Source organism: Amblyomma americanum, chromosome 2 (genome assembly GCF_052857255.1).
Source record: "Amblyomma americanum isolate KBUSLIRL-KWMA chromosome 2, ASM5285725v1, whole genome shotgun sequence".
Classification (NCBI taxonomy): Eukaryota; Metazoa; Arthropoda; class Arachnida; order Ixodida; family Ixodidae; genus Amblyomma; species Amblyomma americanum.
Window position 1 is genome coordinate 150966216 of NC_135498.1, and position 144179 is coordinate 151110394.

The window sequence follows — 144179 nt, forward strand, 5'->3', positions numbered from 1 at the left end:
TGAATATTTTGTTTAAAAAATTCAAGAGTGCCTCTATGGCAGGCTGGGAAAGACGGGCAAGCATTTCGTAGTGTATCTGGTCTTGTCCTGGAGCAGTTTTTTTTGCCAGCATACAGTACTTTAGTTATTTCTGGGAGGGTAACTAGACATTGTATTTTTCATTTACCCCTCCACTTGTGGGAGCCTGTGTTTTTCGGCTGTGCTTTTGTATTTCAAAAATGACTGGCTATAGTGTGATAAACTTGAAACTGCAGCATTCTCCTATATTTGTTTGTGTACCGGGTGTTGTCTAAAAAGGAACTGTGAAGGGCGAGTAGCTACAATTTATTTTTGAACTTGCTCCCATATTGCAGCGGGTAGACGACGACGACATTGAGCGAGTGAACGAGTGGACGAGGAAGAAGACGAGAACTCATCTCTGGCTGTGTTCTGAGTGCCACCCGTAGCTGTTCATTCGTTTTTGTAAATAACTAAAACAAAATTAGGTTTGAAGAAAGCATTAAAGAAATCACTGAAAGCAGTCTGCTGTACAATTTCTTTATTATGTGGTAATTGTAGTAATGCGTAGTGATTTCAATGTAGACCAAGCACCATTTGGTTTTATTGTTGTAGACATACCTGAACCAGCACCAGTGTCCGTCACCAAGCAAAACAGTGCGGTACTTCTGCAGCCCTCAAACGGTAAGTTTTCATCACCATTGATCTAGAATATAGAAAAGCACCGGCAGGTCAATGAAGCATGTCGCATAAAAATGTTTCAGGTTTGCCATGTAACTAAGTTTTCAATCTTCAGCTGCTATTTTTTTTGCTTTGCTTTCAGTTCTTAATCTGCGTACTGTTGATTCACCTGCTAATGTCTTAACAACTGAAGTGAGACAGCTTTGAAAAAAACTGAAGGATGCCCTGCTGTACCTATATACCATGTGAATTCTGCTGTGACACAGGTGTCATAAGAAGCGTGCACCTTGCCAGTCACTCACAGGAGGGCAACTATTTTTATATTGTGAATTGAATCTTTTGAATTGAATTTTACAGAGCATGCTGAAGATGCAGATTACACACAATGAATGCATGTGACCGAGCTTGGGTAGTGCTGGTGGCTACCTGAAAACAATGGCAGACATCGCAGGCCTTGCGTTAATGGACTGTGAACCTGTCTGGAGGATAGGCCTGTGTTATTGTGATACTTATTTCTGTGATATGTTTACAGTTCCAGATGATTTCATGCACCTTGCGGATGGATCTGAGTGCTGACCTGAAGAGTCTATTTACATTATCAAGCTTGTAGCAGAACTATTACGGTGTACTGTATCAATCTTGTGCATGGCTAGCATACACATGCCTGTCTGTTAGCTAAAAATCAGAATGCCGTAAATTATAACTCTGAAAATATGATTAATTTCCAGGTTGCTTATTAAACAAAAACCTGCAGTTCACATGTACTTCAAATTAGCATCCTTCTTTTACTGCAGTTTTGAGCATATTTAATAAAGACTATGTCGGAAACAACCTAATTGAGGTGAACTATTTGTTTTACATGTTAGGCTTTTCCTCAACGTGCCTATTTTTATTCCCTGTAGTTCCACCTTTCAAAAGGCATCGTCATAAGTGACGCCAATACGTTGAAAAATCTGAAGACCAGGAAGCCTACGACTGCATGCAAAGCTACAGCCCAGGCTATTTGGACGAGCGATGTCCTTGCGGAATGCAGCCTCAGTGGCAATATTGCGCCTGGGCAAAGGGGCCTGGGGGAACAGCCAAGGCAGCCTCCGACTTCCATGAAGGTGGACGTTGTCGCAGGTAAGCAAGAGTCCTTATCTGGTTGTTGTGTTCAAGTGTATGGGACTAGACTATTTTGCATGTTAACATGGACACATCCTTTGGCACTTACCTTGTATGTGACCTGCTGCTTGTGATGCTCTGTCACAAGTGCATTTGGTATCTTTGCTCGAATGATAATGCATAATCTTCACGGTGCCACAAGAAGACAACCTTTTGAGGTGTCAGTGTTGCAGTTGCGAGTAATTGCTGCAGGTGATGAGCTTATTGCTTTAGTGCCTGTTGCAAACACAGCTGTGCAAGCAACTGCTGATTTTTTTGCTTTTTTTCAGAGACTGTCCGCTACTGGGGGTGCCAGAAGAGTGTTAATGTGGAACAAACTGTGGCACCTGTGCCAAAGCTTCTCTCCGAAAAAATTCAGGACTTGAGAAAAACGTTGAAGAGGCAAAAATAAATGTTTTCAGCCAGAAATTGGCTATGAAGTGAAAAATTTTTTGACAGTGTGAACATTCAGTACAGAAGGCATAAGTAGTTAAATATAAAAGCTCCAACTGGGGCTGCAGTAGGAACAAGGAAGGTCACTAAAATTGGGGTGGCACTGGTCAAAGTTGGGACCAGAGGCCAACAAGCTGCGGTTGGGACCAGTTGCCAACTGGTTCGAGCTGGAACCAGTTGGGAAATTTTCACCTTGGTTTACTGCCACGTGGGAGTGGGACTCCACAATAAATGCTTTTTTTTTCGAGCTGGAGTAAGTTTTGAGTCACAACGCACCGATATTGAATACATGAACCCTTATATCTTTTTTTTATTCAAAAAGTGTGCCATGAGGCATAAGTTAAAAGGATTGAAGACCCGCTGCGCTGAGGTAGCCCGCGCAGTGCTATGTTCAGGCAGATGGTGCACCGCCTCACGTTACATAACTGATGGCACTGACAGCAGGGCGCATTTTTCGCGCGTACCGCTCAAGTCGAGCGTCAACACTGCGACTCGAGAAACAGTGCTGCAGGAAAGTGCGCGGCCGATCAAATGATGAAACCACATGGCACAGCTCCACATTTTCTGGTGCCAACTGTGGCTTCGGTGGCGACAATGGTAACTCTCAAAAATTTTACGAAGGAAACGTGGGATCAGTTATCACTTTGGAATTAGTCTAACTGCTTTACGTGCTACTTAAGTTAGCGCAAGCCCTTCCGGCTTGCGTCGTCTGTTACATGACTAAACAGCACGCAACAGAGCTTTTTAAGAGCCCAACCTTTCAGTATTAGCTGCTGCCAAACACTGCTTTCATATAACGACCCTCAGACAAGCGAACTTAAAAGGTGACAGAACAATTTTTCACGAATTGGATTCAAGCAGGCGCGCGCTGCCACATCAGCGCAGCAGACGACGCACGAGCGCACTACACCGCAATAGCTGCAAACGGCACGACTAAAATGGGCCAGTTACCCTTAAGGTGGATTCACACGACAGACCGCTTCACGGATCAATCGGTCACGTGATGTCTGACGCGCGGTCCGCCCGTCCGCGGCGAGCATTTACGCGACAGGAGGAAGTAGCAGACGGCAGTGCGGACGAGCCAGTTAGATCCCCTCAGAGCCCTGCGCTCCGGTGACAACGCGCGCGGTCTCGAGAGTAGCTCCCAACATGGACAACGAGTGGAAGCGTCGTATGGCCGCTTTGGCTGTCATTCTTGACATAACAGAAGATGATGAAGAGACTGGTTGGACTGCGAATTCCAAGAGATCATGCTGGGTGAAGCCATGGCTGATGAAAAAATCGCTAGGCGTTCAAAATCGGCTCTATGAGGAGCTGCTGGCTACTGACCCAGAATACAAGCGTCTGCTTCGGCTCAGCAGCGATCAGTTCTATCAGCTTTTGGCCCGTGTACAGCCAAGGATCGAGCACCAGGATAGTAATGCGGGCTGCAGTGCCAGCAAAGACACGACTTCAAGTTACCCTGCGTTTCCTGGCATCAGGTGAGTGGTATTGCCTGCCGTACGTGAGCAGACGGTAGCCTTAAAGTTTCAAAATTTATTAGCGTATAGTTCCGGATTGTGCACAAGCGCTACAAAGCACGCACACGCGATGGAGAACAAAGAAAGACTTGATAGAAAACAAAAATTCAGCATCAGCTAAACCAAGACAGGGAACGACTGCCAGGAGCGGCGTTAGTATAATGCATGCGACCAGTTGACATGCTTCTCATTAGAGTGGGTCAAATCACCGAGTTTCACGATAGGTATGTCTATTATTTACAATAATGAGAAATGTTTATAGCTCATTATTATTAGAGATGCTTTTAATAAAAGATTGATTGTAGCTAGTATATGCTGTTAATTAAATTAAAAAGGGGGATTGGAGACGTGAAAGACGAGAGATGAATTGCGTCTGCTGGTAGCGTTGAGTACAGGCACACTTTATCTTAATAGTAAAATTCTGTTTGCCGTTCGAACAGATAAACTTGTTTTTCTTTCACTTTATAGCTTGTGGTCGTATTGCAGTGGTGTGCTGCATTTTTGGTGGGGCTCCATGTGACTTATTCAATGGTTGCTTTGCCTTTCAGGAGAGTCTCAGTTTTCCCTCAGCCACCAGTTCCGGCTAGGCAATGTAAATGGAATTTTACTCGAGACCTGTTTGGCCATATACGAGGAGTTAAAAGACGACTACCTGAAATCACCGAAAATTGAAGAGCTGTGGAAGAGAATCATTGAAGTGTTCAGCAAAAAATGACAGCTTCCAAATTGTTGTGGTGCCATGGACGGAAAACATGTCTGCATTATAAAGCCCAAAAAATCTGGATCTGTTTATTTTAATTACAAAAAATCATTCAGCATCATTCTATTTGCTTCTGTGGATGCAAACTATAAATTCCTTTACTTAGATTTAGGTGCTCCAGGCTTACAAGGGGATGGGGGGATATGGCAAACAACCCCATTGCGGAAAGCGATTGAGAAGTAGACAGCAGGACTGCCACCATCAGTAGAAATGGGGAACTTCCCCATACTGAACATGCCTTCAGTCATCGTTAATAATAATTGGTTTTGGGGGGAAAGGAAATGGCGCAGTAGCTGTCTCATATATCGTTAGACACCTGAACCGCGCCGTAAGGGAGTGAAAGAAGAAAGGGAGAGAGGTGCCATAGTGGAGGGCTCCGGAATAATTTTGACCACCTGGGGATCTTTAATGTGCACAGTGTGCCAGGGTGCGCACCATACTGGGAGCCACAACTCCAAGCATCGCCTTGTGGTCCGGAACAAGCGCGCAAGCAAAATGAGAGCACGGGGCAGCGCCATGCAGACGCCATCAGCCAAGGTCGAACGAGAGGTCATCAAGCCGGGAGAGACGCGAGAGCAAGCACCGAGACCAATCCAGTTCCTTCCCGGCACTATCAAGGAATCAAGGAAGGAAGGTGGCTAAAACAGAGAAAGGAGATCGAGCCGTGGAAGAAGCGCAGACAAGCCCGATAAAAAGGTGAGCTGGCCGGGTGCTGCCTCCAATGTTAACAATACTCAAGAGAACGAGTCAAGGAAGCAGATAAAGGCGCGCGATAAAATTCCGATGCTAGAAAACGAGATAGCGGAGCTGCAACAATTCAGTGGATAATGGAAGGATGGAAAGTGAAAGGACACGGGCTTGTCTACTGGAGGGCTAGCCTCCACGCCCACTGCCAGCGTGTCATAGAAGGAGGTGGGGGAGGGGGAGATAGTTGAAAGGAGAGGGTAGGCGCGCAGAATCATGGCGCGAAGAACGAACAGCAGCGGAGCACGCCTATGAATGAAGGGCATTGACCGCTGTCTGTCAGCCCGAGCTGCCGTTGAATTTGCAGACAAGCGCGTCCCCTCGACTCCCAGGACAACACCACTCACCCTGCCACGGATCAGCGAGGCAGCTTGCGCCAACCTGCGGGACGGCTCCGTTGTAATCCTCAGGTTGTCGGACAGTCGCAGTGCACTTTAACTCTTTCCCTACCGCGCCCATAGAGCATCGTTAGCCCACTAACGATGAATGTACGCGCCGATTTCGGACTGCTCCGCGTTGTTTACGGGCACGCTGCGCCATCTGTCTTGTAGTTTAACGACTAGAGTTTCGTTTTCAATGAGCTTTCTTTTTTTACCACGAGGTGGCTATTTTTTGACAAGCTTCGAAAACGGGGCAGCGTCTGCTGTCGGAAGCGAGAATGGATGCCCCCGCAAGCACGTCGCGCGGTCCAAAACGCCGCAAGTCTCGCGACTCTGCTTTGTCTGAGGTTGATGTTATCGATGACACAAGTAGCAGTGAGTCTGAAGATGCTGCATTTTCGTCAGAATTTAGTTCCGACAGCGACGACGATGCAAACCGACCTGGAACATCGGCACCTTCGCTCCGGTTAGTTTCGGTTTTCTTTGTGTGGCCCGTTTTGCGTGTCTCTGCATTTTCTCCAGATGTTTTATTTCTGTTGTCTATGCAATTTATCTAATTCTCAGGGTGTCCACGTCATTTGGGCAAGATTCTTTGCCTCCTGCGCAGCAGAGAGTGACATTCTGCCCAAGAAGAGAACCAGGTATACACTTTGGATTGACGCTCCGCAGCAACCCTCGTCAACTGCTCCGGGCTATTGATGCTTTCCGCCTGTTTTTTACCACGGAAGTCATTGCAAAGATATGTGAAAACACAAACAAATACGCCTGGTTGATGATACTAGAGAAGCCAACCTACAGTGAAGCGGATGGGTCGTGGAAAGAGGTCACGCCAGCTGAGATGACAACGTTCATCGGTCTTCTCCTGTACATGGGGATTGTTGAATTACCGCGGCTCCATCTTTATTGGAACACAACAAGAATGTTTTCTGGAATGGTTCCACCACAGGTCATGCCCCGAAAGCGTTTCTGTGCTCTCTTAGGAATGCTGCACGTGTCCGACCCTCATCAAAATTAGACCGAGTTTCGTGGCTGCTGCAGCACGTCAATGAACGTTCGGCCAGTTTTTTCCAACCGCACCGCGAACTTTCTGTTGATGAAAGGATGGTAAAGTCGAAAGGCCGCTCCGGAATTCGGCAGTACATTCGAGACAAGGTAGTCAAGTGGGGCTTCAAATTGTGGGTTCTCGCAGACCCACGAACGGGATACACCATACAGTTCATAGTTTACACAGGCAAGCGAGAAAAGCCAAGTGCCCATGGCTTAGCGTATGATGTTGTAACCCGCCTGTGCGATCACTATTTGGACCAGGGCTATTGTGTATATATGGATAATTTCTACACATCAACCAAACTATTTCGGAGCTTGCTTGAAAGGAGGACATTGGCTTGTGGCACAACCCGGAAAGACCGCCACGGATTTCCAAAGGAACTAAAAGAAACGAGCTGGGAAAAAAAGGCGAAGCGAGGTGATGTGCGCTGGCTCCGGGACAAAGACGTTCTCTACCTTCAGTGGAAAGATCGACGCGTCGTCCACATGATGTCAACTGCGCACACAGCAAACAAACATGTCCTCGCCAAAAGAAGGAAAAAAAAAGACGGCAAATGGCAGCAGATTTCAATAAAGAAACCACAGCTTATTGACGCCTACAACGCGGGCATGCTCGGTGTTGATAAATCCGACCAGTTGATTGCATCCTATAATGTTCTTCAAAAGTGCGTGCGGTGGTGGAAGACTTTATTTTTTCACTGCATTGACATTGCTTGTGTAAATAGTTTTATAATTTTTCAAGAACAAAGGCGGATGCATCCCGAGGTTGCAGAGCTTGCCAGAATCGCCCGGTATGATCAGCTAGCATTCAGAATAGAACTAGTGAAGCAACTCCTCGAACTTGAAGATGTACCAAGAGTTCGGGCTCCACCACGAGCTGAAGGCATTCAGCACCAGCCAGAAAAAATGGAAACGTACAGAAACTGCAAGAAATGCTACAACGAGACCAAAATCCAGCAGAAAACAAAAGAGCGTTCTGCAAAACTTGCAACGTTCCTTTGTGCTTTACGACCAGGAACTGCTTTGCCGCATGGCACGCCCAACTGTAGGGCTTCGAGTTATTCTTTTCTAACTAGAATAATTTTTCACTTAGAACTTCAATTTTTTTACTGATGGTTGCCAATATAATGGCAACTAATTTGTATATTTTGAAAAAATTTTAGCATTTTTTTTCTTTCCGGTACAAGTGTATCTTTACGAGTTTTGGTGAATTTTTTTCAAAATTTTCATGTTTGGCAAAATAAATTTTGTGTTGCAACAGAGAACTCGTTGTTAAAAATTATGTGCCTAAGAAGAGCATTCATTCACCTTTCTTTTAGTGTATTGTGCAGAATTTTAGGTCCCATAGGTTTTGCAAAAAAAAACAACTGCTGAGACCCCCTAAAAAGGGTCATTTTACCCATGGTAGGGAAAGAGTCAAGTGCAAAGCTTTTGTGGTCTCTCTCGAGTGTTGCTTTGGACGAGTTGTATTGTATTGTAAATCACTTTGTATGCGCCGGTACGAGTGATTGTGAAATCCTCAGTATCGTCTTTTTGCTCTATAAAGTTTGTTTTGTTTTGTCTGTTTATAACCTGTTCATTAGTGACAGTGTACATGTTTTTGTTCCTCAAGTTTAAGGCATTTGCAGCAAGGTTCATTGGGAGACTGCTTTGTCTGTTGCTCTCCCTTGTGCAGTCTCTTTTGCTCAAGATTTTCTTCAGTGATGTTTCGTGAACTGACTCACCAGTTTATACTACTCTAAAATGCTTGGTCTACAGGAACGCAGGTGAAGAAAACATCATGGAGGCGTGTGTTAACCATCTCACACAAATTCGGGAGCAGCAAGAAAAGCAAAAAAAGATGACATTGGACTCCTCTGCATGCTGTTAAGACTCCTGCCAGAGACGCCTGCAACGTCAAGCGGCTGAAGAACTCATGCACAACATCGAAATGACGACGTATGACATGCAGGTGCAGACTAGAACTCAAGTGTAAATAGTGGTGGTGTGCTTTTATTTTTCATGGTACTACCTCGATAGAAACGCGAACTCGGCGTCAACACGTCCCACTGTTGGAGTTTATTTTCATCGCGCTTTTACCTGGGTGGTACGAAAAAAACAGTCGTTCTAGAATGTATCATGAACGAAGGGTCTTTTTGCTATCACCAAAGTAAAAGCACGGTAAAACGAAACTGAAACAGCGGAGTGTGTTGCCGCCGGGTTGTTCGCGTTTACATCGAGGTAGTAGAAATGTTTTAGAGAAATGAACGTGCAATATCTACTAAGGCATTTTCTAGGTTCCTTTTACGTGTTTCATTGTACTCTAATTTATAATACTCAAAACACATCCTAATTCAGATTTTATTGTATTCAACCACAGAAGTTTCCGTTTTTAGTGCTGTCTTACAAGATATGACTGAAGTGTGGTATTTTTTATCCCCGGCCCTCAAAGCCCGAGTCGCTTTGGGAAATGAAACCTCACAAGCCCTCAAAGCAGTCACCTGCCTCATTGCCTGTCGGACATTTGATCATGCCGGATGAGGACTGTTCGAAGCCTCAGCTAGAGTCGCCCACCCCAACGCCTGATTAACTTGCTCCAGAATCTGATCCCGGACCCAGCAGTTTGTGTCGACACGACATGGAGTTTCACACGGCGGAGATCGCCACGCGTACAAAACATGCAGAACACGCCGCGCATACGAACACATGACCAAGCGCAGCATGGATGAAAAGTCAGCAACGCAGCAGAAATTCGATCTTGAAGTGGATCTGGTGCACTCGGAGGCAGAATCGGGCACCAACATTGTCGTGGTGGACATGGCGGTGCTGAAGGACCTTTTTGCAGCAGTGAAGTGTGGCAAGTGCAGGCTGGCTGCGCTCGATTTGAACAAGTTCGACAAGCAGTACGGACTAGCAGTGAAACTGGAGGTGAAGTGCTCGATGTGCGACTATTGTATGGCGAGGTTTTCGTCACCGAGAACTGAAGGACCTTGCTGAGATCACACCTTTTGAGGCGAATATCAGGGCCTTGAAATGCATCCAGAGCATTGGAAAAGGAGTCACGGCCCTCTCAGGTTTTTGTGCTGGAATGATGAACCTGTCAGACAGAGGTTTCCACCACAAAACATTTCAAACCCATCTAAGAAAAGTGGTCGAGGTCTGTGAGGGCACTGCAGCAGCCTCTGAAAGCTGCTAGTGTGAGTCTTACCAAGGATGTAAAGACCTTTCGCAGGCGCCAAGAAACATTGACGTTATCTTTGATGACACGCGGATGACCAGAGGGGGGTCATCATATATTGGAGTGGGCTGCAAGACTGAAATGTACACCGGTTTGATGATTAACCGTGTTGTGCTATCAAACTTCTGTCTCGGTTGCACCATCGGTCCCAAACCTTTGGATGAAGGATATGAAGACTGGGTCACAGAGCACGAGTGCCAAAAGAACATTGGCTGCAATGCAGGGCAAATGGAAGTGGAGGAAGCCCTTATTAAGCGCTCACTCTCCAAGCATGGGCTGCGCTACACAGCAGTGCTTTGCGACAGAGACAGGCGCACATTCCATGCCTTGAAGGCAGAAAACTTGTATGGGTTTGCCCTCATTGAAAAAAAGGACTGCCTTAGCCATGTGCACAAGAGTATGGGCACTGGCACCACGAAGCTTAGTCGACAAGAAAAAGGCACAGGACGAAGTACTCAGGGCAGAGGGAAACTGACCCAAGAAAAAACTAAAGAGATCATAAACTACTATGGGTACGCCCTCCATAGCCACATGTATGATGTGCCAGAAATGAAGAAGGCAGTTCAAGCCACGCTTCGATACATGTCCTTGACAGACAGTGCCCCCAACCATAGCTTGTGTCCAGATTGCACAAACTCGTGGTGCAAGTACAATCGTGCTATGCCGAATGGTGAAGAGCCTCCTGCTCACAAAGACGCTTTACCAGACTCTGTTCGCACAGCACTGGAGCCAGTGTTTGCTCGACTGAGCGATAATGCCTTGCTAAAAGTGTGCCAATGGCTACACACAATAATCGAGTGCCAGCATTTTATGAGTGTGCATCTATGATTTGGACACAAGCGTCCGAAAATAATCATGCATCATTACTCAGCGTGACTAGAGCAGCTGCTGAAGCTGTTGCAATATTCAACCAAGGCAGGAGGAAAACCAATGCGAGTGTGGTGTTGGGCCTCGGCTACACTCCAGGCTGCAACCTCCTTTTGAGTAGCCTTGAGAAGGACCAGGGAAGGCTGAAGAAGTCAACAGCTGTTTTAAGCAATAATACAGACAAAAAAAGGCTCTCTAGGAGGCACAAGGGAAACAGGTCTCCAGAGTACAGCCCCAGACAGGTGCAGATCACCAACAAGAACCACTCCAGACTACAACTCGGGACAGGTGCAAATCACCATCAGCATGGACCAGAACTGTTCAGTTACCAAGCTTTTGCAGCCCTCATGCAATAATTGGCAAAACACTAATAAAGTATTGCCACTGTCTTCGTTATATTTCAAGTCCACAATTTTTGCTGAATTCCTAATGGCATATGCTATCTTGACATTGGGTTGTGAGATATCTTCAGTCTTAATTGACATATTTAGAATCTGCAAGCAGTCACATTGCCAAGATTTAAAGAAGTCATGAGATGATGCTTCTGTTTCAAAAAGCCTGCTTTTGAATGCAAACTGCCATCGAAAAGGCGGTTTGTGCAAAGCTGCCTGATTTTTTCTGTCCACCCAAAATTCCGCCTTAAAATCCTAGGTGTTTAACAAAGTTGCAAATTTTGGAAGGGAAATATTCTTTGCTAAATTTTGTGAAGCATGCAAAAACTGAGCCCCTGTACGTAATGGGGTAGCATAACCAAATCTTAGTGGATGATGGTGCCGATATTGCTGACGTCCACAAAGCACCCCCTAAGTTTGCGAACATGCATGGGTCCATAGTTGCAGGACCAGAAAACGTGACTACGTGCATGGGGCTAGTAGTGAATTACGCATGGTTTTTTTCTTCCTTGCTTGATTGCTACTTTTTAAGTCTCGCAACAAGGTCCATTAAGTCATGCAGGTATTCATAGTAATAAATAGTTGCAACTGTGCTTAATTTTGTAGGAAGTGACTTTCCCCACTGATAGTAGGTGCTGAAAGTTAATTCAAACTGCAAGCCTTTCGACAGGTGGTCAGGTACTCAAACGATCTTGGGAATCATGGAAATGGCATTTTATCCAGGGCTATGGTGGCTCAACGGCTTTAGAATTTGGCTGCTGATCCCACGGTTGTAGGTTCGATCCCAGCCATGGTAAAGGTGACATGAAAAAATGTGTGGTGTTTGTGCAACCCTCATAGCCACCCATGTGTGTCGCTTTGGGATGTTCTCTCTGTACAACCTGCAGAAGAAGGGCACAGGCTCGCTTATAAACGAGCTCCTGAATCTTGGCTCCCAGAATCCTGCCATAGGCGAGGAACCAAGCCACGTGAAGAGGTAAAGAGCAGGCTGTTCTCCCTACTGATTTGCTGGTTCCTGTTTTCCTCTAGGCATCCCTCATAACCCCCCACGTGTCGCTTTGGGATGTTCTCTCTGTACAGCCTGTAGGAAGAGCACGAGCGCGCTTATGGACCTTGGTTCCCAGAATCCTCGGCATGCTCCAGAGATCTCGGGTTTCCCTCTTCTCACAAGCTTGCCTGTGACAGACCTTTTGCGCCATTTCTACTCTGTAATGAAGTTTTTTCTGTTTTATTTCGATTAGCGAAACTACGCAAGTTGAGTGCAGCACATGCTGCTCGGAAGGTCACTTACAGCGCCGGCGCTTTCAAGGTCACTTCTCTGCTCTCGCAGGGCCGTAGTCCTTGGCACGCATTTTTGCGAACCTGGGTGTAAATAAGTCTTATAGGGTCCTCGCAATCGCTTTTTAGAATGTTCCATTGGAATCAGTGACGTTTGCAACCGCAAAGGTGAATTTTCCCCTCCTTGTGAATCACTATGCGACCAATGCAAGCGGACAGCCGCCCACGGGGGAAGAAAATACGGCAGCCAACCTTTGTTGTCCCTTCTGGTAATAGGCCACAATGAGCGTCGATAGATACGTATTCAACAAGAAGCAGATATTAACCACGAAGGTATCTACCTTGCATGTTTTCAGCTAGACAGAAAACCGTTTTAAGACAATTTTGTTTTTAGGAAGGCAATTATTTTCGCATGCACACGACTTCTGAGAATACAAAACAAGCCTCTGTCAGGGAGCCAGTAGGCCTAGTGGCGCTGTCACGCTTTCAACCACGCTGAACCACGTGAATGCCAGCCGTGCTATATTGCTAAACACCGTGTTCGCGTTTTGAATCGTGGTTGTCGTGGTCGCCTTGCATTTCTGCAATATGCCTTCTTACGCGTATGTACGGTACAAGGACAACAGCTTCGCTATTGTTCCTGTCCCCGATGTGAGAGGTCTTCATCCCGTAAACAAAAACGACTTTTCAGCGCGGACGTACTTCGTGAAATGGACGGACGCCGAGGGCGAGAACGATTATTATGCTTCAAGAATCCTAGTTCTTGGAGGTGAGTACAAAAGTGGGTCCATGTAATACCGGGAAATGAGTGCGCGCATGTGCGCACTACTGGGCATTGTGCAGTAGATCGGCACTGCGCATTGTGACACACGAATCTTGCGAGTGATCATATTACCTAGCCCTGATTTATGGAACCCTTATTTCCTGTTATGTGCCTTAATTATTTGATTTGCCATGTGAAATGCTGGATTCCTTTTAAGCCATCAATCGACATAACACATGTAGAAAAAATTTTAGTGCAGCCATGAGCATGAAAATGATTCGAACCTTGCAGATTCGTAAAATATGCAGATTAAGTTCCAGAGGCAGTAATATTGAGAAGGTAATTGTCAGTTAAATATGATGCAATAATTGCACAAATGAAGCATGCTTTATATTGCTCTTAAACTGGAGAAGCTACAGAGAAGTATGTATGTGAGCACTTGTTCTTAATTATTATGGAATGCATGGATATATATGTGCCAGATGTTCTTGCTTCAAGCTAGTGCTTATATTGCTTATGTTTCTAAATAAATTTTTCGCACTTATTTTTAGTTGTAGCATTGTAGGGGTTAATGTGTTCAGAAACACCGTGCTTGATAATTTATTTTATTTACATGTTAAATGTTCGTCAGTTTCTTCTGTGGCAGTTTGGAAGTACATAGCTTACTGTTCCGCAAGCACGTTTCTTTGATATGGGATTATAGTGCAGGTGTAATAAATTAAACAATGCCAGTGTATTGTTTAAAAATCCTTGGTAATTATTTCCAGATTCAGAAAAGGAAATCGAAACTACTCTAGAAAGTGGCCGGCTGCGTGTGCAGAAAAGCTTTGATTCTAGCACCAGCAAGCACGCGCCTCATGAGGTACAGTGCTCAGTGTAGTGGTGTGATGATCACACTCCTTGTTTAAAACATGTCAGATGTGTAGAAAACGGTCGACTTTGTTTACAGATAGAGAAGGAAAGAAAAAAAAGAGGACAATGCCAAATAATGGCCTCCTTGACTGATTGAAAACAAAAATATATCAAGCAACACTTGAGGAGACCGAAAAAATGCAAGGAAAACTTGAAAGAGCAGAGAAGGAATTGAAAAAAAAAGGAGGAAATGATAGCAAGCCTGAAAAGAACCATAGAAACACAGGAAGAAAGAATACTTAAGTTATCAACACTGAATGAGGGCCTTCAGGAAACGATTATAAAGATGAAAGATGTGGTAGGTATGTCACTGATTATTTTATATTTGCAGGAGTAAATTTATTGCATCACTTCGAGTGGAAGCAGTTCTCAAACGCCCTTCTCAAGTAAGATCTAGGATCGTTGTGTTCAAGAAGACAGCTGCTTCTTGTAATCATCTCGATTTACCTGTCCTGTTTAGGGCAGGAAGGCATACCAGTAAAGGTCTTGCAGTACAGAAACTTTTTGTCACATTTTGCTCATTTTGTGAATTTTATAAAGCATTTTTGAGCCAATTTGGCACCTCTTCTGAACAAAGTAATGCCTTTTTTGTTAAAGCAGTATAGACATCTAAATCTGGTGGTGTGTTTTCTTATCTATAGTGATGCGGAAGACGCTGCACTGCATCAATCGCGACGTTGTACTCGCCTGCAACCACTAAATAATTTAGAATCCAATTTTTCTGTCAGGCTGTTTTGGTTTCAGGGTCAAAAGCTGAACGATGGCTGTGACTCAAAGTGTGGTTATATATGGCATGTGAGGCAAGGAAAAACTGGAATATAATCGCTGCCTCATCATCTTATTTCACTACAGTGCTGAAGCCAGCCTTCCTCAAGAACCGGAATGACAACGAATGTAGAAGCAGCAATTATATTGCAGTTTTTTCATGTCTCACGGGACCTATAGCCACACTTTGACGTCACAGCTGTTGAAACCGAAGCAGCATAAGAAATTCGGTTATAAATTATGTAGCAGTCAGTCGTAGGAGAATTCCACAAGGATAACTTATTATAATAATGCCCTATGCATTATTATAATAATGGCTTGGTGGCTGTGCCATGGCAAAGACCACTAATCCGCTCTTCCTGACAATGCAGGTGCTTGTCACGATCATCGTCGCATTTCTGCCTGGCCTGACGACTGCGCAGTCGGGTTCGTCATCCCTACCGATTTATCTTGGCTGCGGCGGATTTGGGGCTGGCTGTGTCAACGTCACCGCTGCCGTCGACACGCCGCCACGGATCTGCCCAACCCTCGCTGCCTCCTGGATCGCCCCATCACAGTCGACATCATCATCTTCAGCTATAAAACCGCTGCATCCGTCAACGACACGTCGTGGGCTTGGTGGCTGTGCCATGGCAAAGACCACTAATCCGCTCTTCCTGACAATGCAGGTTGGTGAACAATACAGCCTGTTCGCTAAGAAAACTAGTAACTACTTCTTAGTGCAGCTACCAAGCCCACAGTGTCTGAGTGCTATCGCTGCCGATTTTGCCCGTTCTCTTCTGTTGTTGTTATCCGGTGATATTGAAACTAACCCCGGTCCTGATTCTGTCGCCATTCTTGCCGAGCTGCAAAAAATTTCAGCCAGTCAATCTCAACTCATCGCTGATGTGGGTGAACTAAAAAACCAACTACTAACGACAAACCAAACCATCTCCAATCTGAACGAAAGAATGACTGATCTCGAGAACCACTACCAAACCCTAAAAACCTTACAAACAGACCTTGCTACTGTCCGAACTAACGCCGCCCAGACAGCCAGCTTAGTCTCTGCACTAGAAACACGCCTAGACGACGCCGAAAATCGATCGCGGCGGAATAATCTAATATTTTATGGCCTTGAAGACACTAATGCGGCCGAAACATATGCTGAGGCTGAAGAAATCATCATTCGTCACTGCCAGGATCGCCTTAACATATCAATCGACCCTAAAGAAATAGAACGCGCACATCGCCTTGGACGCCACTCTGACGACCGCTGCCGCCCAATAATAACCAAATTCACGTCCTACAAAACTAAAGACAATATTCTCTCAAATGCCCGGAAACTAAAGAACACATCCTATAGCATCGGCGAAGACTTCTCTCGTTCCGTCCAAACCGCGCGTAGCCACCTTGTAGCATTCGCCAAAGCCAAAAAAGCTAAATTTTCACTTCGCTACAAGACATTGCACATTGGAGCTAAGCGTTACATGTACGATATCTCATCGCAGATGGTTAAAAAGATACCATAGCGGTTACCTCCCCCAAATGCAATCAATACCCGTCCCCGCACTTTACCAAGCAATCATCTTTCGTTCTCTGTAACCTACACTAATATTCGCAGTCTTATGCCGAAACGAGAACGCGTGTCTAGCTTAGTCATATCATCTAACAGCAGTATGCTGTTACTAACTGAAACCTGGCTTACTAATGATATCACTGATGCTGAAGTTATTGCCGATTTGCCGAATTTTTCTGTTTATCGGAAGGACCGCACAGATTCTCGAGGGGGTGGCGTGCTGATCGCTGCTGGACCAGAATTATCTTGTTCACCCATCCGTCTCCCATCTAACTTAGAGATACTGTGGCTTTTGTGCCGTACTTCACCGCATTCAGTCATAATCGGCGTGTGTTATAGGCCTCCGCATTCTAGCCCAAACTTTTCTCGTGAACTTAACAATATGCTAAACCAGCTCATGATATCTTATCCGAACGCGCATATTCTTCTGTTTGGTGATTTTAATTATCCAGAAATAAACTGGCTCAACCGTTCTCATTCACAGCCAATCAGTGCAGAATCAAGGGATTTTCTAGATGTTTGTTTGAACTTTAATCTTTACCAACTAGTAACCAGCCCAACACGCACCGCAGGCGATCCGAGCAACATTTTAGACTTAATACTAAGCTCTCATCCTGACAGTTTGTCATCCATTACATACTTAGAGCCCATTAGCGACCATAAAGTCATTCAAGCCGATTTTTCCTTCCGCACCGAGCGCCATGAAACACAAAAGAAAACAATCACCCTGTATGACAAGGGTAACTACAATGCCATTAATCATGAACTGAGCATTTTTTTCCCACTCTTCGAAGCCGGTTATAACCAGAGATCTGTTAACGAGAATTGGCTAATATTTAAAAATAAACTTCATGAACTAACGCAAAAATTTATCCCTAGAATAACTTTTCGTGAAAATTGCTCTAAACCCTGGTTTTCTAAGACACTAAAAAGACTGGAGAATAAAAAGCGGCTTTTTCGCGCTGCCAAATTTAAAAGCAATTCCGAAGCGTGGGAGAAATACTTTTCAGCCGAAAAAGAATACTTGACTTCCGTCACCAACGCTAAACACTCATTTTTTAACAGCGACCTACCGCGCATGCTATGCGATAACCCCAAAAAATTTTGGCGCGTTATCAATCCCGCACCATCACACTCAGTAACTCTCACTCATGCATCCGGTATTCAAGCCTCCGACATAGAATGCGCTAACATCTTCAATACGGCGTTCTCGTCAATTTTCACCCAGGAGCGCAACCCGCCTCCAAGAATACCTCCTACTAATGCCACCTCACCGATGGACGCAATAACTTTTTCTTCAACTGGCATCTCGTCTTTAATCGAGAAAATGAAACTTTCCTCATCAGCCGGCATCGACGAGATAAACACTAAACTACTAAAAAACACAAAATGTATCAGTGCAGTGTATCTTGAATTATTGTTTTCGCAATCACTCTCTACAGGTCTCATTCCGGAAAACTGGAAAGTTGGGAAGGTCGTTCCACTCTACAAATCAGGTGACAAAAATTCCCCTCTGAACTACCGTCCTATTTCTTTAACTAGCGTCCCCTGCAAGATCATGGAACATGTCATATACTCTCAGGTAATGGACTTCTTAGACGCTAACAATTTCTTCCATCCATCCCAGCACGGTTTCCGCAAGGGGTATTCATGCGAAACACAACTAGCCATGTTCCTCAACGACTTACATACTAACCTGGACGCTAACCTTCAAGTTGACGCCATCTTTCTGGATTACGCTAAAGCATTTGATAAAGTTCCACATCAACGTTTAATACAAAAACTTTCTATTCTAAACATTCATCCTAACGTGCTAAACTGGATCAAGGCCTTCTTAAGAAATCGCTTTCAGTCAGTCATTGTAAATAACCAGTCTTCCAACCCTCTCCCTGTAACATCCGGCGTCCCACAAGGCTCTGTTCTTGCACCCCTATTGTTTTTAATATATATTAATGATCTCCCTCAATACGTATCCTGCCAAATTCGAATGTTCGCTGACGACTGCGTAATTTACCGCCAAGTAACAAACATAACTGATCATGAAGCCCTCCAGCAGGACCTTAACCAAATTGAACAGTGGTGCGCAGATTGGCTTATGACCCTCAACCCTAGCAAATGCAAGCTTCTTTCCATCACCCGTCGCAAAAAGACTCATGCCTTCCAATACAAAATCGCTAACGAGTTCGTAGAATCTGTATCATCTTTCAAATACTTAGGCGTCACATTATCTAATGACCTAACATGGAATGCACATGTTACTAACGTGATATCATCGGCTAACAAAACTCTGGGATTTCTTAAACGTCACCTTCGCCTCACCTCACATCACGTGAAATTGCTCGCCTACAAGTCACTCATTAGACCTAAAATTGAATATGCATCCGCCATATGGGACCCGCATCATATTAACCTCGTAAACGATCTAGAAGCCGTTCAAAACCGCGCTACAAGGTTCATTCATTCTTCTTACTCCTATGACGTCAGTGTTTCAGCCTTAAAAACCAAATCAGCACTATCGCCTCTTTCCGTTCGTCGTCGCATAGCCACGCTATCACTGTACCACAAGTTCTTTTACTCATCACTTAACCGTGCCCCTTACATCACGCCAGCATCATACATTTCTCATCGCACTAGCCACACGCTTCAAGTTTTTCGCCCACGTGCCCGAACTGTTACTTTTTCAGCCTCCTTCTTCCCACGTGCAGCTAAGGATTGGAACGGCCTTCCCCAGCACATCGTCGACATCACCTGTCCTTCATCATTTGCAAACAATCTAAACAACATTTTTTGTTCATGATCACTAATCGCATTGTTTTGTGCCTTTTCCTGCTAATCCCACCCCTTATGTAATACCCCGCGAGGGGTCTTTAAGGTAATAAAATGAAATGAAATGAAAATTACAAAAAAAACGCATTAAATAGTTAGGTGTCTATACTCCTTTAATAAGCTGCTGCGTCTGTTGGAAATATTTTTCACCTTTCTACAGCTCCTGTCTACCCGAAAGAATTAGTAACAGCACCAAGGCCACAACAGCAGCACTCCACTGCAAGCACTTCTGGTCCTGTTCTAGCATGCGTAAAGAGCCCTGCTTCCTCGCCGCCGAGTAGCTTGGACCATTCAGTTGCCCGGGAAGAAGATCCCTTATCAGATAAGGTATGAGGACTTCAACACAAAAGCTAATAACCTCACTTGGCAGCCTTATTATTCTTAGCTTCCTGACAAGATGTCTAGATTTACAATTTGCTGCAATTGTGAACATGCATTTTACACTTTAGCACTATTTGGCCACGTGCAAGAGCATTTAAATTGTTCTGCTTTTCTTCGTGTTTTGTCTTGCACTGCCAATATCATAGCTTGTCACAAAAGGCAAGTAGGTTCCTATATATTTCATTTTAGTAGTTCGCTTTGCAGTTTGACATTAGATTACGGTAAAAAAATGGCATTTGAGGTCTTGCCTATGTGATGTCTTATTGTTAAGATTAGTGGCCTCTGTAATTGCTGTTTCTTTGTGAAGAGAAAAAAATTAGGAGGACGCTTAAGCTTAATTCGCATTAAGAGTAGACGTGTTAGTGCCTTCTCCTTATTAAGCTAAGCTTTTAACGGTTTTGGTGCAATAGAGTTCTGCATGCAGAAATGTACCCCACTTTTTCCACCATGAACGGGCGCCAGCAGCTGCACAAGGCCGTCGCCCATGGAGTTACTGGTATTTTTCGCGACCCGTTTGGAGTGATACTAGGTCACAGCAACGGTGGCGTGAGAATGGAACGAGCTGTATACATCATCGCATAAAAAATATCAGTGCAGCCAGGAAAATAGTGTTGGCCATATCAAACTCTTCCCCATAAGCTTTTATTAGTGTGTCGCATAAACTAGCATTATTATTTGTTGTACACCTGCAGTAAGGCGAGATCGCTGTCCGCAAGGGGCAAGGTGCCACTAGGAATCTACAAATTTTTGCTTTTTCCCCCATCTTGCTTCTGTGTATGAAGGATGTAGTCAACTTTTACTTCTTGGTTTTTTTAGATTGATCTTGGAAATGGCCTTTGGATAAAGCGGAGCACATGGAAAACCATAGAAGGCCGCACAAAAGATTCGCTTTTCTTTAAAGACCTCCTTGTGGGAGTCTGGGACCCTGCAGTCTTATTGTCCAAGTCTCTTAAAGGTATCAAGGCTTCTTTGCATTATTTTTATATTAGGCGGTTTTGTCATGCAAAAATGTTAAATATTGCAATATGTTCCCAGGGCAACATTGCCCCCGTCATCCTGGCTGCCAAAGAAAGGAACCCCTCACTCCATGGAAGGTGGCCGTACTGAAAGGTACAGACATCAACACAACAGCGATTTAACAGATAACAGCAGTCACTAACCCTTTGAGGTGGGAAAACAGGATTGCAACATTAAGTTGTTAAACAGGGTGTATATCTTCCTACTGTTTGGTCTCGTTTTCACTGAAAAAGGTTTCAGTGCCCATGTTCAGTGCAGATTATACCAGAGCTATGCATGCAGAAAGTGTCAAGCAGTGGCGGTTTTAAGTAAGCTTTGCAACATTCAGTATTGCTCTTCGCTGAGGCCAACCACCACAGTGGCTCAATGGTTTAAGCACTTGGCTGTACTGGTCAGCTGTACCCAAGTGCAGAGGTTCTCAATCTTTTAAACCTGAGGGAACCCTAACGACTTGTGAAAGAATGCTGAGGCACCTGATGCACCTGTAGTCGTTCCTGCCTAGCATGGGTGTATAAAAGGGCTTGTGAGTGTACAGATGCTCTAAGAATACCAGAATTCAATTAATAGTAACTATCTATACAATAGACGAGTGTACTACAAAATGCACTACCATTATATGGAAAAAATAAAGGGGGTAAAAAAAAAGTGGCAGATGACACATACATGAATGAAGGTACGCGGGGGAACACCAAAAAGCCGTTTGCAAAACTTCTGGGTTCTGTGGAACCCTCTTTGAGAGCATCTGCCGAAGTTTAGTTGCAACTGCCTTTCAATGTAAGTGAAATGTTATGCTAGGGGATATCAGTGCATGCGAGAACCTCAGGCTGCCCAGAATAATCTGGAGCCCTCTATGGTTTCTTTCATAGCCAGTGTGCTACTGTAGGTCCCGAATATTCTGCTGATACCATTTCAGTGTCACAGTGTAGTTGGGTTCTCACATTTGCATTCATATTGACCAGACCTGTGCATATCTTGTTATGAAATGAAAATATCAAAGTACTGATTGGCATTACAAGTTACGAATATTTGTGGATATTGGTGTGTGCATTCAGACTTAAAACCTATTTTCACTGGTTTCGGTTCATAGATTGTTTACAGAGAGTGCCTACATTCTCAGGGCTTTTCTGAAGCTCATCTCGAAAACGCTATGAAGTCATTCAACCGCTTCGTAAGCGAGAAAATTTCTGATGTTGAGAAGACTGCCAAGCAGTATGTATGACGAGTTTTTGCAGAGTTGCAGCTGTACACATTTTGCACGTACCCTTTGGTATTTTTATACTGTCTATTCGTTGTCTGTTCTGTGACAGTCGTTACAAATAGCGATTGCCCTTTCTGTGCTAAAACTATTGCTGCCTGTGCTAATAGAATCAGCGTGTGCATTGGTGTGAAAACAGCTCTTTTTATGTGGCATCTTCTCATTTCTGTGACATTAAATTTTTTTATAGCATACATACATGCAAGGATGGCGCAATATTTGCCGTAGTTTTATATGCCATAAATGATTGAGAATGCTTTGTTAAATCTCAGAGCCAATTTATTAATGGAATATATGTAAAAACTTATACTAGTAAATATTTGTTTTTTAGGTCTCAGAATAAGGCCAAGGAGTGAGCTCGAGCATCTTATATTCTTGTCAATAAATTTTATAACACTGTTGCTCTCTTTGTATTCCTTTGAATAGTGCATGTTCTTCACACCGCTGCACGTTCTTGCAGATTCACACAAGGACAAATTGGAGTAACTGGCCGCATTTTGAATACGCCATAATGATAGTTCCAATGGGACCTAATTGGTTTCAGAATTGGTCGCAGTAAAACAAACAGACCTGTTGATTTTAGAACACCATTGGAACCAATTGGCATTCCATACCAATTGTAACCAGTTGGTCTGCTTGCCAATTGGAACCAGTTAATGGTTTCAAATGGTTTCTAGTGCAATTGGTTCCGATGGTGTCCAAAAACCAAATGGTTCCAATTGGTATTCCCAATGATTTTTTTTGACTGGGTGTTCTCCCTAGTGATTTGCTGGTTCCTCTTTTCCACTAGGCATCCCTCATAACCCCCCATACGTCGCTTTGGGATGTCCTCTCTGTACAACCTGTAGCAAGAAGAGCTCACTTATGGACGAGTGCCTGAATCTTGGCTCCCAGAGTACTGCTACAGGCGAGGGACCAAGCCATGTGAAGAGGTAAAGAGCTGGCTGTTCTCCCTAGTGATTTTCTGGTTCACAACTGGTTCACAGTGGGAGTGAATGATGCATAGGAGTGCCAAGAGTTCCAGCTTTTGTGGGGTTGCCCCAACTCCGTCTTGACTGAAGTCTCAACTTGCCTGAGATGGGGCAGGTATTTGTCTCAGATTTTGGATTACATGCAATGAGACCTCATTGTATACAAGTGTATCCCAAATATCAAAATCTAAAGTCCTTATGAAAGAATGCTTTTCATTAGGGGATGCTTGTGAAACTTGTGTCGCAGTGGCTAGCCAAGCTGTTGGCTATTTCCATTAAAACGATGCCATAAACTAGTCAAAGAAGGATCAGCGTGCGCTGAACCGTGTCGTGATTCGTTGCCTGAGCAGTTCATTGGCACATTCAGTAAAAATTTACCGTAGGAGCACTTTAAGCAAATGCTGGCATGCTAATGAGATAGCAGAGCCTTGAAGTGTCTTTGTGAATGTTACAGAGAGGGCATGGGAATAACAAACTTCCGCACTGTGGTGGAATACTCGCAGGACCAGGACAGTGTAGGTCTTCTCAGGCACCCAGTGCGAATTAAACACTGCTTGTTAAATCAATGAACACACAACTACACGTGTGAATATTACTTTTATCGCTGCTCTTTTTCTTTTTATTGGCAGCACTGATTTTCTTTTTTCTTCTTTGGCAATTGTAGAACTAACAACCTCTAATGAGATAGAGGTTGTACTTGCCTCATCAGTGAGTGGGAGCATGTGCATGTGGTCAAAAGTTCCTGCACAGAAGCTAAAACGAATGCTGTTGAAGGCATCATACTCCTCAGTACCATGGCAGCAATATGAAGATGAAGTGAAGGGACTCTTCGGTGAGTATTTTCTATATCACTGCCCGAACAGGACTTCAGTGGCAACACATTATTGGTAGCACACAGCCATATTTTCTTTGTGGACAACTGCTATTACAGGACCAATGTGTTTAGAATATTCTGCAATGAATGTTTTTAATATGATGAGTGGTAAAAGTGAAGCTGCACTTTCACACTGAACTGATACACATGGCATTTGCGATGTCAGTAGAGAGCTGCATTTTGGCTCTAATATACCAAAGAATGCATCGTCATCATCCTAACTGCACTCACTGGAAGACAAAGGCATCTAAAGGTGTTAAAATTTGACTCTACCTACACCGTATCAAGCAGTATTAAATCCCTGCAAGGTAACTGTCAACATTTATCAAAAGTGAAGAGGCATGATTTTGCTGTGTAGCAGGGCAGTTCATAAACTTTAGTGGAGTTGCTTCATGCTCGAGCACCATTGTGGTATTTCAAATAGCAAGCTTTCAACTACTGCTACAGCATAGACCATTTATAACATAACTGCCTATAGAGTGCGGGACCGCATATAATATGGCTTTTTATGACCACACGTAGGCTTCCCATAGAGTTCAATGTGTCAGCGTACTGCTTAGTGTGCGGTGGTCGCGCATGACGGAAGACCGGGTATAGTTCGGTTTCTCTGAAGAGAAAGCAGCGCACTCCTCTGCAGTACGGTGCCCGCACCCTCTACAAAAAGAGAGAAAAGAAGAAACCCATCGCAAGAAGGGAGAAAAATAGAGGAGAGGAGACGGTAGGCGAGCGAAGAAAAGAAGTGAAACCAGCGGGCTTATCTTTTGTCTTTTTTTGTGCAGCACAGCGAAGGCCAGCACCGAGCACCCACGCCGGCTGTCGTAAAGGGGCAGGTCTCATTCAGGGGGCGAGAGGGGGGAACATTGGGAAGGTCCATCCGCTGAAAGTGGTCGGTTGACAGGCTGGCTCTGCACTATGCACATGTGCCAGTCTTTTGCTATCTCTCTCGTTATGGTGGATGTGCGGCAGTCGCCTCGTGGTACCGAAGTGTGCTGCCAGCTGTGCTACCTAATCCTTCCAACTCAAGAAAACGGCAAGCTTTATCTCTGGAGTTGAAAGTGGTTTCGGAAGGTTTCTGTAGTGCAGAAGTACGGCATCACCGACACGAAAGTGTTGGCAATTTGGAAAAACAGGGATAAGGTACAACAGCTACTGCAAGAAGATTCTGGATCACTAGGAAGGAAGCGGATACATACATCAAAGTATGAATATGTCGACACCTATTTGTTCAAGTGGTTCTGCAAGCCCAGAGTGTCTGTGAGTGGTCCGATTCTGCAAGCAAAGGCCAGGTTATTTCCCAACTTGTTGGGCCACGATAGTTTCAACCAATTAAATGGGTGGATTCAGAGGTTTAAGGACTGGCACAGAATAAGCTGGCATATTACCATTGGGGAGGGCAGAGAGGTTGACGATTCTGATGTTCAGGCCTGGCTCAATATAAACATTGAGACAATGCTGGCGAAGTACGCGGAGCCGGACATTTATACTGCGGATGAGGCTGGTGTGTTTTATAATTTGCTCCCAAACCTCACTGTTCCACGAACGCTGCTCCGGTAGAAAGGCTTAAAAGAGTGGTTTACCGTTCTCTTCTGAGCCAATATGGATGGCAGCGACAAGAGGCGCTTATTTGTGATCGGAAGGTTGGCGCGGCCGCACTGTTTCAAAAAAGGAGAGTGCCTGCCGATTACATATAAGGCACGCAGAAAGTCATGGATGACTCGGGAGCTATGTTCAACTTGGCTTCAAAAATTTGATGAGGACATGGTGTCAGAAAAGCAACAAGTTGTCCTAGTTCTTGACAACTGCAGTGCCTATCACTTTAATTTAAAGGTCCGTGCAGTGAGCCTCAAGTTCTTGCCCACAAATATGGCGGCCAAGAGCCAGCCGATGAACCAAGGTGTAACTGCCACAGTGAAAGCGCTTTACAAAATGTGCATATGCGAAAGAGCGCTGATTAACCTTCAGCGAGACGAAGCGGTGAAGGTAAACCTGCGGAGTGCCATCGACATGATAACGGCATCTTGGTGGCAGATAAAAGAATCAACCATCACCAAGTGTTTCGTGAAGGCGGGGTTTGTGCGCAACGGCGTGGTCAGCAATCCTGATGTGAGGAGCGACGATTGCCGCCGCGACGACAATGTCGATGAAGTCCTCAATGCGGACGGTGTGTGGTCGGACCTAGTGAAAAACAACATTGTTGGACAGGATGACACATTCAAAGGCTTCGTAAACAAGGATTGTGATGACTTTGTCTGAAGAAGCAGACACGGACAAACCAATTGTGGCAGCAGTGCATGACAGCGATGACAATGTATTAGACGGTGATGACGACGAAAGAGACAGCACACCAGAACTTTCGCGCAGAGATGCACTGGATTACATCAGCAAGCGCAGGACGTACTGCGCGCAGAAGGGCTTGAGCGAGAAAGCTTTCCAGCGTCTGATCACTGTTGAAGATGAGATAGGGCATAATGCGATGAACGCTCAGCGCAAGACGAAGCTAACGGCATTTTTTCATTGATGAAGGAAAAAACTTTTTGGTTTAGTGTCTTATTCTGGTGCTTTATTGCGTGTTAAGTTGTAAAAGACATAATAAAGGAAGGTTGATCTTATATGCATGTGAATAAGAGCCTAAAAATGACAATTGATATAGTGCAGTACCGCTTATAATGCAGATTTTCCAGACTCCCGCGACCTACGTAAGTCCCTGCCTGTCTTGCACTAGGCAAACAAGAAGGCATCAATAACGCAGCAGTTTTTTGAAAGCTATGTGCGCAAACTAGATCGTAAATTTGAGCTAGAAGGCCGAAAAGTTTTGTTGTTCGTCGACAACTGCGCTGCACACGGGTGCATAAACAACTTGAAGTCTGTGCGAGTCGAGTTCTTGCCACAGAACACGACAAGCATCCTACAGCCGATGGACCAAGACGTGATACGCAACCTGAAGGTGAACTATCGGTCACGCTTGTTTTCGCGTGTGGTGTTGTGCCTAGAAAGTGGAAAAGCGTACTCCGTCGATTTGCTTGGAGCACTTAGCATGCTTGCCGATGCGTGGAAGTCTGTGGTACCCACAACGCTGCGCAACTGCTTCCACCACGCGGGATTTATGTTGAATGATGAGTCGGCCGTCTTGGACAAGGATACTGTCGTCGAGCAGCTATCTGGCAGTGAGCACCTCATCGACGACCTTCGCACTGCAGGCGTCGAGATTCCCTCGACCGTCTCGTTTTCGGAGTTTACGGACGTGGACAGCGAGTTAGAACTGTGCACCAGGCTTACGGATGCAGAAATCATTCGTCAAGTGCTTGCAGAGTATGAGGACAACGATGACTCTCCTGCAGTAGCGCAGCCGACACAAGCTGAGCTGATGCAAGCGGTCGCAACTCTTTCGTCGGCTTACGGCGACACGACTCGCCGAAATTCAGGAGGGCCTGCTTGCACGCAAGCGAAGCATGGTTCAGAAGACCATTAACCACTTTTTCCGGCCTCTAACTCAATAGTAGCCAATAAATTGAGTTTTTTTGGGGCACATCTGATTTTTCGGACATTTTCGTGGTCCCTTGAGGGTTAAAAAAATCGGTCGTCTACCACTATGGAGAAGCTGCTTGTCGCTTCGCTAAGTATTTTGTTTGCAGCTTTCAATGAAGTTTCTTTATAGAGAGTAATGTGCAGTCACTATTGTCCTTAAAAATCTTATCAGTTTAAAAGAAAGACAATTACCCAGATGCACATACTCATGGGACTAGGAGTCAAATATGTATGTAATCGTTAGATGGACAGCAAAGCCACATGTATGTTACTTGGCAACTGCTTTTCGCATATACGGCGGGGGTGGATGACCCAGAGCCCACTTAAGCTTTGAAATGGCAGCTACCCTGGCTGTTGGACGACTGCTGCCCTGGTGAGGTCTTTTACTAATGATCAGTCCTCCACATTCGCTGCAGTTCTTGGAGGAAGAGTCCAGGGTCATTACCCCGGTTGGGAATGCCATACCGCAGTCACGAGAGGTGTGGATGCAGAAGTGATGGGCTATGACAAAAAGGTAGCTCGGCCTTCACTTGCAGCTGGGCCTCTTATGGTGCATCACCGTGATAGTTGTGCGAGGAGAGATAACTGTGATAACTGCACCTTCCTGGGAGAGAAAGAGAGAGAAAAACATTTATTAAGAGCTCCTAGTCTTGAGTGTCTTCATGGAGTCTCTAGACCAGGACTCCAGTTGGACAGGTCAAAGTGGCCATCATGCGGCACTTATGCCTTCTCGCAGTGATTCCGCCGTAAGTCTCAGTGCACCATCCATCATGGTGAAATCTGCGGAGTTTGCCTGATTTGATTTTGCTGCTTCCGTGCGGAAGATGTGGTCCGCTGCCAGCCCGCCCAGTGGTCCGTGGTGCTTAAGGCTGCATTCAAATACTCTCGACGTCCAACAAGACGTCTAGTGTGACATCTAGGGAGCCGTCTACGTGTCTATATATTGGAACATGGCTACTTCCTGTGCCGCCTAGCGGCATAGAAATTGAACTAAAAGTTACGAATAGTTTCACTGTTATAATTTTTAAATTTGTCAATAAAACAAGTTAAAAATGTGCTTTTAACAGCTTGGTTATTTTTACTGCATTAATTGTGTGCGTTTTATTTCAACTGTGCAAATTAAATGACAGGTGGCAGTGCCTTTGTAGACCGTTCTGCACGTGCAATGTTCCCGCTATCAGAAGAGAACGCGATTATGCTTTTATTACTGATGCTAAATGTATCATGCTCCTCAAACATGCTCGTCCAGATGGTCCTATCACGAAGCAACTGAAGGGTTAGTACTTCTTTTCCTGCATTAAGTGGCTGGGGGCATTCGTTCGCAGTGCGCGCGCCTTTCCATTCCCGGTGCCATTGAGAAGTTAGGTGCAATACTGGTGGGGAAAAGAGGAATTTGAGTTTCAGTTGCATGGGCACATATGGAGGTATTGCTATAAAGACATTACAAGATTCCGACTTGTTGTGGCAAGTACAGTATTTTCGTCTGCTTACGCAGTGCTAGTCGACATCGAGAGACTAGTACCAGTTGTTCCTGCCATACAAATTGCTATTTCATAATTATGCAGAGGACGGCGTGAATGAAGCAAATGTATTTTGTCTAAAAGAAAAGCTTAAAATATAAAGGTTTGCCCAGTGTAATGGTGACAATGATAATGAGGAGCAACACATCTGACTTATTTAAAATGCAATTGTGCACTTGGTTTGAAACTTTGCTTGACAATGTTAGTGTGAAAATTGTCTTTGTAATTGTAATTCAGCATTGTGATAGCTTTACTTTACAGGGCAGAGGTCCCTACTGCTGCCTAACATAGCGGTCAATACTCCTTGAGTACCTCCACAATCAGCAGCTTGATTTCAAGTATCACTTCAGAATCCCTAGAGTCCTTCCGAGAACTGAGAAATCTGCTTTGGGCCGACCAACCTACAAGGACCCACAGATGGAGTATAGAGGTGCACCTCCTGGTCTTCTTGTTCTGGCTCGTGTGCAGAACTTCATGTCGTGTGGTGGGGGCTTGTTTTAATGTACCAAGGACCACCACTTTCCGAATGGTTACCTCTGCACTCAACCTAATGATCAGGCAGCTAGACAGAATGGTCTACTTCCCATAACAAAACGAACTCCCACAAATAGAGGCACGATTTAAAGCCCTTTCCGGGAGTGACTGCTTTGACAGCTCTGTGGGAGCAATTGATGGCTGTCACGTGAGGATTCAAGCACACGAGTCATTGCACCAAGACTATTTCTGCCGAAAACAGTTTTATTCTATTCAACTACAGGCAGTGTGTGACCATCATGCATATTCTTAGATATTTTCACTGGGTACCCTGGCAGTGTCCATGACACCAGAGTACTCAGAAACAGTCCAATATACGTCGGCAGCCTTTACCCACCTGTGGGATACGCCCTCTTAGGGTACTCCGGTTATCCAAATTTAACTGCACCCATCACAACACCCTACAAAGACACACGCAGCTCTGTTGAGATACACTTCAACAAGGCTCATGCAAAAGCGTGCTGCACTGTTGAGCAGGCTTTTTGTTTAATGAAGGGTCGCTGGAGATCTGTATTCACCAAGGCTCTGGAAGTCTCGGTGAGAAAGGTGCAAGATGTTGTGGCTGCTTGAGCTGCAATGCACAATGTGTGCATGAGAATGCACGATGAAGCTCCAGAGGAGCTCTCAGACGACGATACGGAGCCAGACACCCCAGAAGACGATGGTATAGACGAAACGTCCAATGAACAGGATGCCTCACAATTCAGGCATGACCTAGCTGCCAGGCTTTCCTCTCCAACAGCAGCCGGCGATCACGACTATCACATTGTGATTTAAATCGGGTTGTTCATAGTAACTCGCACATCGAATGAGTGGAACCACCTTCCTGCAGCCTTGGCTAGCATACATGACTATGTTGTTTATCGTCAGCCTCTGATGAGGCTGATGTGTAACACTGCTAGTTATTTTTGCTTCATCATTTCTTCGCATTTTTTTCCCCAGTGCTGTTATTGTTCAGTTTTATGCGTTACTTTTTTTCTGTTGTTTCTGTGCTTTATTTCTTTGCTTTCTTGTAATGTATACTTTTTTGCTGTTGTTTCCGTCAGTTTTATGCGTTACTTTTTTTCTGTTGTTTCTGTGCTTTATTTCTTTGCTTTCTTGTAATGTATACTTTTTTGCTGTTGTTTCCGTGCTTTATTTCTTTGCTTTCTTGTAATGTATACTTTTTTTCTGTTGTTTCCGTGCTTTATTTCTTTGCTTTCTTGGAATGTTGTATTATCTTACATTAATTTTACCTACTTGGTTTTGTCGCTTTTGAACTTTTCTTTGTTCCCCAACTCCCCTCTGTAATGCCTCAGCACTTGAGGGCACTGAAAATAAATATCATGGTTTGTTCAATTACAGCAGAATGGTAGCTCTTAAAACAAACATGGAGATCACCAAAGTAACGTTCACCAGTCTAGCAAGGGAACAGCAGTTCACAATTGGTAGCGAGGTGCCGAAAGCGGTAAAGGAATATGTCTACTTTTGGCAGGTAGTGGCCACTCATGATCATAAGAGGGAAATAACTGGACGAATAAGAATGATAAGAATGGGGTGGAGTGCATATGGCAGGTTCTCTCAGATTATGAATGAGACTTTAACAGTATCCCTCAAGAGAAAAGTATACAACTGAATATCTTACTGGTGCTCACCTACGGGGCAGAAATGTGGAGGCTAACAAAAAGGGTTCAACTTACGGACAACACAGCGAGCTATGGAAAAAAAAAAGACAGGTGCAGTGTTAACAGACCGGAAGCGGGCATAGTGGGTGAGGGAACAAACGTGGGTTAATCACATCCTAGTCGAAATCAACGGGAAGAGATGGGCTTGGGCAGGGCATGTAATGCTAAGACAAGATAACCGCTGGTCCTTGAGGGCAACGGAGTGGATTCCAAGAGAAGGCAAGCATAGCAGGGGGCGGCAGAAAATTAGGTGAGCGGATGAGATTAAAAAGTTTGCGGGCATAAGGTGGGCGCAGCTGGCAAAAGACAGGGTTAACTGTAGAGACATAGGAGAGGCCTTTGACCTGCAGTGGGCGTAGTAAGGATGGTGATGATTCACACTGCACACAAAAAACCATTCAAATATATATATATTTTTTTTCAATATTCAGAAATGAAATTTTTGCAATTTGAAAACAGCAAAAAATAACAGTATTACAAACACTCATATCACTCCGTGCACAACCTGGACCGTCACACTGCGTCGCGCTAGACTTACTTTCTTCGCCGTGGCTGATCACGTGGTTCGTCACGTGACCAAGTTCCACTCAGCCAGCTGTAGCTATCGCGTCACTCCAGGTTTAACCAGAGCTAAACCACCGCAAATTTTTTCCTCGTTTTGTCAAGGTGCAGGCCTACTTCGGCACTAGTTCTCAGTTGCCGTGCACTCACTGGACAGGCGGTGTTGAGAAGTGCAGCAATAGCGTATGTGCCACCCAATGCCAAGCAGACGACGCTACACATCGTGTTTTCAAGGCGTTGAAAAAGAAGTTCGTCTCCTTCATAACCCGGACGGTTCTCCCATGCAAGACGCAAATGGTTACTTATACGAGGCATTCAGTAAGTGCTGTTGCAAGCTGGCGCTTAACACGTGGCTAGCGGTCAGGAGGAGTTTGTTTGTGGCCATGGCCACATGTCCGGTAGCCTATGATCGACGAATACGGCTTCGTCACTTTGCTTAAGTCCCAAGTGTTGGTTGTTTTTCTGAGGCATCGTGTTGGGCTGTGTAGACTTCATAAATATTTGTGCGCACTTTTGCAGACGGGCAGCGCGCAACGCTGCGGTTTGCGAACCAAGAGAACGTACCCCCTCCAGCGCAACCGCCGACGCCGGCTTCCACCAGTGGCTGCGACGATGAGACGCTGACACCTTTTTCTGTAGTGGCGTTGCTGCCTCCTGATGACAAGCCAGAACTGTGGAGCACCCGCAAGACAAAGTTCTTTCTGAACAAGTACACGGAAATGAAGGACTTCGTTGGTAAAACCAGGGCACTTCTGTATGTTATGCTTTGTATCCAAAATTATCTGCAGCATACCATAATGGCGTCTTGTTTTTTCTTTATGCAAACGCTGACAATACGTGCAAAAAAGTGTACAGTGCAGCTGGGCATTTTTGCTCAGGTTTCATGTTCCAACAAGTTACTGCAGTGATTTTAATTCCTCGCAGCATGTTGAAGCTCATATAAAACTTTTCATCCCACAGCGAGTGCTTGAAATATGTGGCAGCTGAAATGCACATACTCTGATAGAATACTGGTAGCAGGACACTTAAAGTTCTAAATGAAACACCGTGCAGCCCAGGCATGCAAGTCGTTTCAACCAAAGTGCTACAGCGAAAGAAAAGTTAAATCACATTACAGTAGACTCTCGTTAATTCAAACTCGAAGGGACCCCAGGATTTTGTTTGAATTATCAGGAAGTTTGAATTATCGGAAGTTCTAGCATATATGACTCTGAGCAAGATTACAGCGCACATTACAATTAATTATCCACTTAAATCATATTTTAAATATTTCACTCTTTAATTACACTAAAAACAGAGCAGAGGTGAAGGATCCAGAACAAGTTTAATGGAAATCTATGGCTGACTAGACCGTTTGAAGAAATCATGAATTGTTGATTGTTTTTTCTTTACATGTGCATTAAGAACAAAGTTCTCTATTCCATTAAGAGCAGCCAGTTGTTCTTGAGAATTTTCTTCTACAGTCAGAAATTTGCGGACCTCGGCAAGGTAGTGGAAGGCCTGTGCTGCTGTCACAGAGGATTGCTCTTCTGATTCCTCTTCACTTTCGCTGCTGTACTGTGCTGGCAGCACCTCAGCCACCAAGTCGTCCAGGGTGTCTTCCCTGCACACGCAGAGGTTATCATCGGCAGCCGCAAATTCACTGAGGTCAGCAGCTATGTTGTGTGCTTGGAGTGCAGAAAGCACTAGCCTTGCTTCATCGCTCTCCATTTGGAGGCAGTCTTCACCTTCATTTCGAGCGCAGTCAGGCAAGGTATCACTGGTGTGGCCTGGTATGCGGAAGGCATGCAGGAAGCAGTTCCGTATCGTTGCCGATGTTACTGCACTCCATGCGTCAGCTAGCATTCCCACAGACGACAGCAGTGTTACGCTGTACGACATGGAATTATCTATGCATATTAGCATCCTCTTAAGGAGTAGCTTTCTGTAGTTTATCTTCAGACATTTGATTACCCCTTGATCCAGAGGCTGGAGGACAGCTGTTGTGTTTGGAGGGAGAAATTCAAGACGAATTGCCTCCAGCCCCTCCACGTCACCGTGAGCGGGACAATTATCCACTATCATCAGCACTTTTCTTTTATCGCGCTTAAACCGCACGTCAAGTTTCCGCAGCCAATCCTCAAACAAAGATTGCGTCATCCATGCACGTGTATTTGCTGCATAAGAAACGGAAGAGTTCGGACGCCTTTAAAGCATCTCGGACGCTTCGATTTTCCAACAACGAAAAGTTCGGGCTTGTGACTACCATCCATATTGGCACAAACCAAGACTGTGAGCCGCTCCTTGCTCAGCTTTCCGCCGGTGAAACGTTCCCCCTTGCGACACAATGTTTGCTGAGGAAGGCACTTGAAGAACAGTCCCATTTCGTCAGCATTATAAATGTCAGCCGGGGAGTATTCAAGCAGTAGGCTCTGAAGACGCATCTGCTGCCAGTCGGTAGTAACCGCCTCATCGACCGTTGCCGCTTCTCCACTTACTGTTTTGAAAGTGAGGCCATGTCGCTCCTTGAATCGCGACACCCATCCATCACTACACTTGAAGTCTTCAATTCCAAAGTGCAAAGACAGTTGTTCGGCCTTCTCTCGCAGGATTGGTCCACTTACTGGCAGACTGCAGCTCCGAGCGCGCTTCAGCCAAAGAAAAACTGCCTTCTCAAGCTCCGGATGCGCCGCCTCCCTAAGCCTTTTTCTATCGGGAGCGAAATGGCCTGCGTTGTTTCGCAGCTTGTCTTTCGCTTTCACAATCGTTGTCAGCGTACTTTTTGCGATTCCATACTTCAATGACACAGAAGTCTTCTTCGCTCCAGCCTCAACTTCTTCTATGGCTGCCAATTTTTCTTTCACAGAAAGGGTTCGGTACTTCCCCCGCGGAGACATGATGCTACCAACGCGGGCGACCGACCAGGGAAAGAAAAGCGCGAGCGGTCACATGATTCGGAATCGGCCGATGCTACTCGCGTCACTTTCACACCTTTTTTTTTTTTCCTTTTCTCGTGCTCTTTGTTTTTACGTCAGGTTTTACGTCAGTTTTGAGCGTTTTGACAAACGCAGGTGGACAGTCATCATTTCCACAAGTTTTGAGGGTTATGTGTTTTAATTTCGAACTTCCTGCTTTGAACTGGCTAGCAAGCATGCTAGCAAGCCACGGAAAGTTGAGCAACAATGTGCCCTTCGGGAGGCTTTTGTTTCGAACGTTTGTTTATTAGGCTCTTGTTCGCTTTCTTTTATTTTTTTAGGCCATAGTGCGCTTATTTTAACATTTTCCGCTGTTGTGGTGATATAAGAAGTCAGATGTTTCACCAGTGGTGGCAACGATAGCCGATAATTTTCCGGTATGGACAAGCAAAAAGTTCGAATTAACCGAATTGCGGTGCTTGAATTAAGCGGCCTTAAAATACATTGAAAACATGGCGAACCAACCAAAAATTTGATTTTTGTTTGAATTAACCGAAAGTACGAATTATCAGAGTTTGAATTATCGCGAGTCTACTTATAAAGTTTTCTTTTGCTCTCAACTGTGCTTTATTTTTGTGTTCAGGACAAGAAAACAACTTTGGCTGAAGCTCTGTGAGCTCATATACAAGAAATTTCAATGTAATATGTCTCCAACACAAGTCAAAAACAAATGGAAGTCCCCGGACAGGGCATACAAAAAGTAAAACAAGATAACAGTTTGTCTGGACACCACCATGTCAGCTAACACGAGGAGTAAGTTGGAATTATTTCTTGAGCTGGTTAGTGGCTTTGGCATCCCTCATAGCCGGAGTGCTTTGGGACTTTTAACCCCATAAGCCTGTTCAATGGTTCTGATCATTTGTGCATCACAGAGAACTTGACACCATACTGGAGAAGGAGCACAGCGTGAACCCACGATTGCTTTTGGAACCTGGGAAAGCAATTCTCCCAAGTGGAAGCTCAAGGTGAGTGAAAATTTCATAGTTTATGTAAAGCCCTGGAAGTGTCGCAGCATCTTTACGTGTACGCTTTCAACAGTACCAGCACTACAGGAGGAGGACCTCCAGAGGACCTCCCGGTGCCAGTTGAGGGTGGTATGGCACCAAAGAGGCTACGGCACAGCAAGAACTAACTTGGTCCTCTTTTAGAGACACTCCAGAAAATGGCAGATACAAAAACAAAACAAGAGGAACCAAAAACCAAGGCTTTGGAAGCCAGAGAAAACTGGGAAGAGGCAAAAGCAAACAGGCATGATGCTCGCATGAAGAGATTTGATCTCCTCATAGATCTTCTAGCCAAGCAGCAAGGGTCAAATGGACAATAAAGTTTTTGTACCACCACTGCAAGCTTAATTTATTTTCGCACAAATGTTCCTTATCTATATATATATTCAGTAGAAGTTTCAATGCGCCAGTTTACTAGTGTAAGTACAGTATTGAAGTTCTTTTTCCATGTAGAAAAACTGCTCTCATTGTACCTGAATAGAGTCATGAGCCATGGCATCAAAGGGTACGCACTGTTCCCGAGTATGTAATCTTTCCCACATTCCAGAGCTGCACGTGTGAAGAACAGGCTCTCTCTGAAGACTCGGGCGTCGCGTACTGAGCCTGGGAATCCTATGAACACGTTTAGGAATTTGTTCCTGTCATCGCAGATTCCTTGGAGAATGATTGAAAGCCACTTGTTTTCCGGTTGAAGTACGACTGAGCCAATTCACTTGGGGTCAGTATCTGTAAGTGCGACCCGTCAATGCAGCCGACGGCATTTCTTGGTCCCTTGCCACTGCTCTTGGCAAGAAAACCGGCCTTGATGCGGCTCATTTCCGCGCTACTGGGCCAGCATATCACTTCACCGCTAATTGCGTGCAGAAAGTGGATGATCCGTGTCACGCAAGCATGCACAGACGACTCGGTGACATCGAATTTGTCGCCTATGGCATACATCGACATTTGTGCCCCGATGTAAGCCAGCGTAATGAGGCACGTCTTATCGGCCGATAATTGTTGACGGCCTTGCACAGCACTTGGGTAGAAGGCCTAAAACCTGAACCTGCCACTTAACCAGTCAAACGTCTCCCTGGATAGCCTTAACAGCCTCTTAAACACGTACTCATGGTACCTGTTGACAACGTCCTCGTACCCAGGCACACGATTGGCATCTTGACGCACCAACGCGCAGGCGACCAAAATGCAGACGTCGTTGAACTCCTTGTCGCTGTCATCGAAGTCGAAATCGTCGTCGCTGTCAGAGTCTAGCAGTTCCATGGCAGCTTCGAAGAGTGCCATCATGGCTGCATTCTGGCAAGCAACACTTTACACACCACGCACATCGCGAACGTAAACACAGAGCTGCTAGGCCTACATGCGCTACAGGTTTCAGGCCTACACTTGTGTCTCTGTTCTGGATGTAGCCGTCGTGCGCTAGTGTCGCGGCTGCACCTGCACTCGCTGCACTCTTGCAGCACTGCTTGGCACCGCTGTGGTATTTTTCAGAACTATTGCAGCCAGTACAAGCCAAATCGAAAAGACCTATTATCGAGGAAGCAGAAAAGCGGCTTGGAGGCACGAAAGCCAGCATTGCCCAGGACCTTAAGATACCCGAATCTTCGCTTAAGACGATCCTGGCAAACAAAGCGGTGATATTGCAGAATGCCAAGTCCGGGCTCAAGTGGAAAGCAGCAAAAGAAGGACAGCATGAGAAGTTAGAAAAAGTTCTCAAGTGGCTGCATCAAGCACGGAGCTCTGCGATCAACGTTGACGGCGCCATTCTAAATGAAAAGGCGGACCTTGTGGCATTGCATCTGGGCATCAACGACTTTCAGGCATCGAACGGTGGCTGGATCGCTTCAAAAAAACGAAACAGGATTGTGTACAGCCACTCCTGCGAAGAAAGCACTTCCATAGACGTTTAGACAGTGAACGAGTGGATAGAGTCGCTGCCAGAGATGATTGTTGCATACAAGCCCTGCGACGTTTTCAACGCCGATGAGAGCGGTAATTTTTACCATATGCAGCCCAATCAAACCCTTGCGTTTAAAGGTGAGAGCTGTCATGGTGGCAAGCGTAGTAAAGAGCGCGTGATGGCACTGTTCTGTGCTAACGAGGACGGCTCCGAGAGGCTGCCCATGCTCGTTGTAAGAAAGTTAGCAAAGCCACGGTGCTTTAAGAACTTGAAGACGCTGCCATGCAGCTACAACTTCAACAAAAAGGCATGGATGACGTCTTCGCTCTTCAGCAATTTTTTGCAGCAGTCGGATAACAAAATGGGTTACAGTTAAACCTCGATGTAACGAACTTCAGTGTAACGAAATCCTCGATGTAACGAAGTATTTCAGTTTCTATAACTTCGCTTCCATAGAACACAATGTATTTTCAACCTCTGTATAACGAAGTAGTTCTGGCGCACTTTCAACGTAACGAAATTTTGTTGCTGGCTCGAGATGAACCAAAATAATTTAATAAAAGTATACTGCGAAGTTTAGTGGTTGAAAAGTGTGCGCGCACTAACCTGCGCCTTTAAAAACGGCCACGGCGCAGCTGTACATGGCTGGCAATCGCGATGATGATGACAAGGTGCCGTTTGCCGCGCCATCTGGGGTAGCACGGGTGACACTGCCGAACGTTGTGTCGAGTAAGTCCGCTAGAGGACACTAGCATCGACACATTCAGTCACGCAGTTTTCTCGCCCACGCAGTCTAGGCCTTGCCACCGAAGCGTGCACGGCAAGTTTTCTGACGGTTTTGTGCTGCTGAAGTGTACGCGTCGATGTGTCTCGCGCTGTGTTTTTGTGCACACGCCTGACATCTCGGAAAGAATGAGTGGGAAACGCAAAGTCCTAGCTCTTGAAGAAAAGGCGAATGTGCTCAAAGCCGTGGAAAATGGTGAAAAGAAGAAGGATGTCGCCGTCCGGTTCGGCATACCGCAGAGCACCCTTTCGACGATTTTGAAAGCGAAAGACTCTATCCTCGAATCCCTGAAGAACGGAACAAACGCTCAACGAAAAAGGTTGAAGGTTCCCACTTTCGAAGATGTGGATAAGGCGGTCTTTGCATGGTTTGTGTCGGTTAGGGAACAGAACATTCCCATATGCGGCGCATTACTGCAAGAAAAGGCGAGGAATTTTGCCTGTCTTTTCGGCCACGACGATTTTCAGGCCAGCAGCGGGTGACTGCACCGCTTCAAAGCCCGTCATGCTATCGTGGGCAAAATCTTAAGTGGTGAATCAACATCAGCTGACACGACAGGATCGGCTTCTTGGGTCGACACAGAAGTGCCGAAGATCTTGGCGCACTATGATCCAGCCGACGTCTACAACGCCGACGAAACGGTGTTGTTCTATCAGATGCTGACGTGTCGTACGTTAGCATTAAAAGGTGAAAAGTGTCACGGTGGGAAACATAGCAAACTGCGCATCTCGGTCTTGCTTTGTGCCAACATGGATGGCAGCGACAAGCGTGTGCCGCTCGTGATAGGGCGCAGCAAGAAGCCGCGGTGCTTCAGCAATTCGCGCCAGCTGGAAATACAGTACGCATCCAACCAAAAAGCATGGATGACGCGTGATATTTTCCGTGGCTGGCTGCAAGCCTTCGACGCGGACATGAAAACCGCTGGACGCAAAGTGTGCGTCATCTTGGATAACTGCTCCGCACACCACATTGAAGATTTAGAACTGTCGCAAGTTGAGGTGAAGTTTCTGCCGCCGACCTGCACGTCACTAATTCAGCCCCTGGACCAGGGCATAATAAACAGCGTAAAGTGTGCGTATCGCCGGCGGCTAATTGACAAGCTGCTGCTTGACCTCCGACTAAAACGCCCCACTAAAGTGGACTTGTTTCAGGCCCTTGAGATGTTGTCCGCGTCCTGGAACTCCACCTCAAAGGAGATTTTTGAGAATTGCTTCCGCAAAGCGGGCTTCAAGACAGCTGAAGCAGCTAGTTCTGAAGCGGACTTGCCCGCGCTGGAAGAAGAGGCGCTTGATGAGAGGTGGCAGCGTCTTCGCAGCAACGGTGCCATCCCGGAAGGAGTCGAGCTGGATGACTATCTTTTTGGAGACTCCTGTGTCCTCGCGATGGAGGAGGTGACGGTGGAAACGATCGTGAACGACGTGTTGGGAAACTCTCAAGACGACAGCGAAGGCGAAGCCGACGATGAGTGCGACATCCCAACCACTCGCGAAGTGGCCGACGCGATCGACGTGCTCAGGCGGTTTGCTAGCGCAGAAGAAGACCAAGATGCCATCCAGTCACTCTGGGCAGGCAAACGTGTGACGCCTTTGTTGATGAAGAAAAAAGCGCAGAAAAAGATAACAGTCTATTTTCACCATTTATAAAGAGTTTTGCCGTGCGTGCACCGCACTCACAACACGTTTTGGAAGTTCCTTTGCATGCTGGGAGGCGAATTTCGGCGTAACGAAATTTCAATTTAACGAAGTAAAGTGCCGATTTTTCCGGCTTCGTTATATCGAGGTTTAACTGTCTAAGGCAAGGAAGATATTGCTTTTCGTGGACAATGCACCGTGCCACCCACCCAATACGTCCAGCCTGAGGAACATTAAGGCTGTTTTTTTTTTCCACCCAACTGCACAAGCCGGCTGCAGCCGCTGGATGCCGGCATCATTAAGTGCGCCAAGCAAGGGTACCGGAAGTAGTTAGTGCAGCGTCAGTTGGCGTCTATGGAGTGCAGCTGGGGTGAACACAAATATGCCGCGGATAAGCCGCGGTGCTGCCAGCGCGGAACGTAGCCGACCGTAGTCGACCGTAGCCAGCCGGCCGCCGAGAGAGGGCCAGCGCACAAAGGAAGAATAAAACTAGTTGGCACCGAGACTCCAAGCCCCATGCCTCGTCTCTGCTTTCCTCGCGCGTGCCAATAATTGGTGACCCGGACGTGATAGCCATGGACCAGCCAAGCGACACCGGCAGTCCCACGGTAGCCGTACTTGATGTGAAACTACCTCCGTTTTGGACTGGCGACCCGGAACTTTGGTTCGTGCAAGTTGAGTCGCAGTTCACTGCACGCCGCATCACGGCTGACAGCACTAAATACCACCACGTGGTGGGCAGCCTTCCGCCTGCGACAGCCAGCGAGGTGCGGGACTTACTGCTAACACCACCCGCAGAGAACGCCTACCAGACGCTAAAAGAGACACTGATTCACCGTGTCACACCTGCAGAGCCGGAGCGTCTCCAGCAGCTACTGTGGGAGGCCGAACTTGGCGACCGCCGGCCCAGCCAGTTGCTACGCCACATGCAACAACTGGCCGGCGGCACGACAGCAAGCGACGGCCGTTTGGTGCGGGAACTATTCCTGCAAAGGCTTCCCACAAGCGTACGGATAGGCCTCACGGCGTCGGGCGAGACAGACCTTGCCAAGATGGCCGAGCTCGCCGACAAACTAATGGCTGTCGCCGTGCCCACAGTCGCGTCGGTGCACGCAGACGCACCGCGCCGTCCGCCAATTACCTGCAAGAGATGCGAGAGGAAATTTCTCGCCTCGCAGACACCGTCGCAGCGCTGCACTCGAGCGGCAACCAGCGACCACGACAGCGTACCGCATCACAACCACAACAACGCAGAGTGTGCTGGTACCACCGCAAATTCGGCAACGCTGCACGGAACTGTGTGCCGCCCTGTGAAAATTCGGTAAACGCCCCGGGCCAGCGCTGAGGGTGACATGTGCCCCCGCCCTGCCGGACAGTCGCCCATCGGTATTCTTCCTGACCATTCGCGAAAGAGGTGCTCGTTTCCTAGTCGACACAGGGGCGGAAGTTAGTGTCGTGCCAGCGTCGCCAGCCGATCGCAAACGACCGTGCGCAGCACCGTTGCAAGCTGTCAACAATACGACGATACCGACGTACGGGCAACGCTCTCTCTCGCTGGACCTGGGCCTCAAGAGGACATTTCGGTGGATTTTCGTCGTGGCTGACGTAAAATTTGCCATCCTGGGAGCGGACTTTTTGCGCAACTTTGGACTGCTTGTCGATGTCCGCAACCGGCGTTTACAGGACCCCCTGTCACACGCAGAAGTGCGCGGGAAGCCATCCAGGCATCCTCCCCTCAGCCCCACGCTCGTAGCTCCGCCGGGCGCTACACGATTCACCGGCATCCTCGGCGAATTCCCCGAACTGACGCGGCCACCACAGGCCAGCGCGGCCGTCAAGCACAATGTATGCCACCACATTGTCACCACAGGCCCACCAGTTTACGCACGCCCACACCGCTTGTCCCCGCAAAAGCTGCAAACAGCTCGACAGGAATTCGACCACATGCTCGAGCTCGGCATAATCCGCCCGTCCGCTAGCCCATGGGCGTCTCCACTGCACATGGTGCCGAAGTCAACACCAGGAGACTGGCGACCCTGCGGCGACTATCGGGCCCTCAATCGAGCAACCATGCCAGACCGCTATCCGGTACCTCACATTCATGATGTGACGTCCAGCCTACATGGTGTGGCGATTTTCTCCAAGATCGACCTCATGCGGGCGTACCATCAGATCCCCGTGGCTCCAGAGGACGTATCGAAGACGGCGATAACCACGCCCTTCGGCCTGTTCGAGTTTCTGCGCATGCCATTCGGCCTGCGAAACTCCGGACAGACATTCCAGCGTTTTATCAACGGCGTTTTGCATGGCCTCGACTTCTGCCATGCATACCTCGACGACGTACTCATCGCAAGCACTTCACCGGACGAGCATGAGGCGCATCTGCGATCAGTGTTTCAGCGCCTGGCGGAGCATGGCATCCTGGTTAACACGGACAAGTGCGAGCTGGGTGCCGAGAAGCTGACTTTTCTTGGCCATGTTGTTTCAAGCTCTGGCATTCAACCTCATCCAGACAAGGTTAAAGCTGTCGAGAAGTTTCCACGACCCACCACTAAGCGCCAGCTGCGCGAGTTCCTTGGCCTTGTAAATTACTACCGACATTTCGTACCTCGGTGCGCGGCCGTTCTGCACCCTCTCCACCTTCTGCTGTCGACACATGAAGGTGCTGCTAAGGAGCTGCTCTGGACGGACGATGCCGAAGCGGCTTTTCAAGAGATCAAGAGACACCTCGCCGACGCCACACTTCTCGCCTACCCGCAACAGGGAGTCCCACAGTGCGTCACGGTCAACGCCTCGGACGCAGCTGTGGGGGCTGTCCTTCAACAACTTAACAAAGGAGTATGGCAACCGATCGCTTTCTTTTCTCGGAAATTGACACCCACCGAGCAGCGTTACAGCACTTTCGGACGCGAGCTGTTGGCCGTCTACGCAGCAATCCGGCACTTTCGTCATTACTTAGAAGGGACGGAATTCTTTATAATGACTGATCACAAGCCTCTCACCTACGCCTTACGCTCCCTGAAATCTGATGGCGGCACGCACACAGCCCGCGAGCTGCGGCAGATGTCCTACATATCGGAATTCACCACGAACATTCGCCACATAAAGGGAGTAGACAACGCTGTCGCCGATGCTCTGTCGCGCAGCCCAGTAAATGCCCTCACTCACAAGGGAATAGACTTCGCAAAAGTGGCGGCAGCTCAACGCGACGATGACGAACTGCGCCGTTTGCAGGAAACATCGACGTCACTCATCCTACAGTGGTTTCCTTTGCCCGGAGCAGGAGACATTTGTTGCGATACATCTGCAAGTAGTCCTCGACCATACGTGCCTGCTTGCCTCCGTCGTGAGGTATACGCTTCGTTACACGAGCTTTCACACCCAGGAATCCGGGCGACCCAGAAGCTGCTCACGGCGCGTTTCGTATGGCCTGGCATCAACCGCGATTCCAGACAGTGGACTCTCGGCATAGTTGTTGCTCTCGTGCGCAGTCGTTCTTCACTTTTTCATGAACTGCCTCCGAGCATTGTCACTGTTGCACGATGGGCAAGCACCTCAACAGCTACACGGCGGGCTTTAAACTGAAAGTAGTGGAGTTCGCTCTCGAACACGGCAAGCGTGCCGCGGGCAGAAAATTTGATGTGGACGAGAAGTGTGTCCGACGGTGGTGCGGACAAAGGGATGCGTTGAAGAATACCAGCTCCAAAAAGCGCGCTTTCCGAGGCAAGCCATGCAAATTTCCTGAGCTAGAAGAAGAGCTGCTATGCTATTCAATGGAATTGCGGAACAACGGCTACGCGTTGACAACGGACATGCTGCGCGTGAGGGCACAAGCCTTGGCGCGTGCTAACAGCATACCGCACGAGGACTTCAAGGCTGGTGCCGGCTGGGTACGAAGATTTCTGAAGAGGAAGGGCCTATCATTTCGGCGAAGGACCACACTGTGCCAGCGGCTGCCCGCCGACTACACCGACAAGGTGCTCAGCTTTCAGAAGTATGTCATCGGTCTGCGTCGTGAGCACAACTATATATTTTCGCAGATAGCGAACGCCGACAAGACCCCCGTGTGGTTCGACTGTCCCGAGAGCTGCACAGTTGAACTGAAGGAAAGAAGAATTTTCGTGCGGACAACCGGTGCGAAGCGCCAACGGTGTACCGTTATGCTGTACGTCACCGCGGACGGGCGGAAGCTGCCCCCCTATGTCATCCTGAAAAGAAAAATGATTCCTAAACACGTTTTCCCCAAGGGAATTGTAGTTCGCGCCCAAGAAAAGGGCTGGATGGACGATGAGCTTGTGCTCGACTGGGTAAAAAGCGTTTGGGAGAAGCACCCAGGCGCCATGCTGGCCCGACGATCGCTCCTCGTCTTGGACAGCTTCCGCGGTCACTTGACGGGTAGGGTTAAGGAACGCCTGCGCGGTATCCGCACAGACATGGCCGTGATACCGGGCGGCCTCATTGGCATGCCGCAACCCCTGGATGTAAGCGACAATCGGCCTTTTAAGGTTGAATTTCGAAGGCAGTATTCGGAATGGATGGCCAATGGCAATAACGACGAGACGCCGACAGGGCGGCTTAAGAGGGCACCGCTCGTGACTGTGCTTGGATGGATTTTGTCCGCGTGGAATTCCGTGTCGACCGACATTGTAACCCGGAGCTTCAAAGTGACCGGAATTTCAAACAGTTTAGACGGGACCGAAGACGACTTTCTGTGGGCTGAATATTTACCTGAACACAGCATCAGCTCGGAGTCTGAAGACTCCGTGAGTGATGCCTGAACGGTAAATAAATGCCGCGCATTCCAGATTGGTTTGCTTTCACTTGAAAAAAAAAATTTTTTTTCGAAAATCGCGTGTATGGGCCGCACCCCGAAATTTGCCCCCCGAATCTGGGAAAAAAAGCGCGGCCCTTACACGCGTTTATACGGTATATTCCACAATTTCTGAAGCCAACTAGCCCATCAGCTTGAAAACAGGACCATGGGTGTCCCCAGCCTATATCGGCACTATGTGGCCCCATCTTCAAACTAATGAGCAAAAAATGCCCGTAAAGCAATCCACTGCATTCATGCGAGAACGCTACAGTGCTGATCACACATCAGTGGTCACAATACAGGGAATGGAACAGAAGCCAAACAAATGTTGGCAAAAGGCTACCAATGACAAACCACATTTCTCTTCTCAGAGCAGGAAGCTGCTGCAAATTACTAAGAGGCCAAACAGGTTCAAGGCCCACTACATGCAAAGTTCTGCCCCTGCACAAGTATGTTTTTCTCCGCACTCTAAACTAGGCCTCAGAACCTGGACTGTGAAGAGAATCACACGCCAGGCCCACGCCTTGTGTCTCCTGTCCCTACTTAATTTTTCTATCTTTTCTCTACCAACATATTTTTCTCCCTGTGGTCACGGAAATAAAACTGCCTATAGAAACTTGAAGCGAGAAGCCTCAACAGACAGTGAAAGCGACAACGGACTAGCAATCGCAGTGCGCCCGGTCAGGTGCACTGCTGGAGCTGTCCCCAATGCTTTGCCACCTCGTTGAGTGTGCACAGCAGCCAAGCTATTTTATTCTTGACAAGACTGGTACCACATGAAAGACACTGACAGCACACAGTTAACACCACATGTGCTCATGCTCGTGGTGTCCACCACGATACCACATGGTGTCTATAAAACGCTACAAGTACAGAGGTTACAAAGTTTTTCTAGTGTCGTGAATGTCTGCCATTTCAAGAGGCCCCTCCGAAACCGATTTGGATGCATCACATAGGTGGCGAGCAGCTACCAGGCGAGCTGTTTTCCCGTGCCATTCACCCAGCCAGGCCCCACTGCCCAGTCGGCAAGAGTGCGCTGACCGGAATTTGTGCGTGTATTTGTTTATAAGACTGCCGTTGCCTCAACGTGTAGAAAAAAGTGTGATGCTTTGCAGTACATATGATAATGTCAATGAAAAAAAGGTAGAATGTCTTGAGTTGAGGTTCTTTTCTTCCTCGCTTGCTGTTGCGTAGCGAGGTCAGGCCGTCTCGTTGTCGTTACGGCCCGAAATTCTGATTGGCAGTTGAGCGAAGGAGGATGACGATTTTCGTCTTTGGACGAACAAACAAAACTTTATACAGGTGAGATTAGAGTAACATGGATGATAGAGTTTAGGCAGAACAGGACAAAGGGAGATCAACAACAGAGTGGAGCCACCCGAGCTCTCCCTGTCAAAAGCTCCTGGCGAGAACCCCTAGCTTCCCGCCAACATCGTCTCTTAACCCCTCAGCTCATCGCTGATTGGGTCGTAGAAGTCGCCAATAGCTGGGCATTTAGGCGGGCCCACCGTGCTTCCAGCGAGACCCACGTGACCCACAAAAGAAAGCACAAAACAAGAAAAGCAAGCGCAGTCGTACACAGCACCTTCCCCTCAGGAAGTCGGACTGCGCTGACAATTCGAGGCAGGCACATCAGCACACGCACACGCACAGAACTGTCATTTGTCCCCTTTTCATGGAAACGGCGCGTCGGCCAGCAGAGACATAACAAATGGCCAATAGATGGGTCGTCCCGTCGCCAGCGTTGTCTGCAAGTTCGGGGCCGTGTGCGCAATCGAGGTGCTCATCTCTCTTCGCCGCTCGTGCTCCCGGCTTCCCGCGCGTCGCCCAGAAGCGGCGCCGCTCGCTCCCACGGTGAATACGCGGGGTCGGCCCCGCCGGCCGCGCAAAGAAAAGAAAGGGAGCGTTTCCCGGAACGCGCTGCGGGGGAAAGGGTCGTTTATGGGACGACACATGCCGCCGCGCTATCACCCAGTAACGAGTACCAGGCCAGCACCTTGGCGCGGGCACTTGCCGGCATCTCCGTGTCGGCAAACAGCTCGCCGGTTGGCGGGAACACCTGCCTCTTGAGCTCAGCGGCTCTACAACTTCCCCCTGAAGAGGATATCTGGGCTATTAGCACAGACTAGCCGAAAATATGACAAATGAGACACTGAGTTCATGCAAAAAAAAAAAAACGCACCACACAAATACGCTGGGGTACGGGCGTCTTTCACTTTGTCCCTCCTCCTTCTCGCCCGTTTCAGTCCCGCAGTCTTGAGTAGGAGTCGGGCAGTTTTCACGGCACCAGCGCGGACACAAAACACAAAAGGAGCACATACACACTGGCTTGCGGGAACGTTCACGTTCGCCGGGGGGCTCAGGCTCGATCTGCTCCCTCCCATGTTACGTTGGGGAGGCGAGACAACGCGTCCGCATTCGCATTGTTGGCCCCTTTCCGGTGGGTGATCGCTACGTTGTGGCGCTGCAGTGCGAGAGCCCACCTCGTCAGCTTTGCCCCATGCGGCGTGCACGCGGTCAAATAAGACAGAGGGTTATGGTCGGAGACGACATTTATTTCCGCCCCAAATACCCAGTAGTCAAATTTTTTCAGCGCCCAGATAACGGCGAAAGCCTCGCGCTCGATTGTCGACCACCTTGACTGTGTCGGAGTAAAGCGGTGACTGGCGAAAGCAATCGGCCTCTCCCGACCACCATCGTCCATTTGTGCCAGACAGGCGCCAGCTGCGATCTCAGACGCATCTGTGAACACCCAATAAGGCTTGTTAAGATCCGGAGTGCTCAGCATAGTTGCACGACAGAGTGACATTTTCATTTGTTCGAACGCCCGTTGGGCTTCGTCTGACCAAGGGATTGGGTTTGGTACTCCACGCTTCGTGAGAGCTGTCAGCGGTGAGGCGACTTCCGCGTAACCTTTCACGTACTCACGGTAGTATCCGCAAAGCCCAAGAAAGCTACGGAGCTCCTTCCTTGTCGTTGGCGCGTGTATGTCCCGTATAGCAACGAGTTTGTCAGTGTCTGGTCCGTGCGTGCCTCCTCCCACCACGTGCCCCAAATACCTTATGCGCGCCTGGCCAATCTGACACTTTTGACTACTTACTTACAGCTTAGCCTCATCACGTAAAAGACTCATGATTGGCTCCAAATGCTCGAGATGCTCTGACCATGACTGCGAAAAGATCGCGACATCGTCAAGGTACGCCGTGGCATACCCTTGGTGCTTGGACAGAAGTACGTTCATCATTCTTTGGAACGTTGCTGCAGCATTTTTTAGTCGGAAAGGCATGACGCGCCAGGCGTACTGGCCGTCATGCGTCACGAAGGCCGTTAAGTGCTGGCTCTCTTGTTCTACCGGAACCTGCCAATAACCGCGTCGTAAATCTACCACAGTGATAAATTTCGACTGGCCTACTTTCATCATGAGTTCCTGGGCGTGCATCATAGTAAAAGCGTCTGTTTTCGTCCCAGCGTTGAGGGCTCTGTAATCAACACATAGACGGACCGAGCCATCCTTTTTACCCACGCATACCACGGGATGCGCGCAGTCGCTTTCGACTGGGTATATCAGCCCTAGCTCTAACAGCTCCTCCACTTGGCGGCTGACCTCCTTCCTGAGAAGTTCGGGCACTCGATACGGGAAGGCTCGTTTGGGTCTGTAACCGTCCTCGAGCACGATCTGATGGGTTCCCACTTCCGCGATCCCGGGGGTTTCGCTAAACACCTCTGGGTACCTCGCGAAGAGCTCTGCTATTTCGGAACGTTGTTCTTCTTTGAGATGGGTCAATTTTGTTGCTTCAATCGGAGTTTGTCCTTGAATTCCGGCTTCCGTGCAAGGCGCGTACTCTACGTTTCCAAACTCCTCATCTTCATCGAACACTACGCCTACGTGACTGACTCGCGCGTAATATGGCTGGAGCCGGTTGGCATGTACAACAGACGTCTTTCGCGCCCCAGTATCGATGCGGTAAGAATTTTGTCTCTCTCGTCCTACCACTGGGAACATCCCAGCCATTTCGGTGAGAGCTTGCCGCCACGATCTGTGTCGAACAAAAGCACCTGGTCGCCGACATTGAAGCTCTTAACACGTGTAGCCCTGTTGTATGCCTGAGCGTAGCTACCTTGGCGAGCAGTAGCCGTTAGTCCTGCTACCTCAGCCGCTATCTCCATCTGTTCGCAAAGCTGCTGAAGGTATTTCGCGGGTGCCTCTCTGAGTGTACTTGGGACCCGTATCTCACCCGTCCACGTGCGCTGCAGGATTGCGAGCGGTCCGGTCGGATTCCTGCCGTAAAGCAAACGAAACGGGGCCACGCCTGTTGTGTCGTGGGGGACCTCCCTGTATGCCCACAGCACGAATGGGATTAGTTTGTCCCAGTTTTTGGCGTCCTTTCCCATAACATGAAATATCATGTTCTTGAGTACGCGGTTCCACCTTTCGACGGTCCCGTTGCTCTCTGGATGTTCCGGCGTAGAAAAGCGGGGCGAACATCCCAGCCTAGCGAGGAACGCCTGTGTGAGCTGCGAGGTAAAGTTTGTTCCCTGATCGCTACATATGACCTCGGGTACACCTGTGCGACTAAACACTGTCAGCAACGCGTCGCACGTCGCTCTTGCTGTTAGTGAACGCAAGCAAATCACTTCAGGCCATCGCGTACATAGGTCCACCAGGCAAAGTGCATACTTGTGCCCTCGCGCGGAAGGCACGTCAATCGGCCCTATTATATCCACGTTAACCACCTGGAACGGGTGTTCCGGCCTAGTGAGGGGAGTGATAGGCACCCTATCTCGGATCGACCTGTCTGATCGGATTTGGCACCCGTGACATGTTTTACAGTGCTGCTTCACTTCCTGTTCGAGGCCAGGCCAATAAAAGCTGTATTTTACCCTTGCCCTTGTTTTCCTGGCCCCGAGATGGCCTCCCCACAGGGACTCATGCGCCAGCAGCAGTACCTCCTGACGTCTTTCGCAGGGCAACACCAACTGCTTAACCCTGGCACCAGCGATCGTGTCCCAGTGGTAGAGCAGTCCCTCCGATATGAACATGCCCCCCTTTCCGGATTTCGCGTCAGACCAAGCCTTTCGGAGACTTTCGTCGCTCACCTGCGCTGCACGAAATTTCTCCCGCTGGCTGAGAGTCTCCGGTGCGTCCGTCACTTCCTCATCCCGCAATTCGGCCGGCGGGGCTTCCGCACTTGTTTCAAGTATAGTCGCCTCAGATACCGTTTTGCTCCCTGAACCAAACTCGCTACCGGGCTGGCCAATTGTCGCGTCAGATTTAGGGGTCTCAGCAAAGACTGCCACTGCTTCACCCTGGCTGCCTTGTGATAACAGCTCCCAGTCTTCATTAGACAGAAGACAGTCCACTCCTTCGGCGACCTTATTGGTCAGTGCACAAATAATCCGCACCTTTTGCGGCTCTAACAGTAACGCGGACGACCTCAGACCGATGGGGAGACTTACTAATTTTGCTTCGATTGTGTTTCCGAAGGCTGCCACTAACCTAATGTTGCCCGTTGTTTCACGATACGTGTTCGGCACGAGGTCCTCCCTCACAACGGTGACCTCGCTGCCGGTATCCAGTATGGCCACGGTGGGTACGCCAGCGCAGTCCAGCTGCACTTGTTGCAGCCTGGACTTTCGTATTTCCTCTCGCTGAGGCACCTTGATTTCTGCGACCAAAACGTTCTCCGAGTGACTCGCCGGGGCGTCCCTAACAGTCCCTGGGTCTGCTATTGTCATCGCGTTTGCCCGGGCGTCTCTACGGTTATCGTCTTTCTTTTGAATGACTCGCGGGCAGTCTTTAGCGAGATGACCTGCAGCTCGACATACGTAGCATGTGGGCTGCCGTTTCCCATCGTGTGCAGCCCGTGATGGGGCCAGCGACGCGCTGCGTGGGCCAGCCTGTTCTTTGCTTGCTGGCTGTGCGCTCGCCTGTCTCACTGCGCAGTTCTTTCCTTTCGCCTGCTCGAAAGTTTGCATCGCCCGCGCAACCTCATCTGGCCTAAGCCATTTCTCGCCCTCGCGTAAGCGAATGTGCTCAAGGCCTTCTGCACTAAGGCTCGCCTTCATTCGGTCAGCTACTATGAGCGAAACCACTTCCTCCTTGGAGCTCGCTTGTCTTGAACGGAGGTAATACTCGAAATAGGTTTTTACCCGCGATGCGAACTGTGCCCATGTTTCATCCTTCCGTTTAGACGCTCCTTCGAACCTCTCTAAATACTCGGGCGGGCTTAGCTGAAGCTCGCTCAAGACCGCCGCCTTCACCGCCTCGTAATCACGGCACGCTTCGTCTCCCAGTCCACGCAACAAGTACCTCACCCGCTCCGTTAGAGTCGGAATAATCAAGTGCACCCTACTGGTATCGGGGACGTTGTAAGTCGCAAACATCCATTCGACTTCATCAAACCACATAGGTACATCTGAGTCGGCTGGCAGCCTTAGTCCCTTAAGGACTTTAGCACACTGAGTGGTCGGGTCCAGGCCTGTCTGCCGCTGCCCGCTCCCATCCGAGACAGGTGGGGACTGCCTGGCACCCCCAAACTCCAGTTCAGCCCTCCTCATCGCTATGCGCTCCTCTGCCTCCAGTTTGAGTCTTTGCAGCTCAACATCTAGCTCTAGGCGCCGCAAAGCATAAGAATCCGGTTCTATATCAGCAGCTACCCCGAGGAGCTCACCGCCTGTTTCGACTTGAGCTGTCCCTCCCGGGGGCGCTCTGCTTTCCCCTAGGTTAGATGTTTCATCTGTGGATGTTTTCGGTGTCATGCCGCTCTCCTCTGTCTCACTGTCCGCCGTGCTCGCCATCATGCCCCGCGTCCTAACCATACACCCCTTTAAATTCGAGCCGAGAGTCCTCTACCGAATCGTAAGAAATCCCGCTCACCAGTGTTGCGTCGACGCTCGCTCCCGTCGGTGCGCTCTGCTGCTCCCTGCCGTGAAGCCACTCCCTGCAGGCCGCTTGGGACGACTGTACCCCGAAGGTCCCTGGGTCCCAGTGCCTCTGAAGCTCCGCTGTCACGCAGTTCTGCTGTCGCTGACGGTCCGTCGAGCGCTGTCTTCCGCTGTTCAGGACCCGACACCTCTGGGTCTTCGCTCGAGCCGGAGGCGATGGCTGCCAATCCTGTCGACTGCGCCAGTTGAGGTTCTTTTCTTCCTCGCTTGCTGTTGCGTAGCGAGGTCAGGCAGTCTCGCTGTCATTACGGCCCGAAATTCTGATTGGCAGTTGAGCGAAGGAGGATGACGATTTTCGTCTTTGGACGAACAAACAAAACCTTATACAGGTGAGATTAGAGTAACATGGATGATAGAGTTTAGACAGAACAGGACAAAGGGAGATCAACAACAGAGTGGAGCCACCAGAGCTCTCCCTGTCAAAAGCTCCTGGCGAGAACCCCTAGCTTCCCGCCAACATCGTCTCTTAACCCCTCAGCTCATCGCTGATTGGGTCGTAGAAGTCGCCAATAGCTGGACATTTAGCGGCCCACCGTGCTTCCAGCGAGACCCACGTGACCCACAAAAGAAAGCACAAAACAAGAAAAGCAAGCGCAGTCGTACACAGCACCTTCCCCTCAGGAAGTCGGACTGCGCTGACAATTCGAGGCAGGCACATCAGCACACGCACACGCACAGAACTGTCATTTGTCCCCTTTTCCTGGAAACGGCGTCGGCCAGCAGAGACATAACAAATGGCCAATAGATGGGTCGTCCCGTCGCCAGCGTTGTCTGCAAGTTCGGGGCCGTGTGCGCAATCGAGGTGCTCATCTCTCTTCGCCGCTCGTGCTCCCGGCTTCCCGCGCGTCGCCCAGAAGCGGCGCCGCTCGCTCCCACGGTGAATACGCGGGGTCGGCACCGCCGCCCGCGCAAAGAAAAGAAAGGGAGTGTATCCCAGAACGCGCTGCGGGGGAAAGGGTCGTTTATGGGACGACACATGCCGCCGCGCTATCACCCAGTAACGAGTACCAGGCCAGCACCTTGGCGCGGGCACTTGTCGGCGTCTCCGTGTCGGCAAACAGCTCGCCGGCCGGCGGGAACACCTGCCTCTTGAGCTCAGCGGCTCTACAGTCTAGTGCTGCTCTACAAAGGTGGCTACAGGTCGTGAAACGAAAAGGTGTCGTTGCTCCATGCCCCATACAACTCTTCGGTTGCAAAAATGGGTTTGAAACAATGTTTGATGATGACAAGGCTCTGGACAAAACCTGTGCTGCGTGTTTGAGGCATTTGGATGAACACTACATTCAAAGGACTTTGAAGCATACCATACAAATGGGAAGGTTGTGGAAATCGATCGCAAGAAGCCGGCGCTGATTGATGTTACCATCCCGATGATATTCCTCAATGCCCCCTCCTACATGACGAGGCCTGTTGCACGAAAAAGGAAGGAAAGGAACCCAGCAGGGAACTACATTTCAGAAGGAACTCCAAGTAACACCAAACTGGATTTCAAATATGAAATGCAGCTTATACATTATTACAAACAATTTTAGTCTGAAGGAAGAAAATACATAGTTATTTTTAAAAGGCTAGCTTGTCCATATGAAGTTTCAATTTTCGAGCCGCTTCCGTTCGCGTCACTGCCATCTGCCATGGCGTCTTCCTTGCACTGATCGTTACAACGTGCTTCGCAAGTGTCATGCCTTATTCGTTGCTAACCATGACGCCGCCTCAGAGGCAAAAAATTTACGATGCGAAATTGCAACTGCGTGCAGTTGAATTTGCACAGGAGCATGGGAGCCAGGCTGCAGGAAGGCAGTTTGATTTTAGCGAAAAAACTATCCAGTACTGGCTCAAAGCCACCAATGTGCTCCAGACAACAAAGTCGACCAAGAAGGCCAATCGCGGCAAGAAGGCACGCTGGCCGGAGCTTGAGGATAGTCTGTGCGCATGGGTCCTCGAGCAACGAGCCGAACGCAGGGGTCTGCCTACAGTGCAATTCCGTCTCAAGGCCAAGACCCTTAGAGTAATAGCGCAAAAAAACACAGACGATACATACAAAGCAAGAACACACAATGAGCGCTGACGCTCTACAAGTTTATTTCGAGGCATGCATTGCTTTATACACTGTTGCGAACAGCACGAGACACCGACACCTGACTTCTGCCATGCGTATCATCACTTCCAACAGAATCATCATACATCCAACACCTCCAGTTCCTTTTTGTCAAAAGTACAGATGGTTTGCTGATACAATCATCTCCAAGCTTTGCCATCTCGGCTGCCTCAATTATCTCATGAACCAGCTGCTTGGCGTGTTTATCGATCAGTTTACATTGCGCATACTCAGCCATGCAAGTTTTGGATGGGCAATCTCTCACATGTACTCCAATATGCCTGCGTGCTTGATCGATGTTAATTTTATGTTCTTTCAGTCTTTCGTTAGTGCATCTGCCGGTCTGTCATATATACTTTTTTCCACATTTCAACGGCAGGGAACAAACAACGCCTTCCACGCATTCGACAAAGCGAGTCAGGTAGTTTGTTGCACACCCCCCATTTTTTCTGGCTCCTCGGCGTTGACATGCCAGCAAAGACTTGTTTTTCCGAAAAAACTCGTCGCCACTGCCCCAAACGTACTCCTACAATACCCGCAGCAAGTGAAACAGGCTTGCCGGCAAGGGTCGGGGAGAATTCGCGACCAGCTGGCGCCGTGGCCCCACGCAGGACCCCAGCCGCGACCGCGGCAGCACAGAGACCGCAGTACAAAGAGACAGCAGCCGGCGCCGTGGTCACACGCAGGACCACAGCCGCAGTGCAGCGGAGCAGCATGCTGGCTGGCCTCAAGTGCCTGGCCCCCGCCACCAGCTTTCGGGGGCAGCGCCTGCACCTCACCCCCCCGGATCATGCAGATGGGCACCGAAGACCCGCACCGGCTGGGACAGCCGGACTCCGTCGTCGGTCCGTCGCCACCTGGACACATCAGGCCGGCGATGCACCACCTCACTCCTACGTGGGCATGGCGCCGTGGGATCAGCAGCTGCAGGCGGAGGCGGGCCTGGCGCCGAAGCGGGTCCCCTGCATTTTTCGTGGCGGCACCATTGTGGACACCCTGGAGGCACACCCAGCCGTCGTGATGCCACCGGAGCCGGCGGCCGTGTACTGCTCGGAGTGTGGCGGCTTGGTCATCAACCGGCACATACGTCGCCTCCCACTACCACCGGCAGCACATGGAGGGGAGTGACCTCGACGCCGAGGTGGTGTGGGCCCGGATGGCCAGGGACCCTGTGTTCGCGGCCAGGGTGCTTCGGATGGAGATTGCCCCGGAGCCCCGAGCCCTGGTCGCACAACCCAGGCCAGAGACTGAGCCTCCTGCCACGACGCCATCCCCAGGAGCACCACCCTCAGAGGACGACAAGATCGGGGTCATGGTGATGGACTTGGGTCTTCTGGGGAATTTATAAGCGGCAAATAACGGTAAGGACTTTAATGAGATCATTGCAGCCTATCGTCCGCTGAACTCAGGGGACGTTCGGTCTTTAGGGAAGAGGAGTGTGGGAGTTTCGGAATGCTGTACCCTTCCCTGGCCGGCGAGGCACGCCGTGGAGAAGCAGGAAAGCAGACGCTTTCCTCCTTCTCCATAGGCAAGTAGCCAGAAGGTCAGCTCGAGAGCGCTGCGCCGCCTCCTTTCTCAAACCGGTCACAAGCGCACCGCCAGGTGCCACCGGAGTGGCCGCTGATTGGCCAAATGTGACAACGGGCAAGTGCGCTGAGATCGGCGGGTGCTGGCCGTGGACGGAGGGAGACTTCAGCGAGCCGCGACAGCGAGAGTACGTAAGGTAAATACCTCCCATCTTCCCTCTTTGCCGTCGCCATCTTGCCCTGTCAGCCGCACGACCAAGCCAGACGGCAAGGGTCGCAGATCCAGCAGCCAGCGATTTTGGGAGATACTAATAAACGTTAAGCCCCGGGCAATACGTCCTGTTCTGTGTTGTGTTTATTTCGCATTTCCGCTGCGCCGCCGCGAGAACAACCGCGTGTGGTGTGCGATACCTGGGGCTCGGAGTTCACGGCCTAGACCTCGAAGGAGGCTCGACGGCCTGGTAAGAACCCCCACAAACTACAGCGGTGAGGTCAACAAGTGATGAGAAGTTACCCTTCACCGTTGTTCTCGCCTCTTGCGGGGACGGCACGAAGCTGCCTCCCCTGCTAATGTACTATTATGACACTGTAAAAGTACTCTTTTCCTCCCGCTGTGGTGGCACAGGCATATGCCAAAGGATGGATGAATGAGGATATGATGTGTGTGGCTCAACCAAGCTTTTTCATGCCGACCCGGTGGATTTTTCCACACGAAGCAAGGAATGCTCGTGATGGACAGTATGCGGGTGCACATAATGTGACAACGGGCAAGTGCGCTGAGATCGGCGGGTGCTGGCCGTGGACGGAGGGAGACTTCAGCGAGCCGCGACAGCGAGAGTACGTAAGGTAAATACCTCCCATCTTCCCTCTTTGCTGTCGCCATCTTGCCCTGTCAGCCGCACGACCAAGCCAGACGGCAAGGGTCGCAGATCCAGCAGCCAGCGATTTTGGGAGATACTAATAAACGTTAAGCCCCGGGCAATACGTCCTGTTCTGTGTTGTGTTTATTTCGCATTTCCGCTGCGCCGCCGCGAGAACAACCGCGCGTGGTGTGCGATACCTGGGGCTCGGAGTTCACGGCCTAGACCTCGAAGGAGGCTCGACGGCCTGGTAAGAACCCCCACAAACTACAGCGGTGAGGTCAACAAGTGATGAGAAGTTACCCTTCACCGTTGTTCTCGCCTCTTGCGGGGACGGCACGAAGCTGCCTCCCCTGCTAATGTACTATTATGACACTGTAAAAGTACTCTTTTCCTCCCGCTGTGGTGGCACAGGCATATGCCAAAGGATGGATGAATGAGGATATGATGTGTGTGGCTCAACCAAGCTTTTTCATGCCGACCCGGTGGATTTTTCCACACGAAGCAAGGAATGCTCGTGATGGACAGTATGCGGGTGCACATAACCAATTTCATCAAGAAAAAATATTAGTGCTAAGAGCTGCGCCCCAGTCCTCATACCCCGCGGCATGACTAAGATGCAGCAGCCGCTCGACACTTCTGTCAACCGCAGTTTAAATGCGGTTCTGAGACACTTGTGGGAGTTGTAGATGTCTGAGGTGGACAACAGCTTCACACAAACAGGACGCCTGAGATGAGAGATGTTTGGAGAAGTGGCTAAATGGGTGAACGACGGTTGGGACTCCATTTCTATGAAAACAGTTGTAGCCGGGTTTAAAATGGCTGGGTTGATCCCATTCGTGAGTGGTGACAACGTTGGCAAACTGGACACCAGCGAGTCTGAAGACTGCAGCAATGCGCCTGTGGAACTCCCACTTGGAATTGCTGCAATATTTGTAAGAGACTGAGGAAGAAGGGTTCGATGGTTTTGCCTAAACGTCATCTGTAAGTATAGTGCGCATTGTCCATGCTATCGAAATAAAGCATTTTTGTTCCAAGTACTGTCTAGACTTTGAAAAGTACCAGTTGTGGTCCAGCCATTTCAAGTTTTGGAGCAATTTTTGGAGCACCTTTGTATCGGAACGATAATTCTGGAGCAACCCGAGAGCAGCACGAACGGAATAAGTCACCCAGAAGAGTTTGTTACTAACGAGATCAGGTTTAGCCACGTGTAGCTAGGAAGAAAAAAAAAAACAAGTGCTCACAAAAAACAGTGACAAAACATTTTATTAATGCTGGCACTGCCTCGCACGCAAGTTCAGCCACGCATGCTTGACTAAATGTCGAAAGGGCAAGTTCACTTGAACCATTCTTTTTTTCACTTTGGCACTACCTCAACGCTTCTTGGAATTTTTTACAGTCATCAAGCTCGCAAAGTGAATCAGCAAGGGTGAAAATCTCTTGTTCCAACAAAGCTTGACCTCATTGAACCTGCTCCAAGCTTTTGTTCTTCAGCCAGCTTCAGGATTGACTGACATGCAACCTTTTGATGCAACCGACATGATGCGCAAACATCAAGGAAGAAAACTCGGGAGAGGCCCTCACTAGCTGAGCTGCACGCCAAAAAGTGTGCCGGAAGTCATGCGCTTTCGCAAGGACAACTAGGAGTCTTTGGCCGAAGGCAGAGCCGATAGTAACGCTGGGCTCTGTCAACGCCTCCTAAAACTTTTCAAGGCCTGCACACTCTCTGGTGATGTCAGCAGCCGCCGTCCTACCCAGCCACTGACCTACCCCTGCGGGTGCCTCCGGTTCCGCGTACCAGCATTTCTGACCCGTACCGGCTTTTCCGGCCCGTCGCCTCCCGGCACATTTCCCCCCTCTTGTTGCACGCAGCTAGTTTGTCGAGCAAGTCGCCTCGTGGTAGCTTCACTGCTGCTTTTCTTGCTCCAGTTCTGCGGCATGCAGGCTTCGACATGCCTAACAAGTGTTGTGTACCTATGTGCTCAAGCAACTACAAGACTGGGAACAAGGTCCAAGTGTTTTCTTTCCCAAAGGATGAAGAGCTTTATAAGAAGTGGCTCAGTGCGATTCCCCAAAAGGATTTTGTACCTACTGCCAACAACAAGGTACGAAGTTATTTTCTCTACTGTTGCGACAAATGTACGGTATTTAAGGGAGCCATGAAAAAAATTAAGCTTTACCGCGGTACAGTAAAACCTCAATTCGAACTCGGTTAATTCGAAATCCCGGATAATTCGAAGGTTTTCTGCAGTCCCATATTTTCCAATGTAAATTTGGCCGGATAATTCGAACAGGTGGCCTGCGCCAGCCCGGTTAATTCGAAAATTTGGGGTGCTATGCGGCAATGCCTGATCCATGTTTCGCCGCAAACCCGGCGAAACGACGGCCCTACAGAGCCGCGAGGCAAAGGCACATAGCAACGACGATGATTTGTAGGCGAAGCGCCCCAGCCGGAGCACTCTCGGCACAAAAAACTGTCCGCGGTGCACCTCGCGGACCGCCGAAACGCGCGCCTGCAGAGGAGAAGACGTGCTTCACTGCAGCGCGGCGGGCATACCGGTTTTTATCACATGATCTCGACCCCACTCCGTCCCATGGCGTGCTTCGTCCACTCTTCCCCCGTGCCTCCAACGCTGCAAGTACGCCGCCACCACCGCCACGCAGGGACGCAGGTGTCGCCTGCGCCATTTCTTTGTGTTGTGCGCCGCGTTTGGGGGTCGGCTACTGTGCCGTTAATTTTTGCGGGGACTGTGCAGAAGTGCTAGCATTTTGACCGTAGCAGTGGACGAAATGCCAAAGTACAAGACTTCAACGCTGCAGCAGAAGTTCTGCTGGAAGTACAGAGATGTTTCACCTAGTTGGCCAACTCGAGAGCATGACCTTCGGAGCCGCAAACTACCGGACGCGGCAAACCAGCATCTCTGATTATTTTCAGTAGTAATTCAAAATATGGCAAATAAAGGTAGCACGTTCCTGCAACGAATTTTTTTGCCTAAGTCGTATTTCTTGGTGTGTTCGATAAATTCGAAAGCCCGCTTAATTCGAAGATTTCTCGCGGTCCCAATGACTTCGAATTAACGAGGTTGTACTGTATTAGATTGTACTGCGTCGGTAATGTGGTGTCGCACTTTTGCTATTGCAATGCAGGTGTGCGCCGTACATTTCCACGCATCCTGCCTCGAGCATTCCTCATCGTACACCGATCCCCGGACAGGAAAGGTGCTCGAAGTCCCACTAAATGTGCCACGCTTGCGTCTTGGATCAGTGCCATCCCAATTCCCCGATTGTCCATCGTATCTGTCAAGGAGAGATGCCTTGCCAGCAAGGGACTCCCCAGACGCCAAAAAAATGCGCCGGGAGGCAACATGTCTTGCTCGTGCCATTGAAGCGTCCGCAGCCTGCTATCAACATGAACAAATCCAGTGCAAGTTTTCATCACTGCATGAAATGATGGAGCGCTTAAAAGTCAAGTGTGTTCCAGTTGAATGGACTGTTATTAATTGCCCAAACTGCAGCATGTTCTTGAATATCGCAAATGAAAGCGCGCCGGTCCTACAGTCCTCTGTTACTGTTTTCGCAGATCTTCGTATCACTGTGTGTTTTCACGGCAACTCAGTGAAACGTTTAGGAGATTTTGTCGTGCCTGACGAAATCGGTGATATCAATGTCCTACTTGATATATTAAATAAGCTGCAGCAGATTACTAACGACAAAGGTTCCTCTGATGGCGTTACTGACCTGATAGTAAACCTCATGTAAAAGATTGAGGAAAGCGTCTGCGAAAACAGAAAAGTCTCCTTTAAATTTCTGAGGGAACAAGTGTTGTTGCTTGAGAAAAAGCGATTGCATTACTCGTCTCAAACAATGGTGCTTGCTTGCATACTGCATACTATATCTCCTCATGCGTACAAGTTTTTGATGAGCTCTGGTTGTTTGAGTTTGCCACATTCGAGAACCATTAGGAACGTCTGCTCATCTTTCCGCTTATCACCTGATAACGAATCAGGTGACCAGAATTTTCTTAAATACACTGGCCAGAGGTTTAATAAATTGAAATCGCATGAGAGTGCTGTTACCTTAATGGTGGACGAGATCCAGATTCAGCCATTTATGGACTACAAAGGAGGAAAGATTGCAGGGGCAGCAGTGAACTCAGATGAAGCTGCAACTACTGCACATGTGTTCATGGTGCAAAGTATGCTGAGCTCATTTCGAGAGGTTGTCCACATTCTCCCCGTGAGAACGTTAAATGCAGTCACTTCATGCTGTCTTAAAAAAGGTAATCCTTGGGCTGGAAAGAATTGGTTTTAAAGTTTTAGCTGTAGTAACAGATAATAACTCAATCAATAGGAAGGCTTTAAGCATGTTTACGATGCCGCATAAGGTGAGGATTGTTTACCGACATCCAGATGATGCAGCGCGACCCATGTTTTACGTTGACGCTGTGCACCTGTTAAAGTGTGTTAGAAATAATTGGCTTAACCAAAGAAATCCTGGAACCAACTTTTATTTCCCCATGTTTAACCTCACTGACAATTCCGTCCACCCTGATATTATACAGTGGGCATCATTTAAGGATCTCAGGGAGCTTCACAAACTTGAAGCGTCTCAGCTCTTGAAGTACAGTTATCGGCTGTCTTCGAAGGCTTTAAACCCAAGCAATTTAGAAAGGCAAAATTTAAACTAGCCTTACAGGTTTTCAACGCCTTTGTGGCTGAGGCCTTGGACGCGCAATGCGATTTGCCCATACTTTCACGTGCGAAAGAAACTGACAACTTCATCAGAATAATTATTCATTGGTGGAAGGTAGTTAATGTGAAGACGCCACACAAGGGCTATCACCATCGCGACGTGTACAAAGAACCAATTTCATCGTCGAATGATGACCCCAAGCTATCCTTTTTGGACGCCTTCGTGACCTGGCTTGACGTATGGGAATATTATACAAACACGACAACGGCACACTCACAAAGAAAACTTTGAATGCTCTGAGGCATTCAGCATATGCTCTACTTGAATTCTCAAATTATTGCATCTGTGAGCTCGGTTTTAAGTATGTGCTGCTCGGAAAAGTGCAGACAGACGGCCTGGAGAACTGGTTTGGCCAGTACAGACAAATGACTGGAGGTAACTACTACATCAGCATCCGACAGCTTTACAAGTGCGAAGGCAGAATTCGCCTCCAAAACACACTTCCTGTGATGTGCGCCGGTGACTTCAACGACGATGAGGACAGTTGTTTGTCAAGTGCTGCACATTCCTTCAAATTTCTGTGTTTTCAGAAGATCTGGACAGTTTGAGTTCACGCGCGCCTGTGTTTGGCTGCGTTGGTGGCTTCTGTGCTCATTTTGTAATGAAAGCCCTGAAGTGCAGTTTCTGCCGAGAGCAGCTTGTTGTGGACTGCAAAACAACAGAAAATGATGATGCCGATGTTCACTCTTTGGTATCTAGCTTGAATCGAGGCGGGCTGAAATTCCCAAGTGCATGTGTCGTCACTGTCGTGATGCACACCGAGGTAATTGTAAAAAAACTATTACTACCAGAGAATGCCACAATGTTTCTCCAAACACCAAAACCAGTGGAATGTTGTTCGACAACTGGTTATCGAATCGCTGCCAGAGTTCGGCGACCTTGTGACATGCTTGTATGGGCACGACCAAGGTTTGTTAATTACTAGTATGATTGCCAAGTGCTCAAAAAATATAATGTTAAGCAACTATTGCAGGCAACGCAATGACGCAGATGCTGTTGCAGAAGTCGACGCGAAAGCGGGAAAATTGAAGACACTGACCTCGAAATGAAGTGTTGTTTATGTAGTGTTCATCTCTCTTGTGTGCTTATTCTTGTGTACATGTAAATAAACTCATGCCACCAAACGTATGCGGCAACGCTCTACCGGAATTACAGCGTGTTTCTTCACTAAGCAATGCGCTTGCAACAGACCAAGCAGCGGAGCTAATAAAATGAATTAATCCTAGGAAGACATCATCAACAGACACGCAAGCTTCAAGACTTCATCAGCCGACGCGCAAGCCTTCGACACAGCATACAGACTCGCTGGGTAGAAAACACGTTCGAAGTGCCGCGGCAGTGACGCGCAGGCCTGAAACAAGTTTAGGAGGCGTTGGCTCTGTGGTGCCGTCTGCTGCAATGCCTGCTGCGCATGCGCAAGCACGCTGAGACGGCAGCCAAGTGGGGGGGGAGGGAGCAGGGGGCAGCTGGTTTCAGAAAATATGACTTAACCGCCTCTTCTGAGTTCTTTCCTTCCTTCATGTGGCAAATGAACTGGCTGCTAAATTCTAACAAAAGCCAGCCCACTCTGGATTGCCAACTACAGAAACGTTACAGTATGTCGCCAACTGAAAGCCTGAATGGTTCCAAAAATAGCCGTTCTCCTGTGACCGCATCTTCATTTTGCACAGCTAAGGTGCAATATTGATAAGTCTGCTGCTTTTTGGAGCAGACTGGAGCAGCAAAATGTAAATGTAAGAGAATGGTGCAAATGGAGCAGCTGGAGCACCACTGCGGTACATGCACATGTAAGCACTGCATGTCACGGGATGCGTGCATGTTATGCATATTTTTTTATGCATGTTATGCATGTTATGCAACCTTATGCATGTTTTTTTCAGAAAAATTGCTGTTTGAAGGGGGGTGCAACTTATACACTGATGTATGCTGACATTAGTGAAGCTTTAATAACGGAAGTAACAGGGAAGGAGAAAACATGCTGCAAGAAAATGGGCCTGCTCACGATAAAGGTTAAGACAAGAAACTATCAGCATCCCGCAGCAGTGAAGCGACGCCATCAAGAAGGGTTTGGTTTGGCTTATGGGGGCTTAACGTCCCAAAGCGATTCAGGCTTTGAGGGACGTCGTACTGAAGGGTTCCGAAAATTTAGACAACCTGGGGTTCTTTAACCTACACTGACATCGCACAGTACATGGGCCTTTAGAATGTCGCCTCCACCAAATTCGATCGCCGCGGCCAGGATCGAATCCGCGTCTTTCGGGTCAGCAGCCGAGCGCCATAACCCCTGAGCCACCGCGGCGGCTGCCATCAAGAAGGAATGGTGGTGGTCGGCAAAGGGGTACATCAATTGGCAGCCTGATAAATGTACTACAGGATGGCATAGCTGTGAAGTAAAAGCAGCATGATGAAAAAATGCGTCTTCATAAGCACCTTGTATGTGCTACCAAAGCAAAATTATTCTTAAAACAGCACGAACCAGACGAGGACGCAACAAGAGATTACACACACAAGCTCCTGTGTGAACGTCTCTTGCATCCTCTTGTTTGCACTGTTTTAAGAATGGTGAGCCAAAAAGTCACTCAAGCTTGGTTATTGGCAAATAAATGTGCTCAGCTACAATTTCTATCCACATGATTCATACGTGCATTCTTGCCCAGCACTGATGCTGGACTATCAGCCACCTTCGGCTTTAACAGTGTGCTGCAGAAGTGCCGCTTACACTTGGCTGTTCGTCATTACCGATGTCGTCATGAGCAGGTAGGTCTCCAAACTCTGCAGTGAAATCCCTCTCGGCACTGCACACGTTATGGAGCACACATGCTCCCATAACAATGCGACAACACTGCATGACTGCCTTGGCATCCACAAGGTAGAGCCTTCTGAAGTGTTGCTTTAAATGGCCAAAGTAGTTTTCAATGGCCACTCTCTGCTGGCTGTGGTGCTAGTTGGATTTTTTTTCCCACATTGGAAAACTGGAGCCGTTGTATTTGCAAACTGTCAAAAGCCAAGTCAGCAGGAGGTATGCGAAATCTCCAAGTATATAATAGTCACCGCACTAGGTTGCAGCCTCTTTAGAGAAGGCGCTCTCTTTCGACACCCAAGCGTCACATGCAGAGCCAGACAAACCAATGTACACATCCAAAAACTTGTTCTGTTCTCTGCAGACCGTTTGCATTATTATTGATGCATACTTTTTCCGGTCGATATATAAAGCAGGATCTTGTAGCTTCAGAAGCTCAATGCAAGTGCCATCAATGCAACCTATGGTGTTGCAGGGGCCTTTGCCACCACTTTGTGCCAGGAAGCCCACTTTGCTGTGGGCCATGTTGGCAGTGCTTGGTCAGCTAACAGCTTGCAGAAAGTTCACCAATCTCTGCATGCACACCATAACTGATGATTAAGAAACGTCAAATCTGCTTGCTACAAAGTACACACTTGTGCTCCAAGGCTCAAATTTATCATGCAATTCTTTTCTACTAAAATCTGCGGATACTTTTCGGACAAAACAGTGAGAGCCTGAACCACGTGCACAAATCATCCAAAGTCTTGAAGTGGCAGCCTGCACAGCCTCTTGAATTCAAAGTCCAAGCATACAGTTGTCACCTGTTCAAAGTACCCCTGACTCTCTGATGGTCGACCAGTGCTAGTTTGCACAATGCCACAGAAAGGGCGGACTGAAATTTCTCATCAGTGTTGGAATCAACAAGTTCCATGGCTGCTACGAAGAAATCTGCCATTTCGAACAAATACACAGTGGTGAATAAAACAAACAATCCCACGCATATATAAGGGCACGCGGCTAACACTAACATTGCCAAAATCAACGCACACAGGCTGCACCATATGAAGGCTTGCACATTTCCGCACTCTTGTGCTCGATTTGACCGCTGCACCAAAAGTGCTGAATTCGGGCTACACTCGCACCTCAAAACCCGACGCTGCACTGGCACGGAACATTTGTGAACTAGTGCAGAAAAGCGCAGACAAATCATGGAGACCTAGCAATGAGTGCTCACCAGAACTGCCACTGCACGCATCACATCTGTTCAGCAACATTGTCCCACCCTCGTCTTGTTGCAAAATTGTTCTATGTACGATCTAGCAGCTCTGTGCTTTGTGACCGCAGCGGTGGCCTACTGGTTGAGCATCCGCCTTGCATGCGGGAGGTGCGGGGTTCGATCCCTAGTGCCACCGGGTACCCACTGGTGATAGTACAATGGATACAAGCTTCCCCTGGCCTGGTGCTCGGCTTATTCAGGGCGAAATGCTTGGGAAATGGGGGCCTTTGACCCCACCTTGAGCAAACGAAAATACCTTGTGCCATGGCGCTCTTTGGCTGCAAATGCCCTTGCATAAAAATTCACGATCATCATCAGCTCTGTAGTTTGCATGGAAGGTCAGTGTGGAGCCAAATGACGTGTGTGATTAAGCACGTACCATTTTCGGCATGCGCCGAAGCAGCAGGCAACATCTGCACAATGAATAGCTGAAGCATCACAGTTGAAGAATTCCATGTGCTACGCCGAGACAACGCCTTTGCAGCGCTGAAGAAGGCAGATAAACTGTTGCTATGTTCAGGTTGCAAGATTGAGTCAACACGGCGAGTATGGAAAAGCACACTTTGCGAAAAGTTGCACGGTGACGACGTCTGATGGAAATAGTCAAACCTCGATGTAACGAACTTCAATTTAACGAAATTCCCGATGTAATGAAGTAGTTTAGTTTCTGTAACTTCTGTCCGATAGAACACCATGTATATTTAGTCTCCATATAACAAAGTAAATTTCGCCGGACTTTCAATGTAACGAAATTTCGTTGATGGCGCAGAGCTAGCCCGGCGTAATGAACGGAGGTGTACCGCGAACTTGAGTAGCTGAGTGGAGCGCCCACCAGAGCGCAGCCTGAAAATGGGCACAGTACAGACAAGCCATGGAGGCATAGCAGAGCAGAATGCGTTTATAAAGTAAACATTGGTGATGATGATGACGACTGGCTTTGACAACAGCATTTCCGATGTCCCCAGAATCCTGGGCAAACGTATTTAAGAGGGAGTTTTGGCGCGAAGAAGAGGGAGGAACGGCTGCGGTCCTGCTGCTCGGGACCTCTGCTCGGAAGATGTTGCGCGCCTCTTGGTATGACTGACTGCATTATTATTTACTCTTAGAACTTGTAAATCAGTTTGTTCAGTTTAAATGATGTTTTGTACCCATTTTAAATAAATCAAGTTAATTCATGCTACTCATCGACACATGGTGGTCAACTTCTTCGAGGTGGCAGAGCCACCGTTCCGTCCTGACGTACGTTTCGTTACAAGTGGTGGAGGTGCGGGGTTCTGACGACCCCGCTCTACTGGAAATGCGCCTCAACCTTAGAAGTGAGCCAAGCTAGGCGTCAGTAGACTTCGCTACAATGACGAGCCCTCAGTCGAGACCGTCCATCGCCCCGCCGGTATTCAAGAGAACCCCGGAAGAGTCCGTTGCGGAATGGCTGACCTGCTATGAACACGTCGCATCTTTGAACTCTTGGGACAGCGACACTAAGTTCCTTTACCTTGCTCTTGACGGGGACGCGAAGAAGTGGTACACAATGCAACTACGTACCGGTGCGCCAAGTTCGTGGAGTGATTGGGCGGCGAAGCTCAAGGCCTGCTTCAACAGCCGCCACGCCGCGGAGATCGCCTATCTCCGGCTACAGAATCGTGTGCAGTTTCCTTCAGAATCCCCAGAGCAGTACTTCTACGATGTGCTGCAGCTGTGCGCTAGGGTCGACCCCAAGATGCCGATCCAACCCGACCACCTGCGCAGACTTCTTACAAATACTGCAGCGTCTCAGTCAGGCCACGCTAATGGGTCTTGCTTCTCGGCTGCTGCCAGCCCCAGCGAGCACCATTTACCTGCCAATGGGTGCCTGGATTTCGAACATCCCTGCAGCACCCAGCAGCGCTACCACCGAGCCTGTTCCTGTGCCTGGGCAGCCCCACCTACTTCCCACCTGCACTGCTGCATCCTACCATCAGCAACAAAGGCTCGAAGGTGAGCAAGATTTCAAGGCAATTGCCGCATATCTTGAATCATTATCCGGGCGCCTAAAGGCAATTGAAGAAGAAATATTTCGCAACCGCGTGCCATGGCCGCCGAAAACAACGCGGGCCGACGACGGACGACCGCGATCCACTACTGTAACCGAAACGGCCACATTTCTCGACAGTGTCGCCAGCGATGGACAGACGAGGACCGTGAGCAAAGAAAGGTACACAACGAGCAAGCTCCCAACTTGGGAAACGGGAACGGCAGGGCCTAGGTGGTCAGCCCTGCCCACCTGTGTGCATGATGAGCGAAAACCAGCTCCTCACAGTGCAAGTTGAGGCAAATAACTCGAAGGCCACCCTTATCATTGACACAGGCGCCTCCGTAAACATAATTTCTTCTAAATTCGCTGCTAAAATTTCTTCAGAAGTCAAACTAACTGACAGAACTGCCTTCATCAAAGGAATCAGCAGAGACTTGTCACCGGCGTGAGAAACAGAAGTACTACTCCAATTCGGATCAGCCAAATTCAGCGTAAAATTCATCGTTCTCAAGGATTGCCAGTACGAATTCTTAGGTGGGCCTCCATATTGCCGGCAGGCAAACTTGCTCATTGACTTTCGCCAAAAAGAACTAAAGATCGGGAGCGACGTATACCAGCTGCAAATCGACGCTGGCGTGCAATTGCAGGCAAACATCATCACTAAACGAAGTGAGGACCAAGTTCGCATCCAGCCTCGTACGAAAGCCATTCTGAGGGTACGCATACCGAGAAATGGAATTCAACTCGTCGAGCCTAACTCAACCCTTAGGAATGGACTGCAAGTTGCGCGAGCAGTCATGAACGTGGTTGGTGGAATTGGAATTGTCCGTGTTGCTAATCCTACCTTGTAGCCAATAGTGGTGCATCGCGAGATGGATTGGCTGGGCCACATCCCTACATGAGGCGCAACTCAGACTCGCCGTGCCGCCCGACCCTTCCATGACGGAGAACTTCGACGTCGAGACTGGGCCACACCTGACGCCATATGAGAGGGGTGAGCACTTCTCCCTTATTCGTAAATTCAGTCATCTGTTTACCGGCGAGCACAACCCTATTCAACGCACTCACGTTGCGGAGCATACTATCGATACTGGAAATTTGACACCCATTCGTCAGCATCTGTACCGCCACTCACCCTTCGAGAGAGAAGTAATTAAAACGCAAGTGGAGGAAAAGCTTCATGGTGGAGTGATCAGAGTCACACAGACCCTGGTCACCACCCGTCGTTCTCGTAAAGAAGCCGCAGGGAAGTTGGCGTTTCTGCGTCGATTTCCGAAGAGTTAAGGGGGGACGCGGCCCTTGAAAACCGAAAAATCGCGAAAAAGTCGATTTTTGGAAAAGTGAATATTCTGACAGTTTGTGTCATAAACTACCTGTTCTGCAAATATCAATGCCTAATTCGTTGTGAAAGTACTTCACATTAAATATCGAACAAGCCGCGGCAGCCGCTGAGCTGCGAGAAAGTGCCGAAAATACCCCAACTTCGAGCGCATGCCGTTTCTCAGCCAGCGAATCGAGCGCCGCCATCTTGGTCTTGTTTTGTTCGTGAATTCTTGCTCTTTTTTTTGCCTCTGCTGACGACCGCGGCGGCAGCATGGTGGAAGCGTGGCTCGCTTGTGATTGGGGCCCTCAAAGCGCCTTTCGAGCTTCCCGCGTTTGAAATGCGAGGCTGCGATTGGGCGAAGAGTGCGCTCCTCGAGAACGCGGGGGATCGCGCGGCCGCTATTGGCTGCTGCACACGCTGACAAGGCGGTCCCCATTCGGCGGCAGCCGGCGCATCGTCTGCACTGGCCGCCATGGCTCTTTCCATTTCTCGTTGTTGGCGGTCTTTGTGGTTTGTGCGCTCTCTTCACGTTTCGCCAGGTTTGTGTTCGCTGTTGTCATCGTCTTTACGATATCTCGCCGTGCCGTCCGAACAGTTTCCTGCAGACTGTTGTGCGGTCAGACACGATGCGTCCAACAAAGCGAAAGACGCTACACGCGTTCGGTGCGCGGAAGCGTGCTATGAAGTTGGTTCGTGCGGAGAAGCGTGCCACCAACAGCCACTGTGTCGATGCTTCCAGCCACGTACCTTCTGCTACATCGCTACCAGACAGTGATTGCGTCGCCGCTTTCAGCGACGTACCAGCAGGTTCTTCGGTATAAGAAAGCGTTGCTTCGGGCACGCCTTGTGTACAGAACTCTTCAACCTCGGCGATTGCGGCCTCCAGCTACGGTCTGGAATCTACCCCGAAGCGTGACGCGTCGTGCGCCGTTCACTTGGAAACGCATTTCCTGACGCGCGAGGAGATCGAGGCGGCGGATGCACAACGTGCTGTTGTTCAAGAAAGACTTGGCGCCATGCCAGCGACACAACGGAAGTTTGAAGCGATGACGCCCGATCCCAGATCTGCCACCGCTTGTGGGAGTTTCAGAGTGCCGTATCCTTCCCGGGCCGGCAAGGCGCGCCGTGGAGAAGCAGGAAAGCGGAAGCTTTCCTCCTTCCCCACGGGCGAGTAGCCAGATGGTCTGCTCGAGAGCGCTGCGCCGCCTCCTTGCTCAAAAACCGGTCGCAAGCGCGCACCGCCAGGCGCTGCCGGAGCGGTCGTTGATTGGCCGAATGTGACAACGGGCAAGTGCGCCGAGATTGGCGGGTACCGGTCGTGGCCGGAGAGAGACTTCAGCGAGCCGCGACAGCGAGAGGACGTCAGGTAATTACCTCCCTTCTTCCCTCTTTGTTGTCGCCATCTTGCCCCGTCAGCCGCACGACCAAGCCAGACGGCAAAGGTCACAAATCAAGATTCAAGCAGGCAGCGACTTGGGAGAACCCAATAAACGTTTGGCCCCGGGCAAAGCGTCCTGTTCCGTGCTGTGTTTATTTCGCATTTCTGCTGCGCTGCCGTGAGAACGGCCGCGCGTGGTGTGCAATACCGCGAGCTCGGAGTTCACGGCCTAGACCTCAAAGGAGGCTCGACGGCTTAGTAAGAACCCCCACAACTGGCGCGCAACGTGGGGCCCGAACCCACGACCCTGAGCGGGCCCATCCATGTAGGGGAGCTAAAAAGGTACTCCCAAAGGGAAGTCGCCGTGGAGAGGGAGGTTCCGGCCACGCGAAATCGCGGGGAAAGGTCGCTGACCCCGACGCACCCCTACAATACCCGCAGCAAGCGAAAGCGCTTCTAAGGGGACAACGGGGCGAAGGGTGCCCGAGCCGTGCCGAAGGCTGATTAGTGGACGAAGGACGGAGGGACCCCGGAAGATTGCACCCACCGGTGAAAAAGGGTGGCCGAGGCCGCAAAGAGGTCAATGGACTTCAAAATTTCCAGAAGGGGACCACGCGATGACCCCCACCAACCCCTGCTCCTCAGTCGAACCGTGACTTTTCCAAATGGCAAGCTGCGACATATTAGACCCGAAGGAAAGAGCCAATGGGGAGCTCAAATGTGTTTCCCAGAGGACACTGCGGGAGGACGGTCGTCAGCCCCCAGTGACCGCGGCGCTCACTTCGAACGCACCACCATGGAGGCAGCCTATCAAGTGTCGGTGGGGCGAGCTTCCGGGCACGAGCATCCAGCTGACCACCAGCGGCAACGGGCTCGCCGGCCATCGTCACAAAGAACTCGGGACCAGCCGGTGCCGCGGCCCCACGCAGGACCCCTGCTGCAACCGCAGCAGCACGGAGACCGCGTCGGACGTGGGGCGACGAGACGTCAATCGGCGCAGCGGCCACAAGCAGGGCCACGGCAGCACGGAGGCCGCGGTGCAGCGGAGTACCACGCCGGCGGCCTGCAAGCGCCTGACCCCCATCACCAGCTTTCGGGGGCCGCGCACGCACCCCGCCACCCAGATCAGGCAGCCGGGCGCCGAGGACCCGCTTCGGCCGGGACAGCCAGACCCCGATGTCGGTCCGTCGCCACCTGGGCGCATCAGGCCGGCGATGCGCCACCGCGCTCATACGTGAGGGTGACGCCAGGGACCGCGCCTCCTGCTGCGACGCCAACCCCAGCAAACGACGACATCGGAGACCTTGTTATGGATTTCGATCTGCTGGGGGACTTGTAACTTGGAAGCGGCCAATAAAGGTAAAGGCTTTAATGAGATCATTGCAGTCTACCGTCCGCTGAACTCAGGGGACGTTCGGTCTTTAGGGAGGAGGAGTGTGGGAGTTTCGGAGTGCCGTACCCTTCCCGGGCCGGCGGGGCACGCCGTGGAGAAGCAGGAAAGCGGAAGCTTTCCTCCTTCCCCACGGGCGAGTAGCCAGATGGTCTGCTCGAGAGCGCTGCGCCGCCTCCTTGCTCAAAAACCGGTCGCAAGCGCGCACCGCCAGGCACCGCTGGAGCGGTCGCTGATTGGCCGAATGTGACAATGGGCAAGTGCGCCGAGATCGGCGGGTACCGGTCGTGGCCGGAGAGAGACTTCAGCGAGCCGCGGCAGAGAGAGGACGTCAGGTAATTACCTCCCTTCTTTGTTGTCGCCATCTTGCCCCATCAGCCGCACGACCAAGCCAAGACGGCAAGGGTCACAGATCAAGATTCAAGCAGCCAGCGACTTGGGAGAACCCAATAAACGTTTGGCCCCGGGCAAAGCGTCCTGTTCCGTGCTGTGTTTATTTAGCATTTCTGCTGCGCCGCCGTGAGAACGGCCACGCGTGGTGTGCGATACCGCGAGCTCGGAGTTCACGGCCTAGACCTCAAAGGAGGCTCGACGGCTTAGTAAGAACCCCCACACACTACAAGTGAAGGTGCGAAATTTTGCCTTGTGCAAATGGATACCCTAAGCGACCTGCTCTCTAGCACCTTGTGCAAGCATTGCCTTGCGCCCGGGTTGACCGTTCAAGAAGGCACCCAGCTTAGACTGGCAACAAAGCTTGAACTGATGTGCCCACATTGTGGGATGGTTGCAAGCTCGTGGAACTCCCAACGCCAGAATGAAGCAATGGCCTTTGAAGTGAACATATGAGCCGTTATGGCAATGAAGCAGATTGGCAAGGGCCAGACAGCTCTCAACCACTTCTGGGCAACGATGAATGTATCTCACAGAGGGCTTTATCACAGCACATTCCAGAAGCACCTGAAGAAGACATTCAGGGACAGAGAGATCCAGTGCATGGACAAGTTCTACACCGAATCAGCTGCTGCAGTGAAGGAGGTCTACAAGGAGATGGACCCAAGCTTTTGCAGAGACATCACTGTAGTATATGATGGAACTTGGCATAAGCATGGCCACACATCCCATTGGAGTTGGGGCGGTGATTGAGTACCATACAGGCCTCATCATGGATGCTGTGGTTCCGTCTAACCAGTGCCTTGGTTGTCAAGTAGGACCAAAACCTGGAGATGCAGATTACTCAAGCTGGCATGAGCGTCATGTTTTCCAGAAAAACAGTGATGCTAAATCAGGGAGGATGGAAGTAGAAGCAGCTTTCATTCTTTTCAACCGTTCAGTCTCAAAGCACAACCTGCGTTACACAACGCTTGTTTCTGATGGAGACAGCGCCACGTTCTCAGCCCTTGTGGAAGAGAACGTCTAGACTAGTCCCCATTGTTAAAGAGTGCCTCAACCAGGTCCAAAAGAGGATGGGCACGGCACTGCAGAACCTTGTGCAGAAAAGTGAAAAGTCACTGGGAGGGAAGGGCAGGCTAACAAAGGCTCTCATTGGTAAACTGACAGACTATTATGGCTGGGCCCTGAGAAACAACTCCAACGATGTGGCTGCAATGCAGCGTCCAGTGATGGCATCGTACTACCATGTCACATCGACTGAATAGGAGCCTCGCTATGACTTCTGCCCAGAGGGTGCCAACTCGAGGTGCCGTCATAAGGTTGCCGAGGCAAGTGATTCACCACAGCCAAAGCACAAGTACTGCCTTCCAGGCTACGAGGCTGAGGCTATGCTGCCTGTTTACCAGCGCCTCTTGCAGGCTTCTCTTCTGCAACGCTGCCTGGGTGCAAAGACGCAAAATGCGTCCGAGTCTTTCCACTCTGTCCTATGGTCCCTGATGCCAAAGGAGCAGCACGCGTCTTTGATTGCTGTGCAGACAGCACTGCATGAAGCAGTGCTGAGATACAGTCGAACCCGGATATATCGAACCCGCATATTTCGAATTATTGGCTATATCGAACACACAGATTACCCCCTTGAAAATACTATGTAAAAGTATAGGACAATTGCGTAGTATATCAAATTCCATTTTCGTTGGACATTCGATATATCGAACGGCGTGCTGCGCCGCGCCCCTGGAAGGTGCGCTTATCCCAAAGACATTCGTGTCCGGTCCTCAGAGGTAAACTTTTCCGCAGAGTCAGTCAGCTGGCTCCTCCTCTGCGCATGCGCGGCCATCGCCTAGCGACGGAGACGCAGAGCCTTTCTCCCGTTCTTGCGCCCCACCGGCGCGAGCTCTTTCGCTCCTCCTCTACCGCCGGCGTGTGCATTGCGCAAGGGCATTGGAGCTCATCGAAGAGAGTGCGCGGCATGGAGACGCGGCGACGTTTCCAAGCCACGCATCCTGGGAAAAGGGAGAGAGAGAGAGTGAAGGGTCGGCACGGTCGCTCGTGGGCCAGGGGAGACGAGAGAGCCAGAGAGGGCTCAAAAAACGAACATAGCGCCTTCGACGGCATATTCCGCCGATCTTTTTCCCCGCTCTCTTCTTTCCTTTCCCTTTGCCGTTCCTTCGCAGCCCCGTTGACTGTCACTCGAACAGGCTTCGCTCGGACTGCTCCATCTGCACATCGTGCGTGTTGTTGTGCGTACCTCTGTTTCAACGTGCCGTGTGTAGCGTGTTTGATTGCAGTCATCTGGTGAGCTATGGCATCCACGGACATAAAAAAAGAGGAAGAATCTGGACTTTGCAAGAAAGCTTGAAGTAATCCGGCGTGTCGAGAATGGAGAAAAGAAGTCCTCCGTGGCAGACGCATTCGGCATTCCGCGGAGTACTCTAAGTACGTTGTTAAAAAACAAGCAGGACATCAAGCTTAAAGCAGGTGAGGAAAGTCGCTCGGGAGCGTGTCGTGTGCGCCCTGCTGCTTTTGACAAAGTGGAGAAGGCACTCTACACGTGGTTTCTTGAAATCCGAGCGAAAAATATTCCCGTGGATGGCCCGACCTTAATCGAAAAGGCCAAATGGTTTGCTACGGCTCTTGGAGAAGAGAACTTTTGCGGTGGCACTGGATGGCTGCAACGGTTTAAAAACCGCCACGGCAGTGTAGGAAAGGCCATTTCAGGCGAAAGTGGGGCTGTCAGCAGCCAGGAGATGCAGCAGTGGCTTTCTGAGGAGTGGCCGAAAATCACTGAGAAGTTTTCGCCTGCAGAAATCTTCAATGCAGACGAAACTGGTCTCTTTTGGCAAATGTTGCCGAATAAGACACTCGCTCTTCGTGGAACCACATGCCACGGTGGTAAAATGAGCAAAGTGCGTGTGTCGGTGCTGCTTGCAGCCAACATGGATGGCTCGTGCAAGCTACGGCCATTCGTGATCGGGAAGAGCAAGTCACCGCGCTGCTTCAAGAACTTTAAACAGCTTCCCATCCGCTACGACTGTAATAGGAAGGCCTGGATGACACGTCAACTTTTTGTTGAATGGCTGCAGGCTTGGGACGCTGAGTTGGGCAAGTCGGGCCGCCGAGTTTGCCTTCTGGTAGACAATAGTTCGGCCCATCAAACAACTTGCAAGCTGCAGCACATCGAATTGAAGTTTCTCCCGCCGAACACCACAGCGAGACTGCAGCCCCTCGACCAGGGTATCATAAAGGCATTCAAGGTAGGCAATCGGAAGCGACTTATTCAACGGCTCCTCATAAACCTCCGCATGGGAACCGATCTCAAGATTGACCTGCTTGGCGCGATCCAGATGATTACCGGCGCTTGGGGCGACGTGAAGCAGGCCACGGTAGCCAACTGTTTTGGCAAGGCAGGCTTTGAAGTGGCCAGAGATGAATGTCCGGAAGCTTTAGATGACGATGAGTGCTTGGAGGACGCGTTCCGCGACTTGTCCAATTTTTCCAGCACCGTCCCGCCCGAAGTTACTGTTGATGACTTCATTAACGCTGACAGCGAAGTTCAAGCGGTAGCCGACCTCGCTGATGAGGACATTGTGGCCGGAATAGCTGGCGTTCAAGACAGCGATTCCAGCGACAACGAGGGCAACTGTGTTTTCGAAGAAACGCGTCCGTGCACAGCCACTGAACTGGCGTCAGCGTTCAGCCTGATTCGGCGCTGTTGCGGCGAAATGGAAGGCACTGGGCTCTCGCACCTAGACAGTCTCGAGAAGATTGAAACTAGTGTTTTAAACATCATTTCCCAGAGGAAAAAGCAGCCCAAAATTAGTGATTTTTTTTCCGTGAAATAAAGCGCTTTCATATCGTGTGCACATGCTATGTGATTCGCGGCTGTTCCAATTGGTAAGCCACAATTTTTTATGATCGCGAGTGCTTTTTTGGCCTATATCTGTATATCGAATTTTGGCTATATCGAACTATTTTCCGATCCCCGTCGAATTCGATATATCCGGGTTCGACTGTATAATGCTGGTTGTCAAAGGGCCACCAAAGAAATCTCTGTGTTAGTGGGGCTCACAACTGGCCACCTAGCCATCCAGCGAGCTGCAGAAAAAGATGCACTGCGCATGGACAAGGCCCAGAAAAGGAATCGGGTGAAGAATGAGAGGCGGCAAAGGAAAAAATTGTGCAAGGACACCACCAGCTATTCTGCAGCGTCATTTTAGACCTAGGAATAGGTTTGAAACTTTCTCAAGGGCCACGTTAAGAAATGACTTTTTTCCTGGTGTGGCTGCTCATTCTGACTGCATTTCGGGAACCACTTATCGGATTTCCATGAGTTTTTTTTTATTTCGTACCTGAATAAATTTCTGAGGGCAATACAAGCCCACTTTTTCAAGTTATTGTATCTGAAATTTGTCATAAGCAATTAAAATTTGCCTAATGAAGGTCTAATTGGCAACACTAAATTCCGTGCTGTGCTAAACTTTTCCAGCAAGAAAATTTAGAAAAAGGGCTCTGTCTTGCCCTGGGGCACCTATCCAGGAATGACCACAATAAATTTCACAGTGCCAAAACTATTTTCAAATTCTCCAGGCCTGGAATAAGCGACCTATGTGAACCACATTGATATACTCCTGTAACTTGAGAACCGGTGCCCACAGCTCCATGAAATTTGGTAGTTCTTCAAATGGTTGAGCCTACCCTGAAAATTTCATTCAGATATATAAAGAAACAAAAATGTTGGTGTTCAAGGGTAGCCTCCCCCCTTAACGCAGTGACCAAGAAAGATGTGCACCTACTGCCGCGGATCGATGACATCCTGGTTCTGCTGCAAGGGTTTCAATATTTCACAACACTCGACCTCACCTCAGGCTATTGGCAGGTAAGAATCCGCGAAGAGGACAAGCCGAAGACAGCATTTGCATGCGGCTCTGGTCTATATGAGCTTAATGTCGTTCCTTCGGCCCCTGCAATGCCCCCGCGACCTTCCAGAGGATGATAAAGTTTTGAGCGGCCTTCTCTGGAGGGTATGTCTGGCTTACTTGTATGACATTGTCATTTTTTCAAAGACCATGGAAAAGCACCTAGAGGACTTGGACAGGGTGCTAAGCACTCTTGATGAAGCTAACCTGTGTCTGAAACCTGAAAAATGTAGCTTTGCTCATGAAGAAATTAGATATCTCGGGCACGTGCTGACTGGCGACATCAGGCCAGATCCAGAGAAAATAGCTGCGATTGAAAAGCTCCCAGCTCCGAAAAACAAGAAAGTTATATAGAGTTTCCTGGGAATCTGCAATTATTATCAGCGTTTCATCAAAGACTTCTCCCTAATCTCCCGACCTTTGACGAATCTGACAAGAAAAAATGTTTCTTTTGATTGGGACACAGCATGCGAGGCGGCAATGCAGACGCTCAAAGAAAAACTAACTACAGCACCAGTTCTGCGTCAATTCCAGCCAGGCAAGCCCATAGAAATCCATACGAATACCTGCGACTACGGTATTGGTGCCGTGCTGGCGCAGAAAGACGACGGTAGGGAACATGTCACTGCATACACCAGTCGTCAACTCAACAACGCCGAGGCTAATTACAGCACCACAGAAATGGAATGCGTGGCTGTTGTGTACGCTTGTAAGCAGTTCCAGCCGTACATCTTTGGAAGCAACTTCACCGTGGTCACCGATCAGGCCAGCCTCGCATCGCTGATGAAAGTCAAAAATCCGAACAGACGCCTCATGCGATGGTCCCTGCTATTACAGGTGTTCGACATGACCCTAAAACACCGTCCCAATTTGAAGAGCGCAAATGCCAACACCCTTTCTCGCCTGCCACACGAGCTGACACCGGTTAGTGAAGTCAACTTTACACCACTGCTTGTGCTGGGTCGCGTGGATATAGGTGGGAAGCAGAGGGAGGACCCTTGGATGAGAAAGATGATACAACATCTCGAGAACCCGAATTCACCCGTTGCCAGAACACTGAAAAGAACGGCACGGTGCTTTCGGATAATTGATGGTGCATTACACAGGCGGGCAAAGGGATACCAGAAAGACTACGACGCTCTGGTCGTACCAAAAGGCTTGCGGACTGAGGTATTAAGGAGCTGCCACGACGATTTCACGGCAGGCCACCTCAGAGTCAAGCGCACATGGGGGAAGGTACGGAGGCGCTACTTCTGGCCTAGGATGTTTGCACAGGTGACAAACTATGTGCTCCCTTGCCCCGACTGCCAGACGCGGAAAGCCCTACCTGGCAGGCCAATTGGATTTCTCCAGCCTATTCCGCCAGTGGGAATGGATTTCTTGGGGCCGTTTACAAAGAGTCACTCCGGGAACCGCTACATCCTCGTGATGACCGATTACCACACGAAGTGGGTTGAAGCAGTAGCCTGCCTGGAAGCCACAGCTGCTGAAGCCGCACAGGGCTTAGTACGAGAGATCGCCCTACGCCACGGAGCTCCAGACCGCATCATTACGAACCGCGGACAGCATTTTGTCGCTTCCGTAATTGAGGAGATATTTAAAACCATGGGTACGGACTACGCCAAAACAACAGCGTACCACCCAAAAACCAACGGCTTGTGCGAACGCTTCAACCGCACGCTCGCCGACATGCTCAGCATGTATGTCTGCTCTCACCACCAGGACTGGGACGAATTCCTGCCTTATGTCCTTTTCGCCTATAATTCATCACAGCATGAAACGAAGGGATTTTCTCCATTTTACCTTCTGCCCGAACAAGAACCAACACTTCCTGTTGAGGTAGCCCTGGGCTCCACACAGACTGACGGGGCGGAATGGATGCTCACAAAGTTTTACACTGGCTTCGCCGGGCGCGCGAGGTAGTAGCTCGGCGCGAGAGGGAGCAGCAGCAAAAGAACAAAAAAGCATACGATTCCAGGCGACGCGAAGCTGTATTCTGCCCTGGAAACCTCGTGTACCTATGGACGCCTTCTCGAGCGAAAGGAAAGGGTCCACCGGTACCACGGCCGTTCCGTCTGCTTCGGAAAGTATACGAGAACAACTGGGAGGTCATCGATCGCACCGGCCACAACCGAGATGTCAACGTTAAGTTGAACGTCTGAAGCATTGCCACACTCGTCTTGGTTCCGATAAGGACGGCGACGACGAGTCAGCAAACAGTGATTGTGGTGTGGATGGCGTGCATGAGTTAGGAGGCAGTGTTCGTGTCTCCGCAAAGCCGAAACGGGCAGTGGCGTCGACGGTGACGAACAGCGATCCCGAAACCTACGGTGAAAATGCGACTGAGGCATGCTCCTACTCCGAGTCGGCACATCAGAGTAGCCATGTGGGACCTCACACTGAGACCAAAGCAGCAAGGACCGATTACGATAGTGAGACTGAGATCTACTAGTGCAGACGAAACTGTGGATTAATTACTTATGACTTCTCCCAAACCCATTTTTTGTGCTTTGTGTGAACGTGTACATGCGAACGTTCTGAGTGTGCCATGTAACATATGACTGCGTTGCCAATATTTTCATGTTTGTGCGTATATTCTCTATCTTCCTGCCTGTAATTTGTTTGACCTGATATTAAGTTACTACCATCTCCGTGCCTTGTTTTAATATTCCGCACGTATTTTATTGTTGTACCTTCATGTCAAGCTGACCCAATTCCATTTTCGAACTCTGCACTGAGTTATTGACATCATTTAGTTGTGTTTAATTTCTACAGACGGAACTACAATCGAGTGGGACACTTTTTTCGTAGGAGGGAGGTGTCTCATAGCAAGCTTTGCAGCTTTCGTGCACCAGTTTTTCGAACAAGCTGAAAGTGTTCTCCCCGCGGTGCGACTGTTGCTATCCTTGTGCTCGCTGCTTTGCGGGGAGCCATTAGAGGGGCTCACACCCCGACATTTGGCAGAGCCGCTTTCTCTCTGGCTCTTTGTAAGCAGGCGTTGTGCAGCCCCCTCCCCAGCGTTGTTCGAACGTTTAGGTAAAGTAAAATGCACTGAGACGCATGGTTAGCTGGCTGCCGGGGGACAAGGTCTTCCAAGGCCGCATCCAAGCCACCAGAGCAGATGCGCAGACCCCCGTGGTTTCCAGGAGAGTCGCACAAAGTCATTGCTTCGGGCAGCACACTGCCTGGCGGACCAGATGCGCCGGAGACGAGCCGCGAGGGCTGAGAGCGCGGACGGCGGGTCGCGTGGTGCACTGACTGGGAGGTTTGCGTTCCCTGTGTTTCGGATGTCGTTTTGTGTGTTTGTATCTGTGTGCCAAGCGGAAATGTGCGCGCCTTCGAGGAATTTATGCGGTGCTCTCGAGTAAACAACCTAGTGGGGACCGGCGTGCTATTGGCTGCTTCCATTTTAAAGAAATCCTTCTCATTCGCTTCGACAACAGCATTTCCGATTGGTTACTAAAAGTGTCCCCAGAATCCTGGGCAAACGTATTTAAGAGGGGGGTTTTGGCGCGAAGAAGAGGTAGGAACGGCTGCGGTCCTGCTGCTCGGGACCTCTGCTCGGACGATGTTGAGCGCCCCTTGGTAGGACTGACTGACTGCGTTATTATTTACTCTTAGACTTTGTGTACCAGTTTGATCAGTTTAAATGATGTTTTGGACCAATTTTATATAAATCAAGTTAATTCATGCTACCCGTCGACACCTGCTGGTCAACTTCTTCGAGGCGGCGGAGCCACCGTTCCGTCTTGACGTACGCTTCGTTACACCATAATGGCAATGAGGCTGCCTAACCTTGGTACGAAACAGCAGCAAGAAGGAAAGAACCTCTACTGAGACCATCGCTTTGCTAACTGTTATGCCGGCAGCTCAAGGCAGATGCTAAACACGTATAGCCGCAACGTCGCCTGCACAAGAACAATGAATGTGTGATTTTGCATGCCCCAAGCGCACATAACTATAGTGTGCTTGGACCTTCGAGAGCTTAACTCTTTCGTGACTGACCCATAGGCCATCGATCATATATGATCGACGGTTTTGCGCGCGCTGCCACGTTCAAATTTCCGCGCGCTTTGACAAGTAGCGCCATCTAGCGGGTTGTCAGGCACTAGAATCTCGGTTTCAGCGTAGTTTCTCTCGTTTTCCATCAGGCGGCGATACGTGAGCGAGCATTTTCCGGAGTGCGGCGGCGGCGGACTCCGTGGAAAATGGCGTCGTGCTCGCGTGCGGTCGCTCAGAGAGACCGCGTTCAATCGCGCAATTCCGCTGCTTCGGCAACGGATTTTTTTGATGAACCGAGCAGCGAAGAGTCTGAAGACGACTTCAGCAGCTCCGATTTCATTTCGGACTCGGATTCGCGCGATGACGATCCGCGAACTTCATCAAGTAGCCGAAAGTGAGCATAGTTCCACTTTCAGTTCTCTCTCAAGTAGGTAAACGGGCTTGCTATATGTTCTCATTATTTTATCTTTACTTGGTAGGGTCTCAACGAGCTACGGTAATGATCTGCTGCCGCCAGCGCAGAAGCGGATTGAGTTTTCGCCGAGACGGGAACCCGGCGTGCACTTGGACGCTGATGTGGGCGTGGCACCACTCAGAAGCGGGTCAAAAAAATTCCTGTCTGCTCTGGACTTCTTTCTTCTGTTTTTCTCGATGAACGTGATCGAAACCATTTGTGCAAACACAAACAAATATGCTTGGACTCACATGTTAGAGAAACCAACGCATGCTAGTTCCGACGGATCTTGGGGAGAAGTCACCCCAAGTGAAATGCTGAAGTTCATAGCACTCATAATTTACATGGGCATTGTGAAGGTTCCTCGGCTGAAGTTGTATTGGAATGTAGGAAATCTGTACAGTGGTCTGCTCCCACCACGGATCATGCGGCGAGGCCGGTTTATAGCTCTCCTTGCAATGTTGCATGTTGCAGACTTGGACGATGCCACTCAAAGTTCAAAAGGAAAGCTCCGATACATGTGGTGGCTCCTGGAGCACATGAACGAAGTGTCAGCAAATCTTTTTCAGCCACATCGCGATGTTTCCGTGGATGAACGCATGGTCAAATCGAAAGGGCGGTCAGGCATCAGACAGTACATCAAGGACAAGGTAACAAAATGGGGTTACAAGCTGTGGGTCCTAGCCGACCCTGGCACCGGATATACTGTGCAGTTTAGTGTGTATACCGGTAAACGTGAGCAGCCAGGGCCCCATGGGTTGGCTTTCCATGTTGTTTGCCAGCTGTGCCATAGATATCTTGATCAGGGCTACATGATCTATATGGACAATTTTTACACTTCTACGCACCTGTTTAGTCATCTTCTCAGTTGAAAAACACTGGCCTGCGGAACCACACGCAAGGATCGCCGAGGATTTCCTGCCGAACTGAAGGATGCACGATGGGAAAAAAAAGCTCAACGCGGCGACATTCGATGGTTGCGCGATCAGAACATCCTGTACCTTCAGTGGAAAGACCGGCGTGTTGTCAATATGATGAGCATGGTTCATACTGCAAATGACACGATCACCGCAAAAAGAAGGGAAAGAAGGCAAAACTCCTGGACTCAGATATCTGTAACAAAGCCTCTGCTGATCCATGATTATAATAGTGGCATGCTAGGCGTAGATAAATCGGATCAAATGATTGGCTACTATAATGTTCTAATGAGAAGCGTGCGGTGGTGGAAGACTGTTCTTCCATTGCGTCGATATTGCATGTGTCAACAGTTTCGTACTCTTCCAAGCTCACCGCACATTGCACCCAGAGATTCCTGAGCTGGCACGCACTGCTGGGTTTGACCACCTAGCTTTTAGAGAAGAGCTCATTCAGCAGCTTCTGAATCTTGACGGTGCCAAGCAAGCACACACACCTCCACCACCCGTCGCAAAACATGCGCTCCACAAGCCGGAAAAAGTGGCAAAACGCAGAAACTGCAAGCTGTGCTATGAGCAGAAGAAAATCGAGCTCAAAACGAATGTCTTTTGCAGCACATGCCAAGTTCACTTGTGTTTTACAACTGCCCGGAACTGTTTCGTCCAGTGGCACAAGAACCGTGGGACCTGAGTCGCCCGAGTGCTGACCACTGGCACCAGAGTTCACACCAAAAAAAGACAGTTGTAGATAGGCATGCCAAATTTTCACAAGGAAGAAACAAGGCAATGTAGCACAATTTGCATATCTTGGATATTTTTTAGTGTTTTTTCACTCTGTATATCCATGCCTTTTCAAACTTTTTTATGTTTTTTCTCAAAAATCTTGAATTTGAGATTTTTTTTAAATACTATATATCGCTTTTAAGTCTAATCTTTCTTTATGCGTGAAAGACTATCTAATCAGCTACATTTTGATATATGTTACAGCTATATAGCACAATGAGTATTTGTAATAAAAAATAATTTCTGACACCCATCAGAATTGCCTGTTTTTTCCGCGGTCCCGAAAGAGTTAAGCAAGACAACCAAGACAGTCCCGCACGTGCTTGTGTGGCGAGTGAACACTCTCCTTTCTTCACCCTTGCAGTGGCGGTCCATGCCTCACACGCTGGCCTTCCGCAGCTCACTTTATGGGCAGAGAATAGAGAGTCCCCAGCAGAGACATCTCATCCCAGGCTGCTTCTCTAGCTTGCACCCTACAGGCGAACTCAATCTGAATAAAAGAGAAATTCTGCCCCCCTAAACATTTACAGACATAAAACATTACTGAGCACTTCCACTTCAATGTCTGTTTTGTCTTTTTCAGAGTGGGCCCACTGTTACGATTGGCTCTGCTCCTGGAAGCTCTCCTGGCCAATCGGCTTGGAACGGGCAGTATCCCTACGTGTTTTTAGACAGTCTGAGCCCTCCCGGGCACCCTACAGAAAGTGCCAACCTTGAAAGCTATGTGAAGTCTTCAGCCACACCTCAAGAATGCCTCTTATTTTGGAAAAGAGAATGGCCAGCATATCATAGCCTACCAAAACTAGCCACTGTCTGTTTTGGTGTGCCAGCATCTTTGCGGTCAGTGATGTGACTCTTCCCTACTTCAGGAGCACTTCAAAGACTCGGAAGAGCACCCCTGCTGTGCTAAACAGTTGGGCAGCTTGTCCTGCTTTCCGAACAGATACGGAACAAACAGAAGCTGCAGAGTTGAAAAGAGGGGAAGTGAACATGCTTTCAGAACAGAGTTTGCCAGATGTGGACGTTTAATATGTGGAAGAGCATGATTGAAGCTGCTCAGGGCTGCAGGTGAAGACAGCATAAATAATTGCGAAGCAGCTGCTGATGGCAGCTGCCAGATGTTTTCTCTGTTACTTGCAATGGCAGTGTCAGATAAACGACTGAATGAGGCAATAAGTGGTTTACTAGAATTCTTTTCCAGTGCTTATTTTCACGCCTTTTTTCTTCCATCTGGTTCAGGGTCAACCGTGAGGAATAACGTTTATTTGGTTTGGCTGATTTCGTGCCTTTGCCGAAGCTATCAGCCCGCGCTGCAAATGTAAAGCTAACTATCACGTGTAAATTACTACAGTATGGCACGAAAGAATTGAAAAATATAGAAATAATAATAAATTAATGTTTAGTTTAAGCCCGCACATATCAATTCCTTTCAGCCAGTTAAGTAAGCTGGTGAAGGTCCAAAATATGGAGCTGTGGATAACAAGAATGGGCCTGTCCTTCCGTGTAGCTCAGACAAGAAGATATTCAATGCTTATCAAAATGAAAAAAATAAAAAGATGTTAAAAATATCCAGCAAAGCGATGAATTCTAACTGCAGCTGGCCTGGGAGCTAGCCTGGCTCTTTCTTACACCTAGTCATCATGACATACCCCACACAGTTCCAATTCAGGAATCATACCTAGAACAGAGGCACAAAAAACCTGCCCCGTTCTGGCCCAAACACCAGCAAATGTGAGAGGCCTGTAGCTACTGCTCACAGAACATAATGGTGTGCCATGCTGAGGCAGGTGCATGTGTTCTACAACCAATTAAACAACAGAAAAGGAATAAATAGAGTCACGATACAGCACGACACATCCAACAAGGCTAAGCGTGGCAACTAATCAACGTTTCATACATTTTAGTAATGTTCTAGAGTGCAATAGTCACAAAAAAATTACATACCAGGAAATGAAATTGGTGTGCATCACCTCTACCGCAAGCGTATTACTAAAGGTGCATGAAAGAGGAATCAGAACTCGTCTTTTTACCGGGGGAACTCTATCTACACACTCCGGGCATTCTTAGAAACTTCGATTTATTGTCTGTGCGGCCAATTGCCCTAATTAAATTGGATTAAACGTCCCGGCTCCCGCCTTTTTTTGAACTCAGCGTGGTAGGTAGGCGGAGTCAACCAACGCTTGGCTTTCAGCTAGTCCAGTGGTCGTTATTTTTTAGGTTTCTGTGAATAAACAGTTTCAGTCACAGACAATATAGCCACAAATTAGGCCCACGGAAAAAAAATACACATGGACAATTTGATTTACGTATCACTCCGCCGATGGCAGAGCAGCAAGCTGCCACGGGACTGGCTGACAAGTTGGTTGACTCCTCCTGCCTACCGCGTTGAGTTAAAAAAAAAAAAGGCGGGAGCTGGGACATTTAATCCAATTTAATTAGGGCAATAGGCCGCACAGGACAATAATTCAACGTTTCTAAGAATGCCCGGAACGTGTAGATAGAGCTCCCGCCGTAAAAGCACGAGTTCAGATTTCTCTTTAGTGCACCTTTAAGCCTTACGAGTGCATGGGAAACAATATCATTAAAGTCAAACTCTAGCCCAATCAGTATCATGGACTCATTTGGTATCACGGGATTGTGCAACCTTAGATCATGGACTTCTTTTATTTCATAGCAGCCCACATGACCATACTCACGACTCAGATCATGATCTGAATGCGAGTCTGAACTCACTCACAGCCCAGTTAACAATTTGAACATGAGTCAGGACTGCGACTCGGATCGTGATCTGAAATGAACTTCAGAAAGCCAGACTGAGTCAACTCATGAGCAACTCTGTCGACCTATTGCGCCAACAGCAAAAGACCCAACAGATAGTCATTCAACTCATTACTAGCTGCAGCCGTCTTCAACAGAGTGATGGCCAGAGTTCTCACATAAGTTCAAAGAAACCGTTTCATTTGAACGAACAAGCTCACCTGGTAGTTGTAGCTTCGTCATCAGTCCACTCCTAGCCGGGGAACAGCGAGCATCCTTGCCTAAGCACACAGCCTGCCATCGCTGCTTGCGGTTTCAGGCACATGTGGATGGCTGGAACTGAATGAGAACAACTTCAGCAACTTGATTTTAGAAAAGGATTGCTCAGCACTCAGCACACTGCCTCTCAGTATGCAAGGCATCGTACCACATTACAACTGCAAATGACTGACCGACCTCTGTGTTTGTGTGGCCACAAGTATTGAGTCCCATGAGCCTACAACAGACCCCTCAGTCCAGCGACACAAGTCACAGAATCAAAACAAAAACCTTACTGCACAGAGAGCTGGTTCTGGCAACCATCCCAGAACACAATTGGGGCAAGATAGTACTATACTGTTGGCAAACACCTTGCATAGCTGCGCGGAAAAAAAAAAATGTCTAATTTCAAACTGGACCATGCGCTACTCAGTACTTGAATGGTTGTGCACTTCACTTTAGGCCGTAGCCACATTCAGTGGCTAAGCCAAGGCAAAGCTCGGCATGTGATCATACTCCATCTCAGTAGTTCCTTGCAGCACTACCAAAGCTGCGGTGAGTGCAGAGGTGACGTTCCGATGGTCCAGAATGCAGTGCCAGTATAAAGTGGGCATACGTAATAGCGTATGCTAAAAAAAAAAGCGTGCTTCAGAGTGTACATGTGCGAAGCCCTATTTCAAATCGAGCCTTAACATACACTTGTTCCCAAGTTTAGAATGTGTGGCTCTTCCATAAGCTAAAATAATGTTTCCAAAATGGTGGAGTCCTATCAAACAGGACTTGTCGCTTCGCACTAAATTCATCATTGTTAGTAGAGATTTCAGCATGTTCAGTGGCATAAATGGGGCACCAGGCATTCTCATTGTCTCACCTCGCCTATAACAAAACATACGAGTGATAAAGTTGGTTTACCTTTTATTTATAATGATGATCCTGCCTCTTCTAGGCAAAAGAGGAGCGTCGGTTTGTTGACAAAAATGGTTCCCATTCTAACAACCAGAGGTGCCATTAGGCTCAGCTTATTGTTGCGTCTCCGTTTGCATGCGCTGAACTAACTGTGCAAAACGCCCCACAATATGCCTGCGTTCAGCATGTGTAAGCGTGCATATACTTAAGGTACGCGGACAGCACTGACTTATTCTCTTGTCTAACCATACCTGTGCACGCCATAAGCTGATACGCGGATGACGAGGAGCGGAGGAACACATTTAATGCACTCTCCTGATTGGCTGAGGAGGTCTCTACCTTCCATAGTGCTGCGAAGAACTTATGAGATGGAGTATAGTGCACATGTTTGACTGATTCCCGAGAAGTTAAACCTGCTCTATGGCTCAACATTCACTTCCCTCAAAACACAGTTACTGCCTATTCCTGCAGAACTGAATCCAGATCATAAACTACAGCAGCAGACACCAGGAGACATAACATGACAACAGCCAGAATCCCCCAAACAATGATTTCAGTGGCACCTTCAATCAATGCTAAACACACATTGGAAGGAGCACCTGTTATCTAACTCAATGCAAGTATCAATATAAACCATACATGAAGTATTTGTGGCACTCGCTGCCCAGTATGCTTCTTGGCAGCTGTGTTCAGAAAACTAACTTCGTGCACATCCTTGATTCCGGTGCGTCAAGAATGAAAGAAAATCCAAGTGACAGCACAGCAGTCTTTATTCTCACTAAAACGTCCTGCGTACAAACAACTGAAATGTGCACAGCCTCACGACACTGACATTTGCCAGAAGATAAAACAACAGCAAGGAGCATCAATGATATTCTGCCTGCTTGAGGCAGCTCAGCGCAGTATAGCAGTATGATCCCACGAGATCTCCTAGAAAAAAAATGTCCACAGATAAACTATCCCCGATAAAATGGCCCAGAAAAAAATTTGGATTTTAAAAGTAGGAAAAAATGTCCCCGAAACGGGTGCCACAATGGCTGCAGAGGTGCTTTAATTGTGGACTGTTCCCCAAGAGACTAAGCCAGAAGCTGTCTGAGTAATACAAGACTGCTTTGATACACAATATTCTCCAGCAGTACCTACAGGCGGGTAAACAGAGCTAAAGCAAAGTAACTTTCCGGTGCACGCCTCCTACTCAGCCCCTAGCAATGCACAGCATTCTCTCCGCCACTATTGATGGGGGAAACAAAACCAACAATCGAGCAAAACTACACTACAGCGATTCCACCTATCGGAATGAAAGTAAACAAACAAGGAACACATTCCGTGTGTTCATCCCTCTGCTAGTGCTATGCCAAACGTAATGGCTGTCATCGTGTACCCTGAGAGCTCCCTAAGAACCGGTGATCAGTGACAAAATCAATGTTGAAGTTTTTAAGAGGACACTGGCCTTTTAGAACGAAGCTAGGGCCACAATCATTTAAATCTGTGACTCAGACAGAGCAGTTGCTGACAGACCACTGTACGACAAATCCCGCCTGTACATTCATATCACCACCCCCACCAACCCACCCACCCACCCACCATGGAGCATCCATTAAAAAAAAATTATTGCGGCAGAAGGAGAGTGGCCGAGGGCAAATGCATCTCTGGATCATTCGGCGCATCAGCGAAATCACTGGCAGAAGTGCTTTGTGGTGCCAATTTTCTTGGCATGACCTGCACTACATGACCATAGTGCGATATAATAGTGCAAAATACTTCATGTTTACATCTATTCTCAAAGTCGAGCAAGAGCCAAATAAAGAGGGCAATTTTTTGTCAAGTGGGTTCCTGAATGATCCTCTCTTTGGGTAATTTTTATTTGGGGACTTTTTCCTAGCTGATGCTTCGGCAGAGGTTCTTTTCTGGGATGCTTTTTTTCTACACCCGAGAAGTCAGCAGCCTTGTCTCAAGCTAAGGCAGGCAGAGCAAAATATGCAGAACTAATGCAAGTAGCAGTTTTCACAGGAAATCCTTATCCTCAAGCACTGCCGCACAGCTACAAGAATGATGAAAGCCCAAGTGCAGTGCCCACGACAATGAAGCTGCAATATGATTTTACGTTATTTTTTGAGCAGCACACCTCCACCACTCTAAACAAACATGTTCACCACTGTACAGTACAACTCCCACGCTAACATTTGGAAATAAGTCAGAAGACACCACACTTCAAGTCACTACCACTGCAAAACAAAATACCTAGCTAAGCGAAAAATGGGATGCAATTATCCAGGGCAGATGTTCAGGTAGTCAATTTCTGACCATTCAGAATAATAATGAACGAGGCATGCAGCCACTCTGAACACTCTGCGGAGCAAACGCGACTTTGGGAGCAGTATGCGGGTGAAAGTGATTCTCATTTAGTACAGAGGAAAATAAGGCATCAAGCCCCAGCTTTGGTTCCTTAATATGCTACCCACTTTTCAGTACTTGTAATGTGCAGCCAAAGAGGCAACACAACATCCAAGCGCACAAAATAAACATGCACCGTACAGATGGCCATTTCGAGCCGCAAAGCGCGGTGCTTGCAGAACGCTAAATATTGCACAGCTGCCACAATTTAAATAACATGCACGTCGTGTTCTGTACGCTGGCTTTTATTTTTGACTGCACGACGTCCCTTCCAGTTGTGAGAACGGCTTGCTAGAAGCGGCCAGGCCCCGGGACGTAACAATGCAACTGGTAAACGATTAAATTAAATCAGCGAAGAATTGCCATCCATCAACGAAGCTCTCAATTAAGCACCCAAAGTAAGCGAAGCTTGGAGTAACGATGTAATTGCTAATGTATCCCATGCTGCGTCCGTAAACATTGCAAAAGGGGCGACAGTGGCGCTCTACCATTTACTACACACCACGCATTCGGCCGGTTGTCTAGCGTGAACAGACACTAGAACACATGGGTGGGCAGAAAGCAACACTAGTTATATTTTGAGTGCGTTTTGATATGAACGCGAGAAGAGTTCAGCCCGCGAAGCACCAAAACAATGGACAAGGCTCCAAATGGGCACTTAAAACAAAACAAAAAAAAACCCAGAGCACACGTTCTCACTTCCCTTTGTGCCATTTTGTACCTGGGTGCACTTTAAAGCCAACCGAAACACACGATATACTGATGACAGAGCTGAAAAAGATTAACGAACTCACGACACCCAGCCGTTGCCGACGTCCTCGTGTTTTCGTACCAGCCATGCAGGGCAGATGCGGAGCTGAGGCATTAAACACTAACGCCAAATGCAAGCTAGCGTTAACCATTACCAGCAGCACATCTTGCGCTTCCTTCCTTGCTACAAAGGTTAGGAGTTGTCATCAAGGAATTTTTAAACTGAAAGCAATCAAAAGCGCTCGCATCCCTCGTCCCTTCGTATTTCGTTGGTTCACAATAGAGGCATAGAGGAAGCTACGGTTCGTTACACAGTTGTATGCAGTTATATAGACGGATGATGCGATTATAGGTTTCGAAACGGGGTAGTGGTGCGCGCCACCAAACATCCCTCGCTTTATGTTTTTTTTTAACGCTCTCTGTCTTTAATTCCCGATTCCGCGCCTAATGGAGGCTGAAGAAACTTAATTGCGCATAAGCGTAGGAGATTACGGCAAGTTAGCTAGCGTACCGCGGCCGTGGAGACATTTGGCGATGCCTGTCATTCGACGGCTTTGGACTGAATGTCGGGGTCAACGCTGGACCTTAGCCACCTTAGCTTAATTATATCCCCAGCTTCTTTAGGGGGATCAGGCAAGATTTCTGAGGGAGGCTTACGGACTTTGCACGCCCAGATCATATGGTCGAAGTTATCTTTCTCACCACAAAAGCGGAAGGAGGGATTGAGATCCTTATTTATAAATTTAGATATGTAGATATAGGTTGGGGAGGGTCCCCGTCTGTAGTTGTCTCCACATGACCTGTTGTCTGGTCAGCGTTTTGTGGTGTGGTGGAAGCGTTCTTATAGCTTTGTAATGTGCATGAGTTCGTGGTATGATATGAGTGGCTCACCGAAATGTTCCGGTTCCTGACTTTCCGTTCGGCCGGCTGATTCTCGAGGGTGTTGGTGGGCAGGCTCATTTCCCGTATTCCCCGCATCAGCTGGGGTCCATTTTAGAACCTACCTCTCGCATAGTTGCTGATCGCCAAATTCGAGTCGCTAGGCGATGGCGGCATCCTCCGCGACTAGCGGTCTAGAGGTAGAAACCAACTCCGCGATAGCCAATCTCCGCATATAGAGTACTTGTTCTGATTCGCCGTGTCTTCTGCGGTATTGACGTAGAGGACATCCTGCAGGCTCTTCGCTTGCCTCTCTTCGGCCTTGATGCACGTGAGGGTGCATATATATGTCGGGGGAGAGGTTTGATGGATCTCCTCTTTGTGATATATTACTTGGGATAACTTAGGGGAGATCGTGTAGGGGGTTCGTAGTGTCCTTCGTCATAGGCGCCGAGTTTTCAGCTTGCCGGGTGGGGGGGGGGGGGCAGTTAGCGCCCTTCTTTTTCATACCCCTCCCCCCTCCTTTGGGCATGCTCCTTGGCAAGAGACATTTATTTATTTTACTCTCCGGGCGCAGAGTGCAACACAGAGGGGAACGGCAATTCATAGCAATATAGAACACACAAAAAAAAGACAGGTCAGGGGGCAACGTACTGATCATTGAGGAACCCCAGAACCAAGTGGTACAGCAGATGAATCACCGTCATTCATGCTGACAAATTCAACACGAGAAGAAGGAAATCCACGGATCCAGGCAGGATCAATGTTCAGCACACTTAGTTTATGTAATAGCAGTGAGTTAACTTAATTTTTTTTCGAATGTTTTAGCAAAGTAAAAAATATGCAGTCAGATGAAAATCCTAAGTGCAAGTTTAGTGAAGAAATGTAGTTGAATGTCACAAGAGAAAACTTTCGGAAGCCATGCTCTGTTATGGTGATTTCACGTAAGATCGAAGAAAGCAAGGCTGCTCGATCACTTAAATTTATTTCATTTTTTTTATATATTGTTGCCTCATGACTGGAAAGAAGAGATCTGCAATTGGTTTTACCCAAATTTTTTCTAAGCACCCAAAATTGACAAATGCCGAAGTGGTGTAGTGCCGTGCCACGCGCTCTGCTGTTTTGGCCAAATGTTTGGATTTTTATTTATTTATTTTCTATACCCCCAGTTACCGAATCAGCATTATAGAGGGGATTGGGTTTACATAAATCGTAAAAAACAAACAGCGGGAATTTTAGTGAACCAACTCCATATACCATACAAAATCTACGAGCAGTGAAGTGAAGTCATTTATTTTTCTTTTCGTCGAATAAAGAAAGGGGCCAGGATCGACTAAAAGCTGTGAAAGACAGCTTGACAAGGCCCTGGCCCGCTACAATAATTGGCAGAGCAACAACTAGGAGAAAGATCAGTTTGTAAAGACGTGCACAATCTTATAGATCGAAGAGTTTCATATTATTAGTTTTGTCCCGATAAAAATGAGACACACATGTAAAGCACAAAAACAGAAAATATATGCATCCTAAAACTCAGTCTTAAAATGATAATACATCAAGATAACATTCTAAATACAAAGCAACACTGTGTTCACAACAGCTGTTCACGGCAAAAAAAGACCAATTTGGCGATTAGACTCATTATCTGGATCGAATCCAGTTGCATGCAACTTATTCAGTAATTTCGGTACAGTGTAGCAAAAGGATTGAGTGTATGAATACGTGAGAGGCACTGAAACAAGATATTTTTCTTTGTGTCGGGTTTGTCGGTCTCGGATATTCTCTTTTAATTCTGCAAGGTTTACGATAACACTTACATTAGATTTTAAGAAATATTTGTAAGCTACGATTACCTTGTAATCAAAAAAGGAGAACACAGAGAGGACATTATGCTTCAAGAAAAGCTCTTTGGTTGGGTGACAGTAGACACACCCGCAACATACCGTAATGCTCTCTTCTGCAACAAGTGTAATTTGGATAAGTTGGTTACCCCTGTGGTGCACCAGACTAAGCTGCAGTACTGTAAGAGCGGTAACACAATTAAACGCGTTATATAACAAGAGTTTTATTTTAGAAACCAACAAGTATCTTGTTCGGGCGGTGGCGCTAACTGCTGATGCAACTTTTGAACTAACACACAATACAAACATTAGCAAAGCTGATCATAGCGCAATGGAAGTAGTACAAATTTTCGACCAATAAACTAGGACACCATGCAAACATGAGCAAAACGTATCGTGGCAAAAAATAAGAATAAAGCTGGCTGCGTTTGAAGAGAACTAAATCAAATCACAGAACAGAAATGCACACTGGCGAAAAAAAAAACCCGCTTATTTGCAGTGTCTACGGGAAGGTGGTTCTTGGGCTCCCCGTCGCTCGTGTGAAAGCGCCAGTCCGTAGCAGATGTGCCGCCCCCTGTCCCCATCGCTCAGTCTCCAGGTAGGCTTAACCACCCCTCCCCCCCCCTCCCCCCCCCCAAAAAAAAAAAAAATTTGGGGAGGGGGGCTCGAGCCTTCCAGTATGCCCTCCGTGCACCCGCCACCAGTGAACAACTCGTTGTCGGCTGCGCGGCGGTCTTCCTCACAGCTCGCAACCGGAGCCTAAAGTCGGCTGCGTGGGCGGCGTGTGCGTTTCTCTGACTGATGTCGGGGAACTCATGGCATACGCAAGAGCTAGGTTTTTGGCCCGTAAGTACAAAAAGAGCACTGCGAAGACTCTTAACTTGAAGCGACGAAGAATGCAATGGAAACATGCGAAAGTGATCGTTATTCCAAAACCCAGGAAGAAACTTGAGTTGGGCAACCTCAAGCAGATATCACAAACGTTGTGCCTGCAGAAACTTATGGAGCATGCAATATTAAACAGGCTCCAGGAATATGCAGAGGAAAGGGAAGTATTTTCCGAAACGATGCTAGGCTTTAGAAGCAAGTTGTCCACTCGGGACGTCATGCTCCAGTGCAAAGCAGACATCATAGACCCGCCCAACAAATGGGGCACCAAAACTACTGGGTCTCGAGCTACATAAAACCTTTGCTAACGTCCAACACGATACCATACTAACTAATCTGGCGGGGATTGTCCCTAGCCAAAATGTCTACGGGAAGGTGGTTCTAGTCATTTAACGCAAGTGGCATGATCGAATAAGAAAAAAGTGTGTGGCAACGACTCACGTGAACTTTGTGTTGGTGATCAACATGTGACGAACGGTACGTTGGCGCTGATATAAAGAGGCTGACGGAACGTTATTTTATTTAGCTGCGCGATTTTTTTCACTCCAGTGTACTTCGCCGTTCCTGTCCTGAAGCGTGCGTCTGGAGACGACATCGCTCACGGCGACCTCTCGTCGCCCGTGTGAATGTCACAGCCTAGTAAACGCGGCAGAATACGAAGGAGGCGACTCCTTTGTGGTCGTGGGTCAATCAAAAACAGCAGTCAGGGTATACGTAGCGAAAGGTGCCAAACTGGTTTTTCACAGTCAGACTCGAACGTCCTCGTTGCCGAAGCACTGGCCGTCAGCCGTATGGTGTAGTCAGTTATCCTGCGCGTCTTCGAGTCTGGTTTTTCCTGCTTCAGTGTACGTTCTTAATTCTCGTAGTTCGGCAACGGCTCAGCGTCTCTGTCGCTCCGCGCCTTGACTCCGCCGCTTGGCGCGACGTCCTTCCCGCTATTTCGATATGTCTCGGACGCACGGTTAGCCTTTCGTGTTTCATTTGAACGCTGTCGGGCGTCCTCACTCCAAGCAATAATTTCCGGGTCGTCCGACGCAGCTTATCGCAGTACCCGAAGATGCCACGCACTGTACGCGCGCTCGCCGTCCGCTTCTTCATCCATGGCGCATCTGACTAGCAAGCGCACACGCTCAGGCTTATATGTTCAGCTGCAGTCAGACGCGAAGAAGTATTTGGGTTGGAAAACGTTTATTGTCAGCACTGAACCCTAGTGGGCACTATATTAAATGGCTTCGTGCCCATGGCTCTCGGCGACCTTGTGAGCCCACTCAGTGACCCGGACTTGCGTCAGAGTGTCTGAGATGGCCAGTGTAGCCTCCCACCGCTCTAGAGAAGGGACTCGGAGTATAGGTCCGCCGGTGACGGCGCCTTAGAATGCGGTCGTATCCAGGTATCTCGCGGCATTCTTTGCACGCCGGACTGTATTGCGTCGGATACATGAGTGTTAGTATCGACAGGCTAAAGAAGGCTCGCGTCTGGAGCCGACGCCACGTTACCTCCTGGCTTTTGGCGAGCTTTTTGTCTGGTGGCGGATAGATCCTCCTTTCCAGTTTAAACTGATTGGTGTAGTCGTGAAAGGATATGAACGCATCTGTCGTGAAATTTGGGGACTCAAACCAGCTCACTACTCGGCTGACATAACCTCGAGCTATACTGTGAGCCAACTAGTTTCCCCTGTTCCCCGAGTGTGCCGGCACCCATATTAGTTCCACCTCTCTTTGGTTCCAGTCTTGAGGTCTAGGATTCGTTCTGCCTCCTTGGAGTTCATCCCCCGCGCGAAATTGTTTATAGCGACATTGGAGTCGCCAATTATAGTGACTGTTTTGGTGCTGGCCATTGCCATGGCGATAGCCGCCTCCTCCGCTGTACCTGAGTTCTTTGTTTTGACCGAACCGGCCGTTAATGTTTCACCCGAGTCATTCACGACCACGACAACAAAGGAGTCGCCTCCTTCGTATTGCGCCGCGTCTACGTGGGCTCTGTATTCCGAGCGTTCTAGCTTGGCCTCAAGGGCATTTGCTCTTGCTCTCCTCCTGACTTCATGAAAAGCAAAGTGCAAGTTTTTTTTGGAATTGGTTTAATGGTGAGTAATTTTCTCACTTCGGTCGGTAATTTTGCCTGCGCGTTTCTTTCCGGAATTCTATCATTTAGTCCTGTAGGTTGCTCAGTATCTTCCACCTTGCGGGTCTGGTTGCGAGCCTCCTTAATTGCGCAAATATGTGTGCCTCGCATAGTTCCGTGGTGGTGTGGTAGACCCCCAGTTTAAGAAGTATTTCCGTAGGGGTGCAGTGGGGCAGCCCCAAGGCTGCTTTATATGCCTGCCAAACAGATGCTCTTACCGCTGTAGGTAGAGAAAATATGCGAACGTAGTGATAATCTTACTGCGGAATTCGTCATATTCAGGGAACAAACCATGGATTGCTTCCAGCAAATTATGGAACGACTAGCAAACATAGAAGCCAGGCTTCCCCCAGTTGCCGGCAGCACCCTCCCCTCGCTGCAACCGCAGCAACAGCCTCTATAGAACGTCACGGCCCCTCGCCAACAAATTAGAATCTGGCAGTGGAACTGCAGAGGCTTCCACTCAAAAAGAGGGAACCTGCAGTCTTACATTCAAAAGATTCAAAGCGCTACAAGAGGCAAGCGACAGGGTTAAATTAACTGGCTACGCCGCCAAGAAGGAGACGGCGCACCGGCGGCCGCAGCGTTCATTGAGTGACCAACCTCTCGCGATCAGACATTAACTGCCATGGGTGGGCGCGCTGCCTATCCAGAACGCAATCAAAGCAGGTACCCGCCGCGGTGGCTCAGTGGTTAGGGCGCTCGACTACTGATCCGGAGTTCCCGGGTTCGAACCCGACCGCGGCGGCTGCGTTTTTATGGAGGAAAAACGCTAAGGCGCCCGTGTGCTGTGCGATGTCAGTGCACGTTAAAGATCCCCAGGTGGTCGAAATTATTCCGGAGCCCTCCACTACGGCACCTCCTTCTTCCTTTCTTCTTTCCCTCCCTCCTATATCCCTTCCCTTACGGCGCGGTTCAGGTGTCCAATGATATATGAGACAGATACTGCGCCATTTCCTTTCCCCCAAAACCAATTATTATTATTATTATTATTTTTGCAGTTGCGCGCCAGCGCCACATACATGAAAGCGATAGATTGAGGTGTGCATTGTCCCAGGGAGCCATATGTGCGCCTTTCCTTTCGTGAAAATGAACGGCCTCTACAACGTTGTCAACACCAATGAATCCAATGACCGCCGGCGGAGGAAATTGAAAATTGATTTTTGAGGAAAGGTGCGGCGCGGCGCAGCGCAGCGGCGGAGCACCTGTGGAACGGCGCAGCTGGTTGCTATGGTTACGGCGCATGCGCAGCTGTAGCTGCGGACAGGCACGGCGAAACTCTCTTCTACTAGCCTATAGTGTCGCTTTCGCTAAAAAAGGCTTTGACAAATGCTGTTCTGCTCGCATATCCGCAGCCAGGTATACCGCACAGCGTTATGGTCGACGCTTGGGACGCAGCCATCGGCGCAGTGCTGCAGCAATTGAGCAACAGAGTCTGGCGTCCTACCTCTTCTTCTCAAGAAAGCTGACTCCTCCAGAACAGCGCTACAGCACCTTCGGCCGCGAGCTGCTTCACATCTATGCCGCCATTCGTCGTCTTCGGCGCTATTTAGAAGGCATGGATTTCTTTGTACTTACGGACCACAAACCTGTGGCGTATGCCCTGAGTTCCACGACATAAGACAGAAGAACGCACACCGCCCGTGAGTTACGTCAAATGTCTTACATATTGAACGGTACGACGAAAAAGCGCTGACGGACGGGACGGAAGAAGAAACAGATACCCAGCGCATGTGTCTGTCTCCTCTTCCGTCCCGTCCGACAGCGCCGTTTCGTCGTACCGTTCAACATGAACCAACCAGCCCGACTCTGCCCTCTCCTTGGTCTTACATATCCGAGTTTACGACAGACACCCGACATGTGAGCGTCGTAACAATGTGGTCGCCGACGCCTTGTCACGCAGCCCTGTCAACGCCCATGGGTTTTCAGAGGGAACCGATTTAACTCAGCTGGTGGCAGCTCAGCGAACAATTCAAGAGCTGAGTCACTTGCTGACAACGGCAACGGCGCTGAATTTGCGCTGGCTACCTGTGCCCGGCTGAGATGATGGCGTGTGCTCCGATGTTGTCGTTTTTGCTTCAGAAGCGATGGCTCATACCCACCGTGGGGGATTGGTCAGAGTTTGGTGCGAATCCAAACAGGAGAAAAAGTCATTCAGGCTCATCTCAAGCGGCTCATAAATAAAAAATGAGGAATCTGGGAAAAAGAACAATGAATTTTGAGCAGATTGGCATGAAAATCGAGCGAACGAAGAAGTGAGGGTTAAAATAAAGTAATTAAAAAATAATAATCATACATAAATTTTGAGAGAAAAGAAAAGGAAAGAAGATTTAACACAAAAATCTCCCGGTCTACAGAAGATACCTGTGAGGAACCTCGCACACCATCTTCCTTTGACGGTTGCACCAACCAACCAACCAACCAACCTAATTGAGCAAGGGGAGTTTGCATCCTGATCCCCCAGAGTGTGGGTATGTGCCATCTTTTGAAAGTCTAACAACAGCAATTTGCAAATACCGAATTCTCTGCCGTGCAAACCGCCGGCAGGAGGGTATGAAATGGTCTAAGGATTTAACGTCCATCATCCGTCATCGGCTGCGCTTAGGTAAACTTCTTCCGTGGGCGTTACTTCTGCATGAGACTAGTGCTCGGCCTGCGCTTTCTTGCTTTACTGCCTACTCCTGCCCCAACTATCCCAGAGAGCCGTTGCAGTACTGCCTCCAGAACGCCTGGAAAGGCCGCCGTATACGTAGCCACTTGTTACCCTCTGACTGAAGTTCCACTAGTCTTGGTACAACAATTGGCAAGTAGTTGTGGCTGTGCTGGTTCACCTTCCTCATGCTGACGTGATTCGTGTGTCGTGCGTGCTACACACGTCCCTACAGTGGCAGAACCCTCGCCTACAGCTAGAGTGGATAGCTCACCTTCCCGGCGCACAACCGGGGCGCCCTATTTTGTTTGGCGGTGATCTTAATGCCCCACATCAGACTTGGGGTTACCCCTGCTCTAGTGTGGGGGCAAATGTATTTCTGGACAATTTAAATAAGGCAGTGTTTGTGCTTTTCTATTCCCTGGGCACCGCAACCCGCCGGTGGGATCATCCCCATCTCATCCTTCCTCCCCAGACCTAACATGGTAGTGCGGTGCACACACGGTACCCTGTGGTCGAGAAATAGACTGTTGGGGCAGCGATCATCATCCATTGCTTATCGGTTTGGATCCTGATTGCCAGCGTAGCCGTGAGCGCTGTTTCCGTGTCACAGAGTGGGACTTGTTCAGGGCGGCACTCAAAGACTGCCTGTGATCAGCTCCATCGGATCTGCAGAAATCTTTTTGTACAGCGCTTCAAAATGCCACTCATTCAAGTTGGGTGGAGGAAAGCCGACCGCCTCCGGATCTGCACCTTCTTCGAAGCTGGGCAGCTCCTCGTCGGGCGGAACTGGCGGTCACTCGAGACCCATCTCCGTCGCAATGCCGATACACATTACACCGGCTAACAGCTGCGCCACACCGAGATGAGAAGCGCCTTTCTGGCAGTGATGGCAGGAGTGTTGCGCCTCTCTTGGCTCATCGTCAACAACTGCATCGATATGGCGCACCTTTCGTCTCATGGAAACCGGGAAGTGTTCAAAAGACCCCGCAAGTTCAGCATGTCTTGCTTCGGGAGAGACGCCAAGTCAGTTCGCTTCAGAGGTCTCCAGGACTTTATTTCCGGCTTTCGACCAACCGCCAGCGCCGCTCATCTACCCGAATACTCTTCCTTCAGAAGCGGGCTCGCCTCCAAGCGAAGATTACCTTGATGGTATGCAGAAGCAGTTCACCATGGCTGAGTTCCTTACAGTCATAGACCAGACGAAACTGCCTAAATATCATGGGGCCAGATGGACTTACATATGAAGCTTTCAAAAATATCGAAGGTCCGGCATTGGAGTGGTTACTTGTAGCCCTGAACACAATATGAACATTCGGAGACGTCCCAAAATCGTGGAAACATGCTGAAGTGGTGCCGATCCCTAAGCCCGGAAAGGATCCTAGCAAGTTAAGCAACCTTCGCCCGATCGCTCTTACATCCACTCTATCTAAGGTCTTAGAACGGACAATAGCTACGTGGCTCTGATAGTGGCTGGAACGGTATCACTGGTACCACCTGGCTCAGAACGGATGATAGCTACGCGGCTCTCATGGAGGCTGGAACTGTACCACTGGTACCACCTGGCTCAGAACGGATGATAGCTACGCGGCTCTCATGGAGGCTGGAACTGTACCACTGGTACCAGCGGGCTCAGACTGCCTTTCATCCTCAAATGGGCACTGAGGACGAACTAGACCACCTATCAAGCATGGTGATGCTCGGAGGCAGATCTCACAAAATCCGCGCGCTTCTAATCATGGACGATCACAAGGCCTATGACAACGTCAGCCACTCAGCGGCCTTGACCATTCTACGTTGGCTTCATCTCCCTCCTCTAGTACACAACTTTGTGGCTCCGTTCTTTGAATACCTTTCCATCACCTTACGCATCGGCAAGAAACATATTGGCCACTTTGCTTGCAATAGTTGGTACAGTGAATGAATACCTCTATCACATGCAAAAAAGGCTACGCCGTCCGTATACACATACACATACCGATCCCTGACGCACACCTCTAGTTTTAGAAAAGGTTTCGGAAGTAAAGGAACCGTCGGAACAGAAGAAACGTCTATCCTTTAGGAATTCCTGTACCCATGCGAGAATGTAAAAAGGCAGCCGAATTTCATCAAGCTTGTTCAAGAGTATTGGATGCTCTACGCTGTCATATGCTTTGCCGATATACAAAACGACTAAAACCGCGACCTCTTTCTTCTCAATTGCTACCCTTATTGTACTTTCCAAATCTAAATGAGCGGACCAGATCGAGCACCATCGATGAAACCCTATCTGGGAAGCACAGAAGGCTTACAATGCCATAACGTGATCTGTAAGACGGCTGTGTAGGATGCGTTTAGTAAGTTTTACTAAATTGGACACTATTTTCGCAATTTTCCATTCGGAAGAGAGCCAAGCTGTCGAAGGGGACACGTTTAAAGTATGCAAAACATCAGAGGTAAAGTATTGCACAAGAGACTTCAACATACCTATAGTGACCCCGTCGCATCCAGGCGCTGCAGGTTTGAGGCCAGAAACCATGGAAAATAATTCAGAGGGTTGAACCGCAATGAAGTCTGCGCGCGGTGTGTGTAGGATGAACGGAACCACCAACCGCCCTTAAAAGCGCAGAGCAAGCAAAACATTGAGCTATCTGATCAAGTTTATTTTGTACTTGCTCTGGCGTTAGCACCGCTGACTCTGTAACATGAGAGGACGGCGAATTATGGTTGCGTTCTATGAACTAGTACAAAGCTTTGCGATTATTTGGGCTCGATAGATTACTATTCAAATTCTCATTGTACTCCTCCTCCGCCTTACCAACAGTCCTTTTGAAAGAAGTCGCGAAAAATTTGTAATTTATCATATTCTGTGGGCAGTGGTTATGAGAAAGGCTCTTCCAGGCAGCTTTTCTAAGTAGGTATGCTCTCTCACATCATTCCACCGCAGGGAGGGCTGTTTGTTATTGACCGTAGACCGCACCTTGAACGCGGAACGCTCAGTAGCACCTAACACGGAACAGAGAACTTGTTGAGCGCGATCCAAGTTATCAGGTGCTGGAATGGAGGAGAAAGAGGAATGCACAAGTTTTGTAGCGAGAGCAACACTACGCCAGTTCTTCGAGCCTTCAACGTGGCACCCCTTGAGTCCGTGGCAGCGGTGTGGCTACGTGCCACGGTTGGTCACGTGGTGCGGAGCAGTTGCTACTGCCGGCGGCGCGGCGCGCCGGCGAAACCGAGCTGCAACGGCTGTGCGCATGAGCCGTGTCGAGTGGGCAGGGGGGGGGGGGGGGGGGTGGAGTGGACAGGGGAAGAGAGTGAATCCACGTCCAGGGACGAAGATGAAGGAGGAACGCCCAGCGAAACGGAGCGCCCCGCTTGACTGAGGCTACCTTTATTCCGATCCTCCTCTCCTTTGGTGCAAGCGCCAAGCGCTTGAAACCAGTGTGCGATTTTATTCATGGATATGTAATTGCATCAGGTAGATTCTTATGCTAGAATGGGAATTCACAGCTTTTTCATTTCCGTTTCTTTTATCAGCTTTTTAAATCCAAATTCGAGCCTTCGTCACAAAATTATCCACTTACTCAACTCCTTACCCATGTGAGCGTTTGTATCAGCAATGCACCCTGGCCAATCCCCCGCCGTGGGTACCTGCTATTCAGCCTGAGGACATCATCATCGTCATCATCATCATCAAACAGAGCGGCGAAAGACTGACTGCAATTCGACTGAGCGGGTTTCACTCGGCCAGATGTATAGCTCTCGCATCACTCTAACTTTAACGAGAGCTAAACCACAGCCAATTCTTTTGAAAAGTGCGCGGTTGACGAATTACTGTGACGATGCAGTAGCCATAAGGGAACAAGAGTCTATGGTGAAAGTTATCGGAAAGTGATCATAGGAAGTACCTCAATCCACTGTGGACCACGAAGAGACCTGAGCCCCGTTCGCTGTCAGCGTGAAGTCAATGACAGACCGAGAATCGGCGCGCATGTAAGTTACACCAGAACTTTTGCAGCAGAGAACGTTCCTTGCCGACATCCTGGACAAAGAAGATTAGCACCACTTGCAGGGCGTGTTGGTAAATCATGCTTACAATAACACAGCGCAAATACAAACACGGACAAATAAGGAAATACCCCAAAACGCTGTGGTGTTTCCTTACTTGTACGTGTTTTTCTTTGCGCTGTGTTATTGTAAACGAAAGCTGTCCGCATTAATCTCTACGGAAACCTCAATTACGTGATGAGAATTGAAATCGCCAGCTATCACCACTCTGTTGTTAGAACGAAAAAAAAACTTTAAATAATCTGCACTGTGGGCGCCTAAAGGAAAGCAGACATTAGGAACGGTAAGAGGAGCACACTATCGAACTGCGATACCAACAGCCAACAGTTCGCAGTTGGGTCTTAAAATTTGGTGAGACACATGGTCCGATCAAATAATTTAAAATAAATTAATGTTAACAAGCTACCACCCTGGCCACAAATGCGATCGGCTCGGAATACCCGAAAATCTTCGAGAGAGAATGGCCTAATTGGAGTAAGCCCAGTTCCTGAAGTAAAATTATGTCTGGGTCGAATGGTGAGATCAGGTTGTGTAAATCGTGAAAAGAACATGCGGCTGAACAACAATTCCACTGCAATACTTTTAACCCCGTCATGATTACTGTAAACGAAAAGAGGCTGTGACAGCCTCCTTTAACACATCGGTTTTATGCGGATTACCAGGGGAACCGTTCTTGATTTTGTTGTTTGTGTGGGCAGACTTCGAGGGAGAGGAAGGAGCTGGGCGTTTTTGGGAAGGACTCGCCATCTCGACGTCCGAAGTTCAAACGGTAGAGAAGCGGGCATCCCCGGCACCATGTACAGGCACAAACGAGGACGCAGCAGGAATAGGAGTATGAGAAGAGTCACCAGAGTCGATATGGGAAGAACTAGTTGATGCAGAGGGGAGACCAACAGCTGAAGCAGAAAACTGGCTAGAAATGACTTGGGAGAGAGCTTCACTAAAGGTAGTCAGCATACGGTCCACAACGCCTCCGAGCGCCTTCACAACCTCTGAGACCACAGACTTAGCACCGCCTCTGCTTCAGACACAGATGGCCTAGCAAGGCACGCATAAGAATGCCTTTTCCTGTCCAATAGTGCATAGGCAACACCTTATCTGCTGGATCATGTCCAGAATGCTGGGCTCGTTAGAACGCTTAGGACAGCCGGCATCGTCAGCCGGATGAACGCCGCTACAGAGACTGCAATTAGGCACATCAGACGTATAAAGATTATTGGAATGGTTGTCCCCTTAAAGTCGGCAACGCAACGCAGATTTGTAACCTTTGCTGCTATGGCCGAAGCGCCAACGATATCTGCATTGCAAAGGTCGACGCGCTACACTATGGGCCAAACCTTAAGCTCAGACAGGCGCGAAGATCCAGGAAAAGTTGCGATCACGGACTCTCTAGGCACACGAGAGCAATCAGCATCTCTGTTACAGCGGAATACTGATACCATGCCAACACCGGCGTCCTGAAAGTCCTCAAGCATTTCCTGAGGAGAGGCCGGTGGGTCCTCGCCGCAGATTATGCCTTTGGAAAAAGTAAGTTGCTCAGGTATGAAAGGCTTAACTGAAGAAGACACGAAGGATGTCCAATGCAGGAAGTCCGACACGCATTGCACATCCGAGGATCGGCAAAAAATTTCCCTCCTGCCGAACGGACGTACCTCGGAGATTTTCAAATGGAGGCTGGTAACAGCCTTCAGCTTCTCCTGGATGATTTTAGAGTTTTTTTTCAGTTTTAGGGCCGGTGGCACATGATATTCAGGGTGCGCGTCACCTTCGCGCACCCTTTCGATTCTTTGCGGCAGCCGCTATCGCCGCTCTCTCTTCCCCTCTTCCCCCTTCCCCTCACGTTAAGCATGCCTATAAAAGGCACCTAGCTGGAATAGAAGTAGATACCGGGTCACCAATTTGCATCATCCCTCAGGAACTCTATGACAAGTACCGCAAACAGTGGCCAAGTCTGAAAACATCCAACCTCAAGTTGTCCTGCTACGTAGGCCGCCTCCCTGTCCTGGGAGAACTTCAGTTGACAGTCCGCTACCAAAGCGCGTCCGTGGTCTGTCCCCTGACTGTGCTAGCTTGTGCGGGACCGAGCCTCTGTGGGCGTGACTTGCTTAGTTTACTCAACATCGCAGGCGCTCCAATGTTGCAGGTAGCAGCACAGGACGTAACGACTGAAGACCACAAAAACAGCTACCGCATCAACAGCATTTTCGACAACTACCAGAATGTCTTTTATGCCGGCCTGGGCCTCATCGAGGGGACACCCGCCAGTCTAGACTTAAAGGAGGGTGCCATCCCAAAATTTTGTAAGGCGCGGCCCCTCCCCTACACTGTACGCGATAAAGTGACGCAGGAGTTGGACAGGCTAGTTTCTATAGGCGTATTGTCGCCAGTGAACCATTCCGACTTCGCAACTACAGTTGTAGTTGTGTTAAAAAAGGACGGCACAGTTCGAATCTGCGGTGATTTTAAAACCACATTGAATCCAGCGTGTGCCACTGAGCAATATCCATTGCCTAGGATTGAGGACATGTTTGCCCGCTTAAGCGATGGTGACTGTTTTAGTACGCTGGACCTGTGAGATGCATACAGTCAAATACCACTCGACGAAGCTGCCAAGAAAGTCTCCGTGATTAACACGCATAAATGCCTTTTCTGTTTTAATAGGCTACTGTTCGGAATAGCATCTGCACCGGCAATTTTCCAGAGAAACATGGATGAGGTGCTGGCAGGGCTGTCGAGCGTACAAGCTAATTTAGATGATGTGCTGGTTTCTGAAAGAGAGAATGATAACGACGAGCGGTTAAAAAACGTCCTACAACGCTTCCGAGAGCGAGTGAAACTTAGATATGACAAGTGCGAATAGCACAGGCCGGCTGTATCTTATATGGGGCACCGAATTGACCGAGATGGTCTTCACCCGACGGAAAAGAATGTCGAGGCCATTGTGGAAGCGCCAAGCCCACGTAATGTCACTGAACTGCGCGCATTTCTCCGAATGCTGACTTTTTACGCTGTTCCTGCCTAACATGTCGACCATTCTTTTCCCGTTAGCTCTTAGAAAAGAATGCACGCTGGCGCTCGAAACAGCCGCAGGAAGCCATGTTTAATGCGGCTAAACAAAGATTTAAAGCTGCCCAAGTTCTTGTGCACTTCGATCCAAAGAAGGAGTTGAAATTGGAATGTGACGCGTCCCCTCACGGCGTGGGAGCAGTTCTGTTCCACACAATCAGCAACGTTCATAAGCCAATTGGATTCCGTTCTAGAACATTAACGCCAGCTGAACGGAACCGTTCCCAACTAGAACGAGAGGCACTGGCGCTCATATCTGGGATCACAAAATTTCGTGACTACCTTCTAGGGCGAGAGTTCATGCTGGTAACGAACCACCAGCCGGTTCTGGGCCTGCTGAGACCGGATCGCCAGATACCTACAATGGCTGCCACCCGCATTCAACGCTGGCACTGCCTGGGAGCCTATCACTTCAAGCTGCTGTACACTCCGGGAAGGCAGATGCTCAACTCCGACGCCCTGAGGCGCCTACCACAACGAGCTTCGGAACCTGTCCCGGAGGATGAACCGCCAGAATACGTCCTATCCATGGAAAGACTGGACGAAGGTGGTGTGACAACACGTGAGCTACAGGCCTTGACAGCCACAGACCCTGTTTTTACCGAGGTTAAACGTTACGTAATGAACGGATGGCCCTGAACCACATACTTGTTGCAGCATTTCGTACTACCATTCTTTGACCGAAAGCTGGAGTTGTCAGTGTCGCATGAGCTAGTGTACTGGGGAAATCGCGTGGTGGTACCAAAGGAAGCTCGTACAAGAGTGTTGCGTCTTCTGCACGAAACACATCAGGGATCGACTGCGATGAAAGCAGTTGCACGTTCTTTGTTCTGGTGGCCAGGTTCGGATAGGGACATCAAACAAATGTCAGCTACTTGTCAGAGCTGCATTCAGAACCTGCCGATGCCAACGGCTGCTCCACCAGTCAACTGGCCAGCGACAAACGAAAAGTGGTCCCGCATTCATTTGAATTTTGCCGGTGCCATCGCAGGCAAAATGATCCTGGTTGTGGTCGACACGCATACTAAATGGGTCGAAGCCATGCCGCTGGTGGACGCAAACACTGAAGCCACAGTTAGCTGCCTCCGTACTATTTTCGGTAGGTTTGGAGTGCCACGTACGTTGGTCTCTGACAACGGCAGTCAATTTACCAGCCAGGAATTTCTACATTTGTGCGAAACAACAACATAGTGCATCGAAAGTGCGCGCCCTACCACCCTCAGCCAAATGGAACCGCAGAAAGAGTTGTTCGAATGGTGAAGGATAGGCTTCGAAAAATGAAAGGCGGGAAGTTGGAGGACAATATAGTGCGACCGTCTCCGTCCGTCCGTCCGTCCGTCTCCGTCTCCAGTAGGAACAAGCTCCACTGGAATTTCACTGACGCCATTCCGTCAGAATGAATCTAGGGGCAAACTTTGTGCAGACTGGCGATTCAGGCTGGCGGATTCCAACCCGGGGAATCTAAATACATAGCTGAAAGCCTAAGAGGACATTAAACCTATCTGCCGCTACAATGATAAAAAAGCCACACCTGGCCAAAACCCCAACACGTGGGATGGCCTCACAGTAGAAGACAGAACAGGGAGTCCGGAGGTGGCAACAAGATCGAAAATAGGAACAGCATTGGTCGCGGTTCGGAGCTTCTTCTTTGGGCATGGAACACCTTTCACCAACAGATGTGTGTCAATTTCACAATTTCGCTCGCACAAGAATCCTGAAGGGTGCCGTCCTTTTATTCCCTCTGGCCTCCGTCGTAGCGTCTTCCAGTCGCTGCACAAGTTGGCACACCTGGGCATTAGGGCCACACAAAAGCTTATGACGGCAAGGTATGGCCGGCCATATATCAATCGAGAGGTTCGGCAATGGACGCGAGAATGCATCGCCAATCCAGCGACACCAAATTGCCTACAATGGCGACTGTCGACGTAAAGCTGCCCCCATTTAGGCCCACGAACCCCGAAATGGGATTTGTCCAGGTGGAAGCACGGTTCGCCACCCGGCGCATCCCAGCCGACCTCACGCGCTACCACCGCGGCGTGTGCAGTTTTCTAGCAACCATGGCGAGCGAGGTCCACGACCTGTTGTTCATCCCACCGCGAAGAACCGGAGACGAATAAACTCAGTCTTTGTTCGGAATTCGCAGCCCTCGGTCTGGTTCTTGCCCCGCGCTAGCATCCCAACAGGTTCGTCCCCAGTCACCAGCCTGTATTCTCCTGCCGGCGGGAGTGCTAGACAGGCGCCTTATTTGGGCAGTTTGTTGAGCTTCCTTGAGTTCCTCATATGTATTGTGGACCCCGAGTTTGAGTAAATCCTCGTTGGGAGTCGAGCGATCCAGGCCTATCGCTGTTTTGTAAGCTATTATGATGATGGCGTCGACTCTTTCCACCTCGTCTCTTAGGCGAAGGAGTATGTAATCTTGGAGTATGTAATCTTAATCTTCGAGTATGTATTCTTGCAGCAGCCGAAATGACTGCTACTGCCGGCCGCCAGCAGTCGCGCATTCCTCGTTTCCGTTTCCGCTGGTTTACGTCACTCTTCTCCTATTTCGTCATCAGAGAGTCCCGAGTTGGATTCGTAGCGGGGGGGGGGGGGGGGGAGAAGGGGAAGCTTTTTAACTTCCAATCCAAATTTCTTAGCAATAAATGCACCTTTCACTGCCTGACAAGAGGCAACAAAGCCACAAAATGCCGAACTATCAGATTTTACTAAGAAAAAAAAATTCATAGCGTTGTTCTCAGTGTGCTCCATTAACTTGCCAAAGTAGAAGGTACGGAAGATTGGCCTAAAGTTATCAAGGCTTATCTTCCTGTTAGTTTTGGGGATAAAAAGTGATCTTTGCATGCTTCTAGGATTATGGTATGCTTCCTGTCTCCCAGCACAGATTCAAATATTCCGTAAGTGTGGTGACCGATTTTAGATCTAGGTTCCGCAGCATCTTATTTTTTGATTTCATCTGGTCCGGGCGAAGATTTGACCTTGAGTTGAGACAGGGCAGCCCAGATTTCTGTGTCCGTGAAAGGCTATTCTAGAGTTGGGTTATCGGATCCAGTGTATTTGGGGTACAATTCGGCATCTTTATGAAAGTTGACGTATTTGTTTTGCAGCGACGAGAGCAGTTCTTGCCAGCTTCCCTGGTATGCGTGAATGACCTGTTTATGGCATATCTGGTGACTGTCTTGGACTGAGCTGGGTCAAGAAGGTGGCGGAGAAGGTAGGTTCCACGTGTTTTTTGTTCCCCAGCTGCCCGTTAAGCTTGTCGCATACTTGACACCAGTTGTGCCTTCTAAGGTTAATGACATGGTCTTCAATTTCCTTCTCAAGCCGTGCAACGCGTAGTTTGAGTTATCAGTTGGTTCTCTGTATCTTCCATTTCTTCATGAGAGCATGTCTGGCATCCAACATGTGGGCTACCTGGAGTCTATGATGGCTTCCGCTCCATCCGTTTCAATGCTAATGGTGTGCTTAAGGGCACCCTTGCACATCTTCTGAACCCATTTCTCCAAGTCCGAGATGCTGCACGGAGCATTATTGTCCCTGTCTTTTCCGGATTTATCCCAGTCCACGTGCTTACACGAATTCCATGTCTTCTTATTACGGGAGTTGGTTTCTACCATAATAGCGATAATGTAGTGGTCGCTGTTGAAGTCTTCCCCGGTGTTGAGCCATGTCGGGTTGATCGCGTTTCGAGCTAGTGACAGATCCAGATTAGTGCCCCTCGATGTACTAACATTACTAGAACAAACTAAGTTTCACAGCTCCAGCAGGAGAGGTGTCCCCGAAGGCGGTCGCGCGAACTAGTGGCGCTGCGGTCGAGTCTTGCTCCCTCGCCGCGGGTCATGCCGTAGCCGTGCTGCGCCCTGTTTAATCGCGCGCTCGCGACCGCTGCTGCGTGTCTTGTGTTCCTCTGTTTCATTTTTTTTATTTCATGGCATCAGGCCTCTCCATGCCGATCATCTTTGCACCTGGGTGCAATAGCGGGTATCACAACGATTACTCGCAAGGTCGTCATTTCTTCAGGCGGCCGAAGATCCCGTAAGGTTTAAAAGATGGGAGTGTGAGCTTCGCAGTAAAGATAGAAAAATGACTTCGAAATGCAACGTTTGTGATATATATATATATATATATATATATATATATATATATATATATATATATATATATATATATATATATATATATATATATATATATATATATATATATATATATATGTATTCTGAAGACCTGCTAAGGCACTATCGTCATGAAGTTCAACCTCGGCTGCTGACACGAAAGTCACTGGTTCGATCCCGGCCGCGGAGGTCGCATTTCGACGGCGGCGAAATGAGGCCCGTGTGCTTTGCGATGTCAGTGCACGTTAAAGAACCCCAAGTGGTCCAAATTATACAGAGTACTCGCCTATTGCGTCCGTCATAGCCTGAGTCGCTCTGGGATATTAAGAGGGCTCACCAGCTACGAGGCAACTCAGATTTGAACTTTTTCTGTCGGTAGAATGCAGCACTTAAGTACCACAAAAAGGAGGGAACTTCTATTACCCCTCCGGGTGTGTAAATTCTACCGCGACATCTCCTCGACCACGACACGCATGTATTAGTTCTTCCGCGAACAAAAAGTAGGGCCGAGAACTTTCTGTGTATATCCTGCCAAAGCAGGGAGACGGAAGCACAAAAGAATAACCCGTCTCAAGGGGTGGTGGTCACAAAGTGGACCTTTTTCCAACCATTCAGCTGCCACAAGGAAATTTACGTTTTCCGGTTTGGGTCCCCCTAAGCTCCCTCGCATCTTTTCTGCGAATATACATTTACAATGATAGGGTGGGGTATACAGCCTGTAGTTAGAAGCTGTGTTGGTTTAGTCTAGCCAGAACAGATGAGTGTGACTCATATTTTTACACACCTTGGGAACACCTCTCCTTCCGCACTTTGGCCGGCTATTCCGTATTCCGCGTATTCCTCCGTCGCCACACGCAATACGAGCCTGGTGACCATATACGAGTGTGGACGCCGATTCGACGACGCGGTCTCTATGAAAAGCTTTTTGCGCTTTCATTGTTTACACTGCCAGTGTTTATTTTGCATTGTCTTTGCTGCTGCTGACCTTTAAGCATCCGGCCGATGCTTCTTTCACAAAAGGAATGCCGCGAAACTGTTGTACTACTTGTTTGTTCGAGTTCAGAACCGTTGGCCCGCGGCAATATCCCTTTGTTATGCGAGATGCGATCAGCGTTATCTAGAAAGAATGCAGCCAGGCGCAACTATTTCGACATTATTCTGGGTTGTTGTAGTTGTTTTTAGCCCCTTATCTTGAAGGTTCTTCTTCGATGACCACCGAGCACGTTTGTTGCTATCGGCGTCGCCGAATTCTTCAGTTTATTTATGGGTGATAGTCAGTTCAGTAACTAAATTACTGCTTAATATACTTCGTTTCATATCTCCTTCACTGCTTATAATTTCACCACGGAACAAATCAGACTTGGGTAAAAGGGTGAGATGTGTGGTTTGCAAAAGCACTGAGATCGTCTTGTTGCTATTCGTGGTGACTTTGAACGCCAATTTCGTCATTGCAAAAGCGACTACCAGCTGTTCTGGACAAAGTTGCTAGTAGCGGTTTATTGTTAAAAATAATAAAAATTGCAATTTAATAGAAGATGGCCACTGCAGCCACGCCTACCGCCTGTGCTCTTTCTGAACACAAAAACGGCAGCGCACCTGAATTGTCATGACGTCAGGTGTTTTAAAGCGAAAATTCCACACCTACTATGGTTTCCGAAAAAGTCTCATTTTGAGCTCTGATTTTTATGTTCTATTATATATTTTATATATTGTATACTTTTATGTTTTATACATTTTATATATGTATTTATATGATGCCCCTTCCGAGCATTTTTCTGATTGAAATGTGCGAGTTTTGGAAGCGTAGTGCAGGAGAGGCGACTAGGTGTGGCGCATACCGAGGGGTATCTAATAGGGAGAATAAAGACGGTTGCAGAACGCTTGACACATGCGAAACCGGTTCAGGAGCAAAATTGGATGATTTTGCCAGCCAGGCCATGAACGTTTGACATCACGTTATTTACACCACAGAGATGTCTATTCTGGAGTAGGGGGCTCGGAAATCCGCGAGCTCCTTTCTGCAGATAAGGTGCAACCATGCTTACCCGCGTACAGTGGACAGCACCTGCACTGATAACGCGAACATTCTGGCAGAGATATGCCTGGTCGCGAGGAGAATTGAGGAAAAAGAGCGACGCTTGACCAAAGATTCGTTAGAGAACAGATGTTTCGATGCCGATCCGACACATTCTGGTTTCACTAACTTGGAGCCAAAGCCGAACGTTGGCTTCGACCGGTTCTCATGACGTCGCAGTTGCAGTGCAGCAGAGGCTGAGCAGGAAAAGGAAGGAACGGTCCCTTCTCACTTTGATGTGGGCTGTTGCACTGCCACAGATAGTTGTCCGCTAGTATAGCGTGAAATCGCAGGTGATTGGCAAGTGCCTCAGTAAAAAGAGGTCAATCGCTACGTCATGACAGTCAGTCGACGCCATTAGCCCTATTTACATGAACCCGATAGCGTCGGGTCTATTCGGGGGCCGGGTTGAGCATGGTCAGTCCAACTCAACCAGTGCGTGTTTACATGAACTCGATTTTAGCGCGAGACCGGCTCAACTGTAGCGACACCGAGCGTCGAGCAAGCAGCATAGCCTCCAATATTGAGGCAAGCCATCACTGCGACGGTGCGACGGAGGTGCGACGGCGCACGTGGAAAGCAAGTTCGCATTTTTCTCTTTCCCTCTCAATAACCCTACTTTTCGACCCAACAGCGTTTACAAGCACATCGGTTCAGGGTCGAGTTGAGTCACCTACCCCTCGCGGCGGAATTGACTGGACCCGAGCAGTCGACTCCCGGCTCGGCGTACGTACCAGTACCGGTTTTCAAACAACCAGGCGTGTGGGTTCATGTAAGCGCCGGACGCTATTGGCTCGAGGCCCTCCTATGAGGATTATTTGCAGCTTCATTCTTGACTTGTATCGACATCTGGGTCACTGCGCCCTTGCGCTGGGCAAGGAACAATGCTGTTCTCCCACACTGTCCTGAATAGGGAGCCCCAATCCTGTCTTTTGGCACTAACAATGCCTTATTGTGTGGCTGCCGGGAGGGGAAAGGGGGGGAGACTTTTGGGTGTAGCCTTGCATTCCACCTCCTTTCCGCACCAAGAGCTCGAGCAAAAACGAAACGCAGAAATCCTTTCCGAATACAGCCCAAGCAAGAAAAAAAGCAAAGAAAGAGCTCAGGTGCGTCCAAGTTCTGAGTAAAAACCTGCGCGCACGAACACAGACAATCAAGAGGCTGGTGGTAATGTGTAGTAGCGACAAAATATTCTGGCGCCAGATGGAGCCACGTCGCGCTGGTTAAACTTAACGTGAATTTCAAATTCCTGCAGGAAATACATACACAACTTTCAGAGCCTGTAAAACACAAATACTACGCCCGATATGAATGAAAATTGCGGCTTGACAATCAAGAAAGAAAAAGGAAGGAAATGTAGCGAACGAAATTCTGATATTTGGCTTAGTTTTTTCAACAGATGACATGAAAGAGCGACATATCTAAATGTGCAATTTTTCTGGATATTTACGTCTGATTTGTAAAAAAATGAAACTTAAAATATAATATCTGTTTGCAACATTTGTTCCATTCATTAAAGAAGAAAACGCTGCCGTGGACCTCAAGAAAATCGAGCCATTTTTAGACACGCTACAGCTTCTGAAAGTTCCAATGTATTTCCTAAGAACACTGTCAAATCACATAGTTGAAAGTAAGGAAGTACCTTTGGAGAAAAGAAAATAAATGCTGGCACCAGGCGCCCTCCCAAGGCTGTTTACTTCACTGCCGGCACATATTTCAAAGCCAGAACGCACTACGCTGAAGAGAAAGCTCAAATGGGTCACTCTGCCCTGTGTGTAGCGACAGAAGTGCCGGAAGAGAACTTGCAGTATTTAGAGAGCGCATCAGTGCATTCCGAACCGCACAGTTGCGCTGCACAAATGAGATTCATCGTTGATCACCTTGGGCCTGCAACATTACAAACAAAGCGTGGAAATTTGAGTATTTTCGCGATGAAGAAACGACGAAAGATACGAGATATTTTACACTCGACGTCTAATGCAGACAAGCTTGCTTTTTGAGAAGAGCATTCTGATTGATGAACTGCTTTCATGTACAAAGAGCGTGCCCAGAAAATGGCACAAAAAATTCACTTATCACATAGAGAGCGCTGGTGACGCAGAGGCGCTCTTCTTAAGCAGATCACTGAAATGAAATTTGACGGAGCCACTTCTGAAAGCTTATGCGGAGGGAAGAGACATCACAAGAACTGCTCTGTGTCAGTGTCTCGACAAATTTGTCCTCATAGCTTAAGGCTGCGAAGAAAAATTCGAGAAACAAGAGAATCGGACAAAAGTGAAAACATATTCAACAACTAAAGATGCGAAGAAAAAGGAAGAAATATCGCATTGAAAGATAAGCTCGAAAAGATCTCAGAAGAGCATCTGGAACGGCATCTAGAGGGCCTTGTTTGTATAGGTTGTATGGCAATTACAAATATTGCCTAAATCATAGTACATCATAGCATATATACTATAACATATGTTCATTCATGGCATAATATACGTGTCCTACATATTTGCTCTTTGCGACGTTTATATGTCAAATAAGGATGTAATACCTTTTTGGATTTATTGCGTAATCAAATGTTTACCAAAGAGGAAGCAGAGCTGTAACTTGCGTTGCTGTTGATTCTTGCAATTTTTTGTTTAAGTTCATGAAGTTCTCGAATTCGGCTGCTGCGCTTCCCATTTAATTTGTGTATAGCCAACTAGTTTTCTTGAAAATACTGCATTTTTCTCGTTTTTCGTTCTTGCATTGATAAATTCTTTCCGTTCGTAAAATTAACTCCTATTAAAGTAATTCTCTTTCAACGCTTAGATGATATATTTTCACTATCGTGAGTAACAAATCAGTTCAGGGTGCTAGTTTTCGGTAACATTAATTTCTCCTACAAGCAGTAAATATCTCATTTTTTTGTTGTAAGGACGGGGAGGAACAGGTGGCATTTTTCAGGGGCATAGCGCGAATGGAATAACAACTTCCTGTGATTACGTGCAATAATTTTTTTTTTTCAGGAAACTAGCTCTTGCTCTGCCATTTCCTTCCGCTGTGCGTACGTCCCTTCCAACTGATTTATTATCTAGTAAATTCATTAAATAACTCCACCAACGCGACTTTCAGAAAACACAGCGGTAAAACGTTTTTGCAATGGTGTATGGGGGACTGCCGATGAAGCTATATTTTGTGCTTGACAACGAAAGTAGGGTACTAAGAAAAGCGCTTTTGATTAGAGGACAACAGAGGCGGCTTGCCTGTATTCTGTAATGAATATCCGGTTTCACGCGAGTAGCCAGACCTGAGGCACTTAGTGAACAGACTGCTCATGTTTACCACCTTTCTGCATGCAATGCAAGCAATCTGCGCAGCGCCGCAGCAAGCATCACATTCACTTCGGGCCCTTCCAAAGTTAGAGTGCACCCATACACTAATACTTTGTCTGATTTGTTTAAATTATAGAAACTATGCATTGGATTACGTATTACAAAATACAAGCCATTGAGCAAAACAAGAAACAGGGCCGTTGGCAAGTCGACGCCATTGCCACATTTGTTTTACGATATAAACAAGCTAATTTCGCGTCACACAAACGCGTTCTCCAAGATAATGCGTAGCTTCGAAGCAAAAGCTGCTGTAATGTGATTATTATTTTACTGCAGCCATGCAGAGTGCAACGGCCGCCCGCAAAAACCACTGTGTGCCGGGCGCTCGACTATACGGCGCCGCGTGCAGCGGACGATGCGCTCGGCAAGGAGCAAGACTCGACTACATCGCCGTTAGTTCTCGCGACCGCCACTTGAGACACGCTCCTCCGCTGGCCGGTATGGGGAGCTGTCAAACTGAGTTTGTTCTGGAAACGTTGGGTTTGGTAGTGTCGTTCAGCAGCGTGTGACCGAGCTCCTGAAGCTTCCCCAGTATTGTCGTGCCTTTACCGTTGACTTTCGGGTAGCCCCATTCCGGGTGATGGGCGCTGAAGTCCTTGACTATGATAAGTTGGTTCCTTCTCGTGTTCGTCACGGTTCTGTCTGGGTTTAGTGGTTTCCTGAGTGTGAGCCTTGGGAAAGCTGTAGACTTTAAGGATGTAGGTACTCCTCTCTTCCTTTTCCCCGCAGACGATTTTTTATGAGGGCATAACCTAGGTTTACGCACTCAATTTCGTGCTGACCATAGCTGGTGTCCCTTTTGACTAGAATACTCGTTGCTGGGCATCTGCGACTAGTTCGCAGTCGCGCAACGGTGATAGATCCTGGAAGAGTGGCCACTCCGGACGGCTCTTGTAGTCCGATAATGTCCGGTTTGACTGCGGTGTTCTGGATGCCGATCTGCAGGTTGGCCTTCTCGCGTGCTTCCTTTACAGTTCCGCTGCCACACTGTAATTAGTTCTCGGTCGGCGGAATCCATGTTTTACCTCGGCCTGTCCCTTCCACGCGGGATGTTGCGGTAATGTGCTGCTGCCCCATCATGTTGTGCAGGGCTGATCCGATCTGCTTAATCTGCTCATCTGTGCTGTCATGCGCAATCTTAAAGGGGCTCTGAAACGCCTTCCGAGGGGAGCACGTTAACTCACTTAATCACTGCCCTGTGTTGCCATGAAAACTAGAGCCAAATAATACTCTTCTACACGCAGCAGACGACCCAAAATCACGCGTCAAAGTTGACGAGCCCTTCCCGGCGACATTTTCATGCTCGCACCCTCCTCCGTCTTCCGCATCTGCGTAGACAAGGTGAGAGATGGCCATTGGTTAGATTCTTTCAGACGTCAGGCAGCTACCGTGGCCGCGGCCAATAAGCCGCTTAGCTCCGGCGGGCTGGGAAGCTCCGCTCCCAGAGGGGGGTCGGCGAAGGAGCGCCTACCTTCCAGCGTGTAACAAGCGACGAGAGGAGAGGGAAAGGCGCGAAGACGCTAAAAATCAAATTTTAACTACAGATAACTCAGATTCTACAAAGCGCATTTAAACATTTTCGCTGGACACTATTCGTGAGGCGGCGGGCTTCAATATCCCAGGCATGCCGCAACATTATCAGAGCCCCCTTCACAGCCCCTTTAAGTTCCTGTAGTATCTCTGGCTTCCTGCTGCCAACGCCCGAGATTAGCAACGGAGGTCTCAAGTTTTGACACTGCCGTCTAAGTGCTATTCCCACCCATTCATTCTTTTGGAGAGTGGGCCTTTTGGTGGAGCTCCCGAGGTGCTCTCCTCATTCGTTTTCTTAGAGGTCGGGGTCTCCAACTCTACACTGGACGGCGTTCTTTTTTTTTGGAAGGAGATTATCCGTTTTGTAGAGTGCGTGTAACATCGAGGTCCTTTTGTGAGGTCCCTCATTTTTGAGTGTTTGGATGAGTTGTGTTTGAGATTCTACCAATTTTTCTACCTTACCTATGCGTGAAAGAATCCTCTCGATTACCCTTGCCTGATCCCTCACCTTATCATCTTTGTCTCCTTCCTTCCAGGAGATGGTCTTTTCTTCCGTGGCTTTCCTTGGGTCCTTTGGGTTCCTCTTTTTGCTGAGGTCCCTTTACCTTTCTCCAGATTGGCTTCTTCTTTGGTTGGACTTGCTCCTTTTCCATTGCAGAGGCGGGAAAGGAAAATGAGGAGTCTTTTTGATAGCCGGCTGCGTTCCGGGTCTTCGTTCTTCCTCTTGGCTTTTGGGAGTCGTCAGTGGCGGCCTTCTTGGCGCTTGTCTCTGGTGTGTGGCCTTTGACGAAGCGGAACTTGCAGCTGCTACTGCCTGTGCTGCGGGGCCCTTTGCATACAATGCATTGGGCCTGGCAGGTCGGTTTCTGGCTTTCCGGGGGTGGCGGGTGAATATCTCCGCATCTGTGGCACATCGATTTCTTGGCTTGGGGACATACGTCCTCCCTATGACTTGTTCTGCAATTGAAGCATGCTTCCACCCTTTTAATAAACAGGGCCACGTTATATAGGGCTCCCGGATACCTGAGCACTCTGGGGAGCATCGTACTGGTCACAGTGACTACAATGCGGTTGCACTTTCCGTGTCTTCTTGCGGGTATAATATCTACATCCGGGTTTTACGTTTGCACTTCAGTTTTAGGCTTCTCCAGGTGCACTGTTGGGGGTGCTGAACGTAATAGTTTGGTTGATTGGGTGCCGCTGGGTGATGTATTCTTCGAACACTCGGCCATCCTTGATGCCAGCGGTGGTGCCGAGGGCGTGAAGTAGGGGGGGGGGGGGGGGGGCCTCCCTTGAGAGGGCAGTCGATCGGAACTTGCGGTCTTAGAACAACTTTAAAGTGGTCGGTCGGCAGCGGCGGAAGCAGGATCTTCTTCATGAGTGGCGGCCTGGCTTTTGTCTGCTATTTTCCTGCCTCAGCGTTGTTGTTGGGGCCTGCGTCTCCGCTGACACCTTTCCCCGGCGCGACCGAGATACCGCGTCGCCGAAGATGCCGCTGCCATTCGGGCCTGAGGCGTTAGGCTTACAGTAGAGCTCCTGGCACCTGAACGGGGTAATCCAGAAACCGTCGTTGAGCCCTTTGGGGGTAATGGGTTATTGCCCCTCTACCGTTAGTTCCACAGCGATGGTTTCGCGGCCCGCGGGAGGCCGGCAAATTCGACGACGACGGCTGGTCGCGCCGCGTTCCTCGCCTTCGGTCGTTAGACGTCGCGTAGCACGCACGTGGTCAACACAAATAGTGGTGTTAAATCGTCGAAGAAGTCTGCACACAGACAAATTTCGGCTCTGTCGGGTCCTGGTGCATTCACGGATCTTGCGAGACCAAAATAAAGAACGTACGTGGGATAAGATGTTCCGGGTCCAGAGGCCGAAATTCACGGCGCCCACGTCCCCAGACCAGACCCACCTAGCTGGACGTGGGGCCGAGGCTCGTTATCTCAGCAGCTCAAAAGGAAAATTGTCTCCAAATGCAAGTAGTCACCTGCCACTCAAGTGGCCGGCAAAGGCGCTCAATTCACAATGATATTTTAAAAAACTGGTTTGATAAACAAACAGAAGAGAAGGCAAGGCGGCTACACCGGCTCGGCTTTTCGAACGATGATACCCGAAATTCGGAAAGCAAAATTAGCAGCCCTAGCCAAACGAACAGGGCTGTAGTCATTTTTTTTTAGTCTACAAGAGTAAAGATACCAAATTTTTCCTTGAGTGGTTTCTTCTTTCAAATGATGCGCTGTACATGGATCACACCATGATAGTCACCAAAGACCGCTAAAAAATATATAATTAAATTTCTTCTTGATGCTGTTTCGGTTTCATCAATGAAACAGTGGGTGTGGCGTGTAATTGCTGTTTAGGTTACCTGAGGCATGAAAACAACGGCAATATAAATGCTGATACGTCGTTGTCACTCAAGCTCGTAGAGTCGGATGGCTTAACCAAAGCAGAAATCGGCGACTACCGATTGTAGGCAACCAACTTGATCGGCAGGTAAACCCTGGACTGGCGTTGAGCCAACGTCGAGCGTACGCATTGCTGATTAAGGCACGGCAAAGAAGCATGGGCCAACGACATGATGTGATGAGTTGCCGGTCACCTTTTTAAGGCTATGACTTCAGTACATCGTGCAGACCAACAAGGGTGGGCAGAAATATGCCTCAATTCTAGGCCCACTGATCTGCCAGGGGGGTGAAACTTCCTGTACCTCCAAGCGGCCACGAATTACAGACGCTGGCGCCAAATCCTCCTTCAGTTACGTTCCAAGTGGTTGGCGTACGCAACGGGCTTAGCCCTTTAGGCGCGGGGATTGTTTGGGGTGGTCCAAACAACCGCGCATAGAAGAGGGGATATTTGTGGGTGGCTTCTGGAGGTCGCATGCCGTACGTGCGGCTCGCGGCTGGCAAGCTCGCTTTACCTGCGCTTTTTTAGTGCGGAAGCAATTATTGGCCTCGTAACCTGGAAAATGCCGGTGTGTGGTCAAGCCTCTGAAGTAAGTCTCTTGATGCGGGAAATAGACGAGACTTTGAATGTTTGGCGATGGCTATGCTGGTTTGGGGGGGGGGGGGGTGCATGGTATACCTAATGTGACCCTGACGATGACCTTGGCCAACATGGAGAAATAAAATATTGCTGCGACTGGGTTTCGATTCACTGGCGGCGCGAACAGATCAGCTTCCCTGGCCACTGCGCGAGAGCACTATGCTGCCGTCGCAGCCGATCCCGCCTCATGTAAAACTGCAACACACTTGTTGTTGTCTTCGTGACATGGCACAACACACTTTCGCGCCGTGTATTGCACGTCGTCGTCTTCATCAACTTCCATCTGTGCGCTTAAGCCACGAAAAAAATGGAAACGTGCTTTCAGGTACGTGGCGTTGGTGTCCACCTGCAAGCACCTACTTTCGCACAACGTTTCATGCTTAACATTGCTAAAGCGCAAGAAATTTTTTGAATGCGAAAGAATTACTGTCCAGTTACGAGAAAAGCCAACGGCGTGTGTCTGTTAGTATGTGTATACTGACAGATGGTACGCAAAAGCCCAGAGATGGCAACAAAAATAGGGTGACGTCACCAAGTGGACGTATGATGCATACAGCATGCTGAGCACCGCCATTTCAGGCGGTCATATATATATGTCGCTCGTCTGTACGATGTTTCGTATTTACCTGTCCGGGTTGTAAAAAAATCTCCTGCTCAAACCACTGGTCTATTTCTGCTCAAGCACAGACCACAGGGTAGCAATTATGATAGTCTACGTTTCTCGATTAATAAGTTAACATCGCAACTTGCCTCAACCGCCCGGAATCGGCGAAAAACTGGAGTCGTCTGCGCGCAGAATCTTCATCAAGGAGAGCGGGATAGCCGATTTGAGAGGCTGTGCCATCTGGCGAATTGCGAGGCAACCAATATCCCTGCTCGGAGCTGGGGTAGGTCTCGCAGTACTTCAGATGGCACAGCCTGTCAAATCTGCTGCTCCGTTCACTTATTTTTTTTTAATTTTAAAAATTTTTTAAAATTGGTTTTGGGGGGAAGGAAATGGCGTAGTACCTGTCTCATATATCGTTGGACACCTGAACCGCGCCGTAAGGGAAGGGATAAAGGAGGGAGTGCAGTGTACTATTTCACTATAGACGGAAATTCTCCGCGGAGACGTCTACAGTTTTTCGCCGAAACCGGACAATCCTGTCAAGTTCCGATGTTTAAATTATTTATTGAAAAACGCAGACTATCATAAGCTACCCTATGTTCAATGCTTGAGCCCAAACAGACAAGTAGTTAGCGCAGGTGACCATTTTAGAACCCAGAGAGGTAACACGAAAAACCCTGTATACTTGCCACTAGCGGCCCTCCATGTGGCGCAAGTTTTTCCCGACAACATCCGTATCATAATTATGACTCAAGCGTTCCTTGTACAGCGTTATGGTGGTGTCGTACGATTTCTCGTTGCATATATCTTACATGTGCTACTGCTACTGCTGCTGCTGTTGCTGATAGCAAGAAAGAAAAGGAAAGTGCACGGGCCTGCCTACTGGCTCAAGCCGAGCCACGCTCGCTGCCGCGGGCCGAAAGTAGGAGAGTTAAAGGACAGGAGAGGAAAGATATAAAGAAAAGGCGCACGCTGATAAGCCCCGGGCCTATCCCGGAGGCAGTGAACTACCGGGCCGACCTGTGCCAGAATGCTTCAAGCCAAGCACTCCGCCATATTCCAAAAATAAGTTTAATATCTTGGGTTCAAGGACCCGCAGCATATATTAAATCAGGTATCAGATATCTCTGTCTTACATGTGCTAGTCAGTTGGAAGCTAGCTTGTGACAGGGATTCAAACCGACGACACACGCACCTTCAATGTGTGCCCTCCTAGACTCATCACCTCTTCCATGAAGGCGCGGTTGAAATGCCCACCGAGATGTGAGACAGTTACTGCGCCATTTCCTTTCCTCGAAAACCAATTTTCAGATCAACATTGCGATCCAACCGTCCGTCGCACAGCATTACGGGTGGTGTCATACGCGCACGTTTGTGTGGTTGGGTATCAATGGAATCAAGAGCAGTAATTCCTTTCGCATTGTCACACGTAAACAGTGTTAGCTGTTTCTGCTGAATTTGTTTTCTTGCTCCTTCCTCGCCCCAAATGTTCTAATCTGAAAGCATGAATGGCCCCATTGCGAGAGAAACCGGCGGCGTGTGGTTGCTAGCATTCACAGCGCAAGACGAACACGGACACGAGGGGAGACACCACAAAGCGCCGACTTCAACAAAAGTTTATTGCTGTGCGAGCGACTATATATGGTGTACAGCGGGCATGCGCAGCAACGAAAAGGTACAATCATGAGCATCTGGTAGCGGCGCCACATCGCAAGCGAACACATCATTTTCTGCACACGACAAAAAAAAGGAAAAAACAAAAAGCTAAAAACCTAAAAAGCAGGACGCGCACAAGAACGTCGAAGCCATCATACTCATTCCGAAATTCGCAAGATATGACGCTCCTTATCACTTAACAGCAATGATGGAGTGCTGACACAGTGATCCCTTTTTTTGCAATCTCTGCAGCCTCAGCAATCTCCCTGGCTGTTTTGCTTATGTACTTGTGAAGGATGGTGGTTCCTCCCAAAGAAGGAGCACGTTCCTTGCACTGTTGGCAATCACGGCAGTGTATGCCGAGATGACGAGATGCCCCGATGACGCTGTTGTTATGTTCCATGAGCCTCTCGTTGAGGCACCTGCCTGTTTGGCCAATGTAGGCTCGTCCGCAGGGCAATGGAATCGAGTACACCACGTTTCTCGCGCACTTCACAAATGGCTGCCTGTGCCTAACAGCGCAGGAGTTGCTGACAGAGACGGCGGAATTCACCTTTTTGCATAGTTTAGAGAGTTTCTCAGGTGCGGAAAAGACCACATGAACTCCTGCTCTTTTTCCTATTTTTTTGAGCTGGTGGGCGATGGTGTGCATGTACGGCAATACCGTCATATTCTTTCTCCAATCTCTGTCAGCTCCGTCTTGGTTACGAACCACTTCCCTGCTCTCTTTGAGCAAGCTCTCTGCAACCGCAAACAAGAGCGTGCCTGGATAGCCAGAGCTGCTCAACCTGGTCACCTGGTTAAGGAACGCAGACTCCAGTCTATGCTCGCACGATTTCTCGAGAGCACTGCAAAAGCATGACTTAACAATCGCACGTTTCACTAGTTTTGAGTGGGCTGAACCAAAAGGAAGAACAGGTTTGTTTCCTCGCGGTTCATAAGCCCAGCACACATGGTTAACAGTTGTTAGTTAAGCAAGTTTATTAGGCGTGTGTTTGTGTGTACTCGCTGATGATACACAAAATCCCAGCGATGGCAAGAAAAATGGGGTGACGTCATCCAGCGGCCCTATCACTCACACAGCAAGCCGAGCACCACCACTTCAGACGATCTTATGCATGTTATTCGTCTATAGGTACCGGCCACTGGGTGACCTCCTTAACGTTCGTTTCCTTAACACTCGTACAAAAATTGTGACGCAGCCGTTTGTCCTACAGATTTCATAGTGGTATACGATTTCTCGTCGCGTATACGGGCCATTTCATGAGCACAAAGCGTTTGTCTACAGGCTGACCCATATCTTTTTCGCGGAGCTGTGGCGACTTCAGCCCTCTCGGTAACAAGCCATACCGAGTAAAGCAGCAGCATTTTTGCCGTGATCTGCTGCAAGCTACTTGCCAACACGTAACGTCATCGAATGCAGGACTGTCCGTGCAAAACTCCTGTCGGGCAGCGCGAGTTTAGTTTGTGTGAAAAGTAAAGCGCTCTCAGCGGTGCCCTTCGGCACATACAATGTTGTCACCGAGGACAACTTGTGGCACAAATTTCATTGTCATCTGTGAGCATAGAAAAACCGCCGTAGTTGCTCTTTAAACTGTGCCGATGCGACTATCAGTCTTCTTCGACGACCATTGAGGAGGCCTGTTTATATCGCGGCCGCCGAGTTGTTCAGCTCTCTGTGGGCGCAAGTGAGACCAATAAGGAGTTCGTATCAGTGCAGTGTCAGTCTGCTCGTCTGCTGCTCACGGCGTTGTCGCCACCACAGGACAATACACCTTTCGCTGGCTTTACTTCGGAAGTATTGCAACAACGCTTCTGAGCCGCATTTCTGAAAACATTTCGCAAAATCTCTCCTTGTGCAGCGCCACTGGATTGCGGTAGCCGCTTGAGGAGATAAAAAAACTTGTTGAGGCATTTCCGCACGGTGTTATCGGGAAGGCATGAGTGGGTGAAAATCACCTGCAGTGACCATATTGGATGCAGTAGATTTGTGTCTCCGCCTACAGCATCTGAGGAACTGCTTCACTGTGACTCTATGTGTTATCCCAATCTACACAAGCTGCTCCAGATCCTGGTTACGCTTTCTATTTTGCACTGCTGAGACATCATTTATGAAGTGTGAGGCTATTGAAAAAATATTTCATGTTTACAATGGACGACGATCACCTACTTTCCTTGGCACTGCTATAATCTCAACGAGCGACAGCTGTAGCCGCTTCAGAAGACATCAGTCGCTTCGCAAGTGTCCTACAGCGAGTAGATTTAGTGTTGTAATTAATGTTTCATTTTCTTTTGTTGTGACTTAAAGTTTGCGTTGTGTGGCAATATTTAGGATTGACGGTCATCTCACTTGAGAAGCCAGCAGTTTTGCACGCTCTTCGTTGCTAGATTTTTTTCAGTACGTCAGCATTAGCGTAGTCAGTGCAAGCAGAAATGGCGACCGTCGTCACGCATGGCAAAACGAACCCTGGTATTCTCCCTAGCATATAGCGAAGTTTCGTGTGTGTGGACCTCAGATATAACGAACCTAAGTGTACCGCACGGATATAACCAACTTCAGTGCGTTACCCTCGTATACGTTAACGCATTAAAGCGATCCGCTTAGGATCGCCTAAGAGCTGCTTTCATTTAGCGCGGTAGTGCTATAAGCTCCCTCTCCCCTTCCCGGCCGTTAGTCAAGAGCCCTGCCTTCACACCCCGAATAAGTTTTCTGCCGACGCCAGTGTCCCGATTTACCTGAGTCATGACCCATTCGACATGAAAATGTTATTGTGCATTTATTCCAAGTATCAACAACCGAATAATCAAGCACTAGTTCACGGCCGAATATGATTCAAGTCTTTCTGACGTCAGGGATAGAACTGAGCGGTCGACAAGCCGCGTTTGACCTTAAGCTAACAATCGTGCGGTTAAAATGCCTTCTTTCTACACCTTAAAAGATGCCGAGGAACAGAAAAAAACTATGTTTTGGCATTTCTAGGGAAGAAAATGTCACTGGCCTAGTTATGGCAGTTGCTTGTAATGACCTTTTTTGATATTCCATGCGTCCACACAGCAGCGCAAATAAGTTTTTCTATGGGTCGAAATGGAACATTTTTTTTACACTCATCTGAAATTAAGGTCGTGAAATCGCGACATACCACACACGCCGTTTACACATACAGCTTTGTCGAAAATGTCAGAGTTAAGATGATCCCAGCAGATAGCGCCATCTAATGAAAAAGCGTGGCACCACTCTGAGGGAGCTATGCGAAGGGAATCTGGCGGGCCCGTAGCTAGTGTTACAGTGAACTAGAACAGAAAGTGCATCGGACGGGTCTCCGTGCTGTCCCAGCGGCGTAGCAAGTAGCGGTCCGCTTTCAACTGAGTCTCCGAACGCACTTTTTAAGCACGAATTTGTCTGCATTGTAGTAAAAAACAGGAGTCGGCTGTCCTCTGGCGAATTTTATTTTAGGGGCAGGGTATGATGCCCTAGCCCTGTGGTACATTTAAATAACTAAAAATACGGAATACTTAAAGTTGACAACGGAAACAAATCACCACTTCTAAACATCCGAACTTCTAGCAGTTACGGAGATTTTACCCAGGTTTCGGTCACCCCTATTTGCTCAGCTCAGTACCTCCGGCGCCGCGTTTAAAAGACTCCTCCCATTTCTAGCTGCATAATGTTACTGTTCGTTGCAGTGGTGAATTGCCTCCGTTGACAACAGTAAGCATTCTGTATATTTAGTCAAGGTCTAAGGGACAATTCTGAGTTGCCTTTTTAACTATTCAGAAAAATAAACGATCCAAATATTGAAAAGAGCGCAAAAACATGAAAACGCATTTAAAAAAGTTTGGTAAAGGCATTCGCTACCCTGACAAGTCATGCAATGAATAAAACCTTCGCTTAGATCCGTTACAAGTTCTCTCTCGTTGAGTTAGTTATTTAGCACAGTACGAAAAAAGACAAGCGTGGAGGCTTTCTTCATCGGCTGGTCCAGGTCCAAAAGGGCTAAGTGTCCTAGTATCGCCATTTGCAGAAGCATTGGCCACAGTGGGAAAAGCCATCATCATCATCATTAGCCTGACTACACCCACTGCAGGGCAAATGCCTCTCTTATGTCTCTCCAATTAACCCTGTCCTTTGCCAGCTGCATCCGCCCTTAAAAAAAATAATAATAATAATTGGTTTTGGGGGAAAGTAAATGCACAGTATTTGCCTCATGCATCGTTGGACACCCGCCGCGGTGGCTCAGTGGTTAGAGCGCTCGGCTACTGATCCGGAGTTCCCGGGTTCGAACCCGACCGCGGCGGCTGCGTCTTTATGGAGGAAAAACGGTAAGGCGCCCGTGTGCTGTGCGATGTCAGTGCACGTTAAAGATCCCCAGGTGGTAGAAATTATCCCGGAGCCCTCCACTACGGCACCTCTCTCTTCCTTTCCTCTTTCACTTCCTCCTTTATCCCTTCCCTTATGGCGCGGTTCAGGTGTCCAATGATATATGAGACAGATACTGCGCCATTTCCTTTCCCCGAAAACCAATTATAAATTATATACATCGTTGGACACCTGAACCGCGCCTTAAGGGAAGGGATAAAGCAGGGAGTGAAAGAAGGAAGAAAGAGGTGTCGTAGTGGAGGGCTTCGAAATAATTTCGACCACCTGGAGATCCTCTACTGATCCGGAGTTCCCGGGTTCGAACCCGACAGCGGCGGCTTCGTTCTTATGAAGGAAAAACGCCAAAGCGCCCGTATGCTGTGCGATGTCAGTGCACGTTAAAGATCCCCAGGTGGTCGAAATTATTCCGGAGCCCTCCACTACGGCACCTCTTTCTTCCTTTCTTCTTTCATTCCCTCTCTTATCCCTTCCCTTACGGCGCGGTTCTTGTGTCCAACGATATATGAGACAGATACTGCGCCATTTCTTTTCCCCCAAAACCAATTATTATTATTAGATCCTTAACGTGCACTGACATCGCACAGCACACGGGCGCCTTTAGCGTTTTTCCTCTATAAAAACGCAACCGCCGCATCCGCCCTTTGCCTGCAAGCTTCTTAAACTAATCTTCCCACCTCACCTTCTGCCGCCCCCTGCTACGCTTACTTTCTCTTGCAATCCACTCCGTTACCCTTAAGGACCAGCGGTTATCTTGCCTTCGCATTACATGCCCTGCCCAAGCCCATTTCTTTCTCTTGATTTCGACTAGGATGTCATTAACCCGTGTTTGTTCCCTCACCCACTCTGCCCGCTTCCGGTCTCCTAATGTTACACCTATCATTTCTCTTTCCATGGCTCGCTGCGTTGTGCTTAAGTTTGGTTCCCGAGTTCGAACCCGACCGCGGCGGCTGCGTTTTTATGCAGGCAAAACGTTAAGGCGCCCGTGTGCTGCAGAAAGTCAGTGCACGTTAAAGATCCCCAGGTGGTCGAAATTATTCCGGAGCCCTCCACTACGGCACCTCTTCTTCCTTTCTTCATTCACTCTCTCCTTCAACTCTTCCCTTACGGCGCGGTTCAGGTGTCCAACGATATATGAGACAGATACTGCGCCATTTCTTTTCCCCCAAAACCAATTATTATTATTAGATCCTTAACGTGCACTGACATCGCACAGCACACGGGCGCCTTTAGCGTTTTTCCTCTATAAAAACGCAGCCGCCGCATCCGCCCTTTGCCTGCAAGCTTCTTAAACTCATCCGCCCACCTCACCTTCTGCCGCCCCCTACTACGCTTACTTTCTCTTGCAATCCACTCCGTTACCCTTAAGGACCAGCGGTTATCTTGCCTTCGCATTACATGCCCTGCCCAAGCCCATTTCTTTCTCTTGATTTCGACTAGGATGTCATTAACCCGTGTTTGTTCCCTCACCCACTCTGCCCGCTTCCGGTCTCCTAATGTTACACCTATCATTTCTCTTCCCATGGCTCGCTGCGCAGTCCTTAAGTTCGGTTCCCGAGTTCGAACCCGACCGCGGCGGCTGCGTTTTTATGCAGGCAAAACGTTAAGGCGCCAGTGTGCTGCAGAAAGTCAGTGCACGTTAAAGATCCCCAGGTGGTCGAAATTTTCCGGAGCCCTCCACTACGGCACCTCTTCTTCTTTTCTTCTTACACTCCCTCCTTTATCCCTTCCCTTACGGCGCGATTCAGGTGTCCAACGATATATGAGACACATACTGCGCCATTTCCTTTTCCCAAAAACCAATTATTATTATTATTATTATTATTATTTTCAGTAGCCTCCACATCTCTGCCCCGTAGGTGAGTACCGGTAAGATACAGCTATTGTACACTTTTCTCTTGAGGGACATTGGTAAAAGGAAAAGTGAGAAAAGAAAAGAGAGGAAAGCTACAAGTACTAACTGCTTTCTAATTTGTTCTTTGTAATAGATGCAGCATGGAGTGGAGGAGAACGGACTGCTCCGAAAACGCACATTAACACTGTGACATGGCGCAAGCCGCTTCGCTACGCTAACCGATTAGATTTATGTTTCCTGAAATGCAATGCGGAAGTGTCTCTATAAAGAATAAAAAATTTTTTCCTCGATGTTCTGCAGCAATCTCGCTTTACAAGTTGACCTTTATAACACGCGCCAGGGCACGTACACAGACCAAATGTCCAGTGTCGCGAAATCACTATAAACCACTCTTCGGAATACAGTGGCGCTGCCAAATTTATGAAATTTGAATTTCAGTTAGCTAGGTGCATAACTTAGAAACTAGAATTTTTTTTATCATTTCAGATCATAGTTACTGAAAAGCCAAACAATCTTATTCAGTAAATCATTGAGAACGTTGAAGAAACTGGCACGATAAAAGCCTAAAGCTAAATGTACTGTTTCACTCTTGAAAGTACAAAAAAAGGCAAACTCTATGCGTTATACTAGATATGCGGTGACCTGCACAGCCAGAATTTGTGCATTTTTAATTAATAAGTATCGATGCGCGGCTACAGCCTCGAAGTGACGTAAGAAAGTATCTTTAGTTCTGAGCTTTTTAACACAAGTGGAAGGTTTTTCACCACAAACATCGGCATTCAGGAAAGAGCAATGAGACTTCACAAGAGGTTGCCATTTTGCCGATACTGTTTCATAGTGAAGCTTGAGACAGAGGGAGGAAACAAATTCTATTCCAGTGTCAATCGCTGAAAGCTTTAAATATGTGTTCAGAAGATACCTCTTGCCAAATTCAAAGCAGTGGGTACTTTATACTTGTAGTTTCATCGAAGAAGTGCACACATGCTGCTAAACTTCGGTTCACATTGTGTAACTGGTGTTTTTATTCCTGTTCTTGCATCAGCATTTGTACAACGTTATACTCTCTTGAGCAGTGAATGTGCAGATGCTCTCGTCAGGAAGAGAGCGTCTGCCTTTGTCCCTGCTACCAAAACGGAACTGTGTATAAATGATTGTTTTAAAATAAATGTGAAAATAGAACTAACGCGATGTTGTGCAAGCTCATTGAGCATATACAGTGCAACTTGAAAAAGTTGCAACTAACGCATTTCTTCTAACACGGTCTTATTCTCGCACTTTCTTACCAGAACTGATGGTGGGAGATACCAATATTGCGTCGTAGAGCAGATATGCACGGCAAGCTGCTGAGGAAGTCTCGAAGCTGGCCATTTTATCTGGGCGAACTTGTGGTCAAAATAAGGGAAGCAGGCAGCGATAACGGCGACATGCTTGTAGAGCACGACTATCGCGGCGATCGCGATGCCACGGCTCTTATGTACGATGTATTAGAGTTCTGAGAAGAGGTGGAGACGCAACAACATTATTTTTTTGTGTGACAGAGTATGCGCATAACACTTGAACCGATATCGAAAAAAAAATATTGAAAGATAGCTTTGCCGACGCTCTTGTTGTAAGGCTGACCTCTGCGAAAAAATTCATAGAATCGGTCCACCGAAAAGTGACCGAGCTCGACCAGTTATCACGAAACTGTACGGTTACAGTGAAACTGTAGCTGTCTTCAAAAATTTCAGCAAGCTGAAGAGTCAAAGATAAGAATTTCGAATTACTACTAGGCAGAAACCCTTTCGAATGATAATCAGGGCGCCGGTGCAAAAGTTAAGCTTATCCGCGAAAACGTTGCAATGAATGGTGTGACCTATACCTGGAATCTAGAAATTAATAGTCATGTGAAGTTGCACAAGGCTCAGGAAGCCTCAGCAGATTAAATCAAATGATGAATATTCATATAAGAATTCGATATTACTAAATATTAGTGCTAGTGGTACCGCTAATGGGCATGAGCGTCTCGAATGTTTGCCAATTTTGCACGAACACCACCTAATCGTTGTTATCGAGACCTGATTGCACGATGACACACCGATCAACGAAGGTTTGGTTTCACCGGGTTTGACGCTCCAAAGCGACTCAGGCTATGAGAGACGCCGTAGTGGAGTGATCCGGAAATTTCAATCACCTGTGGTTCTTCGACATGCACTGACAACGCACAGGACATGGTAAATGGCAATATCTGCAAGGCTCCGTCTATAACAGCTGACGTGTTTAGCAGCTTCTTCAGTTCTGGTTTTGTTCCAAAATAACAGCACAAAGGTAGCCTACACCGCAGAAGTAATGACAGAAATAGTATTATCTGGAAAGAAAGAGCGCTGTCCTCTCAAGATGGCGATCAGAGTTTTCCACGAGCTTAAAACTAACAGTTTAAATGCGTTGTTTCACTCCTACTTAAACTATTGCCACCTGGCTTGGGGAACAACATCAAAAATAAACCTCAATACATTATTTGTTTTGCAGAAAAAGGCAATAGGGCATGTAGCTGGAATCAGTTTCACTTCCCACACCCGCCCTTACTTCCTTGAATATAAAATTAGATCAGTTAACATTATACACGAATATCGAATAATGTGCCTTACATTTTCATCCCCCATATTGACCGAATTTCTGAAATCTCTAGTCAAACTTACACTGAAAGAGAAAGTTGTTCCTACAAGGCGTACAAAACAATGGGCGGTCTTAACTAGTAGGACAAACAATGGATATCAGACAGTACACTTTCTTATGGCAACCATTTTAAATAAATACAACCCATACGATACCAATGTACACACCTTACACTCCAAAGACTTGAAACTGCTTCTTGTGCTTCGGCGGGCGCTCGAAGCGAGCGGACGTGTTTTTTAGCTCTCTGCTCCTTCGGACGCTGGACCTAAGGCTTCGCGGCGTTGCGGGGTCTCCCCATGGAGGCCACAGACACCGTGAACGAGCGAAGGCCTGTGTTCGGCGGTGACAATGAGCAACGCAGGGCAGGCCGCTCACGCTCACGGTCACGGAGACGAACGCCATCCAGAGCAAGGTCGTCCAGCACCATTCGGCGAATGCAGGCCGAGATTGCTGATCTGCGGGACACGGTGAGGTGCCTGACGGCGGCGCTCATCACCACCTCGGAGAACCTCGAGTCCGTCATCGGGACCTTGGACGTGTCGCCGGCGGACCCACGCGTTCTGGCCTTGAGGGACGCAATGGCGCTCGATCACCAGACGCAGAACTCCATGGCGGTTCCCCCCCCCCCCGCCTCTGGCCACCCCTGCGCTTCCTGCCGCCATTGCTACACCTGGGGAACCGGCTGTGATGCCCTCTCCCCCTGATGCTGCTGCTGCGGGCTCACCGCGGATACCTGCAGCCGAGGAGAGCATGTGCACCCCAATGGACGAGTCTGCTCTCCGGAAACGGCGACGCTCAACGGGGTCCGAGGAGAAGAGGGACTCGGAAACCAAAAGGGACATCGCGGTGGCCAACGGGAAGCTAGAAGACCCCCCCCCCCCCCGTCACTGTTCCCTCTCCCTCCACACTCGAAGGAGCAGGGCCTTCCCAGCACGGGCCCCATGAAGCCCACCTCCAGCCTGCTGCTGATGCTGCTGCTGTTGCTGCTGGGGCGACGGCGTGCGGAAGAAAACCGGGTGCGACCTCACCAAATCCCGCCGCACGAGACCAGCTGCGGCTGGGGCTTCGTCTGCTGGCAGCGAGCGCGCCCAACTGCGCGGCGTGCCGCAGCAATGCGCCGCCGACAGCGGCGACGCTGATGCTGGGGCCAGCCTGGTCCCGTGGCGCATTATCACTACCAAGGCGCAGCGGCGTCGGAGAGCTGCCCTGGAGCGAGCCGCGGCTGACGTGGAGGTTCCGCCTAGCCTGGTGGGGACGGTGCTGTTTCGGCCCCGGCGAACCGGGCACTGCCTTCACCAGGGAAAAGGGCTGGGAGTTGGCCGAGGAGATCGGATCCCGCCCGGGCGTCCTCGCCGTCCGGGTAAACATGCGGCGGAATGCGGTGGCAGTGGACGCGAGGAGCAGCGATGCTCTCCAGGCCCTGCTAGCCACAGCCGTCATCCGAGGCGTGCCGGTCTGCGCCAAGGAGCCTTCTCCTCGAAATCAAAACTCCGGCCTGGTCTTCGGTGTGGACGGGCGCAGGACGGCGGAGGAGCTGCTAGTGGCGGTGGAGTCAACGGTCCCAATGGTGTCGGCGTCTCTGTCGGACAGCACACTCGCTCTCCGTTTTGCGGCGCCGACACCCCCGGCGTTCATCACCACATTCAAGCGCAGGCTGGCGGTCCGCCCCTGCCGTCCCCGGCCGCGCCAGTGTGCCAAGTGCGCCAGCCTGGGGCATGCCACTGAGGTGTGTCGTGCTCCTGCCCGATGCACGCGCTGCGGTGGGCCGCACGAGCCAACCTGCGCGAGCAAGCCCCGCTGCAATAACTGCGGGGGGCGGCACGCAGCCATTGACCCAGCGTGCCCGCTCTGGCAGCGAGAGCGTCACGTGGCCACTTTAATGGCCACATCCATGGCACCGATGTCCAGGCGGGTTGTCCGAGCCGTCGTCCAGGCTGAGACAGGGGCCCCAGCCCAGCAACATCAGCAGACGCTGCGCGCGCTTTCTTATGCGCAGGCCGTCAGGGGAACACGCCAGCAGCAGCAGTCACCGAAGCAACGGCAGCGCCGGCAGCGGCAGCGGCGATCCGGTTGCCGGCGTCCCGTACAGCGCGGCCCGAGCCTGCGGCCGCTTCTCATGGCCAGCCCCCTGACGCACGGGACGCGGAGATCGCGCGCCTAAAGCTGGCGTCGCGCGCCCTCAGCGCACTTTTCCCGGAGGGCACCGATGGACGGCTTCCTTAGAAGCAGCGGGTGCTCCCACACAGATAAGCCAGCATGATGGCTAGCCGCCGGACTCCCTCCCGCATACCATCCATCCTACAATGGAACGTGCGCTCACTTGCGGCGCGGTACGCCGAAATGCGAGTTCGCATCGCACAGGGTTCGCCGGAAGTTATCGCGCTGCAGGAGACGTACGTACGTTCACATGACGGGGAGCCCCAGATGCGGCTACCTGGCTACATTGGCTACCACTCAGCCACCACGTGCGAGGAACCCACCTGTGCCGCAGTGCCCTGTTGTGTCACATCTCATCGCCCTGGGAAATAAAGGTGCGCGATATACGTGCGGCAGGACGTCCAGCACACCCTCGTCGGCTCGGCGGCGGCGACATCTGACGCCCAGGAGTGGTGGTGGTGGTGGTGAAAACATTTATTACGGATGAATAGGAGGTATGTTTGGATCAGCCCGTAAGGGACCGATCCGTACAAGCACTAGGCGGAGGTCCCTAGTATGGGACCCCAGTGGCGGTTGCCGCCGCCCGGGCGCGCCCGACTAAGGCTTGTTGGGCCTGTAAGTCGTGGCAGCCGAGCAGGGTCGCCTCCCAGTCCTCCCGGGTTGGGTTGGGGATTGGGGGAATAGCGGGGTTGGAGGGGCAGGCCCAAACCATGTGATAGGTGTCAGAGGACACTGCACTACAGTGTGGGCAGCTGCCACTAAAGGAGGGGTCAAAATGTTTTAGCGCTGCCGGGCACAGCAATGTATTGGTGAGAAGGCGGAGAAGGAGCCGGTCATCCGCCTTCTTCAGGCCTTTACATGGACTAGGGTAAAGGCGATGACAATTTTGATAATATGTTGTAATATCTTTGAATGTATACACCGGATTAAAATCGGGTTCCTGATCGGATGGGGAGGAGAAAACAGCCCGGTGAGAGAGCGCGCGGGCGGCTGCGTCTGCTGCCTCGTTTCCTGCCAACCCCTGATGAGCAGGGGCCCATATGAGGTAACGGTGTGCGGGGTCCGTATCCCGTATGCAATTTTGGTATATTCGATAGGCTAGGAAGGGAGTGCAGCCTTGTTCGACGTTCCGACAGGCCCCTCGCGAGTCGGTGATTATGTATTTTGAATTGGAATGTGAGGCCGCGAGAGCAATCGCGACCTCTTCTGCTTGTGTTACACTGCGGGCTCTGAAAGTTAGGCCGTTAACTGTGTTGCTGTTGTGAACTACCGCGGCCGTGTACCATCCCCCGTGGTGAGGGCCGGAGGCGTCCACGTAGTAGACACCTATTTTGTTGCCATAATATCGGGCTAGCGCTTCCGCTCGTGCCAGGCGCCGACCATTATGGTCTTCGTGTGACATGTTTGCTGGAAGAGGCCGCACGTGGAGGGCACGTCTCCACAGTTCCGGGATGCGAAACCTGTCTTCCATTGGAGGGGTGTGTTGGATATGGAGCCGAGCAAGAAGGCGGCGACCCGACTCCGTTAGCGACAGGCGCGTGTACTGGTTTGTAAGGTGCGCCTCCCGGAGCTCCCGGAAAGTGTTCACCACCCCAAGAGCCATAAGCCGGCTGTTTGAAGTAGTGATGGGGAGGTCAAGGGCACGTTTAACAATTTTGCGAAGGATGACCTCAAGGGCGTCCTCCTCTTGTTTCCGTAGGTGGAGATAAGGAGTCGAATAGAGAATTCGACTAGTTACGAAGGCGTTTGCCAGCCGCAAGGCATCCTTACTTCGTAACCCTCCACGTTTGTTGGAAACCCGGCGGACCATGCGGCCCACCTGGTCCCCCACCTTACGGAGTTTGGCCAATGTAGTGTCTGGCCGCCTGTGTTTGTGGATGTAGAGTCCGAGTACCCGTATCTCATCACTTTCGCGTATGGGACCGCTCTCAAGAGAGAGAGATATTTTAGTTGTGTACTTCTGTGAGGGGCGGAGGTGCACAAATTCCGATTTTTGAGGGGAACATTGAAGACCACAGCGGCGGGCGTAGCGGTCTACTATCGTCGCCGCTGTTTGCAGGCTGGTTTCAATGTCTCCTGTGCTGCCCTATGTGGCCCACAGAGTGATGTCATCGGCGTACAGGGCGTGCTGCACGCCGGCGACACCACTCAGCTGGGCCGGCAGGTGCATCATGGCCAGATTAAAGAGCAGCGGGGAAAGTACCAGGAGTGCGTGGTGGTGACAGTGCGCGTCGGTGGTGTGGACACGTCGGTGGCTAGTGTTTATGTGCGTCCAGCTGTCGCGTGGAACGCGCTGTGTTTTCGTGCTGTGTCTTCGTGCTGTGCCCCGCGCCAAATCATCTGTGGTGATTTTAACGCCAACCATAGTGCGTGGGGCAGTGCGCGCCACTCCGCGCGTGGAGACGACCTGCACGACGCAGCAACGCAGCTGGGACTCACCCCCTTGAACACCGGCGAGCCCACCTTTCGACGACGCGGAACCGGCTCCTGCATCGACGTTGCCTTCGCATCTAGAAACATCGAGGCGACTTGGCGCCGATCACCATCTCTCTGGGGCTCGGATCATTAATCCATCCTAATCGAACCCACTGCGTTGGAGGCGCGCCCCAAACGTGCCTACTCCATTACCAACTGGAGTGCGTTCAGGCGGGCGGTCGACGAGGCGGCGGCCACTGGCGCAGATTTCTTTTCAAGTCTAGTCCGAAGCGCTCTCGCAGCCACCCATCAAGCAGAGGTAAGGGCAGGGCAGCCCACACCTGATATGAAGCTGCTCAACCTGCGCGAGAAGAGAGATCGCGCAGATCGACGGGCGCGACGGACTGACAGAGCCGCTGACTGGACTGTCTACAACCGCTTGGACGCAGCAGCGCGCCGCCACGCCAACAAGCTATACCGCCGGCAGTGGGCCTCACTATGCTAAAGGATGGAGTAAGGTGTCAGCTCGCGGAGGCTGTTTGACACCCTGCGGCGCATCACCGAACCACAGGCAAACCGTCAACCGCTGGCCGCCCTCGCAATCTCCAGCGGGCTTAGCTTTGTAGAATTGGCAGAGCGGTTTGCCGATCGATTCGCGCCGCCCAGCCCCGCAAACGCCGCTAACATAGCTGCTCCTGAGAGCCCCAGAAGCGACACCAGTCCTTTGCCCGTCGCCTGGGAAGGTCCATGTGATGCGCCGTTCACCGCGGCGGAACTGAACAATGCGCTGCAGCGCTGCCGCCGCCGCTCGGCGCCCGTATTGGACGGGGTGACATACCAGATGCTGCGAAACCTGGATGCGCAGCAACGACAGATCCTCCTGCCGCAGATCAACCTGGTGCTGCAACGCGGGAAGTTACAGGAGGATTGGCGAACCGCGGTCGTTTGTCCCTACCGAAAGGCAGGGCGCCCACCTACGGAGCTGAGCGGATACCGGCCAGTGGCATTAACATCGGCGGCAGGTAAGCTCATTGAGCATATGGCGTTGCAGCGTCTGAACGAGCGGGCTGCGGAGGCTGATTTGTTTGACGAGCGGCAGACAGATTTCCGTGGGATGCGGTGCACGGCTGATTCTATATCGGACGTTGTTACAGCGCTGGAGCATGCCAGGGCGGCAGGCCAGGTTGCGCTGCTGCTACTACTGGACGTCTCGGGCGCTTTTGACAACGTTCACCGCGCACCAATTCTCGCGGTGCTTGAGGGGGCTGGTGTGAGCGAGCGCCTTTTGCGATACGTTCATGGCTTCCTGAGCGGGCGCACCATGCGCGTACGAGTAGGGGGTAAGCTCTCCAAGCCTCGCCCGGTGGACATGGGCGTGCCGCAGGGCTCTGTCCTATCACCATTTCTGTTTAATGTGGCCATGTCGGCGGTGCCGGCCTCCCTCCCCACGAGCGGCCGACACCATGTGTACATGTCCATATATGCAGACGACATAGCTCTGTGGTGCTGGGGACCAACGGGCGAGGCGTTCCACGTGCGGGGGTGCCTTCAGGGAGCCCTGACCGCAATCGATGCCAGCTTGCGCACCCTTGGTCTGTCGCTGAGCGCGGACAAATCGGTGGCCATGGCCTGCGTTTCGCGCTCGCGCACGCACCTTGCGCCACTGTCTCTGGACGGGACTCCGATTCCTTGGCGTGAATCGGTGCGGTACCTTGGCCTGGACATCGACTGGCGCCTTTCCTTCCGCCCCGCGGCGACCAAGGCCTGTCTGCAGATGAAGAGGATCACCGCCGCCGTGCACAAGCTCATCGCTCGAGGCCAGGGCATCTCCCAGCAAGCCGCCCTGCGGCTATACAATGCCGCAGCTTTGGGGGCGGTGCTCTATGCGCTGCCGCTCGAAACGGTGCGCAAGCCGTGCTGAAAGAATCTCGAGCTTCAGCACCGCAAGTCCCTGCGCGTGTGCCTAGGCCTGCCCAAAAACTCGCAGTGCGCCGCAACATTGGCCGAGGCAGGAGCGTGTCCACTTGAGCTCCAAGCAGGGCGCAGGGCATTGAATCACATCGACCGGCTTCACCGCGCACCGGACGGCGGCTCGCTGCTGCAGCGTATGCGCTCGCACCCGCGCTCACGAATGGGCGCGGCGCTGCTCGAGTATGAGCAATTGACACAAGGTCCACACCCCCTGTGGCTCCTGCGCGCCCTGGCCTGCTGCCTCGGAGGTACAGCGAGAGATCGTCGGCATTGCGGGAAAGCGGAGCACGCTCCTCTGTGCTGTGCAGCAGCTGGCTAGAGCCGTCATACACGAAGAGCTCCAGGACCATCTCCTCGTGTACACCGACGGCTCAGTGGCCCGCGACAGCTGCTCCCTTGCTGCGGCGGCAACCATCCCCGCCCTGCGACTGCACAGCCAGCAACACGCAGCATTCCTGGGCTCCTCCACCACGGCGGAGTTGATGGGGATCCGGCTCGGGCTGGACCTGCTGCTCACCCTCGGCCCTCCGCCGCCCAGGAGTGCTCAGCTGTGCGACTCCCGCGCCGCCCTCAGCCGCCTGCAATCTAACGGCCGCGGTACCCCACTAGTGCGGGAAATTCGCTCGCTCATCGAGCGCCTCGCGCAGAGAGGTTGGGCCGTGCGTGCACAGTGGGTGCCCGGTCACTGCGGCATCCCAGGCAACGAAGAAGCTGACTACCTCGCGACCGCTGCACACCAACTACCTGCCAGCGATCTGCCCCTTGCGCTGGAGGACGTGCGTGCGGCCATCCACGACCATCTCCGAAAGCAGCACCCCGACCCACGCATCGCAGGAGGTGAGCGCATCGACAGTGTCACCGGCTGTCGCGCACTTACACGGTCACAACGTGCAATGATCCTCCGCGCGCGCATTGGCTGCGTGTGGCCCAGGGAACGACGGGTGCGTCACGGAATCGCGAGGAGTGATGTGTGGGACGGATGCGGTGCAGTGGAAACACTATAACACCTGCTCCTTCACTGTGCCGCGTTCGCCGATGCTCGTCGCGATATGCTCGCGGCCTATAGGGCGCAGGGCATACTACCAGACTCCATCAAGACGCTATTGTGGCCGCAGGGCAGTGCGCGCACTCGTGAGCGAACTTTGGTGAGCCTCTGTGCATTCCTCGAACACACGGGCTTGACGTCCCGTCTGTTCTGCGTCGGGTAGTTACACGCAGTGACCGAACGCTCCGCGAGTTCTACGTTGAACGATTAATAACTGGACGCCCCACTCCAGTTGTAACCAACAGAGTGCTGTGCGCGTGCGTGATTTAATTACTTGAAAATGAACTAATCACGCGCACAACCTGGACACATTTCTTATTGAGTGAATAGTTTGTACATATTACTTCTCCCCCTATCCTCTCTTCCTGTCCCCTCAGCTCTTTCATTTCATTTCTCCATTCTGCCTGCTATCCTTCATTTCCGCTGCCCCAGCTCAGGCGCTTCAGTATCGATGGCAGATTCCGGGGCTAGCAAAAATCTTTTCCTTCCTTTTTACTATTATTTTTAATAAAACCACTACCACCACCTACTAGAGCGCTCAGCTACTGATCCGGAGTTCCCGGGTTCGAACCCGATCTCGGCGGCTGCGTTTTTATGAAGGAAAAACGCTAAGGCGCCCGGGTGCTGTGCGATGCAGTGCACGTTAAAGATTCCCAGGTGGTCGACATTATTCCGGAGCCCTCCACTACGGCACCTCTCTCCGCCTTTCTTCTTTCACTCCCTCGTTTATCGCTTCCCTTACGGCGCGGTTCAGGTGTCTAACGATATGAGACAGATACTGCGCCATTTCCTTTCCCTAAAAACCAATTATTCATTTTGTACTGACAAATACGTAGAAGTCTAAATCGACAGTTTTTGAAAATTGGCTTTTGGGGAAAGGAAATGGGGCAGAATCTGTCTCACATCTCGGGCGGACATCTAAACAGCGCCGTAAGGGAGCGGATAAAGGAGAGAGTGAAAGAAGAAAGGAAGAGATGCCGTATTGGAGGTCTCTGGTATAATTTAGACCACCCGGGGATGTTTAGCGCGCATTGACATCGCACAACATACGGGGGCCTTTTGCGTTTCACCTCCATCGAAACGCTGCCGCCGTGGTCGGGTTCGAAGCCGGGCTTTCCGGCTCAGTAGCCTAGCGCCCTAACCACTGAGCCACTGCGGCGGGTAATTCACTTCTCTCACTGCAAGCGCAGGATTATTTTTTTGTCGTTTTGTCGTATCCTTAGCAATGTGTACTTTGGTTATGTTTTATCCTGTGTATGTTTTAATTTGGCTTGTGCCGGACCACGTGCTGTATGCTATGCCGGTGTGTGGGGCCTCAGACACATTCAAGCTGCTGATTTAGAGCTTTTCGTTCGGGGTCCCTGTCTTTTGTATTAGGAAAGGAATAAAGGCTCACTTGATTGATTGATTGATTGATTGATTGATTAAATACAATCCAAGAAAGTCTTCATGCCCCGATCTGATACCAGACCGGTTTTTGAGGCATTGTTTCCCGTGGGAGCAAGGATTCTATTTTTTTTTCTGTATCTCTAACTCCTCTGCTACGAGTGATTAAAGCTGCTCGCGAAGGTTACACCACTCTTAAAATCGCTTAATAAATTTACTATAGAAAACTATCGTCATGCATCTATTATATCTACTTCGTGCAAATTCCTTCTACACGTAATAGCTAAATATTCAGTGGAATATTTCGAAAATACGAACCCAATTCTATCACAGGGAACATGGTTTTTGACATCTCTTGTCGACAGTCGCTCGACGTTTTGAAACTGTTCATATCTTCGCCGCAGCCATTAACTCAGGGAAGGAAATTTATGTGGTAGTAAAAAAAATTCGTTAAAATCATTTCACAAAGTGTTTCATACTCTGAGAATGAACTGTATGCTTATGGCATTCATTTGCTGATTATTTACTGGTTTTGAGCTTGTATTTCTAACAGGAGAAAATTTGATCAAACAGCCGCTGAATGCTAATCCAAATCGCATGTATCGTTCGCGGCTCCCGAGAGTTCTGTTCTGGGTCCTGTATTATTTTTACTCTACATCAGTGAATTATCAGAGGATACAGAGCGTGATGTAGAAGTGCAACTGTATGCAGACGACTGCGTCTTGTCCTGCCGTGTAAGGTATGTTGACGATCAAGTGTTGCTAAATCAGTGTTTAAAAATGCCTGTAACCTGCGCATAAAACAGGATATGCTATTTATCAAAATCTGTAGCCAGACGTGTAACTAAAAATAAATCTCCTCTAGTCTTGCCTTACAGTATTAAGAGCACTATGATCCACAATTGCGGTGAACTAAAATATTTAGGCGTCAGAATTCCTAAAAAATCCCACTGGGGTTAACACATCGATCATATATGTTGGTTAGCAATGCAAACTGGGCCTCCTAAAAGGCATACTGAAACAAGAAACGCCAGATGTTAAGCTTCAAGCATATATAAGAATGTAGTGCGACTAAAGTTAGTTTATGCAAGCAATACTTGGACCAACATGGAAAATACCAGATTAATAAATTTAAGAAAGTGAAAAGGTTAGCTTTGGGATTTATATTTTCCGCTTACCACAAAACACACTCAGTGACTGCTGTACGCATCCAAGCTCAACTTCAGCCACAAGTAGAAGAACAGCTTGTCTCAAGTTTATGCGCTCCCTAAATAAGTAAGTGTAAATTTAGGGCATACTCCGTATATTCGAACGCCAGGCAGATTACTTTCCCATACTAACTACCCATCCGGCGTTACGCCGTGTACACTCAGAGCTGGTGTCTTCAAGTACTCGTTCCTCCCGAAAATCACTGTTGAATTTAATACTATGACGGACTAGAAGACGATGAAGCGGGCAGTGGCGCGTGCAGGAGCGCTCGTGCTAGGCCCTCAGCTACAGTTATTCTAGAGCACTGTGCCTCAGCCATTAAATCATATCATCGCCACCTGTCATCACGTCTAGTTCTTCGGCTTGCCATCACGTAACAATATTTTGGATCTGCACGTTTTTTTTGCGACGCCAATTCAGCTGATCATTTCGAGAAAAAAACTCGAATTGTGTTTCCTGTTGTAATGTGCCTTTGTTTTAATGATGACGGTGCATTTCATCTGTATTGATTGTCTTTCTAACTGTGTAACAATCCGCAAAGGTTGCGATATTGTAAATAAAAATACACCATTAGTTTTAGCATTCAAATGCTAATATTACTCTGATTCATAGTGCTTCAGGGCATTACACTACTCGCTCTAATCTCGGCAAACGATATCGATCGTCGTAGATTCGGAAACCCATGGCAGCAACTATTCGCAAAAAGCCTTGTCGCGACGACAGAACAGAAGCAAGGAAACTCAACAGGATAAGGCGTTCGTATATGCCGTGGAAATGCTATGCATATGCCAAGGCAGAGTGCAGGCGCAGATAAAAACAGCAAACATGACAAACACTGTGACGACAGATCTTCGGACAGACATTGACCCCGTGACTGTAATGAAGCTGGAAGTCAAAGTCAGCGAAAGGCAAAAGGAAAAAAAAGTGCTCTATGCCGTCGCCGAGGAGGCGCATCTACATTTGTAGGTGTCAGGAGCATAGAAGATGATGTCGATGCCCTTTTTGAAAAGGTCTTGGCTCGGTGAGTGCGTGCACTTTTTTCCTTAGGCCACGGAGACACTTTAGGCAGCTACTTTTTCAGCACACTTGCCATGAAGGAATAATTTCGGTTCACTGTATACTAAGTAAAGGAAATCATGTGAGCTGTTTTCATGCAAAACCGCTTTGTCGCCTTTGCCCAACACCGCGCCATGAGGCCGTTCCCGATGAGTGGAGCGTATCTCAGCTCAGGGCAAAGTTTACTTTCACAGTCAACAGCTGCCTCGTCCCCATGATAAATTAAGTTTGCGCTTTACCCTAAACTGGACGAGATATAATCCAATTTCCATTTTGAAATAAAACACTTGAAGAAAAATGATTTTACTAATTTGTATACCACTGTTCCCAGTCTTATACGCTTTCGCCATCTGAATAGCGTGTATGTCGAATGCATTAATAATAGTAATGTTTTCAGATACATGCAAAGAGACAAAGGAAGTGAATTTTTAACAGCAAGTGTAATATATTTATTCAAAATATACAGATGATAACATGCTTGCCAATGCATGGTTCTCCATAAATGGTAGCGGTTGCGTTTCAGGGGGCAGAGACCTCGTCAGGCAACCATGCCTTTGGTCTCTGCCACCCACAAGAAGATGTGAATCTCCTGCAAGTAAAAGCTGACCGACCGACCGACCGACCGACCGACCGACCGACCGACCGAACGACCGACCGACCGACCGACCGTCCGACCGACCGACCGACCGACCGACCGACCGACCGACCGACCGACCGACCGACCGACCGACCGACCGACCGACCGACCGACCGACCGACCGACCGACCGACCGACTGACTGACTGACTGACTGACAGACTGACTGACTGACACACTATGTGCCTTGATGATCTGCACAGGTGGAAGAGGTTCTGTTCGAAATGAAACTGAAATAAAAAATAGGTAAATGTAATGAACCTAAAGTTGCATTGAAGGTGTTTCAAATTATTCAAGAGGTTTTTTCTTTTCAAAGGCGTGAAAGACAGGCCGGTGCGGCCTTATTTACGTCATAAAGTGACATTATTAAAACATAATTTACGTTATAAAGTGAGAGTAAAAGACAAGTTATCAACCAAAATTATCTAATAAGCTTTTTAATATATGGTTTTAGGGCACAGAAGTATATATTGAGAAATTTAAGGCTCCCATCACTGAATGAGATTATCTTTTAAAATGTCCGAATCGATATCGAACGTGAAAAAAAAGAAAACATGGAAAACTCGTGAGGCTGGTTTTAGCCGTTACTCGAATAATTACGCAGTAGGACTGAGGGTACCATTGAGCCGAGAACCCGGTGCAGTTGGCTAAGTCGCCGGTGTGAGCGGAAAAGCCTGATTGGTCGAGGGAGTCTTGACGTCGTATGCGGAACTGTGGAATGAAAAGTGATGAAAAGACAACTGGTGATTAGAAGATGTCAACTTGAGTCAGAAGTCATTAGGAGATATGTAAGTATACAAAGTAATCGAACTGCGATGAAATTGAAGTTGCGCTAATTAGTCGGGAATCAAACCATTGGCCCTTGGATTGCGAGTGAAACACGCCACTTCTAGGCCACGCAGGCGCATAATATGGAAGGAGTGTCCGTGCCTCCGTGGGCAAACAGAGCCGCTGACTGGGCTCATTAAAGCTGTCGCGTTATACTGTTATAGACGGAGGCCAAGTGTGCCCCAAATTTTTAATGCGAAAGCATTACTAGGTTCGTTACGAGAAAAGCCGGCGGCGTGTGTTAGTGTGTGTACTCGCAGATGGTACAGAAAATCCGAGCGATGGCAAGAAAAACAGGGTGACGTCAACAAGCGGCCATAGGGCGCACATAGAAAGCCGAGCACCGCCGTGGCAGACAATCTTGTAAATGTCGTTAGTTTACATACATGCCCCCCTCCCACACACACACACGCCCGCACACTAGCGGAACTCAATGTGGTGCCAGTTTTCCCGACAATATTCGTGCCGAAATTGTGAGCAACCGTTTGTCGTACGGTGCTCCGGGTGGTGTCATACGATTTCTCTTTGCATGTATAGCTTAGATAAGCAAGTTAAGTTGGAGGCTAGCTTGCGACAGGCGATCGAACCGAAGACATATGCAACTTCAGTTGTATGCCTTCCCAGACTTTACCTGAGGTTGAGGTGTCCACCGAGAAGGAGGCTAGCTCACGACGATATTCGAACCGAGTGTCCGACTGTTTGCTTTTTGGATTCCGCGTTTGCGGAATCAGCGTTCGGATGCGCGTCTTCGTTTCATTTCTCAGTGCACAACCTGCGTCGAGGTCGAACGCTCACGATGACGCATTAATACTATCGCTTACACAGTACGCAAGCAGTCTTAAGTGCCCTCTGAATTTTTTTATAGCTGGAAATATTTCCGCAGTTCATGTGGTTTGTAACGTCGAAGAGTTTGACGTTTCCGTCACGACACCGCGTGCAGCGGCGCCATTTGATGAACGTGCAGCGTTGGGAAGCCTACTTGAGGAGCCTGCGAAGATAACTCTTTCAGTCACAATATCTCGAGCCATATTGGCAATGAGGAAATTTCAAAAATTAAGCTCATTTTCGTTGCTGACACTCTTCAATGTGGCAACATTGTCTAGCACTCTGAAAATTGGTGCGGTAACTTTAGTTAATTATCTGTTATTTACACTCCGTCACGTAAATTAGCACCC

General features: G+C 49.1%; 1 protein-coding gene, 1 long non-coding RNA gene and 1 pseudogene across 2 annotated transcripts; 1 reads left to right on the top strand and 2 right to left on the bottom strand.

The window, feature by feature from the left end:
- Positions 1–535: 535 nt before the first annotated feature.
- LOC144121905 (uncharacterized) lies at positions 536–89872 on the bottom strand. The gene is made up of 3 exons (XR_013312726.1): positions 89596–89872; positions 85465–85582; positions 536–703 (listed from the first exon to the last, which is right to left on the bottom strand). It is a non-coding gene; the product is annotated as an uncharacterized LOC144121905 (long non-coding RNA).
- Positions 48676–51486, bottom strand: LOC144119095 (uncharacterized). The gene has a single exon (XM_077651811.1). The coding sequence runs from the start codon at positions 51484–51486 to the stop codon at positions 48676–48678; it is 2811 nt and encodes a 936-aa protein (XP_077507937.1).
- Positions 71192–75634, top strand: LOC144121904 (uncharacterized; annotated as a pseudogene).
- Positions 89873–144179: the final 54307 nt, after the last annotated feature.

Bases quoted from the DNA above. Each gene is read 5' to 3' on its own strand.
- LOC144119095 (XM_077651811.1), bottom strand. From the start codon at position 51,486: ATGGCGAGCACGGCGGACAGTGAGACAGAGGAGAGCGGCATGACACCG.